Genomic DNA, 144,179 nt, shown 5'->3' with positions numbered 1-144,179 from the left:
AGACCTATGTCGGGACCAAAAGAAGATAATCATCCTCAACTATTATCTGATTGATTGTATTCCCAAGCTACTTTGGCTATAATAACCTTTAACAGAGGCTTTGAGAGTTTAACGTAAGCTACACTTCTTAAGTGTTTTTTTTCTACCAGTTATGTTGTACAACAATATGGAGAAATACAAACTGATAAATTCCAATTAAATTATTGTCCTTCCTCGATAAAATAAGAGTCCCGAACATGAATAATCTGAGCTTTCGCGGTAATTGTTTGAATTAACTCGTTACGCACCAAAGAAACTACACATTTTGAATTTACATTATCAGCTTTGAAACATAATTTTCACGTAGCCATAGTGATAGGCGATCAGTTTCTCCTTTGAATAATTCACGTTTAAAGCTACTTGATAACTGATCAATGAATATATTTTTATAAAACCGCATGTATGTCTGTCCGAATTTCGATAAAACTGTTCATCATAATAAAATTTTCATGTTAACCTGTTTACGTTTCACACCGGTATATGTCATGTTCGTTGTTTGTCCAAGAGGTGAGTTTTCATATTTGTATAATGTAAACGAATGGAAATAAAAATATATTTTATATATTAATTATTTCAATATAATAGTTGTATAGGTTTATGAGAATGTGCATAAGTTTTTTTACTTTATAAAATGGTTTTCAAACATGGAAAACGAGACACGGTAATTTCATAGCTATTCGTAGACGACGACGACGACGCTAAATTATATGAATTTTAGAAACAAAAGAATAGTTAGATTATATTTGTGAAACCAAACTATTATAATTCTTTTAAGTAAGATAATGTACAGTTGAGAACGTCAATAAATAGTATTATTATAAATTTGCTACCTGTTCTCAAGAGGAAGACTAGAAGAACTGTGTAATTACCAAGTTTTGCAGGATGACACATAACATATTGAATACTATATATACGTGAGTATAATCATATATAATCGAAACAAATGAAATCGAATCCTCTGCATGTACATACACACTGCATACCTGTCGTTTATTGTATCTAACAAAAAGCAAGTATTTGAAACTGAACTAAAAGAATTTAGGTTTTCCTAATAAAAACGTATAGCACATTTTATTTTCAAAGTTTGTAAGTCTAAGCGATTACTTAAATAAATCGTTGTTAAAAATCTTTTCCCAAACGATAAAATCTTGGTATTGGAGATAATATCGCTTTCAAGGGGTGACATTAGGAAGCAACAGCACGGCCATCGCCACATTACCGCACCGATAGTGCCCGATAGAGGATATCGTCACAATTTACAAAGCCCTCATTATCTTTTATTGTTCCTCCAACCCGAATGATAATTATACTCCGGTTTATAGGTACCTTAGATATGGTTTAAACGTTATTTTTTGAAAATATTTATAATCACCTGGTTACAGTTTTTTAATAAGCCAGAACTGTCCTTGATTACACAACTCCACTTCATAAATATATATGTATAGTATATATACTTTACATACAAATAAACATAAATGATGGATCATTCCAGGCAAAAGATCATAGATATTTAGAAAAAAATCATTGGCATCTACTTTTCCGCGTTGGCATCTCGAAACAAGAGTTGCTAACATATGAAATTAGGTGAAAGCATTTATTTTTATTTCATTAGAAAATCGTAGTAAATTAATTGATATATCATTTTCATTTAACATATTTATGAATCACTTTGATTCCTCTTAACTAAATAAAAATTTCGTATATCCTCTAGATAACCTAACCGGTTTGCCCGGCGGTTTGGCCAAACCCCACCGATATCCAGATTGAGCATTCTGCTAAACGAGCTGGGTTGTATTTGGTAGTTGCGCCCCTCAAACTTTAAAACTTGAAATCAACTATCCTTTAGTTTTTTTATAATTTATTAATTGATGTATTTTTTTGTTCATGATTCTTGTGTTTGCCTATAAGTGCTTGTCACCTTAAATGTTGTATTTTATTATTCTATAAGTACCAATGTACGAGTGCGCCTTACGTTGGCAAGCTTTTGTAAATTAAAAAATGTATATATTTTGGTGAAAGTTATAAAATGGGTGAAACTGAAGTTAGTAATAATATCAAACCAATATTTACCCTTTAAACTATACAACAAGCGTAAACTTTTATTCGGAAGTTCGAAATCCACTTTTAGTTCTAACTGTTTATTAGTAACTTTGATTGTTAAATGTAGCAATTTGTTTAATTGGCAACCTTGATCACGTTTAGATATTACCTTGAGTTGTTAACTCTTTACGTCGTTTCTTTAAGATTATAGTTTTATTTTATTTAAATATTTGAATCGTAACCAGGCAAAATTATATTTTTCAACGCTCGCCAACTTGGCGTTAAGAAAACGATAATTTGAACAAAGAGTGTAGAAATACGCATTCTGTATTATACGAGTATACATATTAGAATGGATTTCTTAATTAAAGGTGCTGCATTTATCTTATACAATTTCTCAATGCAGCAACCTACTTCACTCATGAATCTGTATGGAAAATTTTCCCTACGCGAGGACATTCAAATTTCACAATTCAAGATTGCAAGTGCTGTTATTGACACAGGTGAGATCAAGTTTTCAAACTAAAATAGCGGCTGTCGCGATGCTTGACAATTGTGAGGGGTTTTCAAGTTGTATGCGGAATGTCTGAAACTTCAAATCAAATATTATTTACGTTTTATAGTATTTATAATGCATGCCTTGGTATATTTTTTCGTTTTAAACGCAATCGTATTTATCCTATTGATATATCAAAAATACAATTAAATTAAAATGAAATTGACTGTGACGTAGATATTACTTTTTATCATCAAAAGTTTTACAGTCAGAGTCAGATCAGTGGCTGGGAGCTCGACTGCTCAATGAGGTGTGTTTAAAATTGGTGATTTAGGTGATGTGTGTCAAAAAACACAAAAATACATGGCGTATGTTCGATGTAGGAGGTTGAATGACTTGCCTACAAAAATCCATATAATATTCTGAGGCAAAGGTTGTAAAGGCACATCTTTAACATTGATGTGAGACTTTAAAATTATTTTACTCTAAATAAAATTTTCCAAAGCATCTTGTCTCGATATAATTTTGATAAATTTACGAGCGACCTTGCGTCTGAAAGTAGCCATAATAGGATTGATTTTATTCCGCTCGTGTCCACAGACTATCTAGTGTGGACTACCAACCAGACGTTTCAATTTATTCCTCGTTACAACCATTATTTTTATACCATTAAATTTGTCTCTCACTCCTATCAGTAACGTACATTTTTCATTTGGTATTATTGACCATCGTGAACCACTTATTACCACTATTCTTCATTCTGCTGTAGTATCTACATACTTACAAATGCTAAAAAAATATTTTCAGTTTCAAGTCGGATATGAAAAATTAGTTCTACGATCATTTAATAGATTATCTCAAGAAATCATTTTCTATTACCAATTTTATTCAAATTTGTATATAATAATGAAAATAATTTCCAAATAGCAGGTGTGAATAAAAATTGGGAATAATTACATGTATATGTATATAAAAAATACATTATTTAATATAATAGGTTTTTTAATAGATAAACCCTCTACTCCCCTGCCATATTGTCTAGGGACTTTTTATACCACATTTTTTCCAAAAATAAAAACAATATACATTTAATTAATTCTACTAGTTCGCGAATGGCAGGCGTCGCGAAATACGCCCCGGCTGCATCGGTAATATTTTTATTTACAATATTCATGGGCGAGCCGGGGCGCGAGACCCGCTCTTTCGGTTTTGTTTGCCTCCTTTAAATATTTAATAATTTTTTCGCAGAACCGTTCCAGGCACGGTCTGTGCTTTATTAACATGTCCTGTAGGCCGCCACGGTCTACAGTCATCTGCATTTGTTGCTCCAGGTCGTGCCTGGACGATGCGAATATAGGGCAGTGTAAAAGCACATGTTCCACTGTTTGCTCTTCATCACTGCAGGCACATGTTGGGCTTGTTCTAATTTTAAACCTATGCAGGTAATATGCAAAGGCTCCGTGCCCTGTAAGAATTTGCGCCACCTGGGGAGTGAAACGCTTCTCTTTTATTAATTTGTACGCTGTTCTTACATTGCCGATAAATAATTTTGTTGTTCCAGCTGTTTCACCCCCCAGGTAGCGCTCGTTTCATACCTCTAGAGTCCTCTGCCTTATTAGATGTTTTATATATGATATATGACGCTTCTTTTGCTAATGTGTCCGCCCTCTCATTCCCTGGCGTACCAACGTGCGCCTTTACCCAGAAGAGGCTTACATGAGTTCCTCTTTTGCGGCACTCTTCCAGGCTCCGGCGGATCTCGGCTACCTGGGGATCGACAGATCGTCCACTCACAATAGCATCTAGTGTTGACCTAGAGTCTCTGTATATTTTAGCGTCACGCTTATTTTTATTTATGTGGCTAGTCGCGTATCTTAGTGCCGTCAATTCGGCTTGAAACACTGTGCAGTAGGGCGTCATCTTCATCTTCTTGCTATTTAGTTCCATACCATCTTTCCATTCATTTATTTCCATTTCCAAGCGGCGCCCACTCCCATACTTGTTTTGCTGCCGTCCGTATAGATTTGTGTGCCGCCGTGTCTTTCTATTTCTTCCGGATTTGTGAGCATCTTGTAATTAAGTTTCATTTGTTTCGCCGGGTGTGGGAGATCTACGAATTGCACTCTCTTCTCGAATTTTTCAACCTCCTTCAGTATTTCCACGCTTTCCTTTTTATCTCGTATAAGGCAGCGGCTTCCTGAATGCGGAGGTCTAGAGGAAGTATCCCGCCCAGTAGGGTTGCTGCGTGTAACGAAGTCGTCCTGTAAGTTTTTGAAATTTTTTGGGCAAAGCCCCTTTGCAGATGACTTAGTTTTTTCCGCACACAGATTTTATTCGTCGCGGGTGCCTACACCACGGCCGCATACATTACGATTGGTTCAATAACGGCAGTGTACGCGGTCGCGATAACCTGCTGGTTTAGTCCCCATTCGATCTTCGCTGCTTTAGCCAGCTGCTTATATATCTGAATGGCTTTCCGGCATACCCTCTCCACATGTCTGTTAAATGTGAGTCTAGCATCCAAATCAACTCCGAGAATTCGGATGAGGTTATCCATCTGTATCGGTACATTATTCATATTTAGTCCTGGGGTGTCATACTTAAGTTTGCGCGTCACCACCATGGCCTTGGTCTTGTGTGGCGCAAATTTTAGTTTGTTTAGGATACCCCATCTATGTATCCGGTTCAATGTTAGGTTGAGGTTCTGCTGGATCTCACTACCGGTCTCTCCTTCCGCTATCAAAACGATGTCATCGGCAAAAGCCTGGACGTACTCACCACCTTTTCGCAAGTCCTGTAGGAGCGGGTCCAATATTAAATTCCACATTGTTGGTTCTCATATTGAACCCTGAACGCAGCCTTTGAAATATGATAGGTTACTTCAATATTACTTACTAGTTTAAAATGGCAAAATCTAGGTTGTTGGTTTTATATAACCAGTAGTCAGTACATTATGGTCCGCTTATAAGACCTAGTAAGCCAATTCAATACTTAAAAGTTCTTTATAATTAAAATTTATTCAGTATTTTCAATGAATCGTCTATTAAAAACCATTTCCATATTCAAGGCGTAATTAAAAAATAACTTATACGTATTCTTGTGCGATAACATATACATTCTTTTCAACGACGCAAATATCGAACCTTTTCAAGCTCAACTCCGAGATTGCTCCTTTTAGTGAACCCTTACAAGTGGTTATCATACTCCAGAACGTACTTTACACTTATGTGACGGAATAAGGGAACAAAAGGAACATTTGGAACAGAGATGTTTAAAAATCTGAGAGTGAGAGATATTTGAATTTTTTTTTAAATAAAACAGACGCAATTTTACCGTAGCTTTAGAATTTTAGTGTGAATTGAATTAATATACTACAGTACAATTGGAAAAAATTATAATAAGTAGGGAATTTTAAGGTTTGTTGCTTGTAATAATTCCAACTCAATCATAAAAAGAATAACTTGGTTTCATTTGGCGTCTATTTATCTTAACGGTTTAGGTTAAATAAAATACATAATAAATTATGAAAAATGTGTGTTTAGTAACCAACGCCACTGTATAAAATGTTCATCTTTTGCTTCACCAATAAATATTCTATCATTCTAATTAAATGTAATAATATCATAATCAAAATTAAATATTTTAATTTATATCTAATAAACAATAATTTCATCTTCGTTTTATGATGCATAAGCCACACCAGCACTCAGGCCGGTAAATAATTGAATATACTGATACTGAACAAGCTTTACTCAAGTACATGTTTGCAACGTACTTAATACGCAACTTCCTCTTCCAAATAATATGTACATAATAGTGACTAAATAACTACTAACTAAGCAGTGTTGGCCTAGTGGCTTCATCATGCGACTCTCATCCCTGAAGGTCGGTTCGATCCCCGGCTGTGCACGAATGGGTTTTCTTTCTATGTGCACATAACATTAGCTCGAACGGTGAAGGAAAACATCGTGAGGAATCCGGCTTGTCTTAGACCCAAAAAGTCGACAGCGTGCGTCAGGAACAGAAGGCTGATCACCTACTTGCCTATTCGATTAACAAATGATCATGAAACAGATACAGAATCTGAGGCCCAGACCTAAAAAGTTTGTAGCGCCATTGATTTATTTTATTTTTTTATTTACTAAATAACTAGTCTGGCTATAAACACTGTCACATAAAAACTTTTCTTTTTATATTTTTTTTAATTATTTTGAATTTTATTTTGCGTTTTCATATATTTCTTCGTATTCAAAATAATATGAATATGCAGTGATCGCCTTGCAGAAAGTGGGTATGAAGCCGTCGGTCATATTCCAGACACTTCTTAAGCTTGTTATCAGCTGTATGTTCGTATATAATAACTATCGACACATTCAACACTTCGTCTGTCAAAGACCAGAAAATATCGGGGCGGACGCGTAGTTACTAGAAAGACATGTTCATGCTGTTAAAGCCACAATTCGTCGAAACCCCATTAGGAAGCAAAGAGTATTTCCGCGGGAAACTACCTGAAACTCGGTGCTTATCGTTGATATACAAGACATGCCCTTAATCAATATTTACAATTAAAGAGAGTGGATCGATCAAACGCCTTCTGTCGCTATACGCAGGTGAAGATGAAGATGAAGGTTGTTGCACAGAAATATCATTTTTACCCATAATTTTTTTTTTCACGAATGAAGAACATTACAATAAGCAAAATGATAAAGAGTACGCTCACAGTTCTACAGAAGCTGTTCAAGTGGTCGGGAAGGTAAAACGTGGTCATCATCGTGCGTCAGTTATGGTTTGGTGGGGCGTGTCTTATCAAGGAGTCACAAAACTACATTTTTATGAAAAAGGAGTGAAAACTTCAGCCAAACAGATCATGTTATGAAACCTCTCAGCAATACACTGTTTAAAAATATACCGTAGACTTTCCAGCTGGAGTCTGCACCTGCACCTGGTCACAAGGCACAAACGACCCAAGCCTGATTTGAAAACAACGTTCCGAACCTGAGAGCTGAAGTCTGGCCCTCATCTAGCCCTAGGCTTCAAATTATGATTAGTTTTAGAAGACATGCTGCTAAACGACACAGTGACATCGAGTGTCTTAAAAAATCTCTTAAATTATGTAGGTATAAATTTTAATAATATGTATTACATTACTTCATTAAAAAAATGCATTTTCATTTATAACAGGACTTATGGCTGGACTGGCTCTAGAGACTATATGGTATAAATATTTTCTTGATTAGGTATGGAATTCTAAATTTACATGGTATTTGAATTACGACTGTTAAATATTGAATAACAAATTAAAAACTCATTGTAACATCAATGCTTTAAGCAAACAATGTCAATATATTCATTACGATAGAGTAAAAAGTTAATTTTAGAAACATCGCACCACCTAGGAGTTTATTATTGTTTTTATGCTAGCTGGCTCGAAATTTCTAGTGTTTCATAATTTACTATTTTACGCCCTATGAGGCTGTCGCGTATTCATAAGTCATTTTATTTTTGTTCGATCCCAATAATTAGTATATGTGTGATGTGATGGTTTTCAAGTACTCTTGTATTTATGTATCCAACACTTGCATATACTATTATTGAATAAAAATTACGATAAATCCCTTTATCCTATCTGGAAATTCAAATAAAATTGTAGTAAGTTTCTTTCATTAACATCTATTCCAGTACATAAATGTTGAACATGTTGTAAATTAACAAAAAGAAAATGTGATTCTAGCGATGCTCGAAGAATTAAGACAACTCTCACGTGCGTTCACAGAAATCAGAAAATCCCTTTCAGCTAACCGAATGAAGATGATGTATCCAATACAACTTGTTTACTCACTGCCTTTGTACATAATCGAATGTTTACTTGGTATGTATGTTTTATACACCAGGATTTAGTATTTTCTTTTGTTGACATAGCTTTTACACATTAAGAAAAACACTTTTTGGACGGATTGAAGCTATGTATTATTATTAAAAAACTTATAATTATTTACATAATTCTAAATATTAAAAAATTTCCGACGTTTCGCGTGCTTTTCAGCCTGCGTGGTCACGGTGACCACGAATAATTATAAGTTTTTAATAATAATACATTGCTTCAATCCGTTCAAAAAGTGTTTTTCTTTACACCAGGATTTGTTACGAAAAGGAATTACTTGCCAGTAAATAATGTTCTGGTCATATAAATGTTTTTAAATTTAGTGCTTGTCATTTGGCTGGTAATTTGGTTTTAAAATTTACTTCACGTACATGTTATGTATAGGTATTTACGAGAACTAATCTATGGCTACGTCACCGTGGACATACTCTTTGGCATTATTGAAAATAAAGGACTACCCGATTAGTAGGAAGTTGCATGGATTTGGTCGCTTTTAGCGCTGCGCTTTCTTAAGTTCTTATGTCATTTTCACAGATGTATATCCATTTTATAACTTATTTTCATAAGTATTTCGTTGTCCATAAATAAAATTATCATTTATGATATTAGAATTTTCTATTAATTTAATTTTATGGACACCATGCATGAAATTTAAGGTCAATTTTGACGAATACATATATTTTTTTTGTTATATAAATGTATAAATGCAGATGTAAAGTGAGTAAACCAAGTATTGACTTAAAACGTTGGCTTTTCATTTGATGTTTCGAACGTGTTCTATTAAAACGTGACGAATCGCATCCCGTAAAAATTACTTTAACCTTATTTTAAGTTCCGTGTCTGAAATGGATTTCCATCTTCCTTCAATTTGCGGTTTTAGATATAACTTTTTTATGTATCAGTGTTTATGGTCAGACCTAGAGCTATAATTCATTCACTAGAGATTATCATTCGTCTATATCTACAGATAAATAAATAACTTTGTATACCATTTTTTATTATATAATATGTTTCAGTGAACATGAACACGAAAAAACTGTTAAATATTAGCGCGTTAATTAATATTCTAGAATCATAATATAAATTGTACTTAATATTTGTGACTAAATTATCGCACTACGATGGTTTGAGAAGAACATATTCTAAGTAAATTGCCTGTTTTGATGACTTCAAATGATTAGACTGCAACTTCGAAGTTACCTTATAGTAAAAATAGATTAAAATTAAATAACTACTCTAATATAAAGGCAGAGAATATTGTAACATGAATATTAAGTGGATCGTATATTGAATTATAGAGTTCATTGAACAAAGAATATGATTTCGCGTCGACAGTGAGCAATGACAAATTCTGACGTTGTAACCCTGGGGTCCTCCCCAGGGTCAACTGGGATTAGTTATTGTTTCTAAGCCAATGGCTCCTTACATTTTGCCAATGACTTTAATATAACTTTTTATCCCAAATTATAATAAAAGATGAATTGTCACCATTATAATTTAAATATAAAGAATTCCAATAAATATATTTTTTGTTTAATTTGTAACCCGTTTTAAATAGAAAACATCTCGAAACTTCTAAATAAAATCTTTCAAGATTGTGTTCATGTGGAGCTATTCAGTTTTTATTACCTTATTGTTTACTTTAAAAAATCGTTTAAAAAATTAAATTAGGTTCAATAGAGAAATACTTTAGGTCTTATAGCAGAGAAATAAATGGCAAGAACTTGCTATTGCAAGGCTGTTTAAGTAAGCATTCACTTTAATACTGAGCTACATTAAACTCCGAAATAGTACACCAGTTCCACAAATAAAGCTAATAAATAAAACATGAATGCTAGTTTTTCTTCAGAAATGCATTTTTCCAGCACTTTCCTCTACCCCGTTATTCTGCGTGCCTGTCAAAATTGTGCATTTGCGGCACTAACATTTTAAGAAAACTAGAATTTAAACTCATTTTCTCATTTAAATTCTGCCTTGTCGACACGTTTTAGGGCGTTCACATAGGAACGTTTAAACTATCTGTACTAGAAACAAATCTATTGTCATACATATACGACACTACATAATATCAAATAGTAGATTAAACTTGTAATCAAAGGTCTTTAATATCGTCGTGTTTCAGTTAAACAGATTGAGATAAAAAAATACAGAAAAGAGAGTAGACATCACTAGTAGTACAATTTTATTTTTTGTTTCATTCTAAATCGTCAAAAAAATCAAACACCAAATGTGGTCACTTTGCTGGCATAACATCAATTATAATTGGATATTGCTAACTTTACTTTTTTTACAGTGTAAAAGAACTAAAGTTAAATGGGCTTAGCAATTTTTTTTAAATTAGATACTAAATCTTTTAGTAAAATTTTGTTGTACAGTGTGTTATCAGCCTTAAGTAAATAGACGGATACATTGTATACTGACAGTGATAAAACTAAAAGAAATTGACTTAATTAGTGAATTTTACGGGACTTGGAATCCCCGGTATTAAATAGTTCGTTACTTTAATCCGAATGACAAATTTCCGAGCGTATTCTCGTTTAGTCTTAAATCGTACTTTATCACACCAATGACTATGTATTATAATACAATAAAATATTGTATACTAATCGCGCTACCCACTTTTTTACAAAATCGGGTTCTTTGTTTAGTGTTTTAGTTTTGTGAGTATTTGCAGCCTGTCCTATCTTCGCGCTGTTGGACTTTTACGAATAAAAATAATTTGTACGTGTAACTTGTTACTCAAGGATTTTTATTATGGTCTAAATGATCTTTAAGTTTCCATTATTTTAGTTTAATTTCGCGTTTGTTTTTTGCTGTCCTGCCTGTAACATATGTTGTTTTCGTACTATAAATGAGTATTGCAATTTAATGAAGAAATAAATTTTGATATCGGTCAATATACTACCGAAGACAGAAGAATACAAATATTTCCTCTTTATAATATAAGTATAGATTATACAATATAATAGATAATTAAATTTAACGATACAATCTAAACATTTAGATTCAATCAAGTCAACCTGAGAACAAGCAAAACTCGAAGACTAACAACGACCCAATATATTCATTTTGTCGTTTTGGGAAAAGGCTTTACCGCTGTAACATTGAACATTTTCATAGCCATAGAATGGATTAAGTTTTGGGTGTACTAGCCGATTGGAAAGGGTTTCTTTACGACTTAAGATAGATCTATAATGCTAAATTGCTGCTAAGACGTCTCATTGTTTTTTGTAGTGGATTCTGAAAAAAATATTACGACTTACAAACTATGACTAATATAGGTTAACCTAACACGTAAACACAAAGCAATAGAAAAAATTTCGAAAAAAGTTTTAATTCTTTTAAATTTTCACTGTCTTACGCCTTTTTTTGTAATTATTATAACATAATGTTTAATAAAGCGTAGAGCGAAATAGATTTCGTTGTATTAAAAGTTAAGAAAAAAAATCCACGATGCTTACACCATACCTTATATTGTATTGATATTTTGGAATACTACGTATTATTAATTAACCAAAGTAATTTTATTTCGATATTTACTTTAGTTTAGTCGTTGTATATCAACTGTTAAGCAAGCAATGGTTGTCAAGTTAAAATCAAATCGTGCAGTTTGTATATACTATTAACAGAAATGTATGGGAGACGCCTAATTCCCTCGGTATATTGGGCCTCATTAAAATTCTATCTAAGGTCAGGGGTCAGATTAATAGCGCTGATATACTTGGAACCCGAGAACTTAGAAACAGATCTTATCAAAAGCCGACGACGGAGTGATTTCTACGAATTTTGGGAAGCTCTCAATGCTATGCTTCAAAACGAATTTCTATTTACGAATGATGATGACAGTGTTGCTGTCATTATTGTCTTATTAATCATAATATTGAATATGAATAAAAATATCTAAGCTAACAAATTCAATATATAAGAGTTTCCATGGCCCGATGATGAATGTCGCTCAGGGGGAGGCCGAGATATAATAAAAAAAATAAAAAAAAATATTATTGTTTTGTTAGTGGGAGTTTCAAGATTGATTGATGAAAAGCACGACAGTCCGCATTCGGTAAATAATGTAATAAATTCGCGTATATAATCATTGAAAATGTATTATTTGATTGAAATGTTAAAAATCATGATGGATAAAAGCCTAGGCCTTGTTGCTTAAATATAGTGTATTTGTTTTAGTGATATACGATTCGTGATTTATTACTTTATATTTGTGTTGTCGTAGAGGTAAAATAAACTTAGTTATATCAAAGTTATACTTAGTTTAAAATATCCTAAAGGCATCTTTATCGTTAAAAGATGTTTCCAAGTTTTCAAACTTTCTAAGAAATAAATTCTAAACGACCAAAACTTAACGGAGACGGACAACGAATGTCAAGTGAAAGTTAGCAGATAATTTCTCAATTATAACTCTTAAATCCCTCTTGATCCGTTGACAAAACAAAATTGCTATTTACTGGGGTCTGAATCCACTTTGTCCGGGAAAATACAAAAGCAGTTAATCCGGGTAAAATATAGCGCGTTCCGGGTATCCGGCTGTCCGGTGCGGGGCCGCCCAATGTCCGACACTACGTCACATTATGTACACTACTACGTTCCATTTAAATTATTACTCCATTGTTTTATGAAGTAATCTTTTTTATATACTACGTAACTAAACTGATCAAGGCATCAGTAACATTTTCGTCTTGTCTTTTGTTAAAATAGCTTTTACACATTAAGAAAAACACTTTTTGAACGGATTAAAGCTATGTATTATTTTTAAAACTTATAGTTATTTTCATAATTCAAAATTTTAAGTTTTGGCCACAAAAATTTAAAATTTAGAATTATGTAAAAACTATAAGTTTTGGTATACAACTATATACTAACGTATTATTAGTACTGTGAGAAATAACATGTATTGAAATTGCACTGATTATTTCAAAACGTCTGTCTGAACATCCATAGATAAATAGAGTTGCAGCAACCAAGCGGCAAAGCTCACAAGTGATGCGGCCATTACTCAGCCGTAATCTTTGAAGATAACAGACATTTATCTACGCCCGCCTGATGCGGATATATCTATATTTGTACCTGGATCTAGATTCAAGTAGATCGCCTGTTATTATTTTAAACTGGGTGGCATATGGTGTGGGTTGCGATTGCAACGAGCGAATACTAGAAGTATTTTTCATAATCATTTTAAAACTGTAGACAATCCGTTTAAAAAAGATTCGAACCAAAATCACTTTAAATTTTCAAAAATATCTTATGATAACATTTAACATTATTCACTCCTTTTTAGTCGCTTGATATTTTCATTGTCTCTTATTATCTCGCCCTAAGAGGTTAAGAGTACTAGATTATTCATTACCTTTGATTCGGAGGAGTTACTTCTGCTCGTTATAACTAGGGCTGGTTGTTTTTATGTATTTAGATACCTTTTGTAAACAGATTTGTCAGTGCTTATCCAATAATGTAATTTTCAGCAAGATCCTCAGGGTTCTCATGTTGCATTCATGTGGAATAACGTGGCTGGCAGCTGAATTTACTACATAATCCCAGTGTTGTCGCATGATGTATCCATGTATTTGATAAAGGCATTATCTGCTTGGAAATCTATAAGCTTGTATCTTCATAACCACCCTAGTTGGTCGCCATCCAAATGTTCTGTACATCGGACTCATATGTCAAATGCAAACATGCAACCGTTTCAGTGAAGACGCCTTATTCATAGCTGGAACTGTGTATTAATCATCGTAGTTTTACCAGGAAAGCTCCATATAATAATGATGTAAGTACATTAGGAATCTGGGGTTAACCAAATCAAGATGATTTACTATAAAATAAACATGATTTTGTGTGAAAATAGAACCTACAAAAGAAAATTTAATTTCAGACAAATAATTACAATCCTCAATAATATTAAAGAAGCCACTCATATAAATTAAAATAAATTTACTTTGATCAATCAGTTTATCAGTCATACGATTTCATTATATTAAGTTCTCTTTGATATATTTAGTATTGGAGGCAAAAGAAGCCATACAGTGTATTTGAGCTATTCATAACTTACGTACAGTAATATGATTAACAAGTAAATGTCATAACAAAATATGTATGTGGATAAAGCAATGTTTTGTTCACGTTAATTAGGTTATATCAATGTACTACAAAGTCTTTATACTCCTGATGTGCCACAACTTACAGATTATTATTTTGATAAGTTGGTACTATGCAATATGCTGGTTCTGACGCGACGAATTAACTAAATGGTTAATTGGGCACACATGTCTACTAACTTTGGTTTTAAATTTACTTCGAAGTCAAAGTAACTTTATTAATAATAGGTAAACAAGTATACTTATGAACGTAACAAAAGAAGTTAAATTTATCCTAAATTTACATTTATTACCAGTTCACAAGTCAAGGGCGTAGAGCGGGCAAGAAGAACTTCTAGAAATTTTCCTCCACTATTTTTAATCGCTAAGTTTTGAGTCATACAAATTATTTGAACTGGTAAAATTTATAAAAGGCTATAGTTATACATAAGCTATTTAGTAAATCATTTACCATTGATCTAACTGAAACCTAAAATGGTATACTTAAATCAGTTTTTAACTATTAGTTGGCTATTGTTGAGTTGCACCGATGTTAACATTACAATTTATTGAATTAAAAGTCAGTATTGCCAAAATAATTCGTTATACAATATTTATTTCCAAATTAGTTAAATGTTGATATAATTTAAGAAAGGACTGTAGGTAGAGGCTTTAGATTCCTATTCTCTTCTTCTTCTACCTTTTATAATATTTCAAATATCATTTTTAAATTAAATTGGTGAAGACAAAAATAATTATAAATAATATATAGTTTCTAATAGACGAAGATTTAACTATAATTTGTTATTATTACTGCCTGTAAAGGCCTGTAACCGCGGCCAGATGGCAGACCCACAGCTAGTTACCAATTATACTGGGTCGAGGGTCGTAATTTAATTGTCATTGTTGTTAGAACAATACAGTCTCTAATGTAACTATACGCAAATTGTCAATCATTTTAGCTCAATTACGTGATATTGTACTCAAAGGAACAAGGAATTATAGTAGCTGGATGTATTAGTACTAATCGGGTTTTAATAATAATAATAAAGCCTTTTATTCGAAGAATACTCTTAGTCTAATGATATATTATCTGACGTAACCTTCTTATCCGCCTTGTATTTGCTATATCTCATTATTACGAGTACTTGGTGACTCATCATTGTGAGTACAAAGATTATGTTTCGCCTAAACCATGCGCATGGGCTTTAATTTTCCAAACGACGTAGCTCTCTAAACTGTGTAGTAATTGTCATGCCAACTGGCTCGGCTCTGATACAACCGATGCGGGTAGATCTTTTCATTATCGCGGGCATATAACCTGACGCAAAACCTATATTATAGGTCGCGTAGAGGCCCTATATGCTTGTCGTTGGATGCTCCGTTGCTGCCTCTATCATCAAATTCGTTCTGTAGGGGCATGTAACTATTAATTCCATTTTCTGCCGATTGGTAGCCAGTTACAGCCCTGTTTAAAACATTCTTGTAACGTGGCCTCGCGTCGAAAGCGATATATGCTTTAAAGTGTGAGTAGAAGCGGAGTCATCTCGTGATGCCAAAATCAGCGAACTTAAAAAAGCATATACCTCTGCCTCTAGGCCAGGTCCTTCAAACAGGATACTGCTATACCACCACTATGTCATCTTAGGGTCCTTGAAGAAATGAGCCTACCAATTCTTAAAAAGCCGGCAACGCATTTGCGAACCCTCTGGCATTGAGAGTATCCATGGGTGGCGATATTACTAAACATCAGGTGAGCCTGCCCCAGGTAAAACTATAAAAATATGTAAAAGATGTAGTTAGTTGGGAAATTATTCTATTTATGAATATTCAGTATTCAAAAAAATGTTATTAAATTTTTTACCTTTAACACTTATTTTAGATAATATTTATTGAAATGGGGTTTCTCCGACGGACTTAACCCAGTCTGATTAATTATGATCAGCTGTGCTTATCTTAGTTGGCGGGTATAAGGAAAAACCAACAGCTCACACGAATAACGTAAACAGTATCTCGTTTTAATTCGGTGAAAAGATTTAAATTTGCAGCACGTTAAGCCTTGGCACAAAAGTGAATCCGGAAATAATTAAGTTTTCTTTAACAAAGCAGTAAAACTTTTCTTCGAGCTTTTCCATACATTTGGAAACTCGCCAATAAGGTTCTTTCAGACTAATCGCGGATCACGTCCAGCCCTGTCTCTATTTTATAAGTCTCTCATTTTTTTAAAACAAACATTAAGATATTAATTGTAGAAATATCATTTTTTTTAATAACTATTGCCTTTGTTGTGTTTACGTAAGTTTTTAAAACGCTTTTTAGGTTTAATCCAAAAAAATCGAAGATTACCCTTTTTCCATGCAAATATATATTAATAAAATTGATTAAACTACTATTTAATCAATTCTATTGTTTTAACGTCCTATATATTTAAGAAAACCAAAATATTAACGGAGCGATTTACTTTTTTATTTTGATTATTTTTTGACGCGCCCCGTCTGAAGACGCCGTCCCTAAACAACACATAACGCACCATTTCGCCGTAAAATTTAATATTCTCTATAAATCAGTAGGAATAACTTCCAATGTTTTTACACATAATACAGACTAACAAAAAAACTCACCGTCTCCTTTGTAACGTACAATAAGCATGAACATTATTTCATTTTATTTGAATTAAGAAAACTCAAATATTAACGCTAACTCTTAAATGGATATTAGTTATTTATAAATTTATTTGTTTATTTATTTTGCAAAATAAATTGAAAGCCAAATAGAGGATATTGGCGTGATTTTTATTAATAAAATCTTTTCCATACATGATAGCTTCAATACTATAATGTATTTTCCATAAAGGGGAAAATCCTCCGCTGAAATCAAATTCATTCAGTCGTAATTGTAACAAGACAAATCATCCATTTTCGGAATTAAGCCGTAAAGCCTCTGAGCTATCGTGAAAAGGCTCATTCACTAAATTACATACGAATTACATCTAAAAAACCACCGTAAATGATCGTTTGAGAGAATACCGTCAATTTTTAGAATTAGGCCTTCACACACTGGCGTCTGTAATGCGTTAGGTATCATCTTTTGTTACAATTTAATTGTCTTTGATACAATGAAAAGTTTGCTATTATAAACTATATAATAACAATACATAGGATTTTTCTACGTAAAATAAAGACACTGGGAAATTGCTTTTTACCTTTTTTTTCAATCTATCAAGTAGCATATAATAAAGTAGAAATATAAAAGTATAATCGACGAATCATTTAGCATGAGACTCAACTAACGTTCTTATCTATAATAGTTGAAACTATTACAGAGAGAGACGAAAGATGATATATTCTCTTTATACCACAAAGAACAGTTCGGTGGCCGTCGATACACTATCTTATACTAGAATAATAAGTCCTGAGTACATATCTCGTTACAATATCTTCTTACCAGGAAGAAAGGCACACAATATTATCAGCCGTAAGGATTTGTAGAAATTATATTAGTTTGGGAACAAAGAGAGGTTAGACTGATCCTAATACCTTGCCTCACGATAGTTCTCAAAAACGCACTAAACTCTCACTATAAAATTCTAAATAGTGGACGTAACTATTATCAATTTTAATTAACAAAAAGTATTTATCAAAATAAAAATGTGTCTAACGTAACCCGAGTAAATGTCAACAATGACTCGACTAATAAATGTGACGGTCGGCCGAGAAAAAATATTTGGGATCACCCTCATCAAAAATTATTAAATTGAAATTATGCATGTCGAACACTCTTAGACCTGTGTTTTTATTAATTTAATTATTGAGTTTTGTCCTCAGTTGGCCGCCTCCTATGCCAAAAAGTTAGTTGGGCAGCAGTGCTCTTATTCACAACACTTAATCTTTCTATCTATTTAATATATATATATATATATATACTCGAATTTCATCCTGTTCATACAAAAGTATATACTGTGACAATATTAACAGAAATAACGAATTCAAACAAAGTTTTCAAAACTCCACTGCTTGTCTTTGTTTTAACCCTGGCAGTTCGTCTTACGTACACTCTGATTGTGAAGTTAACTGACGACCAACACCGCACATGTTACACCTGAAAATTTGTTTCTAGAACCTTCGATCGGGTATAGAATGCCTGTCACCATCGCAACCTGATCTCGGTAATGGTAGCACTAAATCAAAGGCGAACTCATTCGTTTTAAACCCGGTTGCCGTGCGCTGAGCGAATTTAAATAGAATCTCTTTTACATAATTCATTGCCGAGGTTTGAGCCCTTTTTCAAATTTACAACTTTATCAACGAATGTATTAAGAAAAAAATATATTTATTTGTAATGTAACCCCTTTTTTGATATGACCTTTTTGTAAATGGTTTTAGAAGTTTAGTTTGCTCGATGTGTACTATAATATATTTTGCTAATTCTTTATTAAACTAATTTCGTGCGTTTTTAACTTAATTTAACCTTATTATAATTGTGTCATTTAAGATAATAAATGTCCGGTATATACGTAAATGACAATAAAGGAAATATGATTTCGAAGATGAAATATTTTATGAAAATACAAGGCGCGCCGGATTATAATTTCAAATGGCGACCCATAAAGTGTTTTACGCCGAGACGAGGACCATACTATTTCACTTATTTCTCCAACGTTTTGTATTTCGTTTAAAGAAACTTTTTAATTACCACAATTAAAACAATACGAATATACATTTTAATGAAAAAGATAATAAGCTAATGTTAAATGTAAACGTTTATTACCGAAGCTAACTCATTTTATGCTAATACTTATTTAGGACGTATCATTTATTATTTATTAGGGGTATTTATACTCAAAAACGAAGCTACACTAAACTCCGAAACCTATCAAGTGACATCGCCTCCAATCAGATTGTTATTCTATTTCGTTTCTGATGGGTTCTGCAGTACCTCGTGCATTCTAGATAATAGACTTGCGGCTTGACACAAACTTAAGTAATTTGGCTTTGACGAGGTAAGCGTGATTTGGAGCTGAATCGATACAGGGGTTTGAACTGAACCGTCGACTAATTGCGTCGAGTTTATCTCGTATTTCATGGATTTAGCTAAACCTCACGTAAACTATCCTTATTCGAGGATTTTCAAGTAAGATATACAGGGATTCGCTTACGTGTGGACTCTATTTAATATACGGTTAGAAGATAATCACGTAATTGTAAGTTATAAACAGCCTCTCTTACGACCGCACTGATGTGGTTGGAACTGCTTACACTCCGCCCACTTTCATATAGACATGATATCCCTAGTTTTAATTACATTAAATTAAATAATTCAACATTACAATGTAAGTATACATTACATTAAATACATAAAATGTATTATTAATTTGTATCAATGTTTACATTCTGGTTTAAATTCGACAAAGTAGAATTATGTGCATGATCTTAGATTTATCAGGTCCGTGATTTTTGTTCAGTGAGTTTTTATATTATTCATTATAAGTATATATCGCGAGAATTGATAGACCGTTCGAAAAATAATAAGATGTTATGGTACTAAAAAGTATAACATCTTTCTGTTTTATTCAGCTAATTATATATTTCCTTAGTATGGAGTAATGAAACCATTATAGAAATTCCTACGACGTGGGTTGTTCACAGAGAATTTATTTTGAAACAGACGCCTACACATTAAAAATCTATATCGTCGAAATTTTAATTTCCTTGTGTGTGTGAAGGTTGAAATTATATCCCATTGAAATTATATGGCTTTACGCCGAGAATCTCGGTCAGCTTAAAACAATAAACCCTATTTCAAGATCCATTACTGATTCATGCAAGAGATCACTTTATTAAAATTGTAACTGATATTGTTACAAAACCTCTGTTGATGGGGATTTACAAATTCTTTATAAAAATGAAATCAATTTACTAGTACATTATAAACACATAACGTGTTGTAGTAACGTACGTAATTATTCATAAAAAATTAACCTTCTACTGTCGTCACACAAACCTAGTAGGCGTAGTACGTCCTACCCGCAAAACTAAAATTTCGAGTAAAATCTGGTTATTTTTAACAATTGTTTATATAAACAGTTCGATACAACCCTAGTCTACAATTAATGTTATATAAACGTGAATTAAACAAAAGCTAGCTGTAGTAAGCTGTAAGGATGTAGCGCCCTTGTTTATTTAATAACGGCACCGAGGCAGTTCATTAGACGCCGCCACACCAGCTAATAACGTTACTTATAACACTGCACTACACATTTTATTCACACTTTTGTGGCTTGTGCTACATAACAGCATTTTGTTTCGGCGAAATTTAATCACGATATAATTAATAATTTTTATAGCATTTTCACATATATTTCTATGTTAAAAATGAGTATTGGCTCATTTCTGAGTCTGTTTCTTTGTTCATTTATGTTCAAGCTTCTGTGCTAAATAAACAAATAGGGTTTCGCCGGGTATTGGCGCAAAGACTTCTCCTTTAACATGTGATATTAACCACTGTGCCACGGAGGTCGCTTTTATAATATTATATATATACATATATTTACAAAAATTATAAATGTTAAAAAATATATTAAACAAAATCAGACAAAACGTTTTTCCCTCTATCGTGGGATTTGTAGGGAGGATTAAAATTTTATGAGTGTGCTCGATTATGGGTTTTTTTACTACATCGAGATAAGCCATTTAAAAATAATTTAGTCTAAATTAATATTATTCTCGATAATAAATATGGCTACATTGGTGTTCTAAGATACACATATCTGGGTACGTATATTGTATGTAATAAACATATACTACACAATACAAAAATATTGCCCTCACATATTTTAACTTTAAAAATAATATATCAATTTTGCAATCGGAACATGTTAAATTTAGTAACATTTGAACTGCAATATATCTGCGTAGTGGTGTCTGAACTGCAGTTAGGTTGATTATCGAATGAAGTCTAGGTGTCTGACTGATGTCTGAGCGGATGAGATAGCCGGGACATAAATCTGATAGTGAAAACGAGCAGACGTCTGCTAAATAGTTGCAGCCCTCCTGAGACTCAATGTCGTATAATCCAAGAATTTACCTGCTGTTATGAATTTAGTTGGAATATGGGAAATTTTTGTGGTTGACCTCAATGAATCAAACGATACAGTATTCCTTCCTACTGCCTGCCTATATTATTTTATTTGCCTATATCAATTCACACTCATAACACAAACTGTTATTTATTTGCAATTGTGTTTTATTGCAAAACATCACTCCCAACATAATTAGATTTTTATATTGTATACTAGAAATTAAAATATTCGAACAATATTTGAACGAACTACAATTCAGTTCAAAAGAAGCGATTCGCTATTCCTATAATACATACAAATAAAGTTAACTATATCCTTAGTTCATTCTGAAATACAAACGAGTTGATTATTATTATATTTTAATCATACGTTAACAATTGGTATTTCCAAATGAAAACAATAAATGTGTGTTGACAATAATATATAAAAAGATAAGTAATTAACTATTTTAATTGTCTTTGATAATGAAAAACAATATGCGTAAATAAATTTCGTGTTTTAGGCGCAGGTGTTTGTTTCTTTCTTGTTCGATTATCCATTAAAATAAGCAAAAAACATTATAATATTGATAAAACGGTGCAAACAAAATACGGGTCAGAACAAACAGCTAAGTCTACCTTCATAAAGCGCCAAAGAATTCGCTCACTCAATTTTGTGGAGTCAGCTCAAACAGGAAAACGAGCAGCCTTTGAGCAAAGCTGAATCTCGCATTGTTATCCACTTCTAAAGATTCTAACACTAGATTTTTCTTGATTTTACCTTGTACCAATTGATTTGGTCTTTGAAGTTGTATGTTGTATTCGTCTTTTCAGACAAATACCTTATTAACACGCTTTAAACTATTTAATATAAAATCTGATTAAAAAAAAATCGTTTATTTAATTTACAATACAACGTTTTTCATTAATAAATGCCAGACCCACATGCAACTTTTACATCTGCACAATTAAAATCTAATCAGTATATTTCTAATTAATTTATTGACGATTTTGTTTATTATCTTTCAATGGTCATTGATTGTTGTTATTATATTAAGTAAATAGCAAAAAAGTAACAAATCTTTAGGCGAAATTGATTTTGGTACTTCATTAACGATGATTATATTCCAATTTATGGCGCTATTTATATGTTTTATTAAGACACAATTCCAATTTAAGAGTTATAGTGAATAAAACTGTACATAAACATGTAATCCCTAAACCCATTTTACATTAAATAACTTGCCAAGTCTGCTTTGTAAAATAGATAATGTATTTTTACACTAAGCCTCCTAGGACATACATTATATTAATGCCTTGAAATATGTTTAAATATGTTAGGATGCTGTGCAATGTAAGCAGACGTTTCTAATCATAATCTGATGTATGAGGTCAGCTGCATGGGAGTCGTGCACATCCTGGTACCGATCGATATCCGCCGTCTCGCCAGATACAGCCTACAACTAACATGCCAAATTGAAAAGAGCAAAATTAATTACGAACTCCGTACGTTGCATAAATCCACAAGAAATTTGTAGATGAACGTGAATTTAAAGAGACATTTGTATGAAGATTAACTACAAAATAACCAATTTATGTTAACTTAACTTAGTTCCAAGAAAACTCGAACGACGCTGCTGTTTCTTAGACGATTTTTCCCTTATATTTTTCTGAAATATAATGTGTTATTAACTTGTTAACCATGTGAACAATTAAATGTCTTTAACCTCTGTGAATATGAATGCAAGATTGCCCTGACTAGTTAAATTATCCCATTTGGTCGACTCCAGCACAGGATATGCCGTGAATAAATGCCTACTGAGCCTCTCACCCAGCTTAGGCTAAGGACTCATTTGTACTAAGTGAAAAAAAATGTTTCTTTAAAAATAATTAGGTTTATAAAAATTAAGGTTTGTACAATTCCAACTAATAGAAATTGAAACGGTGAAAAGTCTTAGATATATATTTTTTTTAATTGAACAAAGACGAACGTGATCATATTAAAATTTATGATTTTTTTTAATGCCTTTCTTGCTTCGAAATCCACGCGTTTACGACTTAATCCAATTTCAAACCTTGACATTGTAATAAATATGGTTTAAAAGTAAAACATGGTTCTTTCTTTATTAAAAGTTGTAAAATGTTCAATTGTAAAAAAGTTCAATATGTCATTATTTCTCAAGACTTAAATTTTCTATCTAACCACAAGCCGTGTTTTGAATGTGTTGAAACCTAAGTTGCGAAGCTAAATGTGTCCGCAGCCTGCAATACATAAATTACTAACAAGACCGTCTCGGTCGGGACGAATTAAAGGGAGTCGCAAGTCAGCCTCATACATACTGACTCGACACTTTACATACTAAGAACGTGCCTGGTGCGTCACTGTCACCTCGGAAGCACTAAGGAATTTTGTATGACATCTTTAAATTATAATGTGTGTTGGAATAATCTTTATGACAGATTCACAAAAGTCTTAAATAAAGTAGTGGAAAGGAACAAAACATATTCTTATCGTGTTCATAAAAGAAAAAATGTATCAAATTCACTTATTTGCAAAATTAACATTTCTGTAAATACTCAAATTCAATGATTGAAGTTTTCTTTTTAATAATGAAATTAAAACACTCATTCAGCGGGCCGGGCGTGTAATATGAAACGTTAATTAAAAAGTCCTTGCATGTTCTCGCTCTTGTTTTTGGGAATAATTAAAATTGATTATTTGTTTCCTAAATGTATTACATGAGGGCTCATAACATTGAGGGCACTCATAACCTGCTCTCAGCACAGGGCTGGCCCACTTTGCAGACCAATAGGTCATGCCACAGTAAATAAGATATGAGCTTCCTTCACCTTCGAGAATTTCTTCAGCCTTCTTGTTATTATTCTACATTCAACATCTCATAACTATTATCTTCAAAACTGCATAATAACTGCAAAATCGGCGTATTCGTAATCTTAATAATATGCTTGTTGCTCAGTCTACCGTTCTATTGTGTAAGTTTTGAAGAAAATTGTATGTATTTACAGTAATAATGTCATGAAACTTATAATGAAAGGAACGAAGTCAAATACACCAGATATAGATAGTCAATATAACATGCATTATTTAATTTATAAAGAATAATAATTAAAATCTTCGACAATAAGTTTTGACGAAATATTAAACACTTTTAAGAAATGTTTGTTGTTCTTAATGTCTGACAATATAACATAGATTTGTATGTTATTTGTATAACACACATTCATTGTTTGTTTTCTTTGTATTATTTTATCTTGTTTAATTTGTGTTGTATAAATGTAAATAAATAATATATAAAATAAATAATGTATAAATGTTTCTGTGTAAAAAAAATTGTAGCAACAATAAAGATACTATACTGTCGTGAGTTTATTCATTTTAGAAGTTTGGTATTATATTGTACAGAGTTTTTACCAGAAATTTATGTATTAAAATTCTAAAACTTCTAAGTAATAAATATATTTCATTAACCTAAATAAAGACTTTAACCGTCGACCTTTTTAAAATGTTATGTGACATCCCTAATCATAATGAATTTTGTTCAAAGTTTGGTCAACAGTGAAAACAATTATAATTTTTTTTTATTTTCTCCGTACATTATCACCATTACATTGTCCCTAAACTTTGGCTAAAATTTACAAAATCATTATGTTTGTTTAATGAAATAAAAGCAAAACATCTGTCTACCCATATTATCTATCAGGGCTTTTATACATAAAATTATAACCTTTACGAATTATATTATTAGACAATCTGATAGACGTAATTAACTTAAGACAGCCATGTTATAATGAAATTATAAAAAAATAGCCTAAAGCAATAAAAATCATTTTCAAACTCAAGGGAAAAAGTTTCGAAGTAATCCAAAACAAATTAATCTTTTAAACAAGTTTAGCCCTTGTGAGATCTCAACATTCAGGGCCAAGAAGGAGCAATACATTTGAAATAATAAGACATATTGAAGTGTCTTATTTTAAATAAGACTTTAGGCTCTTAAAACCTTTGTCTTACAGGCTCGCTTGTGTGTGTCGACACATGCTTTAAGCGGTCATTGACAGTATTTGAAATAAACAAAATTATATGTGGTGTATGTTTTTAATTAGCACTATCAAATGGAGATAGAAAAGATAAATTTTGAAACATTCATTTTGTCAAAATCTGCATCTTCTTCCGCATTTAGGATAGAGAGTGTCCAGAGGATTTGTTCAGTAGGGTGGGCCACTCTAGTTAGGAAAAAAAATATGTATCAAATTCTAATAGTAATATTATGTTGTAGTGTACTATAAAAAATAGTTTTAATTTAAAAAACGGATAATGAAATTTACATCTTAGGCCCGCGAATGCGCTTCAAAATTATTAGTTTTTAAAAAACATGTGTCACGAAATGGTATAATAGAAATTACTTAAAATACTATTGAAACATTACAAATATTTAGTGACTGACATATTTACATATTTACGTTCAAAACAATAAACTTAAACAAATGCACATAAAGGTTATCGAAAAATTATTTATTTTTATACAAAAAAATCCCGCAAGCAGAAGCAAGTTTCGCATGAATCATGCCCTCCCTTTTTTTTATCACATTCCAACATTGCAACTTCTGTCACAATCTTTACACTTCGTTCAACCGCTTGTGTATGGCAAGGTAGCCTAATAAACAACATTCTTTCGTCACCTTTTTTCTCTATTATCTGAACAAGTTTGTCATTCGTTTGCTTTCATAGAATAGGTGGATCATAGTTGGTTTCTTACCGGTTTATTAGATCAATGTAACATTTAGCATCAAAATTAAGTTTAGGCACTTCAAAAGTGCGTGATAGCTTCCCCATTGTAGATCAACTACGGGCTTTTAGAATTCTTCTAGCTGCAAGTCTTCTTATATGCTTTTCTCTATCAATTAACATCGCTAATATTAGACTTTCAGGGTGAGCAAAATAAGCAATTCGTTGAATAACGGGATCTATGACTGCTTTTAATGCACTTGATAAAAATCGCGAACTTTCAATCAATTTCCAGAGGTGCCGTGATCCTTGCATGATGAGTATATCTTTATTTGGAACCACACGGGGGCCTATACTTTTACAATGTATTGAGCCAAAATTATTAAATTAGTTGATATTTTGACAAATATTTTTTGTCTGTGCTTAAGTCATCCGCTTTTAGCGTTGGTAATTGACCCAGTATTGACTCAAATTCAACTACAGCTCGTGTTTCATCCAGCTTCCTACTTAGCTACTTATCCAGCTATTTACCAATAGGACCATTGTAGGTAGATGGACCAGAAATTTTACTATCCACATTATCAAACAAATGCCTCAAGGGCAGTTCATTTAAATGCAGCAAACAAATTATCCATTGCAAAATTCTCTGAAGTCTTTTTTCAAATAGCCTTATGGACTGTAAACTATATATTTGTCACTGTTCCATCGCATCCAATCGCCAGGAGGTCAACAGCACTTATATTTCGCTTGTCCCTTTTGGTTCCCTTTTCGACTATCTTCAGGGTTTTATCTTTCCACCCATCAAAATACAAAGCAGGCAAGTTTAAAAGCGCTTGATACTTCAGAAGCACGTCACGTATTTTCCTTCTCTCTCTTCGCAGCACCAGCTCTGTCGGATACTCCATATCGGTCACATATTTGCGACTGGTGTGTTGGTAACGCGTTTTCTTTTATATCACATTAAACACTTACACATTCCCCAGAGAACGTTATACTTGTCTTTTTATTTATTGTTATTTAGTAGATGTTATGAATTTATCCAAAGCAGCTTATCTGTTATGTATTCTGTTTGTTTGTACAGTGTCGAGAAAATTGTCAGCAAAAGTTAACATCAGATCGTTTCCTGATGCGCATACATTTGAATAGAAACGCTTTTAGCCTCCTGTTAGTTTTGCAAAATGTGTCGGGATTCCAGGGACGTATGATTGTATCAGCGACAAATTGGCTGCAACTTTTTTATTACAATCATAAAACAATATCAGCAAAAGTATATATTACCAATGTGGTTGTTCAGACTCAGAGTCCACCATTAGAGTATATGGCGGTAGGTTAACTAATTATTTTATATTTAATATATTTCTACGATCAGAGCAGTGTTGTCCTAGTGGCTTCAGCGTGCGACTCTCAACCCGGAGGTCGTAGGTTCGATCCACGGCTGTGCACCAATGGATTTTCTTTTTATGTGCGCATTTAATATTAGCTCGAATGGTGGAAAACATCTGGAAGAAATCGTCATGTCCTTAACAAAATTTCGACAGCGTGTTTTGACACAAAAAAAGCATTTCAGAAATCATATTGTTCGTCAGGTAACATATAAATTGTGGCGCCACTGTTTTATTATAAACTTATTTCAAAGGTATAAATAAATGATAAAGTTTGTCTATCATATACCAGGGTGTCGCTATCATGAGTTTTAATAATAATGTGTTATCTTTAGATTTGTTTCATCTTTTTTTTCTTTCGCTTGGTAAGTTATTACATGTATTTATTAATATAAATATTTCATTGGTTTTCTTACTTTTCTCCACAATTATTTTATTTTTTTTACTTTTCTCTAATAAGGGTTGCACGTTGCGTCATATTTTCAATTTTTTTAAGTTCGTTGTTCGAATATTATCTATCTAAAGTATAAATAAATTAAATAACATAAATCTGATGGTACTGATAACAAAAATCTGTTCATGCAAAATTACTAAACCGATAAATATTCAAAACCCAATCATCTCAACAAGAACGTGGCATAAAGTTCCGTAGACTAGATGAAGCATGCCACATACGCGTAGCATAGTCCGATGCAATAAAGTCAACGCAGTAAACATTTGTCGGGTTCGGCCGTAATTGCGCATAGTTTGTTACCGAGACCCGATACCGACATGTCCCGATAGCTAACATGCCGTCTCTACACGACTCCACATCTATCAAAGCATAACTCTTCGCTTCACGCACTGCAGCTCGCTATAACTCACCTCAGCTTAATTTATTAGCGAAGGATCTCAATTAGTGATTGACCGTAATTAGTACTTTTCTATTAACTACGTTTTTTTCATTAAAACTTTTAATTAACAGGTACGTAAATAATATGGTATATTGATATGACAGAAATAGAATAAATCAAAGCAATTTATTTGAAACGAGTAGACACATAAAGGAACGTAGTGAAATGCATTGAATGCCATCTTATTAGATTAAGTATTATCCAGAAAACTTGGGGCATATTTTCTTATAATAAATTCTCCGGAGTTCAATGCAATAAACGCATATCTGCATTCAAACGAATACGAACGATATTTTACTCAAGAGCGAGCGGGCAAGCAATTTATAGCTATCATGAGAACAAAGTTACTTACAAATATATTCTTCCGATATTTATAACTGGGAGACTCTTAATACCTAATAATTACTGTTATACCATCTTACCTACCTTTTGAAAACACAAAACTTATAAAATCTATTTCCTAGTTTTTTTTTCTACAATTGAATAAACAAATATATAATTGCATAATAATATTAGTAATGTAATAGTATTTTTCCTGTTGGAAACTACACAAATACAAAATATCAAAACAAGGCCTAGGCATTCTACACAATTTCAGTGACTAATACCGATTCCCCACTGTGATTCATTAGTTCAAAAGTTTTTAATCTGAATCATATCAAAATGTTTAAAACCCATGACCTGGGGAACAACGGCGCTCACTTAACCTAATATACTTTCCTTAATATTATGCAGACATGAAATTTGATATTTACTGATAGTATTTTTCCTGTCTTGATTACTCTGTAAGTGTATATGCGTTACGATGTGCACAAAAATGGTTTCTTTATATTGTAACGTTCTTTCACTCCCTACAATTAAGTGGGCCTAAGACAAAATGCGATTTTGTTTTTCCCTACTAATAATGCTTGAACGTACCATGCCAAATATGGATGTAACATGCAATTTTTTGGGTAAAAGGAGGGAAAACACACGCGAAAGCACAGAAATAAATGACGTAAGCGCCATATAATTTTTACTTGTGTTTATAAATTGATTTACAAAAAGTGTTATAAGGTACTTAGTAAATAGCAACAGAATTTTTTCAATATGGCATTTAAAATCAATTTAGAAATACTTACAGAAAATATTTATTTTAATTGGTTTCCAAATGAAGTTGAGTGAGATTCAAAGTACGTTACTCGAGTTTAAAGTAGTGTCGCCTCCGAGGTGGATGTCGCTAATTATTTATCGATTCTATGAGAAAATAGGCTAATGCAACTCATGAAGTAGAGTTATGTTTATTAATTTGTGTAGTGACATTTTAGCGTCCGATATTTTTATTATACGGAGTAATTCCAAATTTTCATATTACTAATTAAGGCACAACCTTTATAGTAATTTTTTTACTCCAAATGAACCCTATCAAATTAAGGATATGATCCGCGCAGTTTTCTTTATAGAAAAGTTTTCTTAATTTGGCTCTGTCGGGATTTATTTTTCCAGCCAGTAACGTTTTCATAAATGTAATCGATCTCTTTGGTGATTGAAACATTAACTAACTGTCCACGTTCGAAATTTAAATTCTACACCACAGAATTTAAAAGATATTTTTAACAGAGAAACAACTAGCATTATTGAATAGATGTGATAAAAAGTAATTTCTAAGATTAATGTCAACCTGAATTACAGGTGGTGATTTCTGCTGAAAGTTATTATCGAAAACATGGCCGCACATTAAACTAAATTGGTTTATTTGGCGTGTATTCCCACATTTCCGTATGAATTTTAAATATTTCACCAAAAGCGTCAACAACGTAATTGAACGAACAAGTATTTTACATTGACACGGACCGAACTGACAACGGCAATTAATAGACATCGCACATAACTCGTTCAAAAGTCGAATTTACTCCACTATTTACCGAAACCTATTATAAAAATAATCGTAAAAATTCATAAATTTGTCATATTCCTGAATGGATAGAAATAAATATTTGTTTATTTGTTGTTGAAGATTTGTTTAATATTGTACTAACTAATTGAAAGTACAATTATATTCGTAAATACAGTTAACAATAGTTTTCCACTCATGTTTCAAGTACCTAACCGTTTTTCCAGTGTTCTGAATGACTCATACAATAACAAAACTGATAATAAGCAAATAATTCAAAACATTTCGTTTTATTTATTTAAAAAATCAACAGAAACATTTTATAACAAACTTACGTTATAATAATAATATTATAAAGGATTAACTACTAAAAAATTCAAAGGCATAATAATAATGATTCATAATAGTAATCGGTAGATGTGTGGGTACACATACGTTAACAATATTAAACTATTTGTTAGGTACAAAGTGCGACTGTAGCAACCTGTTATTGACGCCTGTCCAAGTGTCAATGTACAGGGTTTTTAGAACTTCGTATTAAACGCGTACAATACATACAAACTACTTTCCGCGCTAGTTAAATGATTTATGTTTAATCACAGGTAGGTCATCAGCCTGACATATGTCGCCGTTTTAATGCTATACCGGTTTCCTCATGATATTTCATAAAGTAGAAAGAAGTCTACCAAAAAATATATTGGTATTAAAGACACCAAAAATATTTTTATTATGTATAAACATATTTTGTAAGAGTAAATACAACAAAGGAAATAAAGCATATTTTTCCATTAGACGTTTTGAGAACGAGTTCCTGGTTCGTTACGAGATGTACTTTTCTTACGTAAACAGTCTTAATATTTGTCTACCAGACTTTGCTTGTTAAATCTCGTTGTGAATAACATGATATGTCAGTATGCAACAAACAACTCCTAACTCAGTTTAACATAGATTTGACATAAAAAGTAACTCAATTATCCGCCGAAGCATGCGAGTCTTACGGATGAGTTAATCCGTAAATAATTTAATTAATCCGCTGTTAAAACCTTTAATTACTTTGAAAATTTAGACTTAACCCAAAAGTTTGTTTATTATTTCGTTACGTATGTTTTCGCAACGCGTGAAAGCCCGGAATGTTAAACGCTTTGTGAGCGTTGATAGACTACGGTCATTCATTTTAATTAAAAGTGGCTGAGAAATAATTAGTACAGGAACTGCTTGTTCAAAGAAAGTTTGTGTGAATATTTTCATTTAGAGATTAATTATACTCTAAAACAATATAAATTACAATTATTCAACATTCTTTATGTTGTAGTTCCGCATACCTTGAAAGCTTATTGCAGCAGCTTTTTAGGCTACCGAATCAAATATATCAATCAAGATTGTTCAACTGTAGTGAATTAAGTAATTCTAAAAATTGCTCAGTTGTGCTTTAATATTATACTAAAATCCTAAATTGCAATACAACTATAGTAATACCCACTTATCAATATATACGTATACGAATCATACTGCTTTAAGTTTCAAGGAAAATCTCAGCAAGGTTTAGTTCCCATAACACCAGTTAATTAACAAAAGCCTCTATAACCGTTAAGGCTGACAACTAGTCTATGCTTAACAACTTGATAAAGCTAAGTAGTCCCCTTTCTCTCATAAGTTCACAAACGTGTCTACAGCTCAGCAACGACTACGTCTAGTAAGGATTGTGAGCTGTCACAAGTCAGTGCGGCCATTGTTTTGTGACCCCTGACATACATTGCGAGAGCCCTTCCCACAAGGATCCTGCAACTGCTCTGACCTCATTATTTAAGTTTTCCTTTTCCTGAATAAATAAAAAAACATGAAAATTGTATAGCGTTGTGTTAAGAGTCTGTTGAAATGAAACTTTTAAGAGTGTCGCCTACTGGAACGCGATAAATATACATGGTGTCCATAATAGTTTTGAGAGAGTATTGTTTTATTTACACACAGCTCGCCTCTATATCATTTATATTTTTCTGGGTGAGTCCAGTATGATGATGTCAGTTAGTCTCTATGAGTGACATGACAGCGTTTTTTGTGTCATGAGATTTACCAGTTTTCTCCCGATATTTTTCGATACATTAATTCCACTCATGAGCAGCGTTGGCCTAGTGGCTTCAGAGTGCGATTCTCATCCCTCAGGTCGTAGGTTTGATCTCTGGCTGTGCGGCAATGGATTTTCTTTCTATGTGCGCATTTAACATTAGCTCGACGGTGAAGGAAAACATCGAGAGGAAACCGACTTGCCTTTAGACCCAAAAAAAGTCGACGGCGTAAGGCACAGAAGGTTGATCACCTATTTGCTAAATTATCATGAAACAGATACAGAAATCTGAGACCCTGACCTAAAAAGGTTGTAGCGCCATTAATATAATTCCACTCATAGTAACATTTATTGGCGCACTGGCGGAGTATTAACGCACATCAGTTGCGTTTGAGTATCACACCTTTAACCTCTAGGCTTACTGCTCTCTTTGTATCTAAACAACTCCGTATGTAAAGTTTATACTATGCAAGATTACATTGATATACATTTACAGTTTCAAATACGTACATTTTTATATTAGAATATTTATCAAGGCCACACAAGTTTTCATTTAAGTCGCGGCGATTGTAGAGAAACATTTAATCTTCCACCAAAGCACTTCTCGTAATTTAAAACTGCAGTTGACACTTTAAACAATAGCTTCACGTCTCTTATACAAGTGCTGATATTATACCTTCTACTATTAGATTTCCGTTAGGTTTATTTAATTTTTATTCCATATTAAGATTACATTCAGTTTAATCACATTAATATATCTGGCAACACTCTTTATAAGAATTAGTAGGCATTAGACCTCCAAACAATAGGTAAAGACTATATATCTCCAGTTGATACTAGCGCAAAAGTAGAAGTAGCCAGCTATAGAACACCATCAATTACTTATACTCTTTTGCGGAATTTTGATATTGGTTTATCAAATAAAAATAGAGAAAAGAGCATTGCCACGTCGTAGGAACGCGACGAGAAATAAATGAACTGCCACAAAAACCATGGTAACGAGGACCAAATGGTTTATTTTCACAATCCGAGCTCCTCCGACAACAAGTTATTATAATGATGCCCCAATAAAACAAAAACGGAAGTAAATTAGGCAAATGCTCCTTAAATTCATTTGCAATTAGACGAGTGCGACGCGAGGGAGGGTGGTTGGGTTGTAATCCTATTATCTACATCGGAAACAACCTTGTTACGATGTATTGCAAATTCTAAGTTCATGACTGAAGTATAAATTTAGTGGAAACTGGGTTTTCCCGGAATGAGGTGTTTACATAAAATATGCATAAAACAAATTAGTTTTAATTTTTTTCATATTTTCAACCTTTAATTGTTTGTTCAAATATTTGAGGAGTTGCTGTTTTAATATGAACTTAATTCTAGCCGCTGAATCCACTATTAATAGTGACATTATTGAAGACTATGAGTAATCAAAAATATTTTTTATTTTATGCACATGTTATTTTTACAGAGTATACTGAAATTTATAAACTTAACGCTATATATAACAATACAATATAAATGAAAACTAGAACATTTAGACGTAGAAACATTTTTGCGTATTTCTAACATTTTGCAACGTTCAAATACTTATATTGTGTCGGAATAAAATTAAATCGTCGAAACATCTTTTTACTTTAATACTTTATTTTGAGACATTTTACAAATGAACGATTGTAAAATTCACCGTCGCGTACCTACTGAATGCAGTTTACAGAAATATGTATTTTACGTGAACACATGTTACGAGTATCAAACGAGACGCCAATTTCATACCGAGCGCGAATATAAAGATCTCACAACATTACAATGTACACGCGTGCGATGCATCTGAAACTTACATAGTGTTCACTTTTTATACCCTGAAACACAGAATGTATATGTAAAACATTATGTTGTTGTTATTGTTTACCACTAAAATTGATATTTATTTTTATAAAGCAGGGGGCAAACTGGCAGGAGGCTCACCTGATATTAAGTGATACCGCCGCCCATGGACACTCTCAATGCGAGAGGTCTCGCGAGTGCGTTGCCGGCCTTTTAAGAATTGGTACGCTCTTTTCTTGAAGGACCCTAAGTCGAATTGGTTGGAAAATACCTCAGTGGGCAACTGGTTCCACATAGCGGTGGTGCGCGGCAAAAATTGAAAAGTCCCCTATAGCATATTTTTTATTGAATATCTATAACTTTTTAGAGTAATCGAATTTGTTTTTAAAGAATGATTAACTTAGGAGACATCCAACACAACTCCAAAACTAGATGTTTATCCAATATACAACCAAGGAAACGTGTTTAATCTTATACAAAATCTTTTTATTAAATATGGTTCGAAAGTAAATTGGCTCATTCACGGCGTCAGATACTTACCCATCTAAAGTAATTTCAAATTACAACTCGCTTTTTAGACGAGTAACCCTCACGTTGGGAGGTGAATGCATTAGCCCAAAAACAAGAAGTGGGTTCTCGTAATCACGTTAGTATTCAGTGGTACACTGAATCAGGAACAAGTGACGTTTTTGTCTTTTTAATGAATGCTGCTCTAAATTTCTAACAAACAATACGCGCGAGTGCGACTCCCCGTCCGCGCTGTGCAATATCAAACGATTTATTGTTTTGCTTTCATTTATTAAGATAAACTGACGATCAATAACTTTAGTAAAATCTTTTATGTATGTATAACATCAACAAAATGTTTATTTAAGTACTTAAAAGCTGTACACTCCTAGATTTTTAAGTGATGAAGCTGACCCGAGTAAAATATTCTAATTACACAAGGCAAATTTTCCACATATTGTACCCTCTTATACGATCAAGCAGCCCTGGAATTTGTAACCGCTAAGCGGCTACAAATTAAAATCAATGTACCATTTAATACCAAAGACAATTAATGTAAATCATTATTTCAATGAATTGAACACGCAATCTACAAAAAAATTAACCGTCCGTGAGATTGAGAGTGTATAAAACAGCCAACGCCCAATTTTTTGCGCAGACCGTGTTATTGCGCCCGTGCGAACACGCTGTAATGATGAAAAATCTAAATTATACCTCTGTAATTGTATACTAAGCAATAGTAGCAAGTATTTTATTGTCATAAATGGTAACAAAATTCACAAACGATGATTTATCGAATATAATGAATTATTCATCGACCCCCTATAAAAAGACGTAAATCAAAAGTATTTTAAAATTTTCATGCATACAAAACGCTTATAGCTTATAAAAACCACCATTTGTATTTAACGAGGCAACATAAAAACTGCAAATGAAACCGAACCGTAGCGTGAGCTTACAGTTTTTCGTGCAAACACTGAACAATCCATCCATGTTTATCTAGCTAACAAAAAGTTTACACATATTTCAGATTTTCCGATCAATAGATATCTTTGACGGGTGATTGACACGGAGACATTTACGTCGATAGGCTGCCGAAATTGTGTAATATATAGTAATGAGCGTAGAAAAAATTCTATATGGTTGGGAATTAAAACACATATAAAGTATGATACATTTTCGTCAGATAAATAAAGAATATATAACCTGACATTTAGAACTCGAACTTTTCATTGGCTATAATCGCATTATGAAAAGTTAAACAATACCATACTACCATAAAGGAACACTTAAGTATGATTAAGAGAAAGATTCAAGTTATAAGTATAACTATTAGCGCGTGACGTCATCGAAATCGTTCTACAACCATAGCTTGAAGTTTTCGGTTGGTTTTTAGTGAGATACAGTTTTATTATGCTTGAAAGTATGTTACATACCTACGTGAATAACATTTTGTAGGCGTTATGTTCACAATTTACAGCCCACCTAAAACATATACAAACATAAAGTTATCCGATATACCGTAAAAAAACGTGTAGGTCTGTATCCCGTGCACTGTGATCAGCCGGTCGTAAGTATGGACTTACTGGAAGAGTAGCCGATGCGTGTGAATGTTGGTAGGTATCTAAATACTAGAGCTACGAGGATTTTCTTTAAGATAGAACAGCTTTTTATAATGTATGTACAATCATAAAAATATATATTTATAAATGAGTCATTAACAGATATTTGTATATAGGTACCTCCACTGATTTCATAAATCGTGTTGTAGACATTTTAGTCACCAGTTTTTGTAAAGAAAAAAGAAAATATTTATTTATTAATTAACACTTCGTTACACTACAGAAAATAATAGTAAATAAAACAAATGAGACCAGTATCCCTATAAGGTCATTAATAACTTTCTAATGCTCGTACGTTAGGTTTGAAGTGGGTAAAGTGAGCAAAATATATCGATTTGCAATAAAGGGCACTTCTGATATAATGTAACTGGCCTACATAAATCAACGAAAACGCTCAGCGACAGGAACCCAAATGAAATATAAACCGTGAAAATAGAGAAATGGTCCACCATTCAAGCGGATCTTGCCATGGCTTGTTTAATTTTAATATTATTATTGCGTTTATTTCTTTGATGTATTTTATTTTGATTGTGACACGTGTGTCAGATATTTAGAAGAATCATAGGTTCTTTTTAATAACTATCAAACTAGAAATCAAACGTTTCGTTATATTTATCATCATCTACTCTAGTAGATGACGCTTCACATACGGATTTATGAGTACGGACACGAGTCGTTCCAAAGTTAAAAGTGACGAACTCATAATTATACAATAAATCAAATCAGAAGCTAGAGGACTTTCACTGCCATATGCTTCTTTGAGGCAATCATCATCATTAAACTTGTTAATCTATCCGTCGTGATGTTATATATCCTGGTTGACATGTTTTCACTACACTTTTACAAACAATATATATAAAAAAAGATAATGGATAACTCGCAATAGAGCTATAAGTATAGAATAAATCTAGAAGCTAAATTCCGAAATAGCTTTCTCATCTAATCACAATTCGATTTCCGACATCCCGCACTATTTATTTAGAAAGACTGGCAACAGAGAAAACGCTGCGTCAAACAAAAATCTGTTATTCCCGCTGGAAGGGCGCCAAAGTAAACGCGCCAATACTTTTTACGAATCTGTCACAAGGAAATGATAATAGAATAAGTAACAGAAGATCTAGTTTTACGAAATGCACAAGTATATTGATATTTCCGTATATAGTCATCACTAAATATGTATAATATACTTGTTCTTTTCATGATAACCAAAATTTGTCACTAGAAAATATTTATAATTAAACATATTTATGCACAATTTAAGATTTTCTTCAATATGACACTTTTCTTTCAAGCTGTAAAGCTGCTGCATTGTTTGTTAATAACAGTTTATACAATACAGAGATATCAGGTGAAGATCAAATCAATATTTTATTGAGTTTGAGATACTAGAATCTTCTCTCACTGGTTATTTTTTAAGAAACATTATCAGTTAAACCAAAAACAAGTGACTACTCTCAGGGATAGGAGACTCATTTATTTATAAATTGCCATGATGCATGCTGTATAATTTCAGTCTACAGTCTAAATATCATTAGTTCTAGTCATTAATATAGAATATGTTACAAATGCATCTTGCTACACAATTATCTCACTTACCATAGATTTTAAGTTGGTCTTAAGAAACATAATAATATATGTATACCAAACAAAATTATTGAACTATTTTTATTAACAAAACCACTAATGCCTATAACTATGTAATTTGTTTTAAAATACCCTGTCGTATAAGTGTTTGACACTCAGATGTAGGCAGGAAGTGTCTACTATTTTTCTTTAACATAACAACATCACCATCTTCTAATTCTAATTTTCCATAATCTGTTATACACAGCACTTCAATATACAATGATTTAGGAGGTCTCAAATTCTCTGTTAGATCAATACCACTATAACCAATATCTTGGCCCAAAGACCTCATAAATGTTGCTAAATTGGTTGAATATTTAGAAAACCAATCATATTCACTGTCAGATAATAATTCTCTTATATCTGGAGGTAGGACTGAGCCAAATTCCCATCTCAAAGTTTTGATTTTATTAATGCGATCATACAGGTAAGCTAATAGGCACCTTTTATTGCGCTCTAGTGCTGAATGACGAACCTGAACAGTTGTCCACAATGACTTATTCTCTGATGTTGCATTTCTGAAAACACAAAATTTATATGAATGCATAAATTTTTATAGAACATGCTAAGGCATGTAAATTGTTATAACTACAAATTCCTCTTATATCTGTGAAGAATCAACATCATATTATTATATAAAAAGTATTACTTACGCATCATTCATGTTTAATTTAAACAAAATGTGCATTTCTTCAATTATTTGACGAATCTTTTCATCCTGCAAAAAATTAACAAATGATGTTATACTAATAAAATACAAAACATATATAAATGTAAGAAAACTAATTACATTGAATGGACTTAGTGTTTCTCGGTTTCTCTCCGATTCTTTTAATAATTCTATTACTTTTTCACCGAACATGCCGAGTAAGTTTGGTTTTTGATCCTTGAGCCGGTTTTTGTTTCAGTTGAATACCTACTTTAACTTTAAAAACCTAAATACATATTATAATCACGGGTTTTATAAAGATTTTCAGTATAATTTGTATTTTTTTTAATTATACAAAATATTTTGTAAACAGCATTTAACGTATAACAACATATTATGCTTTCAATTGTTAGTTGTCATAATCAAAAATGTCACTGTCAAATGAGGTGCTAAATTTATTTAAAAAATATATCGAATCACCAGAAAAACTTAACGTTAATTAGAACTAATAAGAAAAAGAAATAAACTAATAATTAGATCATTCCGCCACCACCACTAAGAATAATAAAAAACATAGAAACAACCTATATTGTCATATTTATCGATAAAAATAAAATATCGAACAGTAATTACTTTGTTATTAATGCAACAATTATTAATCTCGTATGTTTATTTTTAATTATTAAATTACATAAAGTCGGTTAAATACAATTTTAAAAAAATGTGTGCAAATGTCACATTTAGGTGGGTTGAATTAATGACATTTTGGGTAGAAAATAGATATGGAGTTAGCATGACTAATATGGATTTAAGAAATAAAAGAAACATTTTAGAATAAATTTGCTTAGAGAAAAACAATAAAATCAAATTCGAAAACAATCAATGAAAAAAAATGGTCAAGTTTATATAAATATAATAACTTATATTAAATATAATAACTTATAAAATTCATTGAACAGAAAATATATCAAACAATAAGAACAACAAAAGCATAAACTTACTCATAAAAAATCATCGTTTCTAATTTTTTACGTTTCAACGACTATGGGATTCAATTTGCTTAAAAAGCATAAAGCATCAGAATTTGATAATTAAGTTTACAATAGATCACAAACGCATGAGTGAAAATGAGTGTTTAGAGAAAATCCTTTATTTTCGGATTTGTTTCATGCGTTAGTCGTTGTTGTTCTAAGGTATCCCTTGTAAGGTATCTTTTGAATAAGATTTTTCTAATCTACAGAATTGATTATATCTTATATATATATATATATATATATTAATATACATGAAATGTGTCTGTATCACTGAAATCTGTGTATGTAAAATTTTCCTACTTTTTTATACATTTCATTATATATATATATATATATATATATATATATATATGTGTGTGTGTGTGTGTGCAAAAAGTTTGATAGCCAACATTAACAGACTAAGAATTATAAAGGTATTGCCATCAAAGAATTCTGATTCTGATAATATATATATATAATGTAATATAATGAAATGTATAAAAAAGTAGGAAAATGGCAATACCTTTATAATTCTTAGTCTGTTAATGTTGGCTATCAAACTTTTTGCATTTCCTATACGAATACGACTGATTTATACGAGTGATCTGTGCCGTGTGCGACTGAGTACTGACTAGTGACTACTGACTGACAATTATTACTACATAGTATTATTAGCTGTAAGCTGAGTTCAGTTCATAGTATAGATACATTATTACATTCTACATAACTTCAGTCAGTTGTTGTATGTTGTCATTTGTGGTCGTCATGCGTTAAAAGTACAATATTTTATTAATTTAAAATGTTCAAAAGCGCCAATTGTTAAATCTTATTCATCGTTTACTTTTAAAAATATATATTAAGCCGTGATTAATAGTGATAAGTGTTAATACTACATCACGATGAGTGCCAAGAAAGCTGTTGACACAAAATTCTTCGACGATGAAAATACGGACTCTGGTTTCCTTTCGGGGCCTCTTAGTGAACAAATCTTGACGGAGGAATACAATCCAGACGAAGATTCAAAAGAAAAACATGACGGAGCAAAAGATACACTAGACCGAACTTGTGATAAACAAGAAAAGAGTAAAGACGACAGCTGGAAAGATAATAAGAGCAGTAAAGATTTGTTGGGTGAACATGAAGAGTTTGATAGTGGAGTTATTTCTATGGAACTGAAGTCAGGTGAAATAGACTGTCAAGAGACATCATCATCACATGTCCCTGTAGAGCCCCTGATAGTGATTGAAGAAGTTAAAAGTGACAAATCAGTTCAGGCTCAAAAATATGACCTACCTCCAATCAACATATTGTTTGAACAAGATGAAGATGGTGATACGTGAGTTCCATCAACTTTCTTATTGTCAAATAATTGGTCTGTATGGTGAAAGGGAAAGTTATGAGATGTACTTTATAAGAATGAATGTGAATGGCTATGATTTGATCAGAGGCTTTTTTAATGAAGTACCGATGTTGTATCTAATCTGACAAAAGAAATCTATGTAGTAAATTAAAAAAGGATTTAATCTACAAGGACTACATCTAGTTGCATATGCAGTTTATGCTACATTTACTTAAATTACATATTTAGGCTCTTTACACCGCAAATAATGTATTGTTAAATAGTACTTCTTTTACAGACAACTTCACATTGCTGCAGTTCATGGATGTGACAAATCAGTTTCCACCCTCATAAAGATATGTCCTGAGAAAAAATTACTTAATATAGTTAATCGTTATGGCCACACAGCACTGCATCTTGCTGTACTTGCTGCACAACCTCATATTACAAAAATGCTTGTGGATGCAGGAGCTTCATTAAGTATTAGAGACTTCAACGGAGAGACACCGCTTCATATAGCTGTTCAAAGAAAATATGTGAAAAGCTTGAAACATCTTTTGGAACCTTTAAAAAGGAGTCCTCGGGAATATTTTAATGTATTGGATCAGAAGAATTACAATGGTAAGTACTTTAAATTTTTTACTTGTTGCTAGTTTCCTCTCACTTGTGTGAGTGAAAACTAGATCATAGTTAAAGTCTTACATAATATCAGTATTCAACTATATATTAATTCTTTGACAGTATATTTATAACTTACACATAAATAACATATTTTAAAATAATGATAGAATAGTAGATTTAATAACACATTAAGAAATAGCTAAATGATGATATTGCTTATCACTGTTTAAAAAAAATCCACAATGTTTAACTTTTTATTGGGATTCCTATTTAAAAGCAAATATGTTCATTTATTTTAACACTTAAAAAAATAAAGCAGTTAAAAATAAATTATAACATACCTAAATACAGTACAATACTATTGAGACCATGTTGATATGATCATGAACAGTAACAAGTACTGAAAAATGTGAATTTGTGCAAGATTCCTGAAGGTAAAAAACCCAAGGTTTTCCTTGAATAAGACTATCAAAAGTAATTTGTATAAATAGTTCTACTCTATTAGGACTGTTCATAGTAAATAATATATTTTACCACAACAATTTATGTTCTAATAATAGGGTAATTAATATAAATGTACAAGCTGTTCATCATCACCTCAGTCCATATTTGGTTAAGATATAACAGCATCTTAAATTATTTGATAAAAAACCATTTATTTAATATAGTATATACAATATTAAAAGTATGTATTTCTGCTGTACATTTTGATGATAAAAAAAATGTGAATACACAAAAATAAAATATTTAAACTAATTAACTTACGTACTCCTCATGACGCTACTTTATAATTATGGAAACCTGATCGTGGTAATGACATTTGTAATAGAAAATATAACGGATATTAACCTGCCGGATATGAACTTGTCGTCCTTCACAGGCATTGTTAAGAAATTGCAGGACACTGGCACGCAAATGCACGTCATTATAAAAAAGATGTCACTAGGATGTATTGAATAGGTAGCCGACCAGTTATCGTAAACATTGTTTACGTGTTCAGAAAGATGACCGTCAAGGTCTTGAGCACACTCAATGGAATCCGTATCCTTGGCAAGTCACGCGCGGGAAATACAACTGATGATACAAATGATTGATTTTATTGACGCGTGGAAAAGTCTAGATTTACCCTAAACAAACAGCTAGCTATTTTATTTAAAGTCCAATATTTTCACCAAATAAAGGTAGAATTTTTTATAGATTCACATTTACGCTAAAGCACTGGGACTAGATTATGTTTTCGAAACCTGTTAGAGACCTCTCAGTTTCATTGAGCCAGATCTAAGCTACTCCTATCTCGCTTTAAACTTCGAAAGGTCTTGAAGTGTATTTTTTAACGAATTTATTGAATGTTATATTAATGCTGCTATTAAAATGTTTAATTGAACATTTTAAGTAGGGAAGGAAATGTCTACAGACGGGTTTTCCTATATTATATAATGCTTCGTCCTTGCCTTGAAACTTTCAGCAACTATTGACATAGGTTTTCCCATCGTTGTGACCTCATTTCTTAATAATATAAACGATAGGAGGTAGCATTGTTTGAATTATTATTCTTTCAATATGAACTTAAACAAATTAACCGTATTCATTTTGGAATTCCCAAGAAGTGCTAATGTTACCAAAAGTAAATAATTACGGTGTATATTTAGGCGATTGGCAACTGCGCTATACGATGGGTATTCCCGAAGTGTTCTCGTAACACATAACGATGTGAACCGGCTCGCGGAGAAAGCGTTGCAAACATTCACTAAGCCCAAACTTCGACGCCAGTATGGCTGCGTGGGATATCCCACATTCAATGTGTTGCTTATACAATGTTACGTGACTCTTGTATGAGGTTGTGGTTTTTCCAACTTATATGATTTCAACGATAAATAAGCGATCATTGACACGTGTATTAAATTATGTGTGTCACCTTGCGCGAACGCAGCTTATGCCTCGCTAATTATATGCAACTTTAAAGAGTAAACGTAGATTAGTTTTCTTGTTATTTATTAAAACGTATACGTTGCTTTGTTTACTTTAGTCAGTTGCATAATAGCAAGTCTGTTTGTTATCATTTATTGCGCCGACAGTCACTTGTACTTGACTAACTCTAAACGCGCGATTGGATACATATCTTAAATACAAATATTCTTGTAATATAATAGACGAAATGAGTGATCTTTGGTGACTAACCAAAAATACTCACCACTCTCAATCACATGGCCCGAATATAAACTAAATAAACAATTCAATGAACCGTTGTCGGAATGTACATAAGGTTCTCGTATACTATCTAAGGAAAACCGCAACCTGGAATTAAGACGAGAATAAGACGAGTCATCCGCCTAATGCTTGATTTAAGTGCAACAATGACTTGGGTATTCTTTGGGTAATTCCGAGGTGAAAGTATTTCGAAGGCTTCGGAAATCCCAATCTGTTTATCTGCGATAATGATGCAGCTTTTGTGTGCACCTGAGTTTTAGGTCTTGTTACAATTTATTCCTTATTATGCATTAGATATGATTTTTTATATTAACATGACGCAGTTTCATGCAATAAGGCGCAGGTGGTAAACACTAGGTATAGATAAATATATACTTTCCTGAATCGTTGCCTACTCACGTGGTCTAAGGCATTTGGATAAATCGATGACCGCACCGATTTTTTGGAAAACCAACATGAATCCGGTTTCCACATAATAAATTGCTTTAAGAAATTCAAAGTTTATTGTACCTAATGATTAATATGATTCAAGTGTGTACGTAGTATGTTAAGGAGCAAACAAGGAATTTCCCATGACATGCTTCATTAATGGTGATGCATTTATTTTAAATAGTTGTCATATTTTAGTTATATAACAATTATATATATATTAATATTCGGGTACTGATTGGTTTTAATTATGTGTATTGAGGTTTTTGTCTTAACTTACCTGAGTCTACTTTAAAACGTTAAAATTTTGTTGTAGGCTTAGTTTTGTTGATGTATCAGTTGCATACAATATGATACGTCATTTATAAATAATTCCAACCTTATTCGTAGAATTATCATAGTCTCACATGTATCAGTTAAATATGACGCGGAAGCAGTGAAAATACCATCGACCGTATATGGTGAGGGCAACAGCGCGCGCGCCGATTGCCACATTATTCGGAAAACCCGAGTGCTCCCCGCGCCGCGCTCCCCTCTCACCCGCGTCCACATGACCGCTCGCGCCCATTTACTTCTACGCAGCTGATTATTTACACCTCATTTTATATAGGTTTCATACGTTTGCGTGCATAATAATGTATACTGGCTTTGGCTGTAACATTGCAATTAGCTTCCAGCACCACCAACCTTGACGTTACTTTACTGATATACTCATCACGGCGCAAATGGGTCAAATTGTAACTGGATTTTTAAATACCCGCATTAACTGATAACAGAAATACTATTTTATATCGTGCGATAGATACATGACCTTTTATCTAGAGCTAAATGGGCCGCCATTTGTGCGTTTAGTTTTATCACCACTGCCTAATTTTAAGATGATGCCAAGAGTTTTATAAAATAGTTGTCAATGTACCTACATCTATATAGATATTTGAATAATAATACTTTTTTGCATAGATCGATAGAGAGATTATCTGATCAGCTGTGATAGAAAACTCGTCTGCTGTCATTGACTTAGCTAATATTGTCTTAGTCACACGGCATACCTATTGTATATACCTTGATAAACTTGTTGTCATGAGAATACGATATAATTGCAAAGTTTTTATATAATGTCGCATTTGGCTAAAAAATAGATTTAAACTTAAAGTAGAATAATTAATATGCACATAATACAAATAACTGGTCGTATGACGTAGTTTCAAGGTGAATTTACAATAATTCGTTGATTCTGGCTTATAGTAATCGTCTAACCCCGTGTCTGCTATAACAACGTTTGGCATCTGTTGAAATACATATATAAAACCTCTTCCCGTAATAAATACTCTAGATATTAAAACTATGAGCTCAGTTATTTCGGTCATAAAATGTTTGATGAAAATAACACTGGACAGGGGCCAGCGTCTGTTTTAGGCACAGATGACATGCATGACGGCGAGGATACATTTTTAGAAAATTAAGCTAATTCTTCCCCTGATAAATAAATTATTTACATTTCGAAAGTTTAAATATTTTGTCGGAGCTGTTTACGTGTTAGTCAATAAAAAGAAAAACATGTTTAACTTGTTAAAATAATAATATATTGAATACTTACGTCTTCGGACGAATTTTACTGCAAATTTTGAGAAGGTTGTACGTTAGAAGAATTGATAAATTTCCTTAATAACGTAGACAATTAAAATTATACTGAGACATCTGTTTTGTTTCATCCATTTTTTATCACTTATTAATTCTACAAATAATTGATGCATTTTCTGTTGTAAACTCGCATCTAATTATAATTAATTAATTTTTATTTAATATAATTTTTTCATTATTTGAAAACCACTTAGTATTCGTGGCTATTTGCTTTACGTACATGCCATTATGACCTTTCGGGTCCAAGGTAAATTAGCCGGACGAAGTAACTGTTATAATTGTTATATACTTAAAATAAATATTACGCATTACGTTATGCGCCATTAATATTTAAAATTATACTCTCTATATTTCCTTACTGTTTTTGGTAAAACATTATGTAAAGTATGACTTATATACTTTCAGGTCAGACGTGCCTTCATCTCGCAGCTTCAAAAGGGTACATAGACGAGATAAGGATGTTGGTCTCCTATCGAGCTAATATAAATGCCAAGGTATTTAATTGTTACCTTGTTATTGGTATATATATATTTATTGTATCTGTATGTACTGTTATATATATGTACAATTATTTGTTTTAAGAAAAGTCTTATCAATTACAAGTAGAAGCATTATCAATGTTCTGAGGGGTGAATTTTATAAATGGATTTTTCAAAATAATAACTTATTATTATTTAATTTTAACAATACCTAGGTAACACTGAAAATGTTAAGAAAATGAAAAACGGCTTCATGTAATATTGTTTGAACTTGACTCATACCAATGCCTAGGCTTGCTCGCATCAGCTGATAGGCCACTCTCTTATCTTCCTCTATCATGCGTCGCACAGCACTGATGTTATCTTCAGTAGTCGCTGTTAAAGGACTTCCCTCACGCGGATCATCATTGAGATTCCTACGTCCACGCTTAAACTCGTTAAACCAATTGTTAATAGTGGCACGAGATGGGGCTTCATTAAGAAATGCTTTTCGAGGCCTATCAGAGCTTTGTTGTTGAGAACCACCCAGTAGTAGCCCACAACGAAAGTTATAATAAATCATTGACCGAAAATTTTCTCGCGTTAGGTTTATTTTCACGTGTAACAAGAGTTTTAGATTTGCCGCCAATTCACAAAAACAAATGACAACTGAATGCAAAATACTACATTAGATTCTAAAATTGAAATAAAATAAAAAATCATTAGCAATGTTTCTAAGTGGCCCGTTGTAAACATTTTCAGTGTTACCCACGTATAATACAATATTGGTTTAAAGTACATAGAAAGCAATAAATAGTCAAAGTTTTCCGCCGATGCAACCAAAAATGTTAATGATTTGTTACTAGAAATGTTAAAGATTCACCACGAATCTGATCAATCCTGATAGAATAATGATTTCAATAGTGTATCGATTAGTAGAATACGAACTTCCAAAGAAAGCTAATTTCATTAATTTATTCATCTAAGACTCTATCGATCTAGTATTTTCAAATCTTCGCTCAATTAATAGCAATTATACGATATATATATAGGGGTCATTTATTCCCGTTTTAGCGTCATCATTTACGTGATTTATTACATGGATCTTGAACTCAATGTTGAAAGCGGAAACACTCGAAGTTACGCGTAATTCTTTCTGTTACGTAGTCTAAGTAATTTTTTGTAAAGTAGTACAAAATAGGCTTAGCTTATGGACGCTTACGAAGAGAAAAGATTGCATTAATCGAATTTGTTTGAATTATTCAAATAATTTCCTATATTATTTATCAAGTTACGCTTTGATGTTAGATATCTGTTATCTGGTAGGTAATTTAGTACATATTAATGATACAAACCTATCTGATTATAATCGCAAGATTCTCGTTAAGTGTCCTTTATTTAATTATAAATCACAATATCATGTCATGTATGTTATCTATCAATAATAAAGTTTTACTACTTTTATACAAATTATAATGCAATTGCTTGTCATTATATTAAAACTGGCATTTATTTAATTAGTTACTACGTGACGTTTTTGTGTATTTCTTTTGGGAAACCCGTTGACAATCGTGATATCTGATAAGACGATAGCGGGTTTTTACTGCGCTATAGGTAGGTATGTAGTTCCTATTTTCACCAGCGCACTAATAAGGAAACTGATTGTTTTCAATATTTTAACATTATACAATTGTGTAATAGAATATGTGATAACTTAAAAGAATTCATATTTCTAAAACATATAATATAGACTATATGTTACCAGTTTTCTTCAAACTAAACTTAGTAAAGAATGATTAGTATTTTGAAGAAATAATAAATAACCAAACTAAATTGTTATAATTATTATGTCGCTCTACAAAGTATATTTAATTTCCCATTTGCTAATTATATTACGTTATAGTTTACGTGTATCACACTGCTAAAACCATCTGAACTCATTTTTGCGTGAAACTTAATTCAGATATAAGTTTGTCTATTTTAAGATTTTGCTTAATAATGATTTAATTTGAATATAATTACGATAAAGATATTTTAGCTTCACTAGATTTGGTTATATTTCCTGTTTTAGGGGCGATAGGGCCTAACAGAAAAGATAACTTCACAAATCAATGTTATCACAATTAAATTACTGGTGGAATATAAACGCAATAATTTGAATTAGTTCTTGCTTATCATGCAATCGTTGAATCGTAATAATGCATAAGGAAATTCATAACTTAATGGCCCTTTTTAAAATCTCGTGCATGATGAGGACTTCTGAAATAATTACTGACTTTTTCATAGAAATGCTTGTTTTGCAGGAGGGTTTAGCCGGTCGCACTCCACTTCACATTGCAACACAGAGGCGGGACGAGGCCCTACTGCGGTACTTATTGACTGAGACAGCGGCTGACCGGGGAGCCAGAGACTACGCGGGTCGCACAGCAAGACGCTTCGCTCGCAATACTAGCGTGGAGCAATTCTTTACTGATGATTATTCTGATGATGACGATTATGATAGCGATTCAGAGGTGAGCATTTGAACTTAGCAACCATTCAATTACTCATTTCAGTCATACATCGATCAATTCTTCAAATTACCTCTAAAGTATTTAGTATAAGAACCTTCCTTATTTTTGTGTTTTTTTTTTAGAATGAGAGTGAGATGGAGAGGTTTGAAGAGATGCATCAAATGATGGCTGCTTGTACTACGACGTGCGCATAACAACACAATTCTATGTGCAATTCATGAACCATAGCTTTAATTAACAAGTGAGAACAGAATGCCTGTTTGACGGCTAGGGCAAATGTCGGAGGAAGTCGCGAAGCTAGTCTTCTAATCGAAACGTTATAAGTTATATTCATTTAAAATTATTTACATCATGTCTGTATCAGTTCCATACATTCACACCTATGTGTTTATGAATTACACAGTACGGTGTTTAAGCGGTTTGTAATATGAAATTGCAATCTGATAAATCAGCTATTGTAAATATAATAATTTGAACATATATATTTATTACTTGTAGTTATGTCGTTGATAAGTTCAAATTATTCTATTTGGCTGTATCAGTCATTGCCATAATGATAAGTATACTCGTAGAACCGAATGTTATTTTAACTTACTATCAGAAAAATGGAACATAGCAGTACAGTCAATTTGTAGGTTTTGATGTCACGTGTGTGAGCGTGTCTTTGTGTAGCATTACATATAAAAAACAAATTTAAAAATTCATGTTTGACAAATCAAGTTGAGTAATCCAGTCAATACAGTCTGGACCAATGCCATTATGAGGTCGTGTAGTCTTCCATAACGATTATTAAATATGTATATTACTTATTTACTGTTTTATTATGTGTTAATACTTATATAAAATTAATATGACTGTTAGGACTTTAACTTACGTTAAAGGAAAATGCTTGAATATACTACGTTGTTTTGAATGATGTAATATATTATTCATATTTATGGAATTTCCTTCGGGTTTCGGATGTGACATTGTTATTTACGGAAAATAAGAATCACTCCTTGTTTAACCTTAGGCTCCAAACAGACTTTTAATTAAAGCAGTGATGGAAGCTTAATTATATTTTTGATTTACTTTAAACTGAGAAAGGTTCAAACAGTCTAGTTCCTCTAGTTAAAGAGTTACTTATGGATTTTAAACTTGTTTACTTTTTGCAGCTATTGTATTTTATTAGTTACATAAATTTAATAAGTTATAAATCCGATAATATTTACTAAAATTAATCATATTTTGAATTGTAAATGTCATGTTGCCAGGTGCAAGATGGGTTGATATTTATTGCGCCGTCGTATAAGTCGAAATTTGATTGTTGATCCAGTACTGTTGCGATGCCGCAATTTAAAAATGTTATCTGGAATCCTATAAATTTCCGTTTATTATTAATGCGGTCGAGATATTAGTTGTAATAATTCTATGATGAAAGCGACAAAACTAATTGACTTGCGTTGAAAAATGTCAATCATTCGACCTGTAAAAAATCCGATAGTTTTGATAAGTAATTAGTTTAACGACTTTAATTCGAAAGCGGAAGCACTTACATTTTTTAGTTTTTCTATATGTTCTAAAAATATGATGATGAAGATAAATGCTCTATTTATCCTAACCAATAGAAATCTCTATGTGCCTAGTACTAGTTCCTTCGTCCTGGAATCACAGATATCTTGTTGACTTTGTTTATGTAACAAAAACTTTTTTATAAAATCTTTATCATATGACACCGTTATTTAAAGGTCATTATTGTATTATGATTAGTATATAATTACTGTCTATTATCTGCAATTAGTTGAAATATATAATATTTAATATTATACAGATTTGTTTTTATTACGTAACTTAACTAGCTAAGTGAAAGCAACGAAATGTATACCTTTCAGCTGTTCCCCACTACAAACATATATTTTTATTCCATTTTATTTAAAACAAAATTTAGACAATGATTTTATTTCAAGATCCTGACCTGTTACCACTACATATTGATGAAGGAAACTAATATTGGGTCTTAGCCTTCGATTTCAGTATCTGTTCCGTTTTAATATTTTGAGGTCTAATCCATGCCGGGTTTGTTTCGTTTTTTTTTTGCGTAGAAAGATAAGTCCATTGGTGGTAGCTGTGATTCGAAAGAACAATTCCTCGGGTCGCTTAAGGATGAGAAACGCCACTAGGCCAACGCTGCAACTAACCTTGGTATGCCCATAAGACGTTAAATTTATATTGGCAAGTTAGATTGGCTGTCTTGTGAAGCTCGTATAGATACATTAATAGGTTTAGTTTTTTCTTCATCTCCTAATACGGTAAATATTTACTGTTTCATTATAGACTAACTACGCTACTAAGTGCCTATTATTATCGTTATTCACCTTTAACTCTCATTAGCGCCATTGATACTTAAACATCTTTATAATATAACGAGGCATTGTTTCAGCTTTATTAAATAATGTTATGTTAAACTTTATCCTAACCAATAGTTTGGTTGAGAAAGAAATATATTTTAAGATTTATTATGTGTTTTTACAGAAGCATCTAGGTACTTTGCTAACTACCGATTACTTTGAATAAGGTTGGAGTCATAAATATGTTTACTTACAAAACATTTGTTTTTATAAGCTAAAGGTGATTACGCCATCCATGAAATCGTCTTGAGTCCCCTAAGATTATTTTTTTATAAAACGATAAATATAACAAATCACTTAAAAAAACAATGTTATAATTAAAAATATACTTTAATATTGTAAAAAATCCTTAGAACTAATAATATACAACCACATTAATATGTTCGCTTTATTATAACGGAATATCTTTAATTTTTGTATAATTGGTAAATATCACTATTAATGAATGGTAAACCGTATACTAAAAAATTCACTATCAACATTCTTCGAGACCTTCGAAAGTCCACAAAACGCATCTTAAGGTTTGTATGTATGTATGACATATCCAAGCAAGTAAATGTTGCAGGGACTAATGGAAAATAATAAAGTAGCTGGAATCGAAAACAGTGCTCAGAATGCCTGTGCTCAGAATAACGGTTTTTTGTAAATATATTCATAAAACACAAACTTTTAAAAATGTTTTCTTAAGCTACAATACTCTGTAATTTCCAATATCAAAATTGCATAAAAACATTGGAATGGGTATCGCTATTGGAGTAAGGAGTACCACCGTGGTTGTGGTAATAGTATTGTTTCATTTAAGAAATAATTTTAGGTAATGATATACAACCACATTTATTGCAAGTCACTTTATAAGTGGTATTAGGTAGTACTTGCTGGTATTTCCACTACCAAACAGCCTTATGTTCAGCGGTAATAAAATGGAATTCAAGTTTTCTTACAAGGAATATAATTGAGAGTGTACCTATTCATTAATTTAAAATATAATATTTGGCTTGTGCACATATTTATCATATTATTTGTGTTCTATTCAATAATTATTACTAAACTTAAACAGGTACATTGTGCTAGAATAACATAATATATATATAGAAAAGTGTATAACATAGTATTGTCTTTTGTTAACATAGCTTTTACACATTAAGAAAATACTTTTAAACAGATTGAAGCTATGTATTATTTTTATAAACTTATAATTATTTACACAATTTTAAATTTTTCCGACGTTTCGCGTGCTTTACAGCGTTCGTGGTTACGGTGACTGAAGACAAAAGGTGTTCAATGTCAAAAGTATCACAACTGTAGAGAAAGTTGTGTTATCTGTATTTATTTACCCGGAGTTGGTATCGACTAAAAGATGACGGGTTTTTTGCAGAAATGACTCACGATGTCCTCTATTTTCGCGGATTGTTTGTCTTCGGGTTTTAATTTGGATATTATTGGATCCCAGGTGTTTGTTAATTTTAGGCCGTCTTCTTTATTGAATTTCTATTTACGCGAAACGTCGGAAAATTTTAAATTTATGTAAATAATTATTAGTTTATAATAATAATACATAGGCTTCAATCCGTTTAAAAGTGTTTTCTTAAGTGTATAACAGTTTATTTATTACCAAGTACATTATTTTAAATGTATTTAATCATTAATGGAATACTTAGTCTTATATATAAACTGGTAGGTTATATAGTGTTGACTAGGTACCATGGTCAGGTGCATTATAAACTAATAAATGCTCCCTTAATTTGAAGCATACCACTGTCAAATTTCAGTGTAGTATGTGGGTCTATTTATTTGCAATAGGTCGAAAACATTTGGAAACACATAAGTTGTGTTTAGGCCAATAAGACCATATGTGAAGTACTTATAGCAACATTCAACAAAGATCTTGTGTTTATTGTCTAAGCTATCTTCTGAGTTTCGGAGTTCATTCTTGTCTCTACCGAGTAGAGTACATATGACGGCGTAAGAAAATGATTTAGCGATTGCCCGGGTGGCTAAGACCCCACAGAAACCAAGAGTGGTTCTGAGAAGGAGGCATCCAAACATCTCAACGGAGGGCCAGATGATGCGGTAGGGTGGTGCTAGGGATCCCTGTGGTGGAGACATATTTCCTAACTGGTAATTAATCCAAGAGCCAATTAGTATTCCTGAGCATACACTCACTATCATTGTAGTGTCTCCTCTGAAAATTTTAAATTTACATTAATCTTTTATACTTAGTATTTATTATACCTATAGCAATATTAGAGACTAGTTATCTCAAAGGATGAAATTAAGATAACATTAACAAATATGTCTTAATAGATAAGGGAGCGATCAAGAATTACGTAACGAATTTTGGGGGGGGGGTCCTCTTGTAAAACGTTACAATACGGGGCAGGGATTGAATTACGCCTTATTGATAATATTATTTTCGATTTTCCAGTACATTACACCACATAATGGTAACTTGTAGGTTTAAAGAGTCACTGGGGGTGGTCACGAAAGGTTTTAGTATTGGATACAGAAAACGTTACGGTGCGTTTCAGTGGGGAGGGGTCAAGAATCTCCAAAAATTGCGTGACTTAATACTTGAAGCATGCTCTATAGACAATTTATTTGCTTGATACATTTATAAACATGTAATTGATGTAGTTCCAATTAATTAATCCCAATCCACTTACCGTGTAGGTGTCCACTTGTCAGATTGTGGGTGGTAGACAATGACAAGTATAGAAACAGCAAGCACTACCAAGGGTGTTGAGTGGCTGGTCAATAACAACCCATCCAGATAATCTACAAGAGGAACAAGTACCAACAGCAGTGTAGATGCCAGCACAAGGCCCGCTGCTATGTCCTAAAATATTATACCAAATCATTAGGGATCATCAATTTTTCTTTCACAACTTTTGTCAATGAAAATATATACAACTATATTGTATTTATTTTCAGCATGAAAATACTTTGTGTACTTACCAAAACACTGTGCATTCCTAAATAAACTCTACTAACACATATTAAGGTGCACCATGAAATGGCTATAAGGAGACCCCAATGCATTGGATATTGATATCTATCCATAGTATAAAAGAGAACAGAGAAAGGAATTGAAACGCCCACCATTGCGTGGGTTGATGGCATACCATACTCTATTGCCCATTTATCTTGTAACTTTTTGACTGGGTAACCAGGTCTTGGCCAGCGGATTATATCTTTAAAACCTTGACCTGGAATTTAAAAATTATATTCATAGTTACTCATTATAAAATAACAAATAATACTGTGCATAATTAAAAATTTACTTTTTTTTCAAATATTAATACTTCCATATCTATAAAATGAATTTATAAAATAAGGGTTGAGATAGATTTGAAATCACATTATTATGTTATGTTTGTAAAAATTCTCCATAACAACTCACAAACACAGCCAACAAAAACATAATTTGAGATGAGACAATGAATCTCAGAACTAATAGACAATATTCATAATACTTAATTATCCTTAACTTTCCATGAAACATACATACAACATACAACAAAAATTATACTTTTTTATTTATAAATATTCATTTAAATTAATATAATTCAAGTTATTCATTATTTACATACAATAAAAGAACATTTTATAACTAACAATAAAAAAATATTTAGTTTATAATTTCTCATAAATATTACATAATAGCAATATTGATAAGAATTGAGACATTGAGCTCATCCAAAATCATTAATAAATACTAACCTATGTACATTACAACTGTCCAAACAAGGACTACTCTCCGTCCTACCGCTCCATCTACATTCCAAAACCAAAATGGTATGAATGTTGCATAAAATATCTCATCTCCAAGAGCTGTTCCTATTACAAACAAGTAATACCAAAACTTATTGCCTATCATAAGGTCCAAATCATCAGGGCCACTCTCCTCTGATGTCTCTGTGTCACTTGAGGTTAAGGAACTGCCAGATATATCACTTGGAATTCTTTTATGTTGTTTAATATCAAATTCTTCATATTTTTTAAGTCTATCAGAATGTATTACACTGGTTTCATCTTTGTTGTTTATTTTTTTATATACAATACCAAAAAAATTCTGTACTTTAACCACAAGAAGGGGATCCTTAAGGTATTCAATTATATTTTCCCACATTATTAAATTCATTTTATTCATACAGTGATTTAGGCTTAAAAGCCCCTGCAGAATACAAATTACTTCATACACTTTTCTTGAACTATGCCTTGGTAGTTTATACTAAAGGGAATGGACTACATAAGACTAAACAAGTCGCCAAAAGTTCGGCGAATATAAAATAAAAATATTAAAGTTTTAATTTTAATCTAAGATTAATTGCAAGCAGTATCAAGTTTTAACTCTTCAAAGTTCAAAAGGAATAAATAAATTTCAGACAGCTGACAGTTTGAGATATTCACATAGACCAAAGAGTTTTTAACACAGAATATAGTATGACTACAATTAGGTAACTTATCATTTAAGCCACAGACGATACATATTTCTAACTTATCTGTGATGGTACTGAAGTACAGGGGCCTTAGTCAAGGTGCCTTAACAGTAGTGTACGTAGAAAGTCGAAAGCCCCTAAAATAATGTTAGTCATGGAAGATACGATGATTAAAGTACCTATAGGTGGGAGAATATGACCCTAAAATTCGATGGCATTATTTTTACTTATACGTCACATTATTAATCACCTATGGTTTTTCTGAAATCGGTTAAAAATCAGGCAAAATTGTTTGTAGAACTGTAGGTATAGGAGCTCCCACCCAGAGGTGAGAACAGTACTCAGCGAAAGGCCGAATTTGCGCTTTATACAGTAGCAAGCGATGGCTCGAAGTTGAATGCCGTCTCGCCTCGCTAAGAACATTAAGCTTCTTTCAGGGTAATTTAGCATTTGCTTCCAAATAACCGCGAAACTGAACTTCATTAGAAATGTATGTACCCAGTATTTCAATGCAGGCTGCTTTAAGAAGAGTATCTTCGAAGAGAAGAGTACCGACAAATGGTGTTTTCGATTGAAATATTTCTTTCATAAGAAAATTGATATTAAACCATGATGTAAACTTCTTGCTTAAAACTATCAGCCATAACTTGATGACATTGTCACTCTGTTTTGTTAGTGTCTATATCAATGTATCTAATGTAACCAAAACATATTTTAGTGTTAATTTTAGCTTATTAAAACCTTATATTCATGAAAGGTTTTCTCTTATTTCAATTTAATAAGCTAATAACGCAACATGGATAAATATCTTCGCCCTGAAAGATTTGATATCGACCCGTCAGATAGCTCTAGTACGAGAGCTTGGATACACTGGCGTAAGACTTTCGAAAGCTTCATTTCCGTGCAGAAACCGACCGCTTCAGAAACAGATGCACAGTCGGTTCCTCCGTCAGAATGGGACAGCATAAAGTTTCAGCTTTTGGTAAATCATATATCACCAAATATTTATACATATATAAGCGAAGCCACGAACTACGAAGAAGCGATCACAATACTGCAAAAACTTTATGTAAAACCGAAAAATCTAATATTTGCAAGGCACATGTTAGCAACAAGGAAACAACGACCAGAAGAAGGTATTGACACATATTTACAAGCTTTAAAACTGCTTTCTAAAGATTGTGACTTTGCGGCTGTTAATGCAGAAACAAATAAAAACGATAGCGTGCGTGATGCATTCATATCCGGTATATCATCGCATAAAATCAGACAAAGGCTTTTAGAAAACTTAACTCTAACACTTGATCAAGCTTACAACCAAGCACTCTCTCTAGAAACTGCAGAAATCAACTCTCAAAGCTTCAATACTGTATCTTTAAATGCTGTTGCTCCAAAAGCACCAACATTACAAACTGTGCACGACGAGCCCTGCTCTTCTGTTAATAATCCTCGACGACGAAAATGTTTCTTTTGTGGGGGACAAATACATCCTCGCAAGAACTGCCCTGCATTTGAAAAGACTTGTCAGCTCTGCAACAAGAAGGGGCACTTTGCCACTGTGTGCAGAAGCTCTTCCAAAGCTACAAACTCTGTGGTAGGTACTGAAGATCTTTCCGCTTGTATCACAGCAGCGTCACCTTCTTCACTACGTAAAGCTACTGTACCTGCTTATATTCGAGGAATAAGAGCAGAAGCACTTCTCGACACCGGCAGCTCCATCAGTTTTATAAATGACAGCTTTGCAAGACTATGCGGGTTAAAAAGAAAATCCTGCAATCAGACAATTTCTATGGCCTCTCTTAATCATACTTCACAAGTGGAAGGCCAAACTTTGCAAACCCTGAAAATCGGAAATCATAAATATGATAATGTGAATCTTCTTATCGTGAAAAATCTTTGTGCTGACATTATTATCGGCCATGACATCCTCGAAGAACATTCATCGCTAGAGTTCTCTTTTGGTGGGCCAAAACATCCACTTCAAGTATGTAACGTAACGGAAGCATCAGTACCAGCTGTACCACTTTTTGCGAATGTATCTCCCAACTGCAAACCTATTGCTATTAAGTCTCGAAGGCACAGCAAAGAGGATAGTGAATTTATTACAGAAGAGATCAGAAACCTTATAGCAGAGGGCGTGATAGAAGAAAGTAAATCACCGTGGAGGGCCCAAGTACTAATAACAAAAAGCGAAACTCATAGAAAACGCCTTGTGATTGATTACTCTCAGACAATTAATCGTTACACAGAACTCGACGCGTACCCTTTACCAAACATTGAGGACTTAGTTTCGAAAGTGGCAAAGAATAAATTTTTCAGCCTTATAGACCTGAAAAGCGCGTACCATCAAGTGCCTATACTACCCAAAGAAAGGAAATTTACAGCTTTTGAAGCGCTGGGAAATTTGTACCAGTTCAGGCGTATTCCTTTTGGAGTAACAAATGGTGTTTCGAGCTTCCAACGAACAATCGATTGGATAATAAGAAAAGAGAAGCTTCAAAAAACATATGCGTATATTGATGATATAACTATTTGTGGCCAGGCTCTTGAAGAACACGATCGTAACTTAGAAAATTTTATGAATGCCGCAAAGAAATACGGTTTAACACTGAGTATACAAAAATGTAAATTTTCTCAGGAGTCAATTAATATACTAGGCTATAATATTCAAAACTATATAATTAAACCTGACAGTGAGCGACTCAAGCCACTGATTAATTTACCTCCACCAAGCGATGTACCTACCTTAAGAAGGACACTCGGCATGTTCGCACATTATTCTAAGTGGATTCCAAACTTTTCTGAACGGATCCACTCAATTGCTAATACAACAACTTTTCCGCTCACAAGCGAGCAAATTAAATGTTTCGAAGGCTTGAAAAATGATATCGCAAAGTCTTCTATACGTGCAATTGATGTAAATATACCCTTTACAGTCGAAACTGACGCTTCCGATCATTCTATTGCAGCAATACTTACGCAAAATTCTAGACCAGTGGCGTTTTACTCAAGAACATTAAATTCAAGCGAACAAAACCATTCTGCCATTGAAAAAGAAGCATACGCCATTGTGGAATCATTAAAGAAATGGAGACATTTCCTTATCGGTAGACACTTTAAGTTAGTAACTGACCAACGCTCGGTTTCTTTTATGTTTAATATGAAACATTCAAGTAAAATAAAGAATGAAAAGATTCAAAGATGGCGACTGGAACTTGCTGCTTTCAAATACGATATTATATACAGACCGGGGAAAGAGAACTATGCTGCTGATGCGCTATCCCGAGTTTGTGCGACTGTAGAAACACGTACTGCAAAACTTTTCTCGCTGCACGAGGCTCTTTGTCATCCAGGGGTAACGAGAATGTTTCACTGGGTTCGCTCTAAAAACCTTCCCTACTCCATTGAAGAAGTCAGAACAATGACAAAATCTTGTCGAACCTGCTCTGAAGTAAAACCTAGATTCTTTCGAAATACCTTTAATGACCAGAGGAAACTTGTTAAAGCGACGGCTGCTTTTGAACGCCTTAGCATAGATTTTAAAGGACCAGTTCCAACAAACAATAATAACAAATTCATACTTACCGTGATTGACGAATTTTCACGTTTCCCGTTTGCTTTCCCATGCTCAGATGTAAGCTCGAAAACAGTGATTAAACACCTTAACAACTTGTTTATGATATTCGGCATGCCTTCTTACGTTCATTCAGATCGCGGAACAGCATTTCTTTCCGTCGAAGTACAAGAATTTTTACATGTTCGAGGTATTGCCACTAGTAGAACTACAGCTTATAATCCTCAAGGTAACGGTCAAGTAGAAAAATTGAATTCTACTCTTTGGAAAACGATTCTTTTGGCGCTGAAGACGAAAAATCTTTCGGTAGAAAATTGGGAGCAAGTATTGCCACAAGCCTTACATTCAATTCGATCATTACTTTGTACAGCCATAAATTGCACTCCACATGAAAGAATGTTTAGACACCCACGAAGATCTACTAACGGCACTTCTGTTCCATCGTGGCTTACAAATTCTGGACAAGTCTTGATGAAGAAATTTAATCGTACAAATAAATATCAACCATTAGTAGAAGAGGTTGAATTGATACACAGCAATCCTGACTTTTCATACATTCGGTTCCCAGATGGCCGAGAAACAACGGTGTCGAATCGACATCTAGCACCATTGGGTTCAGAAGGGGTAGATCTGCGAATAAATAATGAACATACTCCTGATTATGATAACGTCGCAGAACCACTTCCAGAAACAGAAGATCAAAACTTGGAAATTCCTCCATCTAATGAAACGGGACCTGTGGTATTTGAAAATAGCAGAGAGCTAGCGACCGAGTTACCGTCATCACCACAGCCGGAGCCAACAGTTCGTAGATCTGACCGCGTTCGTAAAACACCGGAATTTTTAAAAGATTATGTTTTAAATTAGTGCGGGTGAATGATGTAAACTTCTTGCTTAAAACTATCAGCCATAACTTGATGACATTGTCACTCTGTTTTATTAGTGTCTATATCAATGTATCTAATGTAACCAAAACATATTTTAGTGTTAATTTTAGCTTATTAAAACCTTATATTCATGAAAGGTTTTCTCTTATTTCAATTCTTATTTAAAAAAGCACAATGTAATGATTTAAAACAATAAAAAATTGTACAAGACAGGAACAAGGGAAAATTCAGGCAAGTTTAAACAGTACAAGTCAATTACCTTAGTATAATTAATTGAAGAAATAACTTATGCGCAATGACGTTCCTTAATTGCCGAACACTAAACTAGTCCCATTATATTTTTTTTTTCAAAGAGGGAGAAAATTGAGGATACGGTAAGATATACAGTAATATATAAATTATCTCATCGTTTTCACGGTGGAAACATTAATTAACTATGAGTCATTAAGAGCGGAAGAGAAAGCGATAAAAAAGTTTTTCAAGTAAATTGTTTATCTGTGGAGATCAAGATGAAAAAAGTAAAAACTCCGTCAGACTTTTTTATTCTATGAATCAAATTATAGTATAAACTCAGGAAAACAGATTAGATGAAAAGTCGAAATCATAATTGTTATTTCAAAGTTTGAAAGGTTGTTTATTTACGTATATTACATTTTTAATTCTTCTACAACAAAGTTAGGAATTTGTTAGATTATAATTGATTCAGTCATTATTAATAGTATTTAATTCAGTGTACTAAGTATTCAAGATTTTATGTAAGTGCATATTATTTTAACTTGTAAGTAGTTTACTTTCTAAAAACTTAGAAATTACCTACATAGCGTAAGAAAATAATAAAATTAGAACTTTTCTTTCCTATTTTATAAACATCTTCATAAAGACACAAAACCAAGACATTTTTATACTCAAAATTTAAGGGCAAATATTTCTTATTTGTATGTAATATCCCGTCCTTTAAAGAAGTCTAGCACATAATTAAAATGATAGATTATAATATTTCTAATTATATAAAGTACTACTATACTTTCACTTACAAACAACAAATATCAATAGTTATAAATAATAAATAATTAAACAATAATCTACTCCAACTTGTTCTGTCATAAAAGATTATTAATAAATTTATGATTTTTTTTAAATTTTGCTTATAAAACATTTGTTTTGTTTAATATATATGAATATGGTATTGTAAATGTAAACTCTCTTTAAAAAATAGATGATTTAAAAGAAAATGTAATGAAAACTTCTTTTACTTAACATATTGTACACTATGCACAATTTTCATAAAACAAATGTAAGCTAGCTTTTAAAAATATAATATTCAATTAATAACAATTCACAATGAAAGTGGATATGATATCTCGCGGTCAGCAGATAACATGTAACAGTACATACAAACACATACTTGCTGCCCACTGACTGATATCACTTCATTGTATTCATTATAATATTTCCAGCAAACTGTTGGTTTGTTTATATGCTGTATAAATTTATCATTATAAATCTTAAATTTGAATGTACCTTTTAATAAAACATTTTAAATAATTATATAATAAATCATTGTAGTTATATTTCTCATTTAGATTTATTAATTGTTATCATTGAAGCAAAAAAATTAAATTAACAACCGGAGTTGCGGGACAAGTTGTGTAATATTTAAAGAACACATAGATAAGGTTTCTTTAAGTCAGTTCACAAGTGATGTGACAACAGTGTGTTCGTAAATATATTGAAAGTTACTGAGACATAGTTGTTTATTATAATAATTTTGAAAAAATTAATATTTATTGACCAACAAGTGTTTAATAGTTATTAGTAGAGTGACTTGTCATGCCAATGTAAAAGTAAGTTCTATAAAAAACTTATATAAAATTAATTTTCTGCTATAAAATATATTCTATTTACTTTTTTATTTTACAAGTAAAATACTTAATATACAGTTATGTTTGCCTTTCACTAATGATTTCACTGTGCGCTTTTAACAATAGACGCCGGTGAAGCAATTTTCGCTTATTGTGGTGCATATCATTTTACATTCACACTTTATTATTTGGTACTTTTTTCCAAAATATTAGTAATAATTATTAAACTGTTCTTGATTAACTAACCAAAATTACGTATTTGCGCCATGCTTTGTTGCGAAACTATTACTTTAAATTACGTGTTTATATTGCATATATCTTACCATCTTACCATTATTATAAACGATACTACCGACAGAACTTTCTTTCTAACTTGAAGAAAATACTTTATAGCATTGCAAACTTGTAGGTTGGCGGCTACGGAGCATGGCCTCTGAGGAGGGAGCCAACGCGCTCAAAGTATACTGGGAACACTTCTTCAAAGCAGAAACAGGCACTTATGAGGTATAATTATAAAATTAACTTATCCATTGCCGTAAAAAAACTAGTCTCGAGTATGTCTGAAGTAATTTTGTCTTTTCAGAAATCAACATGGCTGGACTTATTTTTAGCAGAGTTCATTGTGCGTCTCGACGAGGGCTGCAATCCAAAGGAATTAATAAAGTTTTGGTAAGTTATTTTTATGGAGAAATGCTGAAAGTGAAATAGTTAATAGATCATTTTTCTTCTTCTAACTTATTAAGCACATATTCTATTATCTTTTACAGCCCAGTCAGTGGTGTGGTGTCCCTGGTAGGTTGCGAGTTACTTTGCGGCATCCACCGAGTCACGTCATCCATCAACACGCATTATACGATACCGCTACCGGCTACGCTAGATGTTACGCTAGCTTCTGACGTCACACCCGTATTACCTGACACACAAACAGTGTCATCAGGTATTTAAAAAATTATATATTTGTCCATGGCGTATCACGCCGCCATAAGACCCATATCGCGAGATGAGCTTTGCTTGCTCGGCGTTTACATTGAATTTTACTTTTTCTTTATAAAAATCTATATTAATTTTTCTAACAAATTTCGAACCTGAGATTTCATTCTTTATTAATACTTAGACTTCAAATGATCTAATTAAGTTACTAATACTGTTCTCGAATCTCGAATATCTATCAAAAGGACTGAAAGTGCCAATTTATTCATACAGGCAAGTATTGTTATCTCATGAAAATTTTAACCACAAAATTTCAAAGTTTTGGTGGAATGTTCTGTATAGACTGGGGTGCAAAGCGTCAACATTAAAACAATTAAACGAAAGAAAATAATTATTTACGTAAGAACAAAAATTAAAAATATATTTTTCAATCTCATAGAAACGGCGGCGGCGCTGAAGTCGTCAAGTCTGTTTACGCGCACCAATACACTGAGTTCTGCGGAGATCCTTCGTCAGTATCTGCTCACGGGGCTTGCTTGGCGCTGTCTGCTCGTGCTTAAGGCTTTGGGAGTCGAGGTACAGATTATATAGTTTTTACTTATCATCGATACTAACCCATAGAGTTACAGAACATATATGTTCATAGTAAATAGAAAAATATAAAAGTTAAATAGAAATTTAAAAAACTTTTACAAAACTCATTGATAAATACAGTTAAATAAAAAAAAGTTTACAAAAACAAAACACTAATTAAAACAATACATAGAGCATTTATATGTATAATTTATAGGTACGAATGTATGAAAATATTCAATGGATAGTGTAGAATATCTAATTGGATATAATAAAAGCTCCTTTTTTTGTTAATTCGTTACAAAGATACATTTCCTCTTTATAATATCATAGAGTTGTTTTTTATAACTTGAAATTTAAACGTTAGACAATTCGTAGGAAGAAAAGGAAATCTCGCGGTAGAATAGACTTCTTTATAAATTCTATAGTAAATCTAAATTAAATCAATGCTTACTAAAATGCTTTCATACTGTTAGTTACAAATAATTATATCAAAAAGATATATATTTTGTTTGACAAAATTAAGCCAAAGGTTGGTCCTAAGAATTATAATATACTAAAAGAAGAATTTTCATGTGCTTATGTCACACTTTTCCGTCTATTATACTACTACTAGACAGCTGATAAGTAAGTATTTGATAATCCAAACCGGATCACCGTTAAACTTTTTTGAGCCTATTAATAAACGTGAACCAAAGATTTCGCTACCATTTATAGATAAAAAACATTGTAACTGTATTATTAATAAGGGCGGCGTTTTGCACCTTTCATGAATTAAAATACGTATATGTATTAAGGGACTGAATCTCAAATGACAATCTAGTTAACGGGTGCAGTGCTATCTCGCTACAAGTTGTAAAACATTGAGACCCGCGACCTGCGATAACCTGCGTTATGGCCGTATTGTACCTATGCATACATAGGTACAATACGGCCTATTCATACAATTCTGAAACCTATAAATCCCTAAATGTATAAATAGGTTTTATCAATGGGCTTTTTGCGTATAAAAAATATATTCATTAATTGTTTCGCCCATAATCGAGATTATGCCATACGCATAATATGCTTAAAAATTATACAGTATACTTAAAACATACCATAGAGAATATATTGAAGCAAACTAGAATATATTGTTTACTCAAGTATCTAAGCATGTAGGTGATAAATACAGATTTCATTAAGACTTATTTATTAAATAAAAAGAACATTTTTGGTATTGATTGTGAAATAGGTTAACAAAAAAAATACTTTTTAATAATAGTAGTATTAACGTTGTAGGGACGGCACAGCTTTCATATTTTTGTATATACGTCACTGTGTTTGTCCTAATTTGGCGTTTTTTTTTAATTTATAATGTTCGCTACATAGAGGCTATATTTAGTATCAAACCTGTTATTAACTGTTTGTGTAGTATACATTTGCAAAATCACACGGTACTTAAAAATAACATTAAATATTCATTTTATTTACAAACTAGTCATTTTCTTTTGCATTTATGAATTAATATAAATCAATGCTCCTTAGCAACACAGTTATTAAATAACATGCACACACACATGCAACAATGCTGTTTAGCTGACGCACTCCGTGAGTGTTTACAAACATATGTTCATTCTACATGAATATCTATGTAAAACATAGAAAATTAATTGAAGATAAGTATTTGTGTCAGGATTTGTACAATTTTTCTTAATTAAAGAGCTAATTGGCTAATCCTTTTCTTAATCGGTGTGAAAATTAAATTTGTTAATTGTTGTCTGCCTCGGTTGCTTGTGGTTTGATTTTCTATTCTCTCAAGTCACACATATGACACTATGCCATTTAACTCTTTGGTCAATGGCGCATAGTAATATTAACTGATATTAGTCTAATACCAATTGTAATGACTAATGTTGTGATTGCACTTCGGCAATTCTCAATTCCTTAAGCAAAGGTGGATCTAGCGTTCCCGCCAGCTTTTTTATGAGTAACACTGTTTCTAGCATACAACGCTCAAGTGTGTGTGTGTATTTATAGTGTGAGTGACCGATTTGAACAATATATATAAATATTTATAATAAAGTGAGGACTAGATCAGATCATAGTCATGTCATGACCAACCTATGACCCCCCTTGGATCCACCTTTGGCCTAGAAAGACCCATGAATGACATCACAGCACTTTAAAGAGCTCAAACAATATTTAGGGTCTGTCATGTTGCCGTCAATTAAGCTCCGTGTTGATCTGGTTGTTTGGGGAGTTAAGTGCAGCGGGTCGCGCGGCCTCAACTCGTCAGAACATAACAAGGCCGCCCCATGCGCCTATACACCAGCTCTTCTCCAATAGGTATGGTAACTCCATATGGGCTAGCTTTGGGGCTTTTGTGTAAAATTAGAAATATACGTGGGTATAAAAATCCTTGGTAATGGACAAAAAATATTTTTTTCTTTGTGCAATGTGCCAATTTAATATGTAAGAACCTTCTATTTAAACAGCGGTTCCAACTAGTCTTCTGGGGAATTAGCATTTTTCATAAGTAGTATTTTCGAGATGCTGAGCAAAATTTCTATATATATATATATTTAATTTATCTATACCTGAGTTATTTGATTTGCTACCATATAAGGTTTGGAGAAAGAAAGTAAGAATTTTTTTTTTTTTTTAATTTAATTAAACTAATATATGTATGACTCACCTAATCCACCCAAGTTGGATTTTAAATAACCCGTTTTACTTGCTAGACATTTGTTTTATAAAAAATATAATAATTCACGTCATCTTGAATCAAAACATTATATTTTAATAGTATAGAATATAATTATGTAAATCATTTAACAGGATATGGTCTAAACAAAAGGCCAACGGAAATCAAACTACAGTCTCGCCGGGAAAAGGCTCTATTGCGACAAGGTAAATTAAGTTTTTATAATAGTGTTAGCATTTTATCGCGTTGCGCAATATAACTTAATCCGATTTATTATTCACAGGTCAAGGTACAATGGCTTGATGAGATTAGATTCTGATTCTAAATCGATATCCAATCCTAAAAAGAAAATAGCAAAGAAGTCAGAAGCGTCATCGGAATCTGGAGACGGGGGCGATGACCTACAAGCTCTCAATCGCTCGCTTGGTATCAAGGCATGTACGCCCTACGATGACCTTGACTATTGTCCCACTCCGCCGCGCTCATCCGACTTAAATGACACACTCTATTCCGACCCCTACTTCACCCCGCGAAAAGCTAAACCTAAAGCTGATGATTTTATGAAAGACAAACATAAGGAAATTATTAATTCTGAAATTAGTACTTTCGAATTTACCTTGATTATAATAGATTTGTTACAAGAGTTATGCAGGGCAGAGAGCAGCCTCACTGGATCGGAAGGCTCGCAAATATCGATGCAATGCATAAATTTTTCATTGAAAAACCTTTGCTCCCTTCAATTTGGGTCGATAGCGGCGCAGTCCAGTGCGTATGATCCCCTCGAGTTGTCGAGCATCAAGGTAGCATTAACCGAACTTTTGATCGTTTCACTAGACCAGGTGCTGATACATGCCGATCTTTGTGCCAAATTAATAAACGTTGGAATATTACCTATGCTTTTACGAATTCTAGAAGATGTCGTCTGCAAATCTTGTGCCAAGTATAATACGAAAACAGACAGACAAAATCGTGCCAAAAACGTAGAAAATCCAAATTTTGTAGAAACAAGTAACCTTCTTAAATTTGTATTTGGAATCGCGTATTCCGTCACGGCATTTTTTTATTGTTTGCTCATGCAATGCCGAACTGTGGAGAAACTCAGAGAATTTACTGATCAATTTAGGCTATATGGAGAATGCTTTAAAGGAGGCTTGCTCAAAGAGTGCATCGAGCTGATGATACGAATACCGAGCAGCGACAGTGACGAGGCTGTGACATTAATTAAGAAACTAATAGAATCAATAGGCAAGTTAGTGAGCGGAATGAAGAGAGTACGTAGTGAAGTGATACACTCAGCGGCATGTCCACGGTCACGACACAAGCCGTGCCGACAGCGAGTGACCGCTGGTATGCATCACCATCACGATATTCTTGGCGAGGCAGGCGCTGGCCTGCCCCTGCCCACTGCCTGCTGTGTGTCTGTGCTATACGCCACGCTCACCTCCCTCGTGCCAGACGAGGAAATTTCCGCTCACAAAGTCCTCAGAAACAAAATACTCCATGTCATGCTTAAGTGCGGGGTTTGTTGTTGTTTTTCGCCAAGTTTTCTTATGGAGAGCATTGTAAGACTTATGCTGACCCATAACAGTGTCGCTACTTTGTGTCTTAGATTACTTGAACACACGGTGTATGGTGATTTAGGTGCCAGTGTCCTCGTACCAAAAGTTACAGATCAGCTGCCGTGCTCGATTTGTGAACAATGTGATGATAATAAAGATCTTGGCCGTAAATATTGCGCTCACGGCGTAAGCCCGATGGAAAGAAAGAGTGTGTGGTCTTTTCTCATTCATTATAACTCTCTGCTTCAGTTAGACAACCACAATAGCGTGCTTCATGCAACTGTCACTCATCTCCTTAAAGTTACCCCTAAATGCCGAATGGAAATGAAATATGAATTGCTTTTTAGTGTCATTTATCCTACATTTATCGTCTCGAAGCATAGATACACAATCCGATTAGACGAATCCGCCTACTTTTTAACAGTTTCAAGTCTTAATATTTTTGCTAGTCTATTAAATACTGTCTCCTTTGCCGAACAGTTTATACAAAAGGGTGGATTAAGTTACGTTCTCGAGTTGATATCGCTTCCAGAATTTTCTAGCCAGTGCTGTGCCATTTTGGAAATAGCTATCATAGTCGAAATATACAAGTTGACGAAAGAGAACGCCGAGTTGACTTACTTCCGTGAAATGAGTTCATTGGCATCCGTTCAGATGCTGTTTAAATCTCTCTCTGAAGTTACAGATAAATGCTATGAAGTGTTTAAGTCTTGGATACCTTTAGAAAAGTTCGAGTTATTACGTGAAATAAGTGAGATTAAAGAGTCTTTAGGTCTAGGACCGCGTGAAGGGAGAAAATTTTCTAAGCCCATCACAATAAAAACTCCCGTAAAGGAAGGTGAGAATGAGGAACAGCAATATTTAGAAGTTCTAAAGACAGCATGCACGTTCTGGCGGTCGTGCGCAGGCCTATGCGTGCACAGCCGAGAGTTCGGTGCGTACACAGCACGTGAGAATGCACTGGCCGAGAGCTATGCTCTGCTGCGGCTTGTGCTGCATGCGCTTTGCCGCCCTTCCCCGCTGTCTACCGCCCCCAGTCCTGCTGCCCTTCGCCTACTCGTCAAGATCTTGGAAGCAGTGCTAACTGTTCAATTTGCGCTTACTGGTATGTATAACTAAAAATAAATTAAACCAATCGGAAAACGCATTTCAGGACTGCAAAGCCTCTCTCTTGCCGATCTTAGGCGTAATTGGCCCTCGTCATGACGCATTGTGTAATAAATTTGTATACAACATAAGTTGTCTTTATTTTTATTGTTTTTCGTATCATATTTTCGTTTCGTATTTTATTTTCTAAATACCATTTATTTTCATAGAAAATAGCTTTAAAATGTCTCTGTCATCACTTTTTGAAATTTAGTTTTTTAATGAAGTAGTATTATTGATTTTATTTAAAAATAAAATTGACTATGCGCATGAGTTAATCAAAGTTGCATTAAATGGCTCATGACGGCTGAGTTTATATTTTAGTTTGTAAGCGAGAGCTCATTATATGCCTTTATTTAGAGCACTGCTCGAATCAAGGCTGTTACGTGTGTTACAATATTATTTAAACTATTAGCTGAGCTAGAATATAATAAAATAATTACTGAAATAATTACCCTAGTTATACTTTTATGTTATGTTCTTTGTTTACAATAGGTTTTTACTGACATTCAGAAATCAACAAAGGTCATCCGTATACCTTTGTGGATTTCAGTTCGAAAAATTTCTGTCTATTTATAATAATGAGTAACAATGGAGAGAAAATGTGAATTATGTTTGGTACAGATACCGGCAAACTTCTTGAGCATTAAACAAGGGAGTGGGGGAAAGTTTGCGCATCGTACACAGCGCGGGACACAAACGTCAACTGATTTACCAATCACGCAATCGACACGTCACTTACCCTCCCTCGTCCCATCCCCCCAAAGAGATACCTAAACATCGCTTCTGCGTAGGCAAGGACATTTGTTCAAGATGTTTGCCGGTATAAGTTTTATGCAACAGATAATATTTAAAGAAAACTTTTTTGTATATCCATGCGAATTTACTGTATTATTTATAGAACTTAAAGTGCGGTCTTTATCTATATTTATTTATAGAAGGGGCAAACAGGAGGTTCATCTGATGTTAAGTGATACCGCCGCTCATGGACTCTCACACTGCCAGAAGTCTGGTGGTGTGTTGTTTGCCTTTAGGAGATATTTAAATTTAACAAGAGCTATATCTCATCTCTTATATATATAAAATTATCGTATCACAATGTTCGTTCTCATACTCGTCCGAAACAGCTCGCCCGATGCTTATGAAGTTTTTTATATCTATTCAGTAAGTCTGAGAATCGGCTACTATCTATCTTTCAAACCCTTAAGTAATAAGGGGTGTCCACTCCAAATTATTTTTTAGACAATTTTTTTTATGATATAGCAATAAAAAATACACACAACCCTTAATTGTCACCCCTCTACGATCAACCCCTATTTTATATTGTAGTAGATAGGTTATTGGTAGTGAAATCAAAAAAATGTTACCTGGAAATAATATACATGGCAAAACGGCATTTGCCGGCTCTGCTAGTTGTTATATATAAATATAATAAAAATCGCTTTATCTATTGTTACAAAAGGGACTTGTTTTTACAAATGTAGATGCGACATCCGGCCGTTCGAAAGAAGCAAGTTGTGAGGTTGTACGTAGTGCGCTAAGCGAGTATGCGAGTACGGATGCGTGGTGCGAGGCGGCCGGTGGGCTGCGGGCCCTATGCGATGCGCTTGTGGCTGTTGCCGTAACCCGTCCACGACCTCGCATCTATACCAGCCCTCGATCACCTACAAACTTTACAAAGGTAATCTAGTTTTCTATGATAATTCTTCCGCCGTCAACGCACTTGCGAGCCTTCTGGCAATGTGAGTGTCCATGAGCGGTGGTAGTCCTAACATCAGATGAGGCTCCTGCCGTTTGCGCGCTATTAAAAAAAAGTCTATCATGGGCGTTATCTTACAAGACGAGACTGGACCCTTTTAAATTATTTTTTATGCTGCTGTCTGCTAGTTCTGTTCAATTTAAAAGTAAGTGCTAACGTGCCCATCGACACGTGCCCACTCCATCACCAGCTTCCAAGGGCATTGCGGGTCTTAAGGCTAGATATACGTTACGTTCGGAAATACCTTGATAGAATTTTCTTATGCATACATTTTCGAATCGTTGACTGACATTCTAAGGACCAAAGGCAATGGTCTAATCTGTGTAAGATAAACGTTTATCAACAATATTAAAATGTATGATAATTGTTGACCAGTTATTGAAAGTTAAACGAACATAAAAGGAGATATTGAAAGTTGATTACGGTCATTTTAGTAACAGTTTAAATAGCTGTGTTTTTATTGCAATCTAATGTATAAAATTTGGGTATAATACAAATTTAAATATATTTTAGCAGAAACTATATGTATTACGCATCAGATATGTTATTTTATGAACAAAATAAAGTAATGTGTAACGTAAAAAACCATACACACATATAATATTCAATGATAGCATATAAATAATGGAGTATAAATTAATCTACAGTTTTACTTTATTCTAAATGATACTATCAATTGTATATTAATTGAGTATTAACTACAAAATTATTGTAATTGCATGAAAACTATATTAAATCAAAATATAACTGGACTAAATGTTTTCATTTTAACGGATTACACGTTTAAAACGTTATACTGAATTTATCTTCTAATCGGAGAAGTCAGGATTTAACTTTGACTAATAAAGCATAATAAGAGTAGTGTTGGCCTAGTGGCTTCAGCGTGCGATTCTCATCCCTCAGGTCGTAGATTCGATCTGCGACTGTGCACCAATGGACTTTCTTTCTATGTGCGCATTTAACATTCGCTCGTACGCTGAAGGGGAAAACATCGCGAGGAAACCGTCTTGCCTTAGACCCAAAAAGTCGACAACGTGCGTCGGGCACAGAAGGCCTATTATCACCTACTTGCCTATTAGATTAACAAATGATCATGAAGCAGATACAGAAATCTGAGGTCCAGACCTAAAAAGGTTGTAGCGCCATCGATTTTTTTAATAAAGCCTAACCAATTTATTTAAAGATCTTACCATTTTACAGTTATTACAAAATCAGTACAAAATTGCGTCTTATAGTGACATTAATATGGGTGAAAACAGTTGATAACTTCCTTTCGTCCTTTGAAGGACGTATTAGCTTGTGTATCTATGTTGTCTTTATTAAGCAAATTACCGGTTGTGCCCCTCCGAGCTCGGCCCACCGCCGGCCAACGTACATCAATCAGTCGTAGTCAGCCGTGTACGTAGACGCATCACGACCGTGTGTTATGTTATCGGTTCTAACAATCTCTACTAATATCTGTGGTTTTGTGTTTGTTTTTTTTTTGGATATATGTACCAGTTTCAGGATTAACGAGTTGCTGTAGTGAAAGTTGCGGTATGTAGCTTAAAACTGACAGGCCCAGTTCGTGAACGACTTTCCTTAATAATTTCTCCTTATCTTAGAGACAGCGCTGTGGCCGCTGTCACATATTTCACGGAAAAAATTAACTAATATTTATTGTGTATATTTGTTTTTCAAACTATTCAATTTTAAATATTTTTAAAGTTATTTTATGTATAAAAAAATCTATGGTTTAATATAATGTTAATTTATGTCCTTTGATTATGGTTATATTAAAAACATATCTTATCCCAGTAAAAATTAATTCACGTGTAAAATTATGTTAACAATTCTCGCGAATTGAATAATTTATTAACGTATTTTTATTATTCAATGAAGTCTCATAATATCGAGGTCAATAAATTGAATTATAACGTCCAAGTTTATCTCTCATCGCATGTAAAAATATTTCTATTAAAACCCGTTATTAGGCCATTCTTTATGCATCTATTAATTAATTATGATTGTTCACTAACAGGCTATCGTTAAAATTTATTAATCACGCATAATTGATGAATGTGCACACGTTTCTGCCTGCACCTTACGTAAAACCTCGCATTCGACACCTATTATTACGCGATAAATTGCCTCGGAAATTAATTAATGAGCATAGATTCCGTATGATATACCTTTAAATAACATTTTTCATTATATTTATCACCACTTCTTTGCATTACAATATAAAAATTGAACATAATTAAATGAAAGAAGGGCAATTGGCGGCCTTATCTCTTACGAGCGACTTCAGGCAACCTCTGTGAGAAAAATATGTATTAAATTAGATAAATACACATTACAGTTATTAAGACAAAACTAAACAGAAACTAATAATTGTGTGTAAGCAAGATTGTGGCCAAACATACACACTCAACGTAAATCTAATTTAAATTTTTAGCTAAATAAAGCTTATTGTTATTAAGTAAGATCAGTACTAAATTGAAATTTATCTAAATCCATGGTAGTTGAGTTATATATGTGTCGCAGCCAACTAGCTTAATTAGCCGTTCAATCAACAGCCTAGTCTCTTTACTAAACAGCGCCGTTTAACTACGTGCCTGAATTATTCAGCTTTAGCATTTGTAACAACATTTAATAAATTGGCTGAGTAATACTTAGGTCATTTGTACAATCATTTGGCAAAAATAAAATATTATAATAACTTATTAGTGTTCTTAAGCTTGCTCTCAGCATCAATACAATCTTTCATACTATTTTTTATTAAACTTTGGAAAACATCATCAAATTCGTTGTTTGCCGACGCTTGAAATGAACAGGATAGTCAAGTAATGTAACATTGATTCAAGTTATTTGCCTAGCTGTTTGATCAAATGGCTAAATAACATTCAGGCCGCTAGTTGATCGGCGTTGTTTAGAAAAAAATAGTGTGTAGAACGGCTAATTCAGCTAGTTGACTGCGACATATACATTCTACAATATTGTACCTGCTTTATACCTGCGATCGTTCTGTTTTTCCTTAATAAATTTATATTGATTGGCGCCAGTTATGAAAAGTGTCTGTCCCGATTGCTAGATCACTCGCACTTACGAACACATATTCATTTCTTATTCTCCTATATCTACTACAAAGACAAGTACATAAATTTTCATTTATAAAGTCAATAAAATTAACGGAACATATTTTTAACTAAGAAACTGGAATAATTTAAACAGTTACATGCATAATACGATATGTATTTTATGGGATTCTTAAAGATCAAGGGAATCAAAACACTCATTCGATTCCTACTTTACCGGTTTTTAGCAAATGTTGTGATTTTGTTTATGTACTGATAATTGTTAATTACAAAGTAAATCGTTGTCTTAGTCCGTAAAATATAAAATGTCGACCTTCCACAACAGATTCCAGTATATCGTGTAACGGTTCCACATCAACGAGTGTTTGCTCGGCGCACACGCACTTATTCCTACGATTCACCGAGTCGCATAGCATTACAGGTGGATCGCATGTGTCAAACTATTAACTAACAAACGATTTTAGTATAGATACGGCTTAAACATGCTATCATAGGCCCATTAAAGGGGACTGCTTTCAATTACCAAAAATTCTAGTGTCAGTTAGCCTAAAATTATGCGACTTTACATTCACCCATTTATATTTTTAATACCATATTAAGGAGTAAATTCCTGAATTAATTTGCTATACTTTAGTTATGCTTGGACCTCTAAATCACACAAATACCATACATAATAGTATAATAATTTTAAATACCAATTTTTACTATTGCTTAAAGGCTATAGAAGTGCGAAATTAATATTTAAAGAATTTATTCTCATGAATACATTGAATATATTTTATATGAGAACTTAATAACAAGAATAGGACGTCTTCCAGGCTCAGAATGTTATGAAATTAATATGCCATCACTTTATAATACGTGTATTGGTTACGGTGGAAAAATGCCTATAATTTCTGACCGCGGTCCTGATAAACCAATGGTCAATAGGTATATTAAGGCTCTTGATTGGTGGAGACTACGGTATTAATTAGTTAAGACGCACTAGCTAATCCAATTACATACACGAGACGACTCGTTACTCTGCCCTTAATTTCAAATCCAATCAAGTGCTAATACTCAGCTTTACTTAGTTTCACTCTAGACACGTTTCTAATGAACAGGATTATCTGAATCTGATTGTATAACGATATGTCAAAGACCTGTACTAGCTTTTTATAGTTTCGTCAAGTATGCAATATGAACTTTGTCATTTACACAGCTTTTTCCATACATTTAGTTGATTTTGCAATTGTAATTCCGTTTTAATACTAGCACTCAGAAATCGGGTTTTTGTTCTCCGATGGGTTTAATGGCTAACATTCGAAATACACAATACATTCCATACTGATAGGATTGTTTTACGAGGTGGACCAAATACGAATAACTTAAATTTTAAGTGGGCTGCGAATGGGGATCAAACCATAACACAGTCGTCACGGTTGCTTTACGAAACCGATTGGCAAACATTTTCACATGCTTGGGTAGCCGTGTTAATTTTTTATCATAAAAAGAAACAATATTTAGATGAGAACAATAATTGTTCTTATTTACGTACTGCATACAACTGCAAGTACAGTCAAAATCAGACGACATCGTTATGAACAACACCGGTTATATTGACCAAAATCAAAGGTCCCGGCTGATTTCTATGTATATGGTACTTGATAACAACGTCATCGGCTGTTACGACTATCGGTTTTTACCAATATGAGTAGTCCCTTCGAAGTCGTTATAACAGATTTTGACAGATGTAAAATTCATAAATCACCAATCCTTTTGTATGTTGCGTTTTAACCAATGAATGTACTACAATTTTATATTCTCCACCTCCAATATAAAATTGTGTACATTACATAATGTTATAGATTGCAGAAATATTAAAAATAAAAACCGGTTTCATTGTATAATTTAATATTAGGTAGTTCGATAATCATCAATGTTTGTTACTTATAAATTTCAGAGCTACAGCAACGCGTACATCAAAATCAAACATACAGAAGATTTTGATAAAACCCTTAGACTAATTTTAATAATGACATTTTGGCAAACTTTTCATAATATTTCATAACAATCGTAATTTATGCGTCCTTGTTTGGTTTTCGACGCTCCCACATAACCTCGGACTTTTAAATAACAAAATTGATCTAGAAGGCGTGACTAGAACCTCAGACCGGTCTCTCCGTTACTTTAATCGCTTTTTTGTTCCTTTGTTTTTTACTACGGCTTGATTTACATTTATGAATAAAAGCTTACAATTAATAAAACCCTCGTATAGTTAAAAGCTATTTTTATAAAAAACATATTTGGTCATTACTCGATGGAGTATTACTATACTATGATCACAAATCGTTTAATTCGGATATCAGGGTTCTCGTATATTTCGGGTAGTTTTAAAAGTGATATATTTTACGATTATTTACTTCATTATAAAGACACGAGTATGACAATGTTTTTATTCATAGTAGTATAATTATATAATATTTTCCATTCAGTTGATACGCAAAGCTTCGTTATCGTTCGTGTAGGTTATATTTTTTATTACGAAGAAATAAACATTATATAAACAATATTAAAACAGTAAACAAATCTCACTATTAAAAAACAAAACAGAGAGCAACGTTATATGAATAGCATTGAGAATGTGTTACATTCAGTCTAGCCTATAATTGTATAGGCTATAATAATTATTGAATTATGTATATTTTTTTAATTAACAGTCTTAATGTTCTTTAATCATCGTGTGTCCGAGATACCGCTCTTGCACTAATATTCATTCTACTACACTAGTTTTAGTCAAAATAAGATTTTAGTAAAAAGGTTTAGTTGGCATTAGTTGTCTTGTTCCCGTTGTAGGAAGAGGTTGAAGAAAATAAAAAAATAATTAATTATAAAGCTATTTAACCGTTTTTTTATCATGTTGTGCATGTTCTTTTGCATTAAAATTATTTTATATATACATACTTAATATACATTGGATGATTTGGGATACTTCCGGTGTCATAAGATAAGCCTTAAAGGTCGGCAAACACGGCTGATTAAACCTGCACAAGAAATTGCTTATCGTTTTAAATGAATCTTCATGTAATATTGCCCTGTATAAGTGTAATTGTCCCTTAAATTTTAAATTGTTGAATTACCTACAAACGATTTTACATATGAACTCATCAATAAATACAAACAATTACAAAATGTAAAAATATTGTTAAATCTCTGTTGTGCCTAAGTGCGACTTTATACACAGTAAGATAGTTATTATAAATAGTTCCCTGTTTGTAATCTAACATCTTATCAGAAACAATGGTTATTGTTAAATAAGAACAAATAGATGTTTAATTCATTCATGACCTACGATATACATAAGACAATCATTCTTTTAACACACAATACCTGCTTTAATAAAAAAAACAATTACTATTTCCGAGCCATGGGTACTCAGAATATATGAAATGAGCCGGAATACGTCATATTGTAGGACGAGTTATATTAAAATGGCACAGCCTAAAACTAAAGAATCATTCGCAGATACGATATAATACTCCACATTCTTAAAATATGGAATAGTATAATAGAGAATAATATCAGATTAACCTCCTGCCTGTCGTTTTAAAAAATGAAAGGTCCTTTACTACTAAGATGAATCATTAGTTACAATATACAACATTTTATGTTCCGCTCTGACGGTAATTTTGATTTGCATTCCTAAGATAATCTCATTATTGAAACTCCTATTCTTAAAACTGATTGCTATCACTCCTCCTTCACTGTGCAAAGTTTCCTACTTTGGAATTCCTTACCAAATGATATCAGACGAGCTCAGTCTCTAAATTTATTTAAAAAAAATTTTTTAATCATTTTTCTTCTGCCTCGCCTCGTAATTAGCTACTACTTATATATATTAATTGTGAGTCAATTACCTTTGGCAGAGCTTTTGCATGTCTGTTTATACATATTATTATTTATATCTTTTCTTTGGATTTGATTTTATTTAGTTTTAGTTATAGTTGCATGTTATTTTGAGTTTTTGTTTTTTATTCAATTATGCACTTCTTGTACTTTACCCTCTGTAGGCGTTTCGTTTTTTTTATTCTCCCATATTAAGGTTGCCGGGAAGAAATCGCTTGTTAGCGATAAGGCCGCCTTTTGCCAAATACCTTATGTAACCTACTTACTTTTTGTTTGTATAATTATGTATATTATGGTAACAAAGTATAAATAAATAAATAAAATATATACGCCTCCTCCAAGAAATGGTAGTTTTGCCTTACATAAGCCAACTTGAGCCAGTGTCGCCCTGAAGTTTTGGAAAGATTGTCATCCCATTGTTCTGATCGTCCGTTGTACCGTTTATAACTTGGTTCTTTCCATGATGTGACTTGTTTGGTCCCTCTTTCATCTTGTATATATCTTGAAATACGAATATGATCACTCATTATTAATATCTGATACCCTAACACCTACACAATAAATTATGTAGTCAAATGTACTGACTAATAAGATTAATTGTATATATTTTATGTTGGACAATAATAGTGATGCGATCATTTTGCCTTAAAAACTTTACGTCAATCTTAAATAATATACTTTTATTTACTGTAACGGCCTGACAAAATTGTCTTTATTCATAATTGTATGACAAGTATACACAATAATACACAAATATACACGTTTTAAAGATAAATAAAATTGCACAAAATTAATACCGTTGTTTAATATAAGGACCAGGAAGAGACTTTTGTAAAAAGACCTCTATTTGCTTCTGCATTCTTGCACATCGTTAATGCCGTAGTATAGAGATTATTCATTATAACTCACTCTCTGTCATGAATCACGCTGTCTACTAACGAACCTCATTAAAATCGTTTGCGTATTAGGGAATTAAGTATTTACATGTTTTTTTTATTGTGGAAAGATAATTTCGAAATAGTTTTATTGAGTATATTGATTAAATTTGTGGGCACCCACTCTACATGTAATCTGTGGCCGTCTAGCCGCGTTTCTAACATTGCGCAACCCGACACCGGTTTAGACACGTGACTCTGCTCGCGTGACGTCGGAAGTAAAGCTATTAAATATATATCTATGATAATGAACCTTTGTAATAGATACTGGGAACCTGATGCTTATGCTATTAAAGGATAAATAAATTGACGTCTCGGTCAACTACGTACTTGATAAAAAATGTTGTTATGTAACGGTTATCGTATCAATGACGTTTAAAATTTATTGAGTTCGGCTGCTAAAGTCATGCTGGAACATTAGATATGCAGAAGTTGTTTTTTTAGAGATACGTCCTACAAAAGTTCAAGAGTATAGTTTCCTCCCACACGCGAAATCTGCCGCATGATGTGCCGAGACACGAATCACTTATTTGGTTTTTAGGATATTTAAGTTGGTGATCTTAAAGTATATGAAAATATTAAACTCAATGAAGCAAATATCTTATAATAATACGTAATACCGTTGATGATATTTATAGCTGAGTAACGCTTTGTTTTTCTTATGCAATATAGGTAAATTATTACACGTAAAATATAGATAATATTATTATACGTTATTTTATAGAATTTTACTGACCCTGTAATCGTAAAGATCTGAGGTCAACATCGTGTGAGTCTGAAATACAACTATGCGTGTTTTATGTAGATAATCATGTTTGGATAAAAGAATGTAGAAACTTAACGTAATTGAATTTTGATCTAAGGAAACCAGTGGCGCTACAACCTTTTTTAGGCCATGGGAATACGATTTTTATGTGTTTCACAATAAAAAAAAATTCAATACCCAAGTAGGTGAACAGTCTTTTGTGCCTGAAACACACCGTCGTCAATGCATGTCATGCCGGTTTCCTCACGATTTTGTAAGAGTGTTTAATGAGCAAATGGGTAGGTGGCTCATATGATGTTGAATGATACCGCCCATGGATACTGAATACCAGAGTGCTCGCGACTGCGTTGCCGACCTTTTACGAATTCGTACGCTTTTTTCTTAAAGGACCCTAAGTTGAATTAGGTCGGAAATACTTTAGTAGGAATTCGGTTGCCTATGTGCAAGTAGTGGTCCGCGGCAAAAACTACTTTAAAGATGCTCATATGTGGAACGACGGACGTCGAGGTGTTACCAGACGATGTCCGATGATGAAACCCCACATCTCTACGCAATGCCAAGTGATCAAGCCGCATAGAAAGTGTCTGGTCGTTGACGATTCGAATAGCTCTTCGTTGAATACGGTAAAGCGAAAAGAGGTGAGGTCCATGTACGGCTGAATTTGCGCTTTATAGAATTTTAAGCGAACGACACGAAGACGCTTAGAGGCTAATTAAGCCTTCTCTTCGAAATGACCGCGAATTACGAAACTGAACGTTATTCTATATTTTAACGCCCAATAGATCGATGCTAGCTTAGAGTCGCTACTCTGACCCTAAACTTTATTAAATTGAACAATAAACTTTATTTACTTGAGCAATAAACTTTCTTAAATTGAGATCTAAACTTTTTTAGCGGAAAACTTGTGTTTAAATTGGACTAGAGTTAGTCTCCTCTAGTCTGACACTGCACGTTGCAGAGTTTCGACTTCAGACACAAGTTTGTTCCGGTGTGTACCCACTAAACCACTACCCACATCAAACTGCACTTTCATACTTTTTTCTGATAGGCTCCAGGAGTCTCACAACACGAAACGCGAGACAATAAGATGAACCTATTGCATCACTTCACGCCGGTTTTTTTGTGGTACTGCCTCGATCGTGCCTGCCCATTTGGCAGCATGGCACTCCCACTAGGAAACGGGTTGACTGATTGCACTGGTGACACAGTAGGCTATGGAGTCGTCATGTCCTGACGCCGGAAAAGGAAAATTCTTTGCAATAGCAATACCGATTTTAACGTTGAGTTTTCGTACCGCGCCATCCCAATGTCTCTTTTATAATTATTTCAATTGCAACAAAGTCAAAATCGCTATCACTATTAGTTGCAAAGTACAGTGCAGTACTATATATAGGTTATTCACTGTTATTGTCGAAGTTTAATCAACATCGTCATAAAATCGTCAAAATGCACGCACGTATACGTCACCTAATTAATGTCCATTTTCATGTAAATTTGTCTGATTGATAATTATTCTGTTTACTAACGTGAGCTACATTTATTCAAGGCCAATGCCAATCTCAAACCTCTTATACGCGATTGTACTCAATGCAGTACCCTGTTACATCTCTCTTTGGTTTCGGTTCAAAGATATTTTATTTCACTCTTAGTGAGAATATTTATATTAAAGGTAGATTCGTTGTGTACAGTGTGTTATCAAAGTATTAGAAAAAAAACAAAACAAAAATATTAGTTGCTCTGCAAATATTAAAATCCAATCTATGTAACTACGTTTAAGACAAAAATATTAGTATGTACTATATTTTTTACATCAGACATTGTGTGACTGAAGACTAGTAATAATTTCTTTGGTTTCGGTTCAAAGATATTTTATTTCACTCTTAGTGAGAATATTTATATTAAAGGTAGATTCGTTGTGTACAGTGTGTTATCAAAGTATTAGAAAATAAACAAAACAAAAATATTAGTTGCTCTGCAAATATTAAAATCCAATCTATGTAACTACGTTTAAGACAAAAATATTAGTATGTACTATATTTTTTACATCAGACATTGTGTGACTGAAGACTAGTAATAATTTCTTTGGTTTCGGTTCAAAGATATTTTATTTCACTCTTAGTGAGAATATTTATATTAAAGGTAGATTCGTTGTGTACAGTGTGTTATCAAAGTATTAGAAAATAAACAAAACAAAAATATTAGTTGCTCTGCAAATATTAAAATCCAATCTATGTAACTACGTTTAAGACAAAAATATTAGTATGTACTATATTTTTTACATCAGACATTGTGTGACTGAAGACTAGTAATAATTTCTTTGGTTTCGGTTCAAAGATATTTTATTTCACTCTTAGTGAGAATATTTATATTAAAGGTAGATTAGTTGTGTACAGTGTGTTATCAAAGTATTAGAAAATAAACAAAACAAAAATATTAGTTGCTCTGCAAATATTAAAATCCAATCTATGTAACTACGTTTAAGACAAAAATATTAGTATGTACTATATTTTTTACATCAGACATTGTGTGACTGATGACTAGTAATAATTTGTTACCTTTTTAACATTTACCTGCAAGGTTACCAAATTTGATACTGAAATTGAAATGCACAAGGAACTCGATACAATAATATAATAATAATAATGTTACAAATTTATAATTACGTGGCATTACTAATAAAGCTTACAGATGTATAAGAAACTTATTCGTATTTAAGGAAAATTACGTTGTTTTTACATTAACTTTCAAATTAATATATAAGAGAACAATATTTACGCGCCCATCGGATGGATTCATAAATTCATTGAATTATTCTTAATAAATTACGGTTTTTTAATTAAAATTCCTACTGGTACTTATTACCAAAGAACTTAAAACGCTGTTATTGCGACTATGGCCTCGATTATTTCTACAATAATTTTACTGTTTAGTGCGGTCCTTACCCGCGTAGAAAGATCTTATCACAACGCTGTTTTATTCCCGGACCTATTAAATTTATATTGCCTTGATAACTTATGCACTATACATTTTGCAAATTGATCTTTGTTAGACCTGTTTTTGCGTAATCTGTTTACATGTGAACTGCAGCTTTCTAATATTTTATATGGTATAGTGCTATAACACTTATTTTATTTAAATTATTTACTCCATATGGGTCCTACCCACAAATTGTTTCGACAAGGAGCTAAAGCTATATTTCTTAATTTTAAGATCTATATCTAAGTAATTAACAAAAAAAACTGTAGTAAGAAAACTTTTTCAGGTGCCATCTCTGTCATACGGTTCGGAAGCAAGCTCAGCAGAGCTATCGTCGAGTGAGGACAGCGTTTGTGGGCCTTACCTGGAACCTAGCGAACAAAGTGATCCGCTATACCGTCCAGACGACGGATATGAGGTCAGGACACAAATACAGGTTTTTAAAATACACATGTTATATCATTACAGAGGAACACATAACGATTGAATACTGTCTACGTGTTTGATCTATTCCAATACTATATTTGCCTGGACGTTGTTACATATTATGTGCTGGTATCTTTAGAATACTTTTATTTTACTTTAAAAGGCTTCGTGACGAGGATATTCGTACTGGAATGCTTACAAATCTTTAGCTAATGATTTCTGTCATACATACTTGTCGTGAAGGCTTTTAAAGTGTCCGAGCTTTGAAAATACCGCGTTTAATATATGATTTTAAAAAGTATTAATTTACATACGTAACCGCACGCTCGTCCTTCGTCAGTAGACTGCAGGTAATTATCTTGAGAAACTGTTAAATTACGGTTTCATTTATCTTATCGTTTCCACTGTCCCTGCGGAATGCTTTTTGTCACATTAGCATACTGGGTTAACATATCCACTATTTAACTGTTATTGTATGTTGAGGTCTTGTAACAAGTTATTACTAGTACTTAATAATTACATCGACATGTTAAGGTGTATAAATAAGTTGTTTTGCATTGTACGGGTTAGTATTATATAATTACGATGGCCTGGTTATAAAAATAAATGTTAAAAATTCCTTGCATAATACATACAAGCTGCTTAAATGTATGCGGTCTGCCAAGTGATTGATGAAGCCCTTGATATAAGCGATGCACTCTAATTTAATTTTACATACATTTTATGTTATGTATCATGTGTATTTTTCACAGGCAGATGTAGAACAGAGCAAACTGGAAGCGTCAAATATGTTCAAAACTCGGAAACTTTCTGACTCTTCTATATTTAGCTATGTCTCAGGTAAAATATTTACTTAATCACATTTTAATGTGCGCTTAATCCTTATGGATTGTTAGATAAAGGTTTATATAATTTATTGTAGGTGACAAATGTATAGAAGCGTTCAGCAAAGAATGTCCAGAGTACAACAGAAATGGGGAATTGACACATCCGGAACTGTGTGTCATAGTGGTCGATATTCTTACACAATTGATAGACAAGTAAGTACTTTATACGTTATGCACTTTTAAAAACATTAATATTGTAAAAAAAGATATGACAAATGCCGCAGAATTAAGTATGAAAAAATGATTATGTCGCTTTATTGGTCGCAGTTTTGGTCTAGAAAAGCTGTTAACCACAATTAAAGAGTCTTTCAGTTGAGAATTAAAAAACAACGATAAAGTCATATTAAATACTAGTCATAGTAATAATAAAGCAGAGCAGTATTGGCCTAGTGGCTTCAGCGTGCGACTCTCATCCCTGAGGTCGTAGTTTCAATCCTCGGCTGTGCACTTCCTTTCTATGTGCTATGTGCAACAAATTAATAATTTAACATTCGCTCGAACGGTGAAGGCCTTAGAAGGCCTTAGACCCAAAAAGCCGACGGCATGCGTCAGGATCAGAAGGCTGAACACCTTATCTATTAGATTAACAAATGATCATTAAACAGATATGAGGCCTAGACCTAAAAGGTTGTAGCGCCGTTGATTTATTTTTTAGTTATAATAAACGATTTTAATACAAATGGTGATTTTCACAAATATAACACTCGATACAGAAATAATCTAAGTCTACGACCAACCAGGCTCCTGAAGATAAACCACTCCTTACATAGAAATTGTATTCGTTTTTACAACAAACTCCCGAGCGAAATTAGAGAATTATTACATTACTATATAAATTTAAACTCTCGTTAAACGTAAATTCATAAATAAAGCTTTTTTTGTAAATTAGACGATTATTTAAATGATCGATTTGCCCCAGTTCAAACATTTTGAATGACTCAAAACTTGGCGTTTAAAAAGAGTGGCGGAAAGTTTCTTGCCAGTTCTCCTTGCCCGCTCGACTCTCTTGACTTGCAAACTGGTAGTAAATGTTAATTTAGAATCAATTTAACGTCTTTTCTGTTGATATTAATTCATTATAAGTGTACTTGTTTACCTATATGAATAAAGGTATTTTGAGTTTGAATATGCTGGACACTTTGTTCTTTTACCAAAATTACCATTTAACATTGTAACCTCCTATTCTAAAAAGGAATTACTGCCTTAACGAGCACGGGATATCTATACGTATTTATCTATCTTTGAAACCAAATATTATAAGCCGGTGGTAAAAGCTAATGACCTCACATTAAAGAAGCATAACCAATCCTAAAATATGGCGAGGGGGCCGATGGCTGGCCATGCGTCATACTCGTGAACGGGTGCTTCTTGTGGTGACTGGTCGTACTTGAATTCGTGTATGCGGTGATATTAGTTATTTTGACTACGTATTTGCGTGTTGTTCCCACGAGAATGTAAGTACGTGCTCCTATTTTAGCTCCCGTTTTATAATTATTAATTACTTATGATGCCATGTGGAACATGGTGTATTGGTTGCAACTCCTTACAGACGTTGTGTAAAACAAAAACTTGGCGATTAAAAAGATTGGCGGAGAGTTAAGTGCCAGTTCTTCTCTTCCGTTCTACGCCCTTGATTTGAGAACTGGCAGTAAATGTAAAATTAGAAGCATTTCTTGTACATTTCTGTTTTGACGTTCCTAACATTGTGTTACCTATCTGAATAAATGATTTAGATTTTCGGAATCGACTCTTCTTTCTTCTTCGTTAGGGCCACGAGGCAAAAACCTTCATTGTCATTGAAAGTGATATATGTTTGTTAAAGATTATTAGAAGAAGAGGATGGTAAAGTCAAAGCTGGAAAAGACGTGAGCGGCGTTCTTGCGTCGGGCGGTGAGGAGATCGAACGCGTATGTGCGAGCGTAGCGAGAGCGTGCGTAGCTCGACTTGGTAGCGGCCTCGCACCGCCTCGTTTGTTACATCGCCTGTTAGCACACGATGCTCCCGCCACTCGCCTCCTGTCGAGGAACTCAAATACACATGCAGGTATACAGATTACAGCAGCGCAGTTTGTATTGATTTTTAACCTCTACATCGTCGAATAGCGCATGATATTTTATTCATTTCGTGGGAGTTTTAAATATAGCGCGACAAAATTTTGGAATAATATCGCTCCTCCGTTGAAATATCTTAAAAAATAAAAAATCTCACGTAATATAGTTTTTAATCCGCCCAAATATATTTATTTATCTACTTCTTAACAATTATTATTCTTTTGATTTTTTATTTTATTTACATTTTTTTCTTCTTTGCTTACACTGCTAACTTTTACTATTATTATTATTATTTGTTTCTACTGAGTATTAGATTCTTATTTCTTTTTTTTGCGACTGAGGCGCAAACTAGCTGCTGTGGTCTCTGGCAGAATGACCAGCGCTGTGGAACAACTCTGCTCCTCAGCGTAATGCTGAGCCAGGGCCAATTACAACCACAGCACACACGCATTACACAATTAAATTATTTTTTGATTATTGTTATTTTATGTGTTTCTGTGTGTGTGTTTTGTTAGTAATAAATGTCATGTCTATGTCTATATTCGCGCTTCTAATGCATGCCGGAACATCCAAAAATTTATTTATATTGAATCTTTTTCTTTTTTTTTAACATTATTAATTAAAATTCAAAGGCATCTTTTCAGAGCTTCAACGAAGTATAATCGAACTGATAGTGAAGTTAGGGTCCCAAAGTATGGAGTCGTGTGAACTGGCCAGCATCTTTCGGCTCGCTAGCTCCTGGAGTGCACCACTTAGTCCGCTTTGCAGGGCTTTAGGCCGTCTTGCTGCGAGGGAACCTCAACCGGACTGCGAGTTGCTAATTACTGTCACAGCTCAACGAACTGGTGAGTAACGCCATCGCACATTGGACCACGGTGGCCTTGAAGTAGATTTTTTTTTCTTTTGTTTCCATATAGTGTATATATAAGATATGTGTTTAACCCAATTTTTTAGTTTAATAAAAAACCTACAGTCTAAATTTTTCAATTGGTTTTTGGTGCAATATTATACTGGAACTAATATCGCCGCATTCCTTTCCATTCCATTATTTCATTCCACACATGCATATTTATGATTACATCATTTTTATTTTTCTATTTTGTTTGTATAACTGGAATGACGACACTGCCGAAATTCACTTAAATAAAACGAAGCAATTTCTCTGATATCGAATTTTGAACGTTTTTAACAAACACGTTAATTTCGAATCAAAGTTCAGAGTTTTATAGGAACGCGCAGAATTCAACTTAGCTAGTTAAATACAAACGATATATTGTTTTTACAGATGAAGAGTCCACATATGAGGAAGTAGTAGGCGCTGTTAATCAGCAGGCAGAGACGAGTGCACGTCGAATAAGATATAAACATTTACGAGCTGGTAAGTAAAAAAAAGTTAGGGTTCCCACCTTCTAATAATACATTTTAGTATGATCAGCTTTTACCGGTGAATTCTCCTTCTATTGGGTATAAATTTTTTGGACTTAAATATATTAATATAGTACACTTGTACGACCAATAATATACTGGTTAGGCCACATAAGATACACATAAATATAAGCTGTTTATATAGAGGATTTATTGTAATTTATTCTGTGGCTGACTCGGTCAAGCACTCTTGTACAATAAATTAAAAATGCAGAGCTTGGAATACATTTTTATTTGATTTTGTTAATTTTTGTATACAAAATATCATTTATTAATGAACGCTTCTGAACGTCAGTAATAATATTAATAGTTCGGAATGTACATTTACTGTTAATTCTCAAATCAATGGACGAGAACAACTGGTCTTTTAAATCGCAAAGATTTTTTTTGAATAAAATGTTTTGTTACCTTCAACCATTACATTATCCTCCTTATCATATGATAAAGTAATCAATTATAGTAATTAAATAAATAATTAAGACGTTCTACCTCTATCAGCTAGGCGCGCTGAATTTGCAAATTCAGCCAAGTCAACCTTCAAATTCAACTTAAAATACAGAAACACTCTTAATAGTAAGCAGTTTTATAATTCTTTTTGTCTATATAACATTAAAATATAATAAATAAATAACACAGGAATAACTTCCCCGTGGAGCAACGGTGCTGTTCGGTGCAGTCTGGAGACAGCCGGATGGGCGCCATGGCTCCAGGGCTTCGGTCTACTGGTTTGGCTGTGTCTCACTCCACCACAACAAGGTAAAACCCCACTTATGTACTATTAAATTATGAAATTGTTACAAGAAAAAATATTTCTATCTATATGACAATAAATAAATTACAGAGGATTGGCAAGAAGAGCCGCCAGGTGGAGGCACGCCTCGAAAGAAACGCGAGTCAAACGATCTGCTGCACATATTCTCAGTCGGTCACGATTCACTTGTATTTGAGCTATGGGCCAATCCTAACAACGGTAATTGTTTTTTCAGTATACCATGAAGTTTATAATTATATATATTTATAGTTGACTAGCTGCCCCCGCGAACTTCGTTTCTCCTTAATGTGGTTTTAGTTAGCCTTAATACCGTGACACGAAAGAATAATTATAAGTATTATCGTCACTATAATTTGAGTTGCTATGCTAACACCAAAAATTAAAAAAGTAGAAATAATTGAATTTCAGGGTATTTCGTTTACTACAAAATAAATTTAATTTATACTTTAGCCTCAATAACACGTGGTAATCATGATATTGAATTGTAGCTTATATGACACGATTGTCGGTTTACCATAGCAATTCCATCTATTGATTACTTACTCAATCCAGTCGAAAAGTATCGACATCTGTTAGAATCTGTTGGAGTTAACAGATAATTGTCACAATTAATGATAGACAAATAATTTGCAATATAATAAAATTGCGACTATAGTTAAAGATCTAAGTTATCCTATCTCTTAAGTTGGACCAGACTGCTCACGGTGTGCCAATTTACTTTAAAATCGGTTAAATAGTTTAGGAGTCCATCGCGGACAAACATCGTGACAGGCGATTTATATATATTAGATATAAAGAACTCGTTACTATTTTGTGCCATTGGTTATCTTTTCACAGTTAGAGCTTTTAGAATCTAAGAAAAAGTCCGTAATCTTTATCTATCCCTTTGATAAAAATGGCGTTGGTTTGACACACCCTTTTAACTGAGATATCATATTTTTTTATTGAACAGAGGGCAAGACGCTCATCTGATGTTAAGTGATATCACCGCCCATGGACATCCATCGCGAGTCACGTTAATTTTTGCAACGATACGTTAAGACACAACCTAATGAATTTAAAACAACTTTATGTTTATAATACATCTATTCTTGTCAAAAAAACAAAAAAGTTCTCTCCAGACTACTCTAACTTTCTCCAAACAGCAACGTGTGACTCATAGAAGTATGCGTCGAACGAGTTATGTTGCATTACGCACTGCGGCAAAAAAATGTTTACCTACGAAGCACAGCTGTATAAAACTATCCACAAATATAAAAACAATATTACTTCTTTCAATTCATATAAGTGAATATGTTAGACAAAATTACTTTTAAATTCATTTCTTGTTTTTTTTTACTTTTAAGTTTTAAGTTTATTGCATGTTTCTATCGTTTTATTGTAATTATTTTATGAACGACTACAAATGTAATGTTAATCTAAAGTATTATTCTCATGTAAGTGACATTTTTATCTTTTTTGAGAAATAAAGTGTTTAAAGCTATATATCCTTATACTGAAACTGAACTGAATATTACTAATGACCTATAATAATAAACTATAGGGGAACTGACTGTGCGGCTCACACGGCCGGAAGACGAAGCCAACTGTGTGTTAAGCTCGGCCACGACTCGCACGGCGATAAGACCGTCGCGTTGGACCTGCCTTGCGCTAAACGTAACTGAGCGGTTGCACAGACGGCTTATATACATACAGGTAGTGTGATACATAACAGTCGTAGTAGTAGTAGTAGACACATATCTGTGCCACTTTCATGGATTCTTTCTTTAAACGCAGGAAGCGTTCCCAGAAATTCGATTTTTTTTGTACTGTGTTCAAAGTATTTTATTTTCCTTGAATCAGATTATTAAGGTCCTTGCTTCCTTATTAAAGCATTGCATGAGAGTATTTTATAACTTTGTCTTGTAACTTCAATTGTATTTTCAGGTAACTCTGTATGTAAATGGTCGCGAAAATGAAGTTTTGTCATTGCCTCTCCAAGGTACGCATACAAAAAAAATTCTATAGTAGTTAGAAGATCTTCTATTGCATCTCTGCTTTGTCGTGGATTATATGGTTATTAACATTTTCATTGGTACAGCGAAGCCTGACACGCTTTCTAACATAAAATTTCACAGATTTTTTGCAATGCCATTGTTCAGCTTTCAATTCAACATTGACCAACTGCTGCTCACGTGGTTGTTCTAAATTTTAATAACTGAACACAGCAGCTCACAAAAGTTATTTTCTAGTATTGTAAGGAGTATTTAAGTCAAAGTCAAGTTAAAAATCATTTATACGTTCATAAGTGTACATAGGTACCACAATGTACACTTATGAAACAGAAATATACATAAATTGCTTTCAATTTTATATTTACTGCCAGTTCTCAAATCAAGGGCGTAGAACGGAAGAGAAGAACTGGCAATAAACTCTCCGCCACTCTTTTTAATCAAGTTTTTTTGTTTTACACAATGTTTTTAAAGCTGCAACCATCACACTATGTTCCACATGACATTTTAAGCTACATCTTAAGATATTTTATAACAATAAATCTGAATTTAATATTGCTCTATCTCATTTCATAATGACTCATACAGAACACGTTAATATTAACAGTGTTAGACACAATCACAAGTAAAAACTTTCAAATATTCTAGATTGTATAAGTATAAATAAATATATGCACTGGATACTCCTACAATACTCGACATAAACATCTGTGTAAACTTCTCTGGAATTTGTTTCTATAATTTAAATAAATCTTCTTCAGGTATCCTAGTCCGCAAGGCGACACCCAGTAATATAATCCTGGGTGACGTAAAGCCGGCTGGTACGGGAACGGTTCGCGTATCGTCAATGCGTGTGTATCGAGCGCCCGTACTGGCAGCTCCCGCTGCGTTGCATCTCGCGGCCCATGGGCCCGACATGCCTTGTGAGGTTAGATTTATTTACCGACTAAAATAATATTTTCTTAATAATGGTGTGCTAACCATTGATACTCGACTATTGAACAAATATAGCTTTGCGTGATTACTCATTTGTATATAGTTTTTGTGGGCGTAGATGGTCTTAAGTGGGGGAGAGGTCATCATCATAGAATAATTTCATGTACACTTCTATTCAAATAAAAAAAATTAAAGCGCATCTTTCAACTGTTAAACTTGAAATATCTAGCTTTAAATAAGTAAATAAATCTCAATTATAAACATGATTATAGGCTTATATATTGTCTCCACTTAACCCTATATTATGTACTATATATATTTTATTTACTTATAAAACACTTTACATTTTTTTTATAGTCTGTGCATGTCTAATGCACTTAAGCTATGGGAATTGTTGTATACGTTTCCTGTGCACAAAATATATCTTAAAAACATCTGGAAAATCTGTTTCTGTAATTATAATATGAACTGTCTATTGAGTTATAACAAAATAGCAAACCTTAACTTAATATTTCTTACAGATCCGTTGCGAATCAGCTAATTATCCTTTAGTGATCACGCCGGAACTATTAGACATGAACCTCGATTGGGACCAAGTAAGACAATTTCCTCTAAGCTATATTGAATAATGTTGTTATATCTAACATATTACAATTTACGGCTTTCTTATTTGCTAGGATTTTTATTTAAATAATGTTGGAAATATCATTGCCAATTCTTTCTTTACCAGGTCTATGAAATTCCAAGTACAACTCTGCGGGAGTTAAATGATAATCTTTTGTTACTCTTCTCTGCCAACTCTCCCGATGTTATGAATCTCTATCAACCACCGGCGCCAACTCCTACTGGTGAGACGAGTCAACAAGACATATAAAAAATACTAAATCTTTGAAAATAACCATTTGGTTTTAATAGAAAAAATAAATATTATGGCAATTTAGAATACTATTTATTTAACTGTTATTTATTTTTATGATATAAAACTGTAGATTCTCTAAACGACACTAATGCTTGAAGATATTAAATATTGGGTGTGGTATTCAATACGAGAACATGTCATTCTGAATAAATGAAAACAAATTGATTCTGATATATTTATACCCTATGTAGCAGTGTTCGGCGGTCGCAGTGTGGGAGGTCGATCACTGTGTAGCAACGGAGTGCCTGAGTCATTGCGGTGTACGTGGGCCGTGCGTGCACGTCCGCACCCTAATCACAACTTACACAATGCTTTGTTATCGCTCGGTGGACCAGAACTCGTACTGTTTCTATATGCCAGGGTCAGTTAAGATTTTTTTTGTTTGTTAGTCTTTGTATTTATTTATTCATTTAGGAAACAAAACAGATACATATCTAAACATAAAATTAACACATTGTGTATGTTCACAAAAAGTTTCACTGATAAAAAAATAAGATATAAAGCAAAACAAAACATGACAGCAGAATGTTATTTAAGTAGACAATACAATACAAAGTTTATAAATCAGGAGAACGACAAACATACTAGTAGCTATAATAAAGAAGAAAGATAAAAGGTTTAGGACTTTAATAGTTGTTTTAACCTATTCTGAAGTGAAGCAGTAGAGGGGTGCGAAAAAAGATCGATATTAGCAGAATCCAAAGTAGAACACATCCTGTGAAGAGGCTCACGAAACCCAATGTTGGTTCTGGGAGTCGAAAAGTTAAAGGTTCTGTGCGAGCGTAGAGATCTGGCAGGAATATTGAATCTTATGAGTTCGAGAAGATTTGAACAAGTTCATGTACGCAAATTTTCTTATAGTGACACCATCAAAAAGTATTGTAATGTGTTGTAATGTCTGTTGTAAAACTGTCTTAACGAAGAAATAGCTAACGTTCATAAGCGATGGCGTATGTGATTCTATGCGAATAATGCAACTGGCTGGAACTTCGGCTACACTTTCTTTTTGTTTTCATTAAAAAAATATCTCTTCCGGCCAATATATTCTACGAAAAAGCAAAACCAAAAAATAACATTTTGTTTTTAAATAATGTTTACTTGTATAGTCGTCATTAATATACTTTATTATTCATTCTATTCAGTTACAAAAAGTTAGTAGCATCTCCTCGCTCATTTTCAATGTTGCTTATTTAGTGTATATATTTTTGTAGGTCGTAGAAGCAGGAGGGACCGCTGAACAGCAGGCAGCAGCGTTAGGCGTCGCGCTAAGTGCTTGTCGAGGTGACGCACGGTTATACGCAGCATTGCACGCTCGTGATACGTTAGACATGTTGCTGCCCATTTTTTCCTGCGCAGACTGCCGTCTTGGCCCACACACACTAGCGGTATGTCTTTGCTAAATAACTAATAGACGAAAGTATATGTATTATTTTATTTAGTACCAAATAGTACTTTGAACGAATTATTTACAAGTTAATTTTTTTCAGTTGATGTGACAAAAAGGCGACATGTTTTTAAGTTACTCATTTACAACTGCCCTAATTCATGACCAACATTATTTCTCTTCATAACAGGGTCGCAAATTTTACAAAGACATTAGCGCAAAATACTTGTCAAACTAACTACTGGGTACTGATAATGGTGTCCCAATTTAAGGCTGCAACTATTCATCCTAACTGTCAAATGTTACCTAATTTTAACATATGGCAACATTTTGAAATTTCAGATTATGTTCAAGGAAGCTTGTGACAGATCGGTAATAGAAATTAGTGGAGGTGCGGTTCGCGTCGATGTGGGCACACGGGCTGTACTGCTGGAGCCACGACTTCTTCTCTTGCTGCTGCGTGCTTCCAGATATCTGGATTCACAGCCTGTATGTTTATGATTAGATCTCTGAGTATTATTAAATCACTAACATTTTAATAGCTTATGAAATTGTTTATTATATATTTAAGGAAGTGCAATGGGAGGAAATGGATCTTAGCTCAAAAGGCGAGGACAATGAAGACAGGGATAGGAAGTTTAAAGGAGAGTTGTGTGGTGGTTCCGTATGGAGTTTAGCTCTGGCGGCGACACGTGCATTACTGCGGCCGACGCATCCGCGCCGCACTTTTAACGCGTACCAGGCAGCACGGGTACCGCTGCTGCGGCATCTGCTGCTAGCTTGCAAGGTAAGGTTGCGGTTAACAAGTCTAAATCCTTCAATATTTCCACTAGTTTCGTCCTTGATATGTTTTTATAGCAGTAGGGTCTGATACGAACCTTTATTCTAAACTAACAAAAACTTTTTGTTTTTTGTTCTACCTTAGGAGCGGTTCCTGAACTCTGACTCTGGTCCGTTGTCTGAACGCGGCAGTCTTACGCTAGTACAGGTGGTCCGCACTTTACTAGACGCGCCGCCATTACTCGCCAACATCGCGTTACTCGCAGACTTCTTACTGCTCATGCACCAGGTATGAACTGATTAAATTCGACGTCAATTTTAATTTCAGACGTATTTACATTTCCCGTTAATGTTAAAACCAAACTACAATATAACGAATAAAGCGCCGATATTTCCAGTACTTTTATTTTCAATTCATGTAATTTCCTTTATAATTATTTTTATCGTTATTATATAATTTAGCAATGTACTAAACAAGACAAAACATTCCAACTAAATGAGACTACAAATAATTTCTAATTCTAGGCTAGTGAGACTTTTATCACCCACTCCCGCGCAAATTTCTACTTCCTGGTGACTTCAGAGACGCCAGATAGCACGGAGTTCAACCTCTTGCAGCTGTTAAGCAAACGGCGTGGAAAGCAGCAGCTACGCAAGTGGCGAAGTCGGGATACCATTGACAAGTCTAGCTCCTCCAGTATCTCCAACGACGACAAGGGCTCCCGGGAAGAATTACCACGGGACACGGACAGCGATAAGACTGACAACGCCAGCCTGGACGCTAAGCAGGTCAAATCTATCATCAATACAAGGATAAAAGAAGATCGGTATGTTTAGTATATAAAGCCTTTAATTATACACTTCCGTACTCTTATCGACATTGATATATGGATTATTTTCAGAAAGAGTGTATCGTCAACTTCAGAATACTCGGACGCCACAACAGCCGGTTAGTAAAACTAGGAATTAGTAATAATACTTAATAGAACTATTTTTTTTTTAAATTTTATTAATTGCTGGAAATTGACAGAAATTGGCGCTGAAAGTGAAGTTGACAGTACGGAAAAACCGAACGGCAATGATGGAAATGAAGGAACTGACCCGCTCAAGGAATACGTCGTAATTGACTCAGAAGACGTCGGACAGCCCAATGTGGACATATACGCGGACGGACTCTACCAACAGGTATCATTTTTTAATTATTGTTAAACCACTTTGGTAATTATGTAATATATACTTGACTAGCCTTTTTGCCCGTAATTATTAAATAAATTTTCGTTGACAGTTAAGTGTGAAACATTTTCCGATGTTAATAAATTGTATTGTATTTTAGCGCAATGTACGCGCAGGCGCCGAGCCAGGCTGGAGTGCATGTTCAGGGCTACTGCTTCTTCTGAGAGACACCGTTTTACATTTGCCTCAGAATATGTTACCGCAGGTATTAATGACTTGGTTGCATATAACGCTACTACATTTTCAATATACAATGAAACACACAAGTTTACTTTTAAAATTAAAGAAAAATGGATGCAAAGACTTCTGACGTCTTATTGTTTTTTATTTATTTTTCTTTGTGATTATTGTTATTTTATGTGTTTCTGTGTGTGTCTTTTGTTAGTAATAAATGTTATCTCTATGTCTATGAATGTTTTGTTGTTGTTGTCTTTTTTATGTAACAGTAATAAGTACAATTAATTTCTAAATTGTACTAACATTTTTTATTTTTATCAGCTTATTTAATTTGTTTTCAGGCACTAGGTGGTGCAATACAACCAGAACAGATAGCGGTATTAGCGAATCATCGCTGTGCGAGCGTACGAGCGGGTGTCGTACGCGTAGTACGTGCTTTACACGCTCGTGACCCGCGTACACTTGCCGCGGCGCTGCACAACCATTTCTACTTGCACCTTGCTAATCAGGTATGCTTTTCTACGAAAAAGCTTTACGTATAAAATTAAAAATTATTTATATTTGTGATAATAAAAAAATTTGTGCGTGTACACTAGTACACACCTAAGAAGTGAAACTTCTTTATGACCTTATTTTTTGGAAAATTATCTACTATATGCAACGTTACAGATATTGGTTCAATAAAGTTAAATCAGATAAAGTTTAACAAAAGGCTTTTATTATCATAGACATGAATACAAATAATACAATTATTTAATTTAACCTTATTACCACTATGAGTATTACAGAATTTCATTAATTGTAATAGATTTATTACTATCACTGTTATCGTTATTTTATATATTTGTTATTAATGGCTTCGCATCTCTTCGAAGGGACAGGGTCTCTTCTGGTAGGGACAAGAAAAAGATGACACGTAACGGGAAATTGAGACGCGTAACCCAAAAACGTGACGGTAAATTTTTTTCTACCGCCGATAAAGAAGTTTCATTTCAAAAAGTTTATATTTATTACATCATTTTAAATTTTTACAGTAACTTAATAGTAATACAATAGAAAACTTATTAATATAAAAATGAAACTATAACATAATACAAACAAAACAATATAAAACCTTATGTTTTTATAACTACTTATAAATGTTGGTGATTTGCCTTATGTGCCTATCCATTTTAATGTAGTAGTTCGAAACAATAGTTAGCTTGACTTCCCAAACAAGGGGCGGTGTGGTAAAAACATTTTCATTTTAATATATATTAGTCTTTTATCAACACGATGCATCATTTCAAAGAAAATACACTTATTGAAGCCTTATCGAAAGAGGTTCTAGGGTGAGAACAACGAGAAACTTGCACATACTTCCGACTTTTGACACTCAATATAAAGTATAGAGAAATCTATATAGATTAGATCATAGATAGTCATACAAATATTTTTCTGATTATGACATATATTTCCAATTTCTCATTTAATACCCCTATATATATTTTACTGACTGGCTATTATTACCTTTAACAGATATCAATGTATGACGGGTCCTGGGAGCTGGCCGAAGCTTGCGTCTCTCTGCTTACGGGACACGACAAACCACTAGAGGACCAACTAGATGTAAGTAAATGTAAAATTAAGTATGACTATATAAATGGAACTTACATATATAAACATATCTTAATAATTCTTAACCATTTCACAATTTATTAAATTGTATTACGTCAGTCCAGTAACGCATTTGCGATGCAATGCCCATGGACGCTGGTATCACTTAACATCAGCTTTTAGGGGTTGCCCGCATTAAAATTAAGAAACTTAAACATACTTATTCGAAACAGTTGTAGTTTTGCGTTTAGTATTACTATTGTGGTGGTGGTAACTCCAGAATAATTACTACGTTAAAAATTGTTTTTCATAATATTTTGTAATATAATTAACCAATTTTCCTGTCCAAAGTAATGATATGTCTATTAGGAGGAAGTATGGAATGATCCGGATTCGTGTCGTATGTGTCCGCGAGCGCCACCGTTGCTTGCAGTGCTGCCTACTTGCCTCAATGATGTTCCTCTCGCTCACAATATACTTGCCGTACTGCGCAGACTTGTCGATAAGGTACAATATTTTCAAAGTCAAAATAACTTTATTCATATAGGTAAACAAGTACACTTATGAACGTCAGAAACGTTAAATTATTTCGAAATTTACATTTACTACCAGTTCGCAAGTCAAGGGCGGGCAAGAAACTTTCCGCCACTCTTTTTTTATCGCTAAGTTTTGTGTAATACAAATTGTTTGAACTGGATGGAGCAAAGCAATCCCAAGGATTAGGATCATTTAAATATTCGTCAATTTTATAAAAAGCTTTAGTGAATAATTTACGATTGACGAGAGCTTTGAATTTATTTAGTGACAATTCTCTATTTTGGATGCACATACTATAGAAGTTCAACGCTTCTCAAATATAGATCATCAATTCACTAACATTCTTAACATTCATTTACTACGATTATTCGCGTTGTCCGTACATTCGTTAAAAGTATTGCTGAGCGATGTTTTGTTTCCTCATACAATAAGACCGTGGTTAGAACTGGTCGATTTCCTTGAATGAATCTTTACCAAACTATTCGACAGTTTTCATTAGCTCATAGATGATTTTTTTAATGACATCCAGTTATTTTTTTCATTTTAGTTCAAATACGGTCCAATGCTCAAATTTTTCATACAAGAATTAATAATTACTGTATTACCTTTTAATTAATTTATTAATTATCACGTCTCTCTCAAAAACACCGTAAAGTTTGACATTAGCCACATTAGTCATCACTGAAACCGTTTTCCTGGGCATAACCATTGACAGTACATTACAATGGGGAGCTCACATCGCAGCATTATCAGGTAGACTAAGTTCTGCAGCTTATGCAGTCAGAAAAATAAGACAGCTTACTGACGTTGCTACAGCTAGGCTTGTATATTTTGCTTACTTTCATAGCATAATGTCCTACGGTATTCTACTGTGGGGCGCAGCGGCTGACGTAGATGCCATATTCATTCTCCAGAAAAGAGCAATTCGTGCAATTTACAATCTTGGCCCCCGCGAGTCTCTGAGAGAATTATTTAAAGAAATTAATATACTCACGTTGCCTTCCCTTTACATTCTAGAGAATATCATGTTTGTTCGTAAAAAATTGCATCAATTCACTGTCAAAAGTGTATAAAATAGTAGTCCCAAAATACAGATTAACAAAATCGAATAAATCGTTTCTTGGGAATTGTGTCAGATTCTACAACAGGCTACCGAAGTGTGTAACTGATCTTACGACTAAAAAGTTCAAAAACGTCATCAAAGGAATCCTAATTAAAAAAGCGTATTATAAAATCCAAGACTATGTTGACGATAAATATGTATGGCGCTAATTCATCTCTGCATGTGCGGCTTCCCTGGCAACTTGCGCTGTGCAAGTGTGTGTATCTCATTTTACACTAATAGTAAAAACTCAATTTTCTTTTGCATTGTATAGAATCTCTGTATACCTTGCATTATATAAACTTCTCAGCCGATTATTACTATTGTAACCGAGTCTTTGTAAGCTAAACCATTGTTGAAAAGAGTGTCCATGGAGTTTCTTGCCGGTTCTTCTCCATGAGACCCACTTTTTGGAACCGTGCAACTAGACGTTTCATAAGAGCCTGCAAAGGCCTATTTGAAATAAAAACTTTTGATTTTGATTAGAATATTCTTAATATTTTCAGTCATCAGTAAAGTCCCTACATGAAGTGGCCCTCTGCGAAGTAGTAGTGCGATGTATTGCAGGAGTTGGAGACTCGGGGGGCGAAGGCCGGGACCTATTGCTAGAGGAATTGGGAGATCTGTTATCCCGTTTTGCTGTAAAGGTGCTTGCTGGAAACCACAGCACACAGGTATTAGACGTTAGACGTCATGGTGGATAAAAAATCAATATAAAGTGTGTGTTCAGTGTTTCCACCTCACTATAAACGATGTTTATAATAATAGTAAATAAATAATTAATTTTAAAGTTCGATGTAACGAAATGTATTCTTGAAACTTGAGTTTGCTCGATCGAAGTAGCATGTAGCGTTTGTAGCAAGAATATTTAATTTTTGTTTTGAATAAAAGTTTGTTATTTTGAATCTGTGTATGTTACAGCTGATCGTAGATATACATCACCTATTGTGCTACATAGAGCGCGGTGGTGTGAGTGGTGACGCAGATGGCAACGGGGAAGGATGCGCTCGCGCAGCTCGAGCCGCACAAGTGCAGCTCTACATAGGACAGCTTGACCATCTTGAAACACGACTACACCAGTTCCACGTGAGCGCGGCTGACAAGATAGCTGGATACTTTTCTAATGGTCAGTACTTAAATTCTATTATTATAAAAATATATTTAATCATGAAAAAATAATATAATTATTTAATTAAGGATAAATTTAAAAAAAATTGTTGACTAAATAATTAACCGGTTTTGTGTGCGTAGTACTTTCGTCAGCTGTTGAGGGCCGAGGCAGCGAGCGCGGAGAGGTGATGTCTCGTCACGGAGCCGTTGTATCACGTGCTGTTGCTTTCTTACTCTCGCGTTCGCCGCGTCACGAGCTCGTTGATGAGGAGAGGTTACTGTTTCGCCTGCTTGACACTCTGCTTGCTGGTATGTTTTACTTTTCAATTCTCTTTTATTACCGGATTGAAGCTATGTATAATAATAAATGTATATGTGCTTTACAGCATGAACGCACGCTAAACGTCGGAAAAAATTTAAATTATGTAAAATAATAATACATAGCTTCAATCCGGTAAAAAATTATTTCTGCTGTTAAATTTTGATGTCGAAAATACAAAATATAGTTAAAATCTGTTATAACGAAATCGAAGAGACTACTCATATTTGGTCGTAAAAACCGATAGTCGTAATAGCCAATGACATTGTTATAAAGGACCTAATACATAGAATTCAGCTGGTACCTTTGATTTTGGTCAATATTACCGGTATGTTGTTCTAAACAGGTTCCGGTTTGACTGTATATAGAAGATATCGTAGATTATCCTGTTAAGTCATGCAAGTAATAGAGATCAACAATGTTTTTTAGCAGTTTTTTTTTTTAAATAAAATGCTGGTTTGTCCGTGCAATATTTCCTACAGATATAGAATGTATAGCATTAGAATGAAGGATACTTTGTTTTACATATTAAAAACATGTCATATATATAAAATACTAGGCTTTCTTTCACTCTATATCTATCTATATAGACGTTTTTTCACTCTATATTTACCATTCACGTTACATAAAAGATTAAATTAATGCTTTGAACGGCTGAAGTGAGTGCCTAAGTCCGGAGTCTCTCTCGGGACGTAACTTCCTCGATTTTAGTAATCGCCACACTTATAGAACTTTTCCTGGCTTATACAAGGACAAAACACTTAATAACTGGCTTATTCTAGACGTAATTATCTAAAATATGTAGTATTTTTTGGTAAGTAAAGTCTGCCGTAGGAGGTACACTCAATGAGTGTAGCAGCATGACCACTTATAGGCAACGATGGCGAAACGTCGTGAAGCGCATCACATCTGCTCCTTTGATTACCACTACTAAATAGCGATCACGACCGCTCTGTCAGAGTGTACCGGATAAGAAGAAGAATCATGTTTTACGACCCTACTTTTTTCGCTTCACGTGAAATGCCCCTAATAGTAGATATTGTAACTTGTAGGCGTAAGTGGCAGTGGGTCTGGCCGCGGGCGTTGGCGTTGGGGCGGCGGTGCCGAATGGGCTGCTTTACTTGGCGAAGTGTTCTGGTGGGCGGCCAGCCCTGCATCGGCCGTACGTTCCCTACAGCCGCGGCTTCTACGCACCCTATACTGTGCGCCGCCTAATGCCAGAGACTTGCTTGCACCCAAGGACCCCTCTCATATGAGGAAGGTAAGTTTACAAAACTGTGTTTAGCTTTTTAACGGAACCGCATTGTAAAGCATCAATTTGCGAATAAGAGTCTTGAAAACAAATGATCAAATTTTATATATAAAACTGGCTCCATACTGGCTTAATTGCTGTAAAAATAACATAAGAAAATGTTATTATATTTTTTTTAGTTTAACTAAACCTTTTAATTCTATTTCCTTAGCTTTCGGTATACCTGTTGACGATGATCCGTCACATCCACCTGGCAGCGGAGAGCGGCGAGGGTGGTGGGGAAACAGTAGAGTTAGCTATCACGGACTGGGCACGTGATTGGGCGGTGGGCTCGCAGGCTGATTTGCCAGAACGACCTTTACCCGCGGAGGCCGAGCGTCTTTTACGTGCTGATGAACTACGCTGGGCCAAGACTTATTATGCCCACACGCAGGCGCAGCAGATTGCGAAGTACGAATCATTTATTCAATATTCAAATGATCTGCTTGAAAGCACGATGGAACCTAATGTTTTAAAAATAATATGAATGCTTATATAACGTTTCATTTATGTTACATCCTTTAAAGTAACACACCGGAGGCGTGTAGTTACTATTCCTTATTTATTTTTGTCTCGTATGTCAATGTATGTTTTTATTTAAAAAAATATAAATATATTTTGATTATAGGGCAGTGTTTAGCCGGTCGGCATTGGCGGCGCGTGTTTGCGAAACGGCGATGGCGGCGACTCGGCGTGTTGTGGACGCGCAGAATGCTGAGCGTAAAGCTTTCCTTGACCACCTTAGGGACGCGCACGCTCGCCTCGCACGAGCACACACACGTTGGGCCCGCACGCTCGATGCTCATGCCCATGAAAGAGGTTTTTAAAATATCTTAAAGTTTTTAATAACATTATATTTATGTTATCAACAAACCGAATCAGGTTTATGCTATTAGAAACTAATAAAGTCAGTTTCAATGCAGAAAATTTCGATTAGAAAATCGGTAAGTTTCAGACTCGAGATTACCATACAAAAATGTTTGAGACTTTGACATAGTCACAGTTCGCCTTAAGTCTTGTTTTTATATCAGTGGCGAATACGTGTAGGGGAAATATTGAAATATAATGTTTTTTGTCATTTATACATTGCTATTATTACATTAAAAAAACTTGAACTGACAAGTGCTACACAAAAATATATAATATTTTGCTACAATGTTATAAATCGTGATTAAATAGGCGTGTGGCACCGCTCCCGCGGATATCCCATGTCGTGGCAGCTGGACAGCACTGAAGGACCAGCACGTGTTCGTCTACGCTTACGACGTGCACACCTTCGCTTACCGCCAGACAAACTACAGCCTCTACATAGGCATAAGACTGGTAACTTCTTAATCTATTAATCTAAAATCAATTATTATTGAAATTGATGCTAGACGTGTACGCTAGTTTGTTTGTTTTTTTAACCCGAGTCTAGTGAGATGTCGCAGGAGTATGTCGAATTTTACATGTCGCTGAATGAATGCCTTCAGATCTCCTGGGCATAAATAGTATCTTATTTGAACGGCCTCATTAAACGTATGCAATACGTATTCGTTCCTATTGTTTATTATTTTTCCATTTGTTGTTTTTGCATATAAGTTCTCCAAGCTCTACATAACTTGTATCTTATAATTTACGTAGAAAACGCACAGCATCCGCCACCACTACGCAGCGTATTATCAGGCGGCGGGGGTGGGGCCAGAGGGGCGAGGCTTCAACGCGGAGAAGCAGTCCAACATATGTCTCGGGTGCTACACGTGAGCGTGGCTGCTGAGACTGCCGGTGAATTACTCCTTACGGACAGGGCTATACACTTTGTGCCAGATGCAACGTCCGAAAATGCAGAGGGCATAGCGTGGCCAGCGTCTAGTGTCTATGCCGCTGCCACGCGTCGGTGGTGCCTTCAGGAGCGAGCAGTGGAGGTGATTAACAATTTGTGAAATTATTGTACAAATATCGCAGTTATACAGAAAACACTTTTTTTACCGGATTGAAGCTATGTAATATAATAAACTTATAATTATTATACATAATTTTAAATTTCTCCCAACGTTTCGCTTGCTTTATAGCACACTAAGTTTATAATAATTTTAAATGTGTAAAAGCTATGTTAGCAAAAGACAATACTAATCGCAGTTATAGAGAAAACGTTTCGTTTCGAGTCGTTTTTTGTTCTGATGTGTATGTCCCTTATGTATAAAATACTTAATTTAATATTATTTAAGACTATGTATGCAATAAAGTGTGTTTGACAAAGTTTAAGAACTATTATACTAAATCTGTCAGACCAATGTCAATTTGTACAATGCGCGCGCACTCCGTCACAAAAAACTTACACCCTGAAGTTAGCATAGTCAACATTTTAAAATAAAAACGTCAATTTCTTTAATTATGTCGAAATATTTTTTGTGATATTTAAATAAACTTTATTTAACTACATAATGCGTACAATGCGTATTTTCAATGTATTAAATACTTTTTTTCGAAACGAGACTAACAATATAGTGTCGTTTTTTCTACAAACGTAGAATAAGGCGAAAGATTAAAATTAAAAAAATATATATATCTTGCTACGCCAAAGAAATAAAACTTCTAACGCATGTACGAAGTACACACACATGTTCTTTTCCATTGTTTTTTTTTTAAATATTGATCGACAATTATTTTGTATACTAGAAGAATGATTAACCAAAATACATCGTAACATGTTATTAAACAATTATATTCCTAGGTGTTCGTTCGTCCGTCGCGAGCGCATCTGCTAGCGTTTGAAACCCCAGCGGATCGAACTGCTTTCCTTTCGCATCTTGCTCGCACGCATCCACATATCAAGTAAGATTTTGTAAATAACATTTGTTTTTCAACAGTCAATAAATATTGTCGAAAGGTAAAGTAAAGCGGTAAATTAATCCAGAACAAAATATTTTGTAAGTCCGAGTGTTAATAGACTTGAATAAATTAACGATAAAACACAAAGCACCTGTGGCTCGTACTGTATTGGATATTACGAGACGGGACGCTTCAATTTGTGTATGCAAATATTAACAATCGACTCTCGAAAAGTTTACTATAGTAAGTTTGAATCTCTCGATAGTTTGAATTTTTTATTTCCAGTTCTTGTAAAATACTTGATATTTTGATTAAATCTAATGTAAATGGGTCCTCAGGGTAATTTGTAGTTGAAAGAATAGTATATAGTAATGGAAAGGAGAGTCAACTGTACTTGTATAGAAGTTGAATTTCTTTATTTTTATCTAGTCTGAGTGTTATACTGTTGTTATGTCGTAAATTTTTTGAGAATTTTTGTGCTAGTTTGTTAATAAAAGGGAGCTGTATATTGAGTCGTTTCTAGTAGGTTTTATTTAAATATTTTTTTTTCAATTTAAAGATTTCTCAAAGAATTACATTCGGTTAGTGAAAAAATTTAAATTGAAGTTTGGCTAGTTGTGTACGTCGTGCTATTAAAATATAATTATATACTAAATATGTAGTATATATAAACAAAAAACATCTATTCCAATGTGCATTATATAACATTTTATACAGGACGGAACCAGAGAGTTTAACAGAAGCAATGAATCAGTGGCGAAATGGCCTCATCACAAACTGGGAGTACCTGATGATTCTAAACAGTCTTGCGGGTCGTTCATACAATGACCTGATGCAGTACCCCGTGATGCCTTTTGTCCTGGCCGACTATACCTCTAAAATCCTTGACCTGACAGACCCTGCGTCCTTCAGAGACTTGAGCAAGCCCATGGCTGTCCAGAATAAGAATAGGGAGCAGCATTACATCAATACGTATAATGTAAGTAGAACAATTAACAGGGTTTTTCAATATTTTTCAAAATTAAAACAACATCGATATCAACTTTTTTTTTTGCTTATATTTTCCGTGTATTCTCTTAATACTAACATTTACATTATTTATATTCATTGGTTCATACCAATGAATGTAAAAAATGTCTAATCATTTAGACATCAACATTTTTTTTTAAATGTTACTTGCTGCTGAGTATCGTATACGAACGCGCATATCATATATTCAGCCCCTTGTTGGCCTTAACCTCCTTCGCCATCGCAATCTATCCAGAGATTCCCGCTTCCAACTGCGAACCCCTATTCTTTCGAGGTCCTTCACAACTCCATTCCACCAACGCTTCCATCCCCTTTTTTTTTTTTTTTTTTTATAAAATAGGGGGCAAACGGGCAGGAGGCTCACCTGATGTTAAGTGATACCGCCGCCCATGGACACTCTCAATGCCAGAGGGCTCGCGAGTGCGTTGCCGGCCTTTTAAGAATTTGTACGCTCTTTTCTTGAAGGACCCTAAGTCGAATTGGTTCGGAAATACTTCAGTGGGCAGCTGGTTCCACATAGCGGTGGTGCGCGGCAAAAATTGCCTTGAGAAACGCTCAGTCGTGGAACGTCGGACGTCGAGGTGATACGGGTGGAATTTTGTATTTTGCCTCGACGTCCGATGCTGAAACTCAGCTGCAGGTATTAATCCGAACAACTCCTCTGAACACTCTCCATGGTAAATGCGGTAGAAGATGCAGAGTGACCCCACATCTCTACGCAACGCCAAAGGATCGAGCCGCTCGGAGAGGGATTGGTCATCGACGATTCGAACCGCTCTTCGTTGGATACGGTCAAGTGGAAGGAGCTGGTACTGGGGAGCCCCCGCCCAGAGGTGAGAACAGTATTCCATGTGGGGCCGTATTTGCGCTTTATAGAGTTGCAAGCGGTGGCCCGGAGTGAAGTACCGTCTCGCCTTGCTGAGCACACCAAGCTTTTTGGAGGCTAATTTAGCCTTTCCCTCCAAATGACCGCGAAACTGAACGTCGTTCGATATGTCAACGCCAAGTATTCCGATGCTGGCTGTGGCTTCAAGAAGAGTGTTTTCGAAAAGAGGAGTAGCGACAAAGGGTATTTTTTTCGCGGAAAACGCGCAAACTTGTGTCTTCTTGGGGTTAAATTGGACTAGGTTTAGTCTACCCCAGTCCGAGACTCCACGTAAAAGAGTTTCGACTTCAGACACAAGTTTGTTCCGGTACTCATCGACAACTGCCCGAGAAATACCTGCCCGGCCAGTGTAAAGAGTATCCCCAGTGCTGTCGTCCGCATAGCAATGAATGTTGCTAAGTTGCAACATGTCATTGATATGCAGAAGAAACAGGGTCGGGGACAGAACACAGCCTTGTGGGACCCCAGCATTCACGGGTTTAAGGTCGGAACATGCTCCGTCGACGACGACCTTGATGCTCCGATCGGCTAGAAAGCTGGAGATCCAGTCGCATAATTTCTCAGGAAGCCCGTAGGCTGGTAGCTTCGAGAGCAGTGCTTTGTGCCACACCCGATCGAAGGCTTTCGCTATGTCCAAACTAACCGCTAGTGCCTCCCCCTTGGACTCAATTGCCTCTGCCCATCTATGTGTAAGGTATACTAGAAGGTCACCAGCTGAACGACCACGACGAAAGCCGTACTGATAATCGCTAATCAGCTGGTGGCCCTCTAGATAACTCAAGAGCTGGCCATTAATAATGGATTCCATTATTTTGGAGAACAAGGAGGTTATTGCGATTGGGCGATAGTTGGATGGATCAGTGCGATCGCCTTTTTTAGGGATCGGATGTATCGAAGCGGTCTTCCAGCACTTCGGGACAGTGCCGAGCGAGTACAGGTACCGGAAAAGGCGCGTCAGGACCGGAGCCAACTCAGGAGCACATGTACGCAGCACAATTGGAGGGATACCATCCGGCCCGCTCGACTTATGAATGTCCAAGGAAGATAGTGCTCTGCGAACAGCACGTTGCTGGAATGTGATTTCCGGCATTGAGTTATCACACCGCGAAATCGCCGGTGGTGATCTCCCCCGGTCATCCAAAGTCGAGTTGGACGCAAAGAGACAGCCCAAGAGGTCGGCCTTCTCCTTCGCAGTGTGGGCGAGCGAGTCATCCTCTCTGTGCAGCGGTGGTATCGATGGCTGACAAAAATTCCCTTGTACAGCTTTGGCGAGAGACCAGAAAGCTCGGGTCCCAGAAGGGAGTTGGGCCAATCTCTCGCCAAATCTGGCGATGTGCTCTGACTTTGCCTTAGCGATTTCCCGTTTGAAGGACCTGGAGGCTGAGTTATATGCTTTTTTATGTTCGCTGGTATTGGCATCACGAGATATCGCCGCCTCCGCCCATGCATTAAAGCATTCTCGCTTTCGACGCGATGCCGCCTTGCAAGAACGCTTAAACCAGGGCTGTGACCTGCCACCGATCGGCACCGCAGAGAATGGAATAAAAAGTTCCATGCCCTGCAGAACCACTTCGGCGACAGAGGCAGCGACGGAATCTGGAGCTTCCGACGAAAAGCACATAGGCCCCCAAGGGTAGGACGCAAAGAAAGACCGCATCCCATCCCAATCTGCTGACCGATAGTGCCAAATACGACGACAACCCGAAAAACGGGGCCGAGGAGGGCGCGTAGTAGGCACAGTACTCCGGACCACACAATGATCCGATGAACCCAATGGCGGGTCAACAGAGACTTGATAGGTCTCCGGATGTGAGGTCAGCAGAAGGTCCAACAAAGAGGGTTTATGACCATCCACATCTGGTATTCGCGTAATCGCAGGGACCATTTGTGACAGGTCGTAAGCTAAAGCAAAGTCGTGAAAGGATCTTCCCGCGTGATCGGTGGTTTCCGAACCGAGCCAATCGGCATGGTGAGCGTTAAAATCGCCAAGTATCACGATTTCAGCGGTAGGAACCCCTTCGAGCAGGGAATCTGTAGCCATTTGGATGTGCTCAATGAGTCGCTCAGTTTCGGTATTTCCGCTATGGGACCTATACAGGCATGCGTAGAATCGCGGATGGTCATCGCAGTCTACGCGCAGCCAGAGGCTAGATAGGTCCCTTCCTTCAAGCTTCTTCCTTCCTTTTGTTTGATAATCTTGTTCTCTCGCCTAAGTGTTGGCTTGCCCAGGAATTCAATGCGTGTGGTCAACAATGGCGACGCGGGTGGGCTGCGGGTCCAGCCTCCCTGCCCTCCCCGCCTCGTCCTTTTGACGCATGATGGCCTCGCAGAATCCTACTATTAAGTATACTAGCCAGTCTTACATGAACGCACAATTCAGGATCTGAAAGCTGCTCGACGCACAGGCTGCAGTCCGCTACTGTCCCGTCAGCCACATCACTACGCATCGCTGTACTCCAACTCAGGCGGTGTACTACACTATCTCGTGCGAGTGCCACCTTTCACCGAGCAATTCCTTTCCTATCAGGGTGAGTCACAGAGTTAGAATTTTTTTCTCAGGCTTCTAATAACAACCATAATTCTTATATATTGAAAATTTAAATTCATGATACATACTTATTCCATTTAAATAAAGTTTCGACGACTCGTTTCACCAGATGTGGTTAGCAAGAGACTAGTAAAAAATACTGAGGAAAGTTTACTTTTAATTTTTAAAACGATTAAACAACAAATACTATCTATGAATACGTCAATTAAAAAATAATCTACAGCACAGAACAGCACTTCTTCTTCTTCTGGGTACTTCTCCTTCTTCTGGGTACTTCTCCAAGGGTATAAAAATTTACTATAAATTGTATTGATTGGTTACAGACAATAACTTCGATATGCCAGACCGGACATTCCACTCACTTGCAACTACCTGGCGCCTTATCACTCACGACTCTCCCACTGATGTCAAAGAACTCATCCCTGAGCTCTACTATCTGCCCGAATTGTTCTACAACAATGAAGGTACAGTGTGTATACATTATTTGCAACCAAAAGAGTTATAAAAGATTTCAGAACATCACATATTTAAAACGAATTTTCGTATACTTGTAACTAACTTTGGGCCGCTTTCAGTAAGTAGTACTGAGTAATATGGGCTATATTTATTTACAAATATAAAAATTAATTAATACCCCGTGACATAAAAGCAAATCCTTTGAAAGACTCAAATTCTCCACATTTTTATTCTATACATAGTCCGTCCTTGTATTTTGTAAATAGTAATAACAATATTACGTTATAATCTCTAAACATTCTTGATAATAAAAACCCGTTTCAGTTTTATAAATATTAGATAGGTATTTTTAAAGAACGCTTCAGGATTCCTTACTTAAGTAATATATTATCACAACTATTTTTTGGCATACCCCATGTCTATATCGTATTTTTTTCAATTAGGGCTAAAAAATACATAACATTTAATGGAGCTTTGGAGTTCAAATGAGCCTTTGTATGACGATCACGAGACTTTGCTTTGCATAAAAATACTGGTAGCTCATCTTTGCTGAGCTCTTACAAGATATACTTGTTTCGTAGGTTTGGAATTGGGAGTGCGCCAATGCGGCCTACGCGTGGATAGCGTAGAACTTCCACGATGGGCGGCTGAAGCTCGTCTCTTCACGTTGGCACACCGCCAAGCCCTCGAAGCACCACATGTAACCGAAGGTCTTCCACATTGGATCGATCTTGTCTTCGGCTACAAACAAACCGGCCAAAACGCTGTCGATGCCATCAATGTCTTTCCAGCATGTGTAAGTATCTTGCCTCTTATATTCTGTCTGATAAAATGTCAACCAAGCGATGTTAAATGTTGCTGTATAAGTTTGATAAAGTTAAAAACGCACAAAACGTCTGTTTCAAATTTGTATGGAAATCCTTAGACGCTTAGGCTGTACGATTTTTCATAAAAATATTTGACGGATGTAGTTTATCGTTATGTTCAATACGGTCTATGTACGCTTCTTCAGTCATGGTGTTTTAAATAATAGAGGATATTATTTTTACTATATATTAAGCACTCGCGTACAACGAAGAAATAAATTCGAAATAATTAAATGGTAATTGCTAAATTAATGTAATTTAAGTGTTGGAGAGAGTATATGCATCTAGAAATACTCTCGGGGAGTGACTCCGCCGATTTAGGTAATCGCCACACTTATCAAACGAAGAAAGCCTTAGTAATGTAATGCCTTGACACGATCAGTCTAGGTTCCGTAATTTAAAGTGGTTGTGTTCCGATCTTCAGACGTACTACGGATTTGACCCAACTGCGTTGGAAGACGAAGTGGATCGCACAGCAGCTGAAGCGATGGTGCGTACGTACGGACAGGCGCCCCGACAATTGCTTCGAGCGCCACATCCGCATAGGGCGCCGGATCTTGCAAATCACGCGCAGGTAATTCTAAATGAAGCCCATATTCCAATTCCAGCTGAATAGTATTTTATATATTTATCTTTATATATCTTAGATAATAAGTTTAAAACATAACTAAGGACCTATTACGTCAATTTGTATATATTTCCCAAAATATACAGACAGGACAGATTATTTACATTACTCACGTGTTAACCCCTCCCTATCCCACGGTGATACGTGGTGAGGTTTAGGAATAACCCCCCCCCCCACAAATAATCTTATAATATTGTTTTTATGTACCGTATAAAGTATAATCTAATCCTATTGTAGAAAATTGTCTAGACAGAAAGGTTGCAAGTTATTTTTTACTGGCATAAAAATTATATTAAAGGAATGGTGTAATCATGCGAAAAACATATTGTATTTCGTTCGTTGCCTGGCAACGGCGAGACGAAGAAATAATACAACTTTCGGTTTACAAATCACGCGTTTGACGAAAAAATAAGTACACTAGATATCTTACTATCGTAAACTAAACAAAGTTCAAAATAATTATATTTATTAATCACTAAACAATGTACTAATTAATCATATTTTAGTTAATCCTAAGTTGATTAAACATATCTAAAATAAAAAACGCAATCTATTTCACAGCAGGCCTCATCATCAGTATACGCAGGGGTCCGTGGTGTACGTTGGGGAAGGTACTGTGGGTCACCAGGCGCGCCTTCCGCTAGACAAGTTCTACGAAGAACGTACGCGTCTGCGCACGCCTTATTGCCGCTACCACACGCGCGGGCTGTAGTTGTCTCGCTCGAACGGACTGCACTTATGCCTGTGCACGGTATGTATTTTTTCTTTAGAGAGAATAGTACAATAATTATTTATTTTTATAATGCTTTTGGCACATCTAATGTTATCAATTTAAGAAAAGGTAGATATTCAGTATTAAGTAGACGTTGATTTATTAAATATATTAAACAATATGTAACAGATTTTTTAAATAATATTTATCCCGGTTGTTGAAAAGTCCAGGAATCCGTAATACTCAGCACATCAAGTGAACAGATAACTCTACTCATAATTGATATTATGAGTAGAGCTTAAATGGCCTCATTCAATTAAGACGCGTTTATAACCAGACCACAGACAAAGTTAAACATATTTTATGACATTGTTCTTTTTCTAGAAGAACCATTAGCGACGGGATCAGGAGCAGCTAACAATAAAAACAGCTCGTCGAATAGTCCCAATTTAGGACTGAATGTGGGATTGGTATCTTGGGGCCACGGTGACGGTGCAGTACGACTGCGCCGGCGCAGAGACCTGCCTCCGGATATCTTGTTCCATACACCACCTACTGAACAGGTATGTATTTTTGCCATAAAAATAGTAATATTTTTAACATGTTCTTTTCGCTATAGGTTAATTGAACCCACCTATGTTAAACATAGTTAATGTTGTTGCTTATATCGGCCTATTACCAAGATTAGAAGTTTTAAAGAGTTATATGGAAAGAACATCGTGCAGACACATTACTGCATCCGTTGCTTTGATAATTTTAAAAACGCCATTGAGATTCAAAGCAAGATCAGCTTTCGATACCGAATTTATGCGAATGGAAATTATTGTAAGGTTTAAATAAATTACTATATTTCAGATAACGACAGTATGCACATGGCAGGAAGGCAGATGGGGCTGTGCATTGGGCCTTAGCGGTGGGGCCGTAGTGGTGACACGCGCAGAGTGCTGTGGTGGTGTGCTTCGTGCTCGTACGAGGCAATTGCACGCTCATGCCGCACCCATTACACACATTGACGCGCAGCCAGCGGTCACACTGCTCGTCACATCTAGTGAAGACGGACTTATTGTGCTTTGGGACTTGCACGAGTACGTAATTTACAGTGTATTGATATTATTTATTTTTTTCGATGATAAATTGAAGATTTTATTATAGAAGACTTTATATCAAATGTTTTAATAATTAATTCCTTATATCCTAAATCAGATTTCAAGTGTACTTTGTGTAGTTCTCGTAAACGAGCGACAATTGTTTTGAAATGTACAAACTGATGACAAGCATGCATAATCAAATAGCAATCTACCCTAGGGTGCGGTAAACCGGGTTTGCGAATTTATCATAAACATTCCTCCTTCACCAAGAAAAAAATCTTACTTAAGTTATGTTGGCAACAGCAATATTAAACTATTCGTACATTGACAATATATTTCAGGTTAACATACATCCGTACTCTTCCAAATCGTGACATGTTGCAAGTTAGCCTAGTAGCGATCAGCCCTACATTAAGTGACGTGGCGAGCGTACACGCGCCCTCTACCAGTGACGTACGCGTTCGAAGAGATGAGTACGCCGATAATGAAGGAATGGAATACGAACACGACGATACATACAAGTATAAGTCGCTGATTAGAGTACACACAGTTAACGGACGATTTGTGGGTGAGAAAATGATCTAAATACTTCTAAAATTACTGTTTTTTTATGACCTAAGATTAGAGGTTTTGCTTTTTTATTTTAACCTGCTTTATATTTTGCAAATTCTCTGTTAAACAAATAAAGTCATTCGGCCAGAAAACAAAATAAAAAAACACAATCGTCTTTCTTGCTTCACAGGGTACATTCTTGTATACATAAAGCTTTGTATGATAATAATCCAATTTCTAGACTTCAGTTTAAGACTAGACAGGATTTTATTTTCATATAAGTCTGGAATATTTAAAATAAATCATTGTGTATATAGGTAGCGTCAAAGTGGCGGAGATAGTTAAGTGCGTGCGTTACTCGGCCTGCGCGGAGGGGACCAGCGTGAACTGCATAGCAGTGGGGCTTCGGTCGGGGGCCATCCGCCTGTATTCGTCGTGGGAACTTCGTCCACTTGCGCACATTCCGCCGCCGCAGCCCTCGCCCCAACCCCACCCACACAATGAACATCTTGACCGCGATACGCTCAGGTACAAAAATGTGAAAAACGCTTTAGTTTCAATTCTTACAAAGAACTTTCGAAATTGCTAATTGAATATGGGTTGGAAAGTAGTGTACATTAATTCTTTGGGAACAATTATTCTGCAAAAAATTAAACCAGGCAGTACTTTGGAACTGTATTGATACTCATAAGATATTCGAGCGAAACTTCGGTTCTTGTAATAAAAAATTAACTTTATTTTATTTTATTCATTGATAAGGTTTGCCCTTCAAATCTGTTATGAATGGTTTTCAGCATATCCTTCAGCCATGATAACGAAATCTTGTTCGCGAGCTACGCAGATGGGGGCGTTGTAGCGTGGGAAAGCGTGGATCACGCTGCAAAACCCTCGCCCGTACGTATACTACCTGCGCATGCCCTGCTCTAAACAAGAAAGCAGGGGAAAATCTATATCGTTGTATTATAATAATGTTAAAATTTGAAAATGGAACTCGAATATTCTCCTAATTTTATATTACTTTTTTTTTGTCACACATTACGGACTTAATTTTAGAATTCAAAATATGTATAATATTTATTAGAAAAGCTTCTGAAAAAGCTAAAAAGGCAGGTGCTATTTTCATATCAGAAAGAAGAATAAAAAAATTAGATTATAACTATGAAATGGAATATTTGAAATTATTATTGTTACAGGGTTTTAAAGTTGAAAATTCTTGCCTTTTATGTTAAACAATAAGCGTACAGTCTTCCTACAAAGTGGAGATTCAAAATCTTCACTACTTGCTATAGTCGTTTAAGATAAATCTTGTAAATGTGTATATAGATATTTTTTTATTTAGTTAAGTGATCAGAGGCATAATGTATTTTTAATAATTGTATAGGTCTTTAATGATTTTCAAATAAATATATGACACTATTTTATTACACTATTGGCTATTAAGGTATATTAATTTTACATTCCATTAGAAAAAATTAAATGCTCAGTGAGAATATCCCCCATGTTATTAAAAAATATTTTAATCTTTACTAGTATCAAGACATGATTTTATTAGTAAGTAAGATAAACTAAACCATAATATCGAATTATATTGCTCTCAATCTTAGATTAAAAAATAAATATATTATCATTCATATTTAGAAGACTACATGGAATGTCTTTCTTATATATATATAAAGAGTATGCTATTTAGATAATATTATCATTGGTTCCTTGTTGATTATTGTTTAGTTGTATAATAAATACTTAATAATTACTTGTGTTTGTTACTTCATCTTAGGATATCCAAAAGAACACACATAAGTGTTGCCATATGTAAAGTGAATAGCAGGATAATATATATACTTAATACCTTTATTAAAATTTAGTGCGTCACGTCTGTCACAATGATAATTTACTTTCTTTAGTAAATATATGAATTTATTCGGAAATAATAAAGCTTTTGATTTTGAGTAAATTATTTCGCTACAACAATCATCTGCATATTGTAGCACATTTATATGGGAATATATAGATGATACAAAATTATATGTGTAAATGTTATATAAAAGTGGGCTAAGAACCAAACCTTGGGGAAGGCTTTTAAAAACTATACGCTTTAACTTAGTACTATTACCATCTTTCTGATCGATGAATAATATGTATCTGCAGGATAGTAAATTGACGATAAACGCCCAAAATTAATAATGTATCCTCAATCTAAGTCTAAATCTAATCTTGGATTGATTCATATCTAAAGATCGATCTCCAATCTGCATGCCAATATAACACATTTGCTACCCGATTGTTTATTCGACGATAGATTGCACGCAATCTTTTGCGTGATCCTTTCCTCTCGACCGCGTTTCGTTAAATGCAATATGTTTGTTTAAGCATACTAAAAGGTTGCTGTTTTTGGAATAAGATAAAATAAGTAGGACTATGTATCTATAGTAACAAATATTATTGGCTGTAGCTACTGATAAAAACGTTTAAGGTCTCTATTTATATTAATAAATATGATAATTTGTTTTTTGTGGTAATATAATTTTAGTAAGGAACGGAACGTTTCATTTTTGTGACAACTGACAAATGTCAACCCATGGCTTCATGAATCTTTGTGACCGCTATTTTCTAAAATCTAAATATTAGTGCGGTTTGTTTAACTACAAATTAACATAATATTATAAATTATACAACTATAATCTCTGTCGTAATGGATGTTGAAACCGTAAGCTGATTTCCCGCATTTGAGTGTTTTGTCATATGAATGAAGAATGCTCGTAAGAGAAGTAGCAAAGGAAAAAAGAAATGAAATATAGCAATAGCAGAATATTATATGCCTGAACAAAAATTAATAGACTAAGTTACTTAATGAAATTTCTAGAAATGAACATTTAATATTAAGAAATAAAGAACTTAGAACTAATAAAAAGTCTAGTCTTAGAGTTAAAAAAAAATTGAAATACAAAAGTTAAGGAAGTAAAAGGTTGTAGAGAATATTATTAATTAGCTTGGTATAGTTTACTATTTTGTAGGTTTTGCTAACATATTAGTAATATATAAGAATATAATGAAATAAATTTCATATTATAATGTTATGTTTTTATTTCTTTTTCCTAATATTTGGTTAAAAAAATACTAATTTAATTTTATAGATAGATTAACAACATAATTTTTTAATAAGGCTTGTTCTTTCAGTTATGTCTTGACTTCCTTCATTAACTTCTTGACTTGAAATTGTATCAAGTGTTGGAACTCAAACTTCTGCCGGTATATCTACCCAATTATAATCCTTACAAATATGTTGCATAACAGCTGTGGCAATAATAATATCTTGAACTTTACTTTACTAGTGACAAATGCAATGTTAAAGCGACATTTCTATACCGTAAGCACTATTACCAACCATCCAGTGATTTCTCAGTAGACCTGTATGATATTAAGCTATAAACAAATATACCTGTTAATTTATTTGGCACATTTATCAAGTTCTACCTTCTTATCAATCAATTTGAATTAACTTGTAGAGCTGAGTTTTCAAAAATTGTTACATCATGAGCAGCACCAGGCCATAGGGCACAACATTAATAAAATTTATTTCTGCATCACACACAGCCTGTACATTTAAAGAGAAATATCCTTTTCAATTACCATATTATTCACCAATTACTTCACCTAAAGAAAATAATGGTGCTTATTATTATTACAACTTCATACTATAATGTACAATGTTAAAAGAAATATATAAATTACTTACATGATGATTGAATTCGTAAATGAGTGCAATCAATGGCAACAATTCTAGGAAATCCTGTACTCTGTTTTTTAAGACTGTGCAGTCGAACGGAACAATACGAAAATTTCAATTGATTTATCGGAATCGGACGAACTGCCGACTGATCGAAACGTGTATGCGCTCGTTCCGTTTTCGTGTTCAGTTTTGTCGTCGATCGACATTCGGGTAGACGTGCGCACGCGTCATGGCGTCTCAAACTAATCGCGAATGGTTTGAAGAATTTATTGAGTTATATCGCAGTGAACCTTGTCTTTGGAATATTAAAGGCAAAGAGTATCACAATCGTGACTTAAAACGTTCAGCATATACTAAGCTGGTTGAAAAATTGAAAACAGTAGACCCTAGGGCTGACAAAGATGCTGTTGTAAAAAAAATAAACAACGTTCGCTCTACTTACAAAAAAAAGCGTAAGAAGATCGCTGGTTCAAAAAAATCAGGAGCAGGAACCCAAGAAGTGTATAAACCAAAACTATGGTTGTACGAGCCAAAGCTGTACATTTTGCTCACTCAGGCTATCTTAGAATTATAAGCGTGATGATCCCTATGTACGTGCCAAGGTTCGTACATTCTTGCTCGTTTACAAGCTTGACAAATTCCTATGTTTGTACGTGCCATGGATGTACATTTCGATCACTTATAAGCGTGAGGATATCCCAAATCGTCGGAGTTACATCCCGAGAGCATAGCCAGACGTAGGCACTCTCTTTGACTGTTAAATTGTATTCATTCGGTACATAGCAATTAGCACGTCATTATTTCGCTCATATTCTATTGTAACACGCGAGTGGTAAATATAGAGTAAATCAATAAATCTCTATTATTTGAAGCATCCCGTTGACCCAGGAACCGTACAATTTGGTCCTTCGAGCTATCCGGGAATAGCGGGTCTTTCGCGTTCAGTTGATCGCGTTCGCGGTTTTCTCCGTTTTCCTGAAGATCGGCGCCGTGGAAAAACATCCCACTGCTGGTTCGTTGGGTCATCAAGCAAATCAAATACCATCATCCGCATCAATAGAAAAGAGGAGAGCAAGGTTTCAAGGATCCAGACTAGTCCAAATATATCGGCGTCCTTTCAACCTAGAACTAGGCGACGGACGTCAATCTTCAACGGAGAGAGGTAAACTGCATAAAGCCCTCTCCCAACTTTTTCAAGAATCCAGACGTATCAATATATATCGGCAACCGAGAACAAGGCGACGGACGTCAAGCGCAACATAGAGAGGCAAGCGACAGCGGTCGGTACAGTAAGTCCTTTCCAATTGTTTGAGCGCATAAAATTTGATAAATATTAGATTTATCTTACTTCAGCATAATAACTGCAATCCCTTTCGAATAGGGCACGTTATACAGCACTTTTAAACAACATTTACTGTTGACTGGGGCATCTTATTGGATACAATAAATCATTATGGATAAATTATACCAAGACCAACTAAGAGTATGGGGGGATATTCAGAAATTAACAAATAACTACAAAAAGGACGGAGCAGAAAGAAAAAGAAATCCCGACTACTTTCAAAGTCGACTGTTTCATTTGGAGGAATTATGGAACAAATTTCAATCCAACCATGACCGTATGCTTATAGAATATAGCCAGAATCATAAGTACTTTCAGGAAATGGAATATGAACAAAGCCAGGGATCATACCACTCAATAAAGGAAACATTGAGTCAGGCCTACCAGGACATTTTACTAAGAATGGAAAAGCCTAAGGCCAGCACTAGCGTTAGCGAGTTCGAGGAGCAAGGAACGTCTGGAAGACAAGAATCGGCCCAGCAACAACAAGGGTTTGGTATCAATGCTATCAAGCAGAAGGGGTATTCCCAAAGGATTAAGAATCTGCTCTGCAAGTAGGAGGCATTTTTTAGGTCCTCCGATCACCGTTCAATTAAATGTGATATAGATTCCATTACCGAAAAATGGGAACTGAGGTGAAATGAGGTCGCGTTGGGACGCGATTTATAATAATCACATATAAATAGACACCGAGCTCGCGGGAACTTTCCCCGAATATCAAGAAAAATATTACGAACAGGGAGCCATATATAGGCACAAAAGGAAGGAGATAAATATCAAATTGCACTCTATCACTCCAAATGAGAAATTAACTCCCCGTATAGAAATACCTATATTTAACGGCAGTTTTGAAAAATGGGTATCATTCCGGGACTTATTTGAACAAGTTATCCACAAAAATTCAACCCTCTCTAACGCAGAAAAAATGCAATATTTAAAATCAAAATTAAGAGAGGAACCAGAGAGGCTTATAAATCAATTGCAAGTTAGCAACGAGAATTATGACGCATGTTGGAAAATTATCACAAATAGATATGACAACAAAAAACATATTTTAACATCGTATCTAAATAGTTTTATGCAGCTTCCAAAGATTGAAAAGGACAACCTGGGGCAAATTAAAAGACTTCACGATATCACTTTGGAATGCTTGAATGGGCTCAAAAATTTGGGGATTTGTGTAGAGCATTGGGATACCATTATAGTTCATATTCTGTCTCAAAAACTAGATTACGACACCTATCAAGCATATATTGCATCACTAAAGCATCCAAAAGAGTTATCGGTGCTTAAAGATTTAATTGATTTCCTGGAAAAAACATTTACTGCCTTGGAAACAACAAGCAACAAACCTCAGCAGAGTCTTGTTACAAAACATCAATATCGGTCTAATAATAAGCCGATCAACAATAAATTCGTGTCATCGCAAGTGAGTAATCGAGGCCATGACAATATAGTTAAAAACACGTACTGTAAAATATGCAAAACAGCTAATCATGTCACGTTTAATTGTAAATCTTTTATAGCTATGAATCATAGAGAAAGGCTTGATACAGTTTTAGCATTACAGATATGTACTAATTGTTTATGTGACCACGATGTCAAGGATTGTGTTTCACAAATCAGATGCAGAGTTTGTTATCAGAAGCATAATACAAGGTTACATAATGCATTAAATAGTTCGAATTCACCTAATCGCCCGTCTACAAACAGGCTTCAATATCAAAATAGTACTTATACGAGTACGAGCATTCAAAAAGGGTACATACGACATCTAAGGATTTTTCAAAAGTCCTCTTAGCCACCGGAAAAATTAAAGTGTTAGGGGTGAATGGAAAGCCTTACCTCATGCACGCACTTATTGACCAGGGGTCTCAAATATCAATAATTAGCGAAAAGGCAGCACAGTTGTTGAAACTAAAGAGGGAAGGCTGTAATGGTGTTATCTCAGGAATAGGGGAAAACACACAACGAATCAAGGGTCAGGTTACATTGACCTGTACTTCTATCTAACTATACATTAAAAACAAGAGTATTTATCATGAATAATTTAGTACACAAATTGCCAAATAACTCCTTTAATATGCCGTCATGGCCTTATATCAAAGACATCGAATTGGCAGATCCCGAATTTAACAGAAGCAGTCAAGTAGACATATTATTTGGGGCCGATGTCTACGCCCAAATTATGATGAGTGGAATATTAAGAGGGGAAAATCTTTCACAACCAATAGCACAACAGACACGATTTGGATGGATCTTATGTGGAAAACTTAAGTCATATCAATGCAACATAATACTAAATAACACTGAAGATTTACAGAAATTTTGGGAAATAGAAGACATTGAAGAGTCCCCATCCGTCGTGTCCTCTGAAGACCAATATTGTCTTTACTTGTATAAGAAAACAACACTGCGCCAAGCAAATGGAAGGTACAAGGTTCGACTTCCGCTAAAAGATAATTTTAAGGAAAGTTTAGGTCTGTCCAAACCAATGGCGGTAGCACAATTTCACAGCCTGGAACGGAAATTAGCGAAACAGCCAAAAACTGCAAGGCAATATAAGGATTTTATAAATGAGTATAAAGACTTAGGGCACATGTCTTTCATAGAAAACAAGGGTTCGGAGATTGGGTATTACCTCATCATTGTGTTACCCGGGAACATTCGAAAACTACAAAGCTGCGTGTTGTATTCAATGGATCAGCAAAGACATCAACGGGACTTAGTTTAAACGACGTAATGTATCCTGTATACAACCTATAACAAGACTTACAATCCCTTATATTAAAGTGGAGAAGATTCCGATATGTATACACCGCAGACATGGAGAAAATGTTTAGAAATATTGACATTTTTGAGTGCGATCGGAAAATGCAAAGATATATTTGGCGAAATTCACAAAGTCGACCGTTACAGGAATATGAATTGACAACCGTAACGTATGGCACAAAGGCGGTGCCCTTTTTAGCCATGATGACTTTAAAACAGCTAGCTATGGATGAAAGACCTCGGTTCCCACGGGCAGCGGAAATCACAGAGCAGGCATTTTATACAGATGACTTAATATATGGGGCCCATTCTATAGAAGAAGGATGCAGCATGGTAACGGAGTTACAGGATTTGTTGCATTCAGGGGGTTTTACTTTAAGAAAATGGGCTTCCAATGAACCAAGAATACTGAAAGAGATTTCGGAAAAAATTAACCGAGATCAAAACCAGCAAATATTTACGTTTAAAGGAGATCTTATTTCAAAAACATTAGGGGTATACTGGAACCCGAAAGAAGACTGCTTTATGTTTCAATCGTCATTTGATTTCTCGAATAAGACGACCAAAAGAGCGCTTTTATCAGATATATCGAAGCTGTTTGACCCACTGGGTTGGTTAGCTCCTGCAATTACAGCTATGAAAATAATTTTTCAAGAAGTATGGAAGCAAAACATTAAGTGGGATGATCAAATCCCTACTTCTATTTTGAAAAAATGGAAGCAATATAAAGAAGAAATAGAACTAAGTATTTCTAAAATAAGGATCCCGAGGTGGTTGCAAACTAGTCCGGACAGCACATTAGAGCTACATGGATTTTGTGATGCATCAAATAAAGCATATGCCGCAGTTATTTACTGTCGAATAAACAACAAGGTTTCATTCGTGGCAGCCAAAACAAAATTGGTACCCGTTAAAGGAAAAATCTCTATTCCGAGAGGTGAATTATGTGGAGCGGTTTTATTAACAAAGCTGTTTAATAAAGTTAAAGCATGTTTAGGGTATAATAAAATTAAATGTTACCATGGAATCCGTTCCATGGTAACATTGGGGTGGATACAGGGACAGCCTGAGAAATGGAAGCCATTTGTAAGCAACAGAGTCAAGCAAATTGTTCAAGATATGCCGTCAAACACGTGGCACTATGTTAAATCAGAGGAAAACCCCGCAGACTGCGCCAGTCGTGGTATTTCCGTCAAACAACTTGAAATGCACTCTTTATGGTGGAATGGTCCATTATGGCTTCCTTTATATAGGAATGACAAGGAAACTCCGTCATATTTTACGAAGGAAGAAGAAAAAAATCAATATTTAGTTAATATAGTACAAGGTACAGAGAACACAGTAAAGGGAATAATACAAAACTGCAGTAGTTTCTCACGGGCAATCAGTATAGTTGCTTGGATATTACGGCTTTTGCCAAAAAATAAGGATAAAAGGGAACGATACCTTACATTAGCTGAAGTCAAGGAAGCGAAACGGAAGATAATTCGCAACGTACAAGAAGACGACTTCTTCTAGGAGATAGTGAAGAAAACTTGAGAAGAAAGGAGAGCATTAATAAAAGTACACTAATTGCATTGAATCCATATCTTAGACAGGATGGCCTTCTTCGTGTAAGAGGAAGGTTGCGAAATGCCTTCATTAGTAAAGACATGCAACATCCCATTATAATTTCACATACTGGTAGGCTGACTGACTTAATAATAGACCAAGCGCATAAGCTTACCTTTCATGGCGGCCCTCGCCTAACATTATCACTTATCAGACAGAAGTACTGGATTGTGGGCGGTAATAGAGCAGTAAAGAGGCAATTGAGATTATGTGTAACATGTGTTAAAAATAACCCTCGGATGCAATATCAAATAATGGGTGACTTGCCCGAAGCTCGGTGTAATCCGGCGCGACCCTTTAAGCATACTGGAGTTGACTTTACGGGATATATCCTAATAAAAAGTAGCAAAGGACGAGGGATCAAGTGCACAAAAGGTTACATAGCCGTATTTATATGCATGGCTACAAAGGCAGTGCATTTAGAAGTAGTATCTGATTTAACCACTTCGGCCTTTCTAGCAGCATTGAAAAGAATGGCGGCCCGAAGAGGGACTCCGGAACATATTTATAGTGATAATGGGACAAATTTTATTGGTGCCAATCGTGTACTTGACTCCGGGTATGACGAATTAAAACGAGTATTCGCAAATGAACAATTTGCCACCACAATTACGGATATGGAAATAAACTGGAATTTCAATGCACCTGCATGGCCCTCTGCTGGCGGATTATGGGAAGCAGCTGTTAAAAGCTTAAATGCTCATACAAAGAAGGTAATCGGGGATCAAAAATTCACATATGAAGAACTTTCGACACTCGTAGCGCAGTTAGAAACCTGTTTAAATACTAGGCCTCTATGTCCAATTTCAGAAGATCCGGAGGATATTAATTTTCTAACACCAGCTCATTTCTTAACTGGGGGCCCTACACTTTCATTATTGCCCACCGAGAATGACTTAAGAACGAGATGGTACTTAGTGGAGAAAACTTTCCAAGACATATGGAAGAGGTGGCAATCGGAATACTTGCCTACATTGACATCTCGAAATAAATGGCAAAAACCACGAGAAAACTTAAAATTACAAGACTTGGTTGCCATTCACAACGCGAATATTCCTCCCGGAGAATGGGCTATGGGCAGAGTTGTAGAATTACATCCAGGCACTGATAATATCATCAGAGTAGTTTCGCTAAAGACAAAGAACGGAGTAATCAAACGTCCAATTGCCAAATTAAGTCCCTTGCCAGTGCAGAACAGCAGTAACGCAGCAGCCGAAAACGAGTCAAACATATCTGCAAAACCACGGCCCATACTACGAAAGGGTCACGGTAACGTTTTAGCGATAATGCTTTCATTTATATACTTTTTAACATACGTATCAGCTACGCATCCGGAAAATTATAATATAAGTACATTCAACAATAATAAGGGGTTATACTTAGACAAAATAAGTAATATGCAATTAATTCAGGAAAAATGGAGAATCGTTGTCTACTATGACATGAAACCCTATTGGGAAGGAGAAAAGGCATTCGAACAATATTATAAAACTTTACAAGGCATGTGTTCTGCCCTCGATGAAAAAACACATTGCGAAATTACTATGAATCAATTACGTCATAGCTTCGAGGAACTCAAATACTACGATCAGGTGTTGCTTACGCAGCACCCGGGCACGCGCTCGAAGCGGCGTCGGCGCGGCCTTATCAACGGTGTCGGATACGCGGCACACTCCTTATTCGGAGTATTGGACGAATCATTCGCTGAACAATATTAAAAGGATATCTCTTTAGTTAAAGAGAATGAGCAGCATTTGGCAAACCTGTGGAAAAATCAGACATCAGTTCTGGAAGCGGAGTACAATCTCATGAAGCGGTCAGAGGAAGAAAATTATAATTTACGAAAATTAATAAATCGACACGCAAATGAAGTTAGGAAGGCAATTACTACTCAAGTCACTGAAATCAATAGACTAGAGCGCATTACTCAGTTTACTCTTGACAGCATTTCAGCAACAAACGTACTTGCTAATTTAAGGAATATGCAGGAGTATCTGATTGACACCATCACCGATATTTACCATGGTCGATTCAATTTTCACCTTATTTCGTCGGAACAATTACGCATGGAATTAAATATAATATCCAATCATATTTCAACAGATCTTTCTTTGCCAATTAATAATAGTCAAAAACAATTTGGCAATATATATATATTTTTAAGAGTTAAGGCAAGGATGCTTTATGAGCAATTAATATTGGAAATCTCGGTTCCGCTTGTCAGCCGAGATGGTTTTGAAATCTATAATGTGATTTCTGTTCCTTATAAGAGTGACGCACTTACGATGGTCAAAATTGTCCCTATTTCAGATCTCGTCGCAATAAACAAAGAAAAAAATTCATACATACAGATGTCAGAAAATGAATTGCTATCAAGTTGTGATTATTATTCCGATATTTATTATTGTAATCTACCTAAACTGTTTTATAATATGAAACCAGAAGATATCTTATGTAAGACAGGAATGCCATGCGATAACGAGTGGATTGACCTGAATAAAAAGAATACATATTTATACTTTTGTTGTGATCGGTGTCCATTACATATTATGTGTGGCGATCAAATTTCTGCAGAACAATCAAATACGACTGGATTAATAAGCATAGGTCATGGTTGCATGTTACGCAACAAGAAAGGTGTCATTTATGCTCATAACGATTATCAGAATGTGCTCAAGACTGGACCAATGGTTTATTCGCCTTATATGGATTCAATTAATAATATGATAAATGTGTCCTTATCCTCGGATGTTATTGAAAATTCAAAAAACAACTACACAATTAATAGTCTTGATAAAATAGGCACAGATCTGGAAGATATGCGAAAAGAGGCTCCCATAATTAGTAGCGTAACATTTCACGACGTACATCAGTATATTGCCTTATACTCTATTTTGGGCATCTTCGTCGTGGTAGGAGCGATTCTATTGTGTCGGAGGTTTCGTCGAGCAGGTACGGTAGCACCTGTCCAGCAGATACTATCTGGCCAAGCAACAATTCCAATACAGAAAACAATTGATGGGCAGCAGGAGACGTCGATAGCGGCATTGGCAGCAGCAGTGGCAGCCAGTGTCGCAATGGGCTCTACAGAACCCACCCGGGACCGGACTCCGATAGGTCTTAGTGTTAGTGATAGTGCCGTGGATTGGTGTAGGAAGTGTTAGCATAAGTTTAGAGACTTTAAGTATCTCCTAGAGACTATTAAGCACATAATGGATTCATCTTGTAAAGCACTACATATTCATCTTGCACTTTTTGCCTGGGGGAGTATGTACGAGCCAAAGCTGTACATTTTGCTCACTCAGGCTATCTTAGAATTATAAGCGTGATGATCCCTATGTACGTGCCAAGGTTCGTACATTCTTGCTCGTTTACAAGCTTGACAAATTCCTATGTTTGTACGTGCCATGGATGTACATTTCGATCACTTATAAGCGTGACGATTTCCCAAATCGTCGGAGTTACACCCCGAGAGCATAGCCAGACGTAGGCACTCTCTTTGACTGTTAAATTGTATTCATTCGGTACATAGCAATTAGCACGTCATTATTTCGCTCATATTCTATTGTAACACGCGAGTGGTAAATATAGAGTAAATCAATAAATCTCTATTATTTGAAGCATCCCGTTGACCCAGGAACCGTACAATGGTATTACTCTATGTTGCTGTTTTTGGATGACCAAGAAGAACCAAGGCGTTCACGCTCTAATATGGACGACGAATCAACAGACAACGAGGTAAGTCATTTGCGTGTAATTATACTGTGGTGCCAGCAGAGTAGAATAGCACTAATATGGTTATGTGAATATGATAAGTAAATCCGGCCATATTGAGAATGCTTCATAGTTATTTATATTATTACATGAATAAATAATAAGTAAACGTAAATAACTTTTTTATCAAATCGTTTATTCTCAAAGAGTTAACGTATAAAATTATGTTGCCACGGAACGCTGCCTTCACTTGCAAAATATTCCATGTACTCTTCTCTGACTTTTTTTGCGGCAATCGAAGTATTACCAAGATTTCTTCGTTGCAAATTAACTATCGCTAAATTCATGTATCATATCCTTGGGTTATTGACCCGTCATCAACATTTTCTACGTCGAAGCATTCTTGTTGACAGTAAGAACTTTCTGAAGTCTTCATTAAATAATTATGTAAAGCACAACTGGCCATCACGACAGACTCTATTCGTTTCGGATCAATACTAATTTTTGTGTGGAAAATTCTAAATCGAGATGCCAAGATCCCAAACGCATTTTCGACAATGCGCCTTGCTCGTGATACGCGGTAATTTAGAATTCTGGTTTTATTTGTGGTCAAGTCTGCTTGTCGAAATGGCTTAATTAAATCTGTTCTAAGTGGAAACGCATCGTCAGCCCCAAACACATTAGGCAACTTTATAGAGCTATTTGAGACAACTGTGTCGGTTGGAATACACAACTGATTATTATCAAATTTTTCAAAAAACTTAGTGTTTGTGAAGTACGCCACCATCTGAAATTCTTCCATTTGTTTCAAAATCACATAAAAGAAATCGATAATTTCCATCAACGATTGCCAATAACATCATGTTATGATGGTTTTTATAGTTGCAATACTCTGAGCCACATCCATCAGGAAGAAAAATTGCTATATGCTTTCCATCCATCGCGCCTAGACAGTGCGTAAAGTTCCATCTCTTTTCGAACACTTTGGCCACATCCTTCCATTCTTCTTCCGAGCGTGCGAACTGTAAAAATATTAATTGTTACAGGAAATTGAAAGTGAAGCATCTCCAGCCGCCCAGTCAACTCCAGCCACGCAGTCAACTCAACAGTCACCTCCAGCCACACAAACAACTTCACAGTCAACTCCCGATACTCATTCAATTACAAACACATTGTTTAATAGGAGTCGGCCAAAAAGTAATGCAAATGAAACCTAACTACTCAAGTTTTACAGTCTGTTCAAAACCATTTTAAAAGGCCTGCAATTACTAATGATCGATTTGATATTTATGGAGCAAACGTCGCAGCTAAGCTGAGAAACCTCACAAAACATCAACGTATTTTGGCCGAATAAATAATTAACGAAACATTATTTCTGGCAGAGATGGAAAATTTGACTATTTCACACCAAGTGATGGATTCAACCAGTGTGCGTTTTAATAATTATGGTAACAACTTTCCCAGCCCCGTTGCACATACTCCCAGCCCTGTAGGAAACAATCCTAGCCCAGTACCTTATCAGAAATCAAATTATGATTTCCAAACACATCCAGGCTCCCAGTCAATTCTCCAAACCCCAATAATGCAAACTTCTCAACAAGATCAGTCCCAACAAGTGCAAAATTCAGCGGCTACTTTTTTGTCTAATTTTACTTAATGTATTATCCACCATCATTATAAGTACAAATTAATAAACATTACATTCTAAGTAATTAGTCGTTTTTTATTTCTTACCTTAAAATAGTCTTTGCGGAGAACCTTATATATTGCTTCACAGGTTTCCAGTATTATGCGACCTAAGGCTTGAGATGAAATTATGCTAGAGAATTTTAAATCTTCATAATTTCTTCCTGTTGATAAAAACCTCAAAGTAGCTACAAGGCTGTCGTGGGGTAGAACAGCATTTCTCATAATAGTGTCTTGCTTTTCGATAATTGGTGCTACCAAATTCAGTAGATGTAAGTACGTATCGTGATCCATTCTTAGAAAATTATGCCAGTCTTTTGGAAAAAGCTTTAATTCCGCCAACAAATTGACATGAGAATGAACTCTTCTTTTCATTAGCCATTCTTTACACCAGATGCTACGATTTTTCCGCTTCACTTTTTTTTCCTTCAGGGCGAATATTAATCCAATAATTGCTAAACCGTTGTCCGTCGAAGCCATCACTGACACGTGTGCGTCGGCGCCGCTTATTGTACCGTCTGATCGCAACGATTTCTCGTAGCGTATATGGCCACCATAAACACTAATTTTCATACAGAGGGCAATCTTCTATCTCTGATCGGCCCTCTGAAGGATCGGTTGAAAAAATAGATTGGTAACTCAATCTATGATTTGAATATTGGCATGCTCTTCTGTAGAAATGGATGGAATTGTCGATCTAAGATGGCTAAAATTGGATTGAGATTGAATATTGTAGAATAGAAATGATCAGATTATCATATTCGGCAGAGATGTCCAAAAAGGCAGCTAGAATATCTTCTTCACGCGCAAAAGCTAAGCGAATATCTGTGGTTAATATAGCTAAATTGTCCATTGTAAATTTTTACTTACGAAAACCGTATTGACTATTGGCTATTCAATTCTTGTTTCTATAAACCATTCCAAACTATTCTTCACAAGATGTTCAGCAATTTAGTTAAAACAGAAGACAGCGCAATAGGCCTCTATATGAGGCAACATCATTGGTAGGTTTTTTAATTACTATAACTTCTTGAGACTTCTGTTTCAGGAATATTACCTGTGACTATGACTGAGTTTATTAAATTAAAAAAAAGACACTAAAGCACTATCCCCACGATGATATAAAAATGAATACATAATACCATCCTGACCTGGAGATGTATATTTAATATGTGAAAGCGCACACCTTTTAATTCATGTAATGAAAAAGGTGAGTAAAATTCATCTGTCAAAGACGATTCCAAAGGAATGTAGATCAATTCAGCAGCTGAAAGAGGAGCTGATCTGTCTAAAACGGCATTTGTTACAAAACGGGGAAGTGAAGACAATGATAAAGATTAAAGAAGAAAGCAGATCGAAAACGTTTAATACTGCTCCAAACTTCTTAAGGGCACGTAGGAGATATAGAAGTATAAAATAATTTCCAGCCTTCCTGCTGTTTGTCTCTGAGGAGGTTTATGTGTGGTACTAATAACTTCATTGAGAATATCTAAATTTTCATTGGACATGGCCTCTGCATAGACTATCTCAGCTTCCTTTCTTCTATTTACTCCATGGAGGAAAAGGAATCTTATTAGATGGATATATTTTGACAGAAAAATCTGGTCGGCAGATCTATTAAACATGTAGCCAAAGCTCTAGAAGAATTGGTCTCACCACCGCTAACTAATTCGAGCAAATCTTTTATTTTAGAGTCGACAAGGATTTTAAATGTAAGCCAATCAGCATTTTTAAATTTATATTTCACACGTGGTTGTCATTTTTGATATGGAGAGCGTTTAATAGGCGAGGATATGATAATTGGGAAATGATCACTGCCAAAAGTAGATGTTGAGGTGTACCAAGAATCAGAAGAAGCAAGATCTGGAGTACAAATTGATAAGTCAACTGCGCTAAGCATTTCATTAGACTTTTTACGTCTGGTTGGTGAGCCAGAATTAAGTGAACACAAATTATATAAATCTAATATTTCAATTAAACGTACATTGGAGTCAGAAGTGCCACAACCAAACATTTAGTGATGAAAGTTAAAGTCACCTAATGAATGGACGACTAAGTGAAGAGGGTAATTTATTAACGCTATTGGGAATAATAAAAGAGTAACGAGCGAGATAAATAGAAACTATAGAAATATTATCAATTTTGAAACCGACACTATTAATGATGCAAATCATTAGAGATTAATGAATAAAACGCTTTTTCAGAAAAATTGAGAAAATGAATTCCTGACAAGTAATGCTACGCCACTAAGGCCATCAAATCTATCATCACGCAAGCAGGTATATCCAGGGATCCTAAATAGGTACCAGGGTTTCAACCACGTCTCCGATAATGCGACAACAACAGGAGAATGTTTAATTATCAAATATATCGAATCATGTTTCTTTGGCACAACACTCTTGCAATTCCATTGAATTATCTTCCAATCCATTATTTTTAGGCTCTGGATTTTGGTATTTTAATACGTTATTATGAGCAACACTATCACAACCATTTCGAGGTTTAGAAAGAGAGCGAGGTTTTAAGAATACTTCTTTTTATATGAGGGATTAGTAGAGTTATTACGAGATACAGACTTTGCTGCGGAAGAATATGCGGGTTTTGGTACTTCCGGCATTGTTGAACTTAATGCATCTGCGTATGAAGACTTAATAGAAGGAAAATATTTACTAGCTTCGGCATAAGCTACTAGCTGAGCCATTTTAACTTTGATTTCTGTCTGTCTCACAAACTCAGGACATGATGACATCTATCGCTGAATGGCACCATTCGAATTTACACATTACCCAGTACAGAGGATCTATCACATGACACACCTGCATGTTGACCTCCACAGTTATAACATATTGGAGTCTAAGAACGACATTGAACTTTGGTATGACCACAACGGCAGCATTATTAGTTTGTATCGTAGGATAAATATATATCTCTACTGGAAGAGCACTAAACCAAAAAACTAACTACCGAAAACAACACGATAACAAAAATTTAAAAACAACTTACCAGAATACAAGAAACATCTTTCAAGACGGCTGGTCACCGCGAAAGATTATGACCAAAACCCTCCAAGGACATCATCATCATACCACACAAAACAAGCTTTGAAAAAAGGCAACGAAGGAAAATAACCATCTTAATATAATAATCTACAACGTTGGAACGCTTTCATCATATGAAAAAATATTGGAAATAGAAAAATCGATAGAAGACATAAAATACGATGTAATAGGTATTTCGGAAGTCCGACGCCTCGGAAACGCAATAGATGAAAATGAAAAATTCATTCTCTGCTTCACTGGACAAACGCCGAGCCTATATGGAGTGGGCTTCATAATAACAATAACAAACGTTTGAAACAATATCTAGAAAGCTATATTGGTGTTTCGGAACGTGTCGCTATATTAAACTTGAAGCTACCAGGTAAAAACTTGACTATAATACAAGTCTACGCCCCAACAACAAAAGCAAATGAAGAAGAAATAAACACCTTTTATAAAACTATATACACTGCCATAGACATGGCACACGAAGAATTAATTCTAATGGGAGACTTTAACGCCAAAATAGGAGAGCCACAAATGGACGAAGGCATAATAATGAGAAGCTACGGATACGGAGTAGGAAACGATAGAGGGCAAAAACTTATAGACTTTGCGATGGAAAACAAACTAGCTATCATAAACACCTTTTATAAGAAAAAAGCCAAAAGAAGATGGACATGGCGCTCTCCAACCGGTCAATATAAAAATGAGATCGACTATATTCTGTCAAGTCATCCACAACTATTTCTAAATATAGATACATTAAGAATAAACTTTAAATCAGACCACAGGCCACTCACGAGGTCAAATCTCACTCTCAAAACCAATAAAAAGTAGACGAAACTACAGGAATAAACCCAAGAAGCATACTCAATGATGAAGAAAAAATTTAAATGTACAGGGAAAATCTCAAAACTTGTTTTTCTCTACCTGATCCTAAATCTACTATGAGAAAATAACGAGTTCTATCACAAAAAGCCTGCAAGACGTACATAAGTCCATCCATACAAAAAAAGACCGCAATATACTAACGGACCGTACAAAAAACTTCTATGTAGAAGAAACGAACTTCAGAAAACCAAAAACCAAATTCGATCCATGAAAAACGAACTGAAGCCTCCATACAAATTAACAAGTAAATATAATATATAAAAACGGACTACAAGAAACACAGAACTAAGATAATTGAAAAATATCTAGAAGAAAAAGGAAGCTTAAAAAGAGGATATAAAGAGTTGAGAACAAAGAAAACATGGAGCGAAGGCCTGAAAGAGTCTGGTAAAGAAAAGTATAACCGAAAAGATATTATTAACATTGCAACTGACTTCTACAAAAACCTTTATAGTGCATCATGTACAACATAGCGAATGCGGTCGAACTCTGTCTCCACCTCTAGCAACATTGTTCAGTATGATATTAGAAACAACCCCCCCCCCCCCGATCACAATGGTCAGAATAGAAGGTGTGTGTGTGTGTCAGTGGGGCTGAGGAGCCCCCCACGACGGCGGTAGTGGTAGGGGGGTAGGGCGCGCACCGTACTCGCGATCAGACCACGCCGGGTGAGACCCCCGGTAAACCCGAGGGAAGCCCAGCGAGGGACCTGCGGACGAAGTCCTTTGAGCGCGCCGATTTGCCGGCGGGAGGTTCCCAGCCCATTTGTTTAGGATGTAGTCGGGTCGGAACCGGAAACTTAAGAGGCATCAGGATCCTCCGCGCGCACTAACTCGCGCGGGAAGGCTCGGCGGTGGTCGGGAGGCCTGGTGTGATGCGGGGCGAGATGCTGGAGGTGCTGGAAGCCGGAGGCGTCGGCACGCTCAAACATGCGTCTCGCCAGCGTACCGATGAAATCATCCTCTCCTGTTGCAGGTGTCGTAGGATTGTGGAATTTCTTACGTAGCGCGGTGCGTCGACGATACGCTGTAGTGTGGTGCTCTGGTGAAACACCGGTTGAGGAGGAAGGAGCGAATAATTGGTGACCACGCGCCGCGGTATGTCAGAGTCGAGGAGCCTGTACACTACTCTCGCGTGCCAGACCCGGTCAAAAGCTTTCTCCATGTCGAGGAATACCGCAGCTGCCACCTCTTTTTTGTTAAGGGCGGCGGTGATGTCGTGGAGTACTCTCGACAGCTGGAGGGTGGTGGAGTGTTCACTACGGAATCCAAACTGTTCGGGCCGGGATGTAAAGTGCCGCCGGTAGCTAGCCGGGTCGAAGACGCTCTTGCCCTTCTTGGGCAACATAATGTCTTGAGCCTCTTTCCAGAGATCGGGGTAGTGTGCGGTCCGGAGGATCGCATTGTAGAAACGCATAAGCGTCACCACCGCACGATGGGGCAGGTGACGCAGAGCTGCGTTGGTGATACCGTCCGGGCCGGGAGCCTTCCTGAGCTTGAGCCTCGCTGCGTGTTTCTTTACGGCGCTCGGCGAGAAAAACAGCACCTCTTCGTCTGCCGGAGGAGGGGCGCCAAGCTGCTCAGCGACGGCAGTCTCGACCTCAAACGCGCGTGCTGGGTCTTCCGCGGGATTAGGGGAGAACTGCCGTTGTAGGTGGTCCGCGAACAGCTCGACGCGGCCCTCGGCGTCATACCGCAGTGTGCCGTCTGGGTGTCGTAACGGGCGAATGGGGTCGGCTGCGCCATTGAGGCGCCTGCAAAGGCGGTGTAGTAGTAAGCAATCTGTGGAGGCCTCGTCAAGGCCGCGCTCTCATGACTTGGTGGCGTGGTTCGTTCTGCGCGCATCACGGACAGCGGTTCTGTTGCCAGCGTCTTCGTAGTGCGCGTTTGCGGCGGATTTAGCGAAAGCAAACGAGGCGGCAGCTGTATGTACGTCGTCGGTAGAGGGCGCTCGGTGGTAGCGGCTGTAACAGTACAGTAAAAGAGATAGTGGATTCGTTTATGGACGCTGGGGAGAAGGTGCTTTAGGTAGGTGGCCTTACCAGCGAGACAACGCGCGTTGCAATGTAGGAGCCGTAGGCTTCCCATTATCTACGACCCGGGGTTGGGCTTTTGAAGGCCGATGCCGCGCTCGGATTTTCCCCGGCTTGCATGGCCTGGAGAATGTTGGCGACCGCAGACAGCGCCTCCTCCATTTGAGGCCAACGCGCACAGGACCTGGTGCGTGAGCGCGGAGGTGGTACCGTGCGGAGTGGTGTTGGTGCAGTCGGTTGTGCAGCATGAGTGCGGGTTGTCTGGTATGAGTGGCTGCGGCGGCGCGAGTGGCGACGTCGGTGGTGACAGCGTGAAGTGCGCCTTGCTTCCTGGGCGGCCAGCGAGGGTGGAGCGCGACGTTTGCGGCGACAACGTCTCGTGCGACGTCGCATAATGGTAAAAACGTCCTCATCGCCTTTAGGAGCGACGCCGGACGTTGGGGGTGCGACCGCTGGCGTCGCGGCCATAGTCGCATGTGGAACAGAATCCTGTTGCTCGTTGCGCCTGCACAAAGGGCGAGACGGCGCGGTTCTGGCAAATGTGCCTGCACGCCTGTTGTGCTCCTCCTCCCTACGGACCGGGCAAGACGAGTGACAGGCGGGGTGAGAGAGGCCGGTTCATCCCTAGGCCGCGTGTAGTCTGCCGCGCGATGCTCTCCCGCGCAACGAACGCACGTCATTCGACGATGGCAGTTTACAAACGAGTGCCTGAATGACTGGCAGCGGTGACACTGCGCGGGGCCCTTCGATCGTTACCCCCGTCATGTACAGCAGCTCGGTTATGCCGTAGATTGCAGGTGATGTCCAGTGTGCGCCGCAGTACGGCGAGGAAGATGCACCCGGGTCGGCCCTTCCTGGCACGAATGGGACGTATGTATTCGGGCTCGTAGTGCCTGGGCCAGTTCTTCAGGGTCAGTGGTGACCGGGATTCCCCGGATGTCACCTTCAGGTCTTTCTCTGCTGGTATGGAGTAGGTAACGCTGGGTGCTCTTCATACGCACCTCCGAGCTTTTATATACACTCTAGGGGAAGGGAAGGGCAGGCAATGAAATAAATTTATTATATTTTACATACATATTTAATTGCAGTTAGTAGTTCTTCGTATGCATCCAAATGATTTATCGAAATTCTTCTTCTCCATGTATACTCACATAGCCAATCAGTAAAATTATGTTTGTTTTTATGTTGTCTAAATTGCTTTTTTAAACCCCTCCACTGGCTTTTTCATTTGAGTCGCTATGATTAACTATTTCACGACTATATCCATGCTCCGGAAGGCTCAGATATGCTCTCCAATGATTGGTGTGAATGATGGAGCCTTCCTTAACATGTTTTTTTTAATAAGTGACACCAATATGTCCGCAAACCTTTCATTATCAGGACACACCTCTAGCCGCAGATCGACATTACCATCTTCGATCATGCCAATCACCCAATGTCCTTCAATATGTGTACCGCCATTATACTTTCTTTTTCCAAATTTTGACTCATCTATTTGAACCACTTTATTAGGGCCCCCTAACTTCCCTTGGGACCTTTGATTTTCTAGTTCATATATAGCAATTGTCCAGTCCAGTCCAGACCAGTCAGCCACAGTTCTATCAGACACTACTTGGCCGTCATTGCACGCTAGGACCTAGCGGTAGTTCCTTGTTTGGTGGTAAGACAGTCCCTCACTAAATGCATACATTATTTGAAATATCAATGTGAGGGACAAGTGTGCGTTTTCGAACCAGGTCCCAAGGGCACGAGAGACTGTTTTCGTGCGGCAGTTGCTTTTTCGGTTTTTCTTTTGATCTAAATTTCCCAATTTGCCCTGACTCTTTTGTTAAAGTCATAGCCTTTCTATGATATGTGCACATTTTTCCTGCTAAGATGAGTCCTCTCTGCTCCGCAAACTGAACACACTGTTCATGTGTTTCCAATTTGGAGAAAATTCTTCTCCAGTTCCACATGGATCTGAATATAAAAAAGGTATTTATTTTATTAAAGTATTCTTACAGCTACTCATTAAACAATTACATTATACAAAAAGCCAAAAACGGAATACACATTCAAACATAAACATACAGCACAGTTTTCCCTATTTATACAAAAAATATAACTAAGTACAAATTCATACTAAATTCTAGATTATAAGTTCTAAGATTCATTGATCATTATAATAAATATTTAATATAAAGTAAAAATAAGAAAACCATTATTAATAAAAGATACCAGAGTTTTTTTTATATTATAAAGAGATTATAATTGCCAATTTTTGGGAGCTGGTTCTCCAAAAATAAAAATATATGTAGCGTCAGGCCCCGACATTGTTAAGATAACAAACACAAAGAATTCTCCCAATCACTTGATTTATTCCAATTCTAATTTCAGTCTCTTAATTCAATACGATTTTAATAAACAAATTCAATAGGTAAAGATTTCAAAGGCTATTCGGTAATTACGTAACGTGTGCACCGGGCAATGGTTGATGAACGACTGCCTGAGTTCTCTTTCTCTTTGCTTTCTTCCGCGCTTGCACCCGCGGGTGGCGCCGGGAGCCCCGTTACGCCCAAGAGCTTGCGGGGGGTATCTGTTCGCGCCCCGCTCAACGACGGGGCGGTCTTTGTGTTGGGCCTGGAGCGGCACTAGGTCTCGTAGGTGCTGCGGAGCGTCCTCGCTCACGCAGCACTCGCTGGTGTAGATGTTTGTCAGTGGGGCTGGGAAGCCCCCGCGGCGGTGGTAATGGGGGGGGTGCGGCGCGCGCTGGACTCGCGGTCAGACCACACCGGGTGAGACCCCCGGTAAACCCGAGGGAAGCCCAGCGAGGGACCTGCGGACGAAGTCCATTGAGCGCGCCGATTTGCCGGCAGGAGGTTCCCAGCCCATTTGTTTTTAGATGTACTCGGGTCGAAAACTGGACCTTCAAGCGGTATCAATATCCTCCGCGCGCACTAACTCGCGCGGGAAGGCTCGGCGGTGGTCGGGTGGCCTGGTGTGATGCGGGGCGAGATGCTGGAGGTGCTGGAAGCCGGAGGCGTCCGCACGCTCAAACACTCGCCTCGCCAGCGCTTTGATGAAGCTGTCCAGGCTCTCCTGTTTTAGGTCTCGATGGATTGTGGAGTTCCTTACGTAGCGCGGCGCGTCGACGATACGCCGTAGTGTGGTGCTCTGCACGGCCCGCAACCGACGTCGATGCGTCTCGGCCGCAAGCGCATACCACGCGGGCGCCGCGTACGTAAGGTGAGGACGAACATAGAGTTTGTACAGCGCCAGTTTCCGCTTTATTGGTAGTGATGACTGAAGTACGGGGCGCAATCTGGCGGCAGCCGCCTTTGCGCGGCCCGTAGCTGCAGCGATATGATGCCGCATTGTGAGGCCTCGATCCAGTGTAACGCCTAGGTAGGTCGCTTTGGGGCGCCACTGGACCTCGACCCCTTGTAGATGGAGTGGCGGCGGGAGTTGTCGCCAGCCGAAGACTATGGCCTGTGTCTTGGCGGCATTGGCGGTTAAGCGCCGCTCTGCCAGCCACGCGGGAAGGGCGTCCAGCGACCTCTGCAGTTTGATGGCTGCGTGGCGCGCGTTGAGAGACGTTGCGACGTAGGCAGTGTCGTCCGCAAACAGTGACACCGCACACCCCGCTGCTACTGGAACATCATTAGTGTAAATTGAGTACAAGCTCGGCGACAAGCAACTGCCCTGGGGGACACCCGCGGCGATCGGACGACAACTCGATTTCGCCCCCTCGACTGAGACGTGGAAACGCCGGTTGAGGAGGAAGGAGCGAATAATTGCCACCACGCGCCGCGGTATGTCAGAGTCGAGGAGCCTGCACACTAGTCCCGCGTGCCAGACCCGGTCAAAGGCTTTCTCCATGTCGAGGAATACCGCAGCCGCCACCTCTTTTTTGTTAAGGGCGGCGGTGATATCGTGTAGTACTCTCGACAGCTGGAGGGTGGTGGAGTGTTCACTACGGAATCCAAACTGTTCGGGCCGGGGTGTAAAGTGCCGCCTGATTGTCGGCAGCAGCATGGCCTCGAACAGCTTGGACTGCGTGGCGAGTAGCGAAATTGGGCGATAGCTAGCCGGGTCGAAGACGCTCTTGCCCTTCTTGGGCAACATGATGACTTGAGCCTCTTTCCAGGGATCGGGAAAGTGTGCGGTCCGGAGGATCGCATTATAAAGACGCATAAGCGTCACCACCGCACGATGGGGCAGGTGACGCAGAGCTGCGTTGGTGATACCGTCCGGGCCGGGAGCCTTCCTGAGCTTGAGCCTCGCTGCGTGTTTCTTTACGGCGCTCGGCGAGAAGAATAGCACCTCTTCGTCTGCCGGAAGAGGGGCGCCAAGCTGCTCAGCGACGGCAGTCTCGACCTCTAATGCGCGTGCTGAGTCCTCCGCGGGATTAGGGGAGAACTGCCGTTGTAGGTGGTCCGCGAACAGCTCGGCGCGGCCCTCGGCGTCGTAGCGCAGTGTGCCGTCTGGGTGTCGTAACGGGCGAATGGGGTCGGCTGCACCATTGAGGCGCCTGCAAAGGCGGTGCAGGCGTACCCAATCTGTGGAGGCCTCGTCTAGGCCACGCTCCCATGACTCGGTGGCGTGATCGTTGAGCGCGGTTTTGACCCGTTCGGCTACGGCGCGCAATTCTGCGCGCATGCGCGGACAGCGGGTCAGTTGCCAGCGTCTTCGTAGTGCGCGTTTGCGGCGGATGAGCGCCAGCAAACGAGGCGGCAGCTGTGTGTACGTCGTCGGTAGAGGGCGCTCGGTGGTAGCAGCTGCGAGTGCGCTCTGTAACAATACAGTGAAAGAGGTAGCGGATTCGTTTATGGACGCTGGGGTGTCAGGTGGGCGCGGCTGTGGTGCGTCGTCGAGGGCCCGCTCGAAGACCCTCCAGTCGATGCACCTCCGACGAGGCGGCGTTCGTGGCGCCATTTTTGGCGCGGCGTCCAGTAGGGTGACCACCACGGGGAGGTGATCGGACAGGAACTCGTCAACGATCACGTCCTGTGTCATCTGGCACGTCAGTCCCTGGTGTACCACGATATCCAAGGTGTCCTCTCGGTGGTTGGCCTGGTCAGGGTAGTGCGTCGGCATGTCCGGGCCGGACACTGAAAAATCCAGCGTCTCGGCATCGTGTAGCAGGCGTCTACCCCGTGGGTTTTCTACGCGCGAATTCCATGCCGGGTGCTTCGCATTCCAGTCACCGGCCATGACGCAGGGATGGGCGGCGGTGAGGAGCGCGCGGATATCGGCGGAATTGTATCGGTTGTTTGGCGGGGCGTAGACCGCGAAGAAGCCCGTGGGCCACACCCAGGGCCGCACATTCGGTGACAGCCACCTCAGGTAACAGCCGATGCGGGATGCGGCGCCTCACCATGACTGCTAGGCCACGGTAGGCTCGGCCGCTGGAGTCGACATGATGTTGGCGATATACTTCGTATCCCGGGAGGCGCAATCTTGTTGTTTCAGCGAGGAACGTCTCGCTCACGAGGGCGACGTCGATATCCTGGGAGTGGAGAAGGTGTTTTAGGTAGTTGGCCTTACCAGCGAGGCCACGCGCGTTCCAATGTAGGAGCCGTAGGCCCCCCATTATCTGCGACTGCGACCTCGGGTTGGGCCTTTGAAGGCCGATGCCGCTCTCCTGAAGAGCGGGGCTGGATTTTCCCCGGCTTGCATGGCCTGGAGAATGTTGGCGACCGCAGACAGCGCCTCCTCCATTTGAGGCCAACGCGCACGGGACCTGGTGCGTGAGCGCGGAGGCGGTGCCGTGCGGGGTGGTGGTGGTGCGGTGGCGGCACGTTCAGGCGCTGGTGCAGTCGGTTGTGCAGCATGAGTGGCCTGAGCGGCTTGACTGGGATGAGTGGCTCCGGCGGCGCGGGTGGCGACGTCGGTGGTGACAGCGTGAATTGCGGCAGCGCGGCTTGCTTCCTGAGCGGCCAGCGAGGGTGGAGCGCGACGTTTACGGCCACCACGTCTCGTGCGACGTCGCACAGTGGTAAAAACGTCCTCGTCGCCTTTAGGAGCGACGCCGGACGTCGGGGGCGCGACCGCAGGCGTCGCGGCCATAGTCGCCTGCGGAACAGAGTCTTGTTGCTTGATGCGCCCGCGCAAAGGGCGAGACGGCGCGGTTCTGGCAAATGTGCCTGCACGCCTGTTTTGTTCCTCCTCCCTACGGACCGGGCAAGACGAGTGTTAGCGCAAGTCGCCGGCACGTCCCTAGGCCGCGTGCAGTCTGCCGCGCGATGCTCTCCCGCGCAGCGAACGCACGCCATCCGACGGTGGCAGTTAACAGACGAGTGCCTGAACGACTGGCAGCGGTGACACTGCGCGGGGCCCTGCTTCCCGCGCCAGGCTTCGATCGTAACCCCCGTCATGTACAGCAGCTCGGTTATGCCGTAGATGGCAGGGGTGATGTCTGGTGTGCGCCGCAGTACGGCGAGGAAGATGCACCCGGGTCGGCCCTTCCTGGCACGAATGGGGCGTATGTAGTCGGGCTCATACCCGAGGGCTCGTAGTGCCTGGGCCAGTTCTTCGGGGTCAGTGGTGACCGGGATTCCCCGGATCGCCACCTTCAGGTCTTTCTCTGCTGGTATGGAGTACGAAAACCAGGAGACCCGGCGGTCCTCCTTCTCCAGGTCCGAGAGGTAACGCTGGATCACCCGGTACTCGTCAGCTGACTCGGGAGAAATACGGTAACCCTTACCGTATGCCCTGGTATTAGCGGGGCGTCCCAAAATTTGCCTAATCCTCCCCAGATGATGCACATAATTGGGGAGGCATTCAATGACAATGGGTGGGTATGCAGGTTTCTTCGGGGCCTCAGGGGCTCTGGGGGGCTGCGCGTGAACTGTAGGAGCGGCCACCATCACTGCGTATGATGGTGCCACCGGCATCCTAGGGGGGGCGCCGTCACCAACCGGAGCAACGGGGTCATCAGGTCCAAAAGATGTGGCGTCGGTAGCACCGGAGGGTGCGATGGCGCTCGCTGCCCTGCCAGCCAAGGGGGCGGCGGGTGGCGGAGCGGTTACAGACGGCGGAGAGGTGTCAGACGGCGGATCGGTTTCCGACGGCGGCAGGACTGAGGGCCCCATGTCGAGGCGGCGACCTGGCGCCAGTCGGGGTTCGCCAGGTAAGCCCGGTGCGTACGACGGTGCACATGGGCGCTTTGCTGCAGACTCACCCTCCGAGCCGGGGTCCACCGCTGAGAACGGCCGGCGCACAGGGGTAGCCGGGGTGCGCGCTGGGAAGCGACACTCGTCGCGGACCAGCGCCAACTCCCGCTGTTCAGCCTCGGTGAGCGGCGACTCCAGCATGCCGCTATTGCGCAGTGTCTCTTCCCGCGATTTAGCGTACCGGGCCATAGCGCGCAGCATCCCGCGCGACGCAAACGAGCATGCGGCCGACTGAGCGAGAAAGATCAGGTCGGACTCGAATGCCGTCCGCGGCGAGGACGCGGCACTGAAACCCGGATCGCGGTCGAGCATACGCAATATGTCGTCGATACCGGAGCACTCACTGGGTGGAGGCAGCGTAGAGTGTAGGTGTGTACCTGTGCACATGGCCCGCACGTCTGTGCCAAGTCGCGATGTCTCGGGCCTGAGAAGCGTAGTCGCGGGTGGTGCAGTTTCAGACGCGCGTTGCGGGGGGGGGCAGGGGGATCTCGGGATTTAGTAATGAGGTCACGACAGGTGCGTATTGCGGGGTAGCGGGGGGGGGCGCCTCTAGATGAATGACGGCGCCAGTACGGCTACGCGATGACTCAGCGTTAATGAATGGGGTCTCGATCGGCGTAGTAGTAGACGCTCGTTGCGGGGGTAGGGGGGAGAGAGGGGCACGTGGCTCAGGGTGATCGCCGGTGCCACGGCGCGATATCTCGGCGCTCAGGAATGCGGTTGCGCCCGGTGCAGTGATAGACGACGCACGTTGCGGGGGTAGCGGGGGCAAGCCAAGGTGAATGCCGGAGATGGGGCGCGATGTCGCGGCCGACATAGTAACAGACGCTTCTTGAGCGGGGTGGCGCGGGAGGGGTACTGCTATGCGCACCGTTTTCTTGCTTCGAGCTGCTGGTGTAAGGTCACGTCGTTGATGGGACGGGTGACGGTCCCTGGGGACTTCCATAGAGCGGCTGCGGCTCTGCTGCTGCGAAGCTGGCTCCGCAAAGCTGTAACAGCTTGGCGCAGCTTGCTGCTTGGCTGCGGCTGAGCTGTGCGCTGTGACGCACTCTGGGGGTGATGGTCCGGTGGAGGCGGTGTCCTCAGTTCCCGCAGGTGGCTTCGCTCGACCTGAATGGGAGCGTGGGCGCTGCGGGCGGGGGGTCCGCTTTTCCTCACCGATCTGCGGAATGCGCTTCATGTTAAAAATGTTATAAACACTAAAAATACTTTTAACAGAAGCCGGGAGGCTGTCACGCACGACCCGAAACTACCGGTACATGGCGCGCTCCACCGCTTCTCCCGAATCCCGAAGGCTACAGGATAGGCGGTGAACGGCGTCACCTAGTAGTAACTTCAGCTGGTTTGCGACTGCACCTCTTGGCAACTATTACGTGCTTTTCAATAAAAGCCGGGATAGTTAGATAAAAATAATGAACTCGGGTCCGAGTGCGCGTAATCGATACTTGTATTACGCTAGACAGCCGGACAGTCCCTGCCTGAGTTGTGCGCGCGCGCTGCTTTATATTGGTTCTGTAGTGAGGATCGAGTGACACATCGTACGATCGTTCGACTAATCGCCCGTTGCACGTTGTTTTACAAAACATTGATAGTGGCGCCATCAGTTTTACAAAACATTGATAGTGGCGCCGTCATATATATAATCATTCATTATAAAATCCACTGCAGACCTTATGCAATCCAACTTTATTAAAATTCCAGTAAGTATTAAAAAAAATTTAAATAATTAATTAAATAATTATTAATTATATATATATATCATTTATTATTTTATAACCTGACCTGACCTGAAATAACATCAAAACTTACTTTAACTCATCCGAGTAATAATTAAGCCTTCTGCCAGATGACCCAGTAAGTCTGGGCATCGCAGCAGCAAATTCCTCGCCAGGACTAGTCATCCCACTAGAACCAGCAACCGGTTCATCAAGGATCGGCGCAGAAGAGGAGGCCGTCACAAGCGGATCATTTGAGTCCAACACTTGCACTTCACTCAACTCTTCAGACACAGAAACAATGGGCTTCGGAGATGCCATGGTAGTCAAACGTAAGTTTACAGGAGTACGTAAAACGATCTCAACTGCAAGGGTGACAAACGATGACTGGACGCCATTAAACAAAATGAATGGCCTAAAAACAAATTTAGTGATCACCAAAAAGTATCGATACCCGATTAGTATCGATAGTTTCAAAATATTCGGAACCCCACACTAAGTGATTAACGTTTGACATCAATTATTTGTCAAATATATTTTGTAATTGCGTGTTATTTACCAATTTGTATGAAAAGTTTAAAAAAATGAATGAACCGTAAGTTTGCGCAACCTCAAACTTTGCAAACCTCTTTCTTTTAGTGAGTAGTAACTACAAAAAAAAATGGGCATTTAAATCGACGGTCCATATTAGAAAGTTTATCCAACCATTTGATCCCACAGGAACATTCAGGCCAACATGGCCATCATCCTCGTTCATTCACTCACATTGCCAGAAGGCTCGCAAGTGCGTTGCCGGCCTTTCAAGAATTGGTACGCTCTTTTCTTGACGGACCCTAAGTCGAATTAGTTCGGAAATACTTCAGTGGGCAGCTGGTTCTACATAGTGGTGGTGCGCGGTGCCTTAGAAAACGCTCAGTTGTGGAACGACGGACGTCGAGGTGATTCGGATGGTATTTTATATTTTGTCTTGACGTCCGATAATGAAACTCAGCTGCGGGTATTAGACCGAACAACTCTTCTGAACACTCCCCATGGTAAATGCGGTAGAAGATACAGAGAGACCCAACATCTCTACGCAACGCCAAGGGATCAAGCCGCACGAAAAGTGATTGGTCGTCGACGATTCGAATCGCTCTTCGTTGAATACGGTCAAGTGGAAGGAGCTGGTACTGGGGAGCTCCCGCCCACAGGTGAGAACAGTATTGGATGTGGGGCCGAATTTGCGCTTTGTAGAGTTGCAAGCGGTGGCCCGGAGTGAAGTACCGTCTAGCCTTGCTGAGCACACCAAGCTTTTTGGAGGCTAGTTTAGCCTTCCCTTCCAAATGACTGCGAAACTGGACGTTATTCGATATGTCAACGCCCAATATTCCAATATTAGCTGAGGCTTTAAGGAGAGTGCCTTTAAAGAGGGGAGTAGCGACAAAGGGAGTTTTTTTTTTGCGGAAAACGCGCAGACTTGTGTTTTCTTGGGGTTAAATTGGACTAGATTTAGTCTACCCCAGTCTGAGACTCCACGTAAAAGACTTTCGACTTCAG

The 144,179-nt window shown here is 36.2% G+C and overlaps 7 protein-coding genes across 7 annotated transcripts; 3 read left to right on the top strand and 4 right to left on the bottom strand.

Moving 5' to 3' along the window:
• Nucleotides 1-36,311: 36,311 nt before the first annotated feature.
• LOC123720830 (DNA replication complex GINS protein PSF1-like) lies at nt 36,312-39,165 on the bottom strand. Its single transcript, XM_045677611.1, has 3 exons — nt 38,922-39,165; nt 38,785-38,849; nt 36,312-38,649 (listed from the first exon to the last, which is right to left on the bottom strand). Exons 1-3 carry the CDS (start codon nt 38,991-38,993, stop codon nt 38,199-38,201), a joined length of 588 nt encoding a protein of 195 aa, XP_045533567.1. The 5' UTR covers nt 38,994-39,165; the 3' UTR covers nt 36,312-38,198.
• Nucleotides 39,166-40,466: 1,301 nt separating this feature from the next.
• LOC123719990 (NF-kappa-B inhibitor cactus-like) lies at nt 40,467-50,807 on the top strand. Its single transcript, XM_045676367.1, has 5 exons — nt 40,467-41,129; nt 41,431-41,753; nt 46,437-46,525; nt 48,793-49,002; nt 49,125-50,807. Exons 1-5 carry the CDS (start codon nt 40,693-40,695, stop codon nt 49,194-49,196), a joined length of 1,131 nt encoding a protein of 376 aa, XP_045532323.1. The 5' UTR covers nt 40,467-40,692; the 3' UTR covers nt 49,197-50,807.
• Nucleotides 50,808-52,953: 2,146 nt separating this feature from the next.
• Nucleotides 52,954-55,780, bottom strand: LOC123720711 (sphingosine-1-phosphate phosphatase 2-like). The gene is made up of 4 exons (XM_045677435.1): nt 55,110-55,780; nt 54,345-54,595; nt 54,053-54,225; nt 52,954-53,571 (listed from the first exon to the last, which is right to left on the bottom strand). Exons 1-4 carry the CDS (start codon nt 55,537-55,539, stop codon nt 53,148-53,150), a joined length of 1,278 nt encoding a protein of 425 aa, XP_045533391.1. The 5' UTR covers nt 55,540-55,780; the 3' UTR covers nt 52,954-53,147.
• A 16,551-nt stretch (nt 55,781-72,331) lies between these two features.
• Nucleotides 72,332-114,654, top strand: LOC123720837 (lysosomal-trafficking regulator). Its single transcript, XM_045677623.1, has 46 exons — nt 72,332-72,340; nt 82,730-82,879; nt 83,622-83,709; nt 83,792-83,909; nt 85,579-85,799; nt 86,440-86,652; nt 87,093-87,185; nt 87,869-87,988; nt 88,074-88,202; nt 89,548-89,699; nt 89,931-89,985; nt 90,757-90,923; nt 91,453-91,527; nt 91,662-91,779; nt 92,042-92,211; nt 93,062-93,235; nt 93,577-93,723; nt 93,806-94,021; nt 94,160-94,303; nt 94,540-94,841; nt 94,917-94,963; nt 95,045-95,199; nt 95,348-95,452; nt 95,766-95,933; nt 96,943-97,032; nt 97,390-97,527; nt 99,166-99,333; nt 99,581-99,785; nt 99,911-100,078; nt 101,141-101,349; nt 101,552-101,790; nt 102,008-102,198; nt 102,559-102,702; nt 103,003-103,283; nt 104,093-104,193; nt 104,908-105,169; nt 108,486-108,633; nt 108,977-109,117; nt 109,691-109,905; nt 110,400-110,549; nt 111,165-111,354; nt 111,700-111,878; nt 112,171-112,400; nt 112,745-112,971; nt 113,273-113,483; nt 113,750-114,654. Exons 3-46 carry the CDS (start codon nt 83,658-83,660, stop codon nt 113,880-113,882), a joined length of 7,161 nt encoding a protein of 2,386 aa, XP_045533579.1. The 5' UTR covers nt 72,332-72,340; nt 82,730-82,879; nt 83,622-83,657; the 3' UTR covers nt 113,883-114,654.
• Nucleotides 114,655-114,898: 244 nt separating this feature from the next.
• On the top strand, nt 114,899-127,836 carry LOC123720294. Its single transcript, XM_045676842.1, has 3 exons — nt 114,899-115,662; nt 126,032-126,148; nt 127,171-127,836. Exons 1-3 carry the CDS (start codon nt 115,648-115,650, stop codon nt 127,339-127,341), a joined length of 303 nt encoding a protein of 100 aa, XP_045532798.1. The 5' UTR covers nt 114,899-115,647; the 3' UTR covers nt 127,342-127,836.
• Nucleotides 126,466-128,290, bottom strand: LOC123720293. The gene is made up of 2 exons (XM_045676840.1): nt 127,859-128,290; nt 126,466-127,146 (listed from the first exon to the last, which is right to left on the bottom strand). Exons 1-2 carry the CDS (start codon nt 128,288-128,290, stop codon nt 126,886-126,888), a joined length of 693 nt encoding a protein of 230 aa, XP_045532796.1. The 3' UTR covers nt 126,466-126,885.
• Nucleotides 128,291-136,352: 8,062 nt separating this feature from the next.
• On the bottom strand, nt 136,353-142,376 carry LOC123720371. The gene is made up of 2 exons (XM_045676951.1): nt 142,182-142,376; nt 136,353-142,090 (listed from the first exon to the last, which is right to left on the bottom strand). Exon 2 carries the CDS (start codon nt 141,313-141,315, stop codon nt 139,297-139,299), a length of 2,019 nt encoding a protein of 672 aa, XP_045532907.1. The 5' UTR covers nt 141,316-142,090; nt 142,182-142,376; the 3' UTR covers nt 136,353-139,296.
• Between the last annotated feature and the right edge of the window lie 1,803 nt (nt 142,377-144,179).

Source organism: Pieris brassicae, chromosome 2 (assembly GCF_905147105.1).
Source record: "Pieris brassicae chromosome 2, ilPieBrab1.1, whole genome shotgun sequence".
NCBI lineage: Eukaryota > Metazoa > Arthropoda > Insecta > Lepidoptera > Pieridae > Pieris > Pieris brassicae.
The sequence above is the reverse complement of the archived record's forward strand: the minus strand, read 5'-3'. Positions and strand labels throughout refer to the sequence as shown.

What these genes read in the sequence shown, in the direction of transcription:
- LOC123720294 (XM_045676842.1), top strand. An exon ending in ACGAATCAACAGACAACGAG is followed by an intron (nt 126,149 to 127,170) that starts GTAAGTCATTTG and finishes TAATTGTTACAG; the next exon opens with GAAATTGAAAGTGAAGCATC.
- LOC123720830 (XM_045677611.1), bottom strand. Translation starts at nt 38,993, where the DNA reads ATGTTCGGTGAAAAAGTAATAGAATTATTAAAAGAATCGGAGAGAAAC. An exon ending in AAACACTAAGTCCATTCAAT is followed by an intron (nt 38,850 to 38,921) that starts GTAATTAGTTTT and finishes AATTTTTTGCAG; the next exon opens with GATGAAAAGATTCGTCAAAT. An exon ending in AAATTAAACATGAATGATGC is followed by an intron (nt 38,650 to 38,784) that starts GTAAGTAATACT and finishes TTGTGTTTTCAG; the next exon opens with AAATGCAACATCAGAGAATA.
- LOC123719990 (XM_045676367.1), top strand. Translation starts at nt 40,693, where the DNA reads ATGAGTGCCAAGAAAGCTGTTGACACAAAATTCTTCGACGATGAAAAT. An exon ending in GGATCAGAAGAATTACAATG is followed by an intron (nt 41,754 to 46,436) that starts GTAAGTACTTTA and finishes ATATACTTTCAG; the next exon opens with GTCAGACGTGCCTTCATCTC. An exon ending in GAGCTAATATAAATGCCAAG is followed by an intron (nt 46,526 to 48,792) that starts GTATTTAATTGT and finishes CTTGTTTTGCAG; the next exon opens with GAGGGTTTAGCCGGTCGCAC.
- LOC123720711 (XM_045677435.1), bottom strand. Translation starts at nt 55,539, where the DNA reads ATGAATAAAATGAATTTAATAATGTGGGAAAATATAATTGAATACCTT. An exon ending in GACAGTTGTAATGTACATAG is followed by an intron (nt 54,596 to 55,109) that starts GTTAGTATTTAT and finishes TTTAAATTCCAG; the next exon opens with GTCAAGGTTTTAAAGATATA. An exon ending in GACAAGTGGACACCTACACG is followed by an intron (nt 53,572 to 54,052) that starts GTAAGTGGATTG and finishes TAAAATTTTCAG; the next exon opens with AGGAGACACTACAATGATAG.
- LOC123720293 (XM_045676840.1), bottom strand. Translation starts at nt 128,290, where the DNA reads ATGGCTTCGACGGACAACGGTTTAGCAATTATTGGATTAATATTCGCC. An exon ending in TCCGCAAAGACTATTTTAAG is followed by an intron (nt 127,147 to 127,858) that starts GTAAGAAATAAA and finishes ATATTTTTACAG; the next exon opens with TTCGCACGCTCGGAAGAAGA.
- LOC123720371 (XM_045676951.1), bottom strand. Translation starts at nt 141,315, where the DNA reads ATGTGCACAGGTACACACCTACACTCTACGCTGCCTCCACCCAGTGAG.
- LOC123720837 (XM_045677623.1), top strand. Translation starts at nt 83,658, where the DNA reads ATGTTCAAAACTCGGAAACTTTCTGACTCTTCTATATTTAGCTATGTC. An exon ending in GATATCTGGATTCACAGCCT is followed by an intron (nt 93,724 to 93,805) that starts GTATGTTTATGA and finishes TATATATTTAAG; the next exon opens with GAAGTGCAATGGGAGGAAAT. An exon ending in CTCAGAATATGTTACCGCAG is followed by an intron (nt 95,453 to 95,765) that starts GTATTAATGACT and finishes ATTTGTTTTCAG; the next exon opens with GCACTAGGTGGTGCAATACA.